Source organism: Mytilus trossulus, chromosome 11 (genome assembly GCF_036588685.1).
Source record: "Mytilus trossulus isolate FHL-02 chromosome 11, PNRI_Mtr1.1.1.hap1, whole genome shotgun sequence".
Lineage (NCBI taxonomy): Eukaryota > Metazoa > Mollusca > Bivalvia > Mytilida > Mytilidae > Mytilus > Mytilus trossulus.
Window position 1 is genome coordinate 40,411,205 of NC_086383.1, and position 144,179 is coordinate 40,555,383.

The 144,179-nt window shown below is 32.7% G+C and overlaps 2 protein-coding genes across 9 annotated transcripts; one reads left to right on the plus strand and one right to left on the minus strand.

Moving 5' to 3' along the window:
- Positions 1–7,792: 7,792 nt before the first annotated feature.
- LOC134691095 (neo-calmodulin-like) lies at positions 7,793–90,461 on the plus strand. 8 transcript variants are annotated; one of them, XM_063551319.1, is made up of 5 exons: positions 7,793–7,883; positions 76,252–76,405; positions 83,444–83,587; positions 87,937–88,215; positions 89,349–90,461. In XM_063551319.1, exons 1-5 carry the CDS (start codon positions 7,857–7,859, stop codon positions 89,384–89,386), a joined length of 642 nt encoding a protein of 213 aa, XP_063407389.1. In that variant the 5' UTR covers positions 7,793–7,856; the 3' UTR covers positions 89,387–90,461. The 8 variants fall into 8 exon arrangements, with proteins under 8 accessions (XP_063407389.1, XP_063407390.1, XP_063407393.1 ...); XM_063551320.1 differs by lacking the exon at positions 7,793–7,883 and adding an exon at positions 15,996–16,443; XM_063551323.1 differs by lacking the exon at positions 7,793–7,883 and adding an exon at positions 40,960–41,178.
- An 8,612-nt stretch (positions 90,462–99,073) lies between these two features.
- LOC134690048 (aldehyde dehydrogenase 1A1-like) lies at positions 99,074–112,646 on the minus strand. The gene is made up of 14 exons (XM_063550020.1): positions 112,596–112,646; positions 111,141–111,245; positions 110,342–110,482; positions 109,190–109,319; positions 107,440–107,501; positions 106,766–106,894; positions 105,238–105,351; positions 104,710–104,812; positions 103,841–104,025; positions 102,966–103,130; positions 101,709–101,866; positions 100,848–100,922; positions 99,821–99,860; positions 99,074–99,442 (listed from the first exon to the last, which is right to left on the minus strand). Exons 1-14 carry the CDS (start codon positions 112,641–112,643, stop codon positions 99,074–99,076), a joined length of 1,824 nt encoding a protein of 607 aa, XP_063406090.1. The 5' UTR covers positions 112,644–112,646.
- Between the last annotated feature and the right edge of the window lie 31,533 nt (positions 112,647–144,179).

Consider the following 144,179-nt stretch of genomic DNA (forward strand, 5'->3'; position numbering starts at 1 on the left):
TTGTCTTATCGGGGCCTTTTATAGCTGACTATGCGGTATGGGCTTTGCTCATTGTTGAAGGCCGTACGGTGACCTATAGTTGTTAATGTCTGTGTCTGTCATTTTGGTCTTTTGTGGATAGTTGTCTCATTGGCAATCATACCACATCTTCTTTTTAATATTTAACTTTCGTGTTATATCAAATCGTTAAGTAGAATTCTGAATGGTGGATAAAGTGCGAATTATCATTATCAATACCGCAGTGTAGTGCAATTTAATTTTTCAATACTTTATTATCTAGTTGATATCGTAGAGGCAAATCGCTTCGAGTAGAATATGCCAGGGGTTCGATCTAGGCCGGGTCAGAGCCAGGACTCGGAAGATTTGCATTTTTTTTCGCATGATAAATGTATGAACATGTAACTTGCATTATGAACTAGATGATTAAAAAACCTGGCTTAGTGGAGTTCGCTTCTCAGTTTCAAAATACTAAGCTTTTCATGTAATATTTGCTGCTGAACATTAAACACAATAACCTCCTATTTTCCTACATCTTGTCGTTACCTTTTTCGTCAGTCAGTCAGTTATGGTAATGCTAATTCAATGTTAAGACAAATAATGATGTTTGACATTAAATCCGTTCATACGTTTACTTACTTCTTCCAAAGTTTGGACAAGTTTGCTCCACATGTGGTTAGTATTTGATCTTTGGACTCGTGTGTTTTCGTTCATTACTACATGTATTACCCAAACTTAACAAAATTTCTCTCTCGTACCTTCTTCGAACGTTTTGCCCAAAAGATAATCTGAAAGTTAAAAAAAGAAAAATAACAAAATACCGAACTCCAAGGAACATTCAAAAATGAAAGTTCCTTATCACATGTCAAAGTCTCAAACATTTCAAACGAAAAGAAAACAACCGCCATATTCTTGACTTGGTAGCCTTTTAATGTTTATGGATAAAATATTTGTAATTTTGATTTATTAAAGAAATTAATGACAGTAGTACAGCAATTCAGCAACCCCGTACAATAAAAAAAATACTCCAAAACCCAAAGAAGAACTACATGTTCATGTAGTTATGCCAACACGAACACAACATTCCGTAGTAGACAAATAAAAGAAGAATACTTAGAAGAAATCGCTGACGAGGTTCATGAATACATTTCTCAAACTAATAAGCTCTTATATGTCAAAACCATCGCCGAATTCGTTTCTGGTATTACAATGTTATCCTGACAATAAAAAATGTCATCCGGAACCCATTACTACGATGACCTGTAAGAGGGCGCTTTGATTAAATGCCAGACAAACTATCGTACAGCACTGACAAAAACAACTTTTTACATAATACCTCTATAAATGAAAATTCCGTAATTCAGAGCCGTATGGATGGCACCAGTAAGAAATCGATCCATCTTTCATGACTTGTTATGAAATCTAGTAATACATTAACTTCCGGTGAAGATTAATCCGCCTCTTGGATGAAAAGTTGAATTCTACCAATTAATCACCTGTCATTTCTATTTCTTCCGTATCTATTAAGAAATTCCGGGGAATTTAATAAGTGAGGGCCACGAGTGCAATCTTTCGTGTCAGTCAATTAAGGAATTTCGCAGAATACAATATTAAGAGATATGAGTGAAATTATTAGTAATGATAGATGTGGTACATTTAGACAGCGCATATACACAAAGAAAACAAAAAGTTATAAAAGTACATAAATATAGTAGAAAGAAAACAAAAATTTCTGTATGCTTCAAACGATCCAACAGCCTTTTGCTATAGTTACTAAGTGAATGTTGTAATACAAACTATTTTAATCATCTTTGTTTCAACATGACAGGAAAACAGACCTAACAACATGTAGACACATACTGTACATGTATTGACATTTCGCCTAAAAAAAACTCCAAAAAAATCGCACTTGTATTAATGAATAAACTCATCATAGATACCAGGACTAAATTTAGTGTATACGCCAGACGCGCGTTTCGTCTACAAAAGACTCATCAGTGACGCTCGATTCCAAAAAAGTTCAAAAGGCCAAATAAAGTACGAAGTTGAAGAGCATTGAGGAACACAATTCCTAAGAATGGTATATTATAATGCATCAACTTAGTGGTGTTCATTTACATAATCTCGTGTATCTTTTGTCTGCGTTCAAATATAAGTTTACCCCAAAAATTCATTAGTGCATGCATGTACATGTACCAAACTTCTAAGAATAAAGTGCGGAAAGCAAAAGCGGCAACGAATTCACCGACCGTGCAAGGGCTTTATAGCCAGTTAAGGTCATTAAAAACTTCCATTTGGTCATGTATCCTATCAAAATGTATTAAGAAGACTAACATAACTATAATTGTAGATAATTATTGCATTTTTATTTTAAAAGAAACCTACATGAATTATGTAACACTATATGATGCTATATAGTAATATAAAAATATATATTTCATCAATTAAAGTAAAATTGTATTCAAGTCCTATGTCAATTGATCAGAACTTCAGTTTCGGTTTCCTAAGGCTTCCAACACAAATATTAACTGACTGGCATACACAAAATTGTGCAATAGTGCTGAAAGTAGCGGTAAACACCAACCAATTAATCTAACAAAATCAATAAACGTACTTCTGTCTAAATTCGCAAATTTTTCGGATTGTGAGAGAATGAAACAAGCACATTTGGTATGAAGAAGGTAGACGTACAGCATCATGGCAGAAATTCAGGCAGGTTTCACCAGGTTAAGGTTGTTTGCTCCTCTTGTGTGTGAATATATGATAGATATTCGGAAGCCTTTGGTTTTATCTATGTAGTGCTATTAAAAATGTTTTGCCCACTAACTCCTACTTTTTCCCCATTGGTTTGATTTCATATAGTTTAAAATGCCATCATGGAAAGTCTTTATAAAATCCTTGTCATTTTTTTTTTTTATAGTTTTGTATTAAAAAAAAAAGGAACTCAATGTTAAATGTATGAAAATGTAAAGACAACCATTTCCCGCCAAATTTTCAATGGCTTATATTCCGAAAACAGGCACATGCACTTATCATTTTTTAATGTTTTTTTTTTAATTCCTTTACAGATATTATACATTTTGTACTTTCAATTTATAACAGTCAATTAAAAAGCTCGATATTTTGAAAACGAGTAGCGAACATTCTTAACAAAATATTTGTGGTCCAAATTCTAAGCCGCATGTCATACATGTAAATTGTATATGCATGGCTGAATCAATGATATAATTACATTTGTAAAAACATTATCTGTATAAATGTACTTTGGGTCGAGAGCAAAAATACTTCTATTTCTGTTGAATGGAATATATAATTCATTACACTGACGGCATCGGATTGTTAAAGATGTTATAGAACTGAAAGCTATCTTGTTTTTTCATAAATATTTTAGGCATCGTTAAATGTCAACGTAAACATTAGATCTGATTGACTCGTTCATTGCTGTTTGCTCAACGTTATAAATTATTTCTTGTATATGAATGTATACAATAACACCAATATGTAAATAAACTCATCATAGATACCAGGATTGAAATTTTATATTTGCGCCAGACGCGTGTTTTGTCTACAAAAGCTTCATCAGTGACGCTCGAAGAAAACTTGTTAAAAAAACCCAAATAAAGTACGGAGTTGCAGAGCATTTATGACCAAAAAATCTTTAAAGTTTTGCCATATACAGCTTAGGTTATCTATTCTTGAGTTAGAATAATCTTTGTGTTTCAAAAATGCAATATTTTGTAAAGAGTAAATTTATAAGTACGAGCATATACAATGACAATTTATGTCAACACTGAAGTGCTGACTATTGGGCTCGTGATACCCTCGGGGAACTCTAAAAGTAGTGGCATCGACCCAGTGGTGGTAAAAAAACCTCATCATAGATACCAGGATTTAAATATTATATTTGCGCCAGACTATTATATATTCAGAAATGTATACAGTAAAACTCATATGTGAGTTTAAGCAAATGGTTCGATCGGGATGGAAAATAATGCACATTACCAGGTTGGAAATGAGAACATTTTTTAGGGACAGAAATAGTGCTTTGCCTATACTATTCCATCTAGGACTAATAGGACAGATTCAGGATTTTTGAACGGGATTGACGTAATTCCACAAAAAAACCCGCATAGATCACCGTTCGTAGCGAGCCGAAAATAATGGAAAATATTTAATGCTTAAACACTATATTTTCCAACCAAACGCACCCTTCCATCCAATGAGTTTGCCAAAGATAAGTAAAACAGTTTTCCCAGACTATTGTGGCATTTTTATGACGTTAACTTACAGTAAAATCACAGTTAGGACTGAAGGTTATACATGACACTGCAGGGAGATAACTCTGCAAAAACAACTTAACATTTTAATCGTGTTCTATTGTTAAATTGCAAATTGATATTTATCCATCATTTTTTCCCGATAAAGTATGTGGTTCAAGTTCAAATATTTATATTTTTACCAAAAGGTTCGAAATTAAATAATTTATCAAAATTTTGTGAACATTGTACGTGCCAGATTAATTTTAGTCAAGGTGTTTGGTACTACCTTTTAAATGTGAATAATAATGTGCGGGATAAATTTGCATTTCCAGAATTGGCAAATCTGACTTTGTCGGTTTACATGATATCAAATATTATTTTTTGCCAAAGTGATAGATAATAATAAAAAAAAAATCCAATAAGTCCCACCATGTCACCGGTGTGACTGTTGTCACCACAGCTGGTTTAAAGAACATTTCTCATGGGAAATTAAAAAATTCCCATGGCTTTTTCAAAAGCTAAGATGTATTGTACATTTTGTTTAAAACTATGTTTATGTGTCGTTTTTTTCCATCTCTTTCCGCAACGTACGTATATTTTGAATGTTTAAATCATAAAAAATGACATAACAATGTGAAACTATATAACATCCCATAAATCAAGATACTGTATTTAAAAGTTATGAAATGATTATTTTATGACGTCATGCCCTAGACGAATAGATCGAAACCTGGTTACTACTAAGAATGATCAGAGAAAATAAATAATCTGAGAGCCCTCTTCAAATCATTGTAAACAATTCGAGTATATTTATTTAAGACCCATAGTCGTATCATTAAAAAGTGATATTTTCAGTGGCGGAACCAGAAATTTATTTAAGAATCATAGTCGTATCATCAAAAAGTGATATTCTCCTTTGTATTGGATGTTTTCAGTGGCGGAACCAGAAATTTCCATAAGTTGGGGCTCACTGACTGCCTAGAGGGAGCCCGCCCCGCCCGCTCCGGTCATGCTGCAGTGATTCCCGATATAATCAAAGTTTTTTCCACAGGAAAGGCGCCCCCCCACCCCCTTCCCCCCTAAATCCGCCTCTGATTTTATTTCCTTTTTTAAAAGCTCTTTTTATGACTTTCCGGTTTATCACCGACTGGTCTTTGACACCAACCGGTCTCTGACACATGTTGGTTTGGTTCTTTTTTTATACGATACGATAAAAAAAAATACGATAAATTGGTATAATTGTATGGTTAATGTCCAGTGGCAAATATTTAATGTATAGACTAGACAAGATTGCCAATAAATATTATCAAAAGTATAAGTTTCGCATAGTTGGTCTTCACATGAATGACAGACGATCAAAATTTGGACTGCATTTATAAGATGAGGTGCGTTTGAGAGGGACACAATGTATTCTTTGTACAAGGGTACCAAGTATGGACTTCTCGTACATAAAGGTGTTTTAACCTGCAGAGAGACTCATCTTCAGCAAGGATTAAACTCTATATTTCTTATGGACGTGGCAGCGTTGTTATGAATCCCGCACAGCTAAAACGTGTCTGTAAAGCTTTAGCTTTAACTGCCTGATCATAGAAATCTAGAGACGGTCATGTTCTATACCAAAATCAGCTATTGTGCATGCAAATTCATGAGAAAATTCACGTGAATATATACTTCTCACAGTTAAAGGATTATGTTCTTCAATTATAATTAGAATATTGCATGTGTCTCATAATAACTATATCAATTAAAATCGTTTGATGAAACGTTGTTCTGGCAGTTTACCTCTATCTATAGTTGTAGTAGACATGATGCACACGAGTTATCTTTCGTTGACCTACATTAACAGTTATTTTTAATAATCAGGCGAAAGCAAATTTTAAGGCTAATGAAAAAAGGAGGACCAATTTGCACCATATTTATCCCTAATTCAGGAGCTTTACAAAAAATCTTTCAATCTTTTAAAACTTAAATTGATGGCATCAAACATTCCAAGTATTTCCCTTAACAATGTAGAGCAAAGAAATCGTGAACATAAACCAAATTTATGAATTTCAAAAGATAACAAAATGGTAAAAAAATGATAAATGAAATAGACTCTTTGGTATTCTTGCGGTTTAAATGAAAAAAAAAATAACATAACATTCATGCAGCATTGCCTTAAAAAATTGTTCTTAATGATTGAAAATATAATGTTTGCGCTAAATAATCACCCTTTCGTCGCCGAGCTCACTAAGAATATATTATATGGCGGTAAATCATGAAATGTTACAACTTATCCCAATACCAGATCCTGTTGGCAGCAGCGGTTAAAATTTAATAAAAAGGAAAAAAAAGGAAAAAAGCAGTAGGCGTTCGTTTGAACTTTGTGTATAATTATTTAATTTGCAGTCACATGGTAGAAACTGCGACAAACAAAAATGTGTCCATACAACATCGAATTACAACATTTCCCTGCATTACACCCCTACCTATAACTGTTGTAAAGCTGGTAAACGTTTAGATCTGTGAAAATAAATTTTCCCTCTGACATGCTTGGAGACGTCCGGAAATTGTTCCATAATGGCAAATAAGATTTAGAGAGCACGACTCCTTGAGCGACGAAAAAAATAAAATCCCTAATTCCTACTGGAAATGGACGTGCGTATATATGAATCCCACACAGCCAAAACGTTTCTGTTACTCTTTAGCATAGCTTTTATTAAAATTGAGAATGGAAATTGTCTGATTTTAGGAGTCCAGAGATAATTATTTTCTCTGGTCGTGGTCAACTCACATTACAATACCCCTCTCCCCACCACACCCTTCCCCCTCCCCTCCCCAATCGCCGCATTACACCTCTCCCCCTTTTTCATATCGTGATGTGGTAAGCTAATATACGTTTTTATTTGTGGAAATCTTTTTCCCTTTGACTTTCTTTTCACACACCTGTACTAATCGATACCAATTATGATTAAATGTAATACTATGTGACGTCCGGAAATTGTCCCATAATGGCAAATAACATGCTCTGAGCACGACTCCTTGCGCGAAGAAAAGAATTAAAATTCTCTATTCTATTGGACGTGGCTGCGTATTTATGAATCTCTCACACCAAAAACGTTTAGATTGCTCTTCAGCATAGCTATTTACTGACTGATTTCATGAGTCCAGAGATAATTATTTTCTATGGTCGTGGTCAACTCACATTACAATAACCCCCCTTCCCATCCCCCCTCCATCTTTATGAATCCCTCACATCCAAAACGTTTCGATTGCTCTTCAGCATAGCTTTTTACTGTCTGCCTGACTTGAGAGGTCCAGAGATAATCATTTTATATGACCGGGTCAACAACATTTTACCCGACCCCTGTATTACATCCCCCCTCCTTCCTACACTTTACCTGTTGTAAAGCAAATATACATTTGTGAAAATCTATTTTCTTTCTGACTTTCTTTCACACACCTGTACTAATCGATAACAATTATGATCAAATTAAATACAAGGAGACGTCCGGAAATTGTTCCGTAATGGCAAATGGATTTTTTTAATATGTGATCACGTGACTAATTATTTTTAGTATAGTAAACAATCCAAGCTTCCGATTTAAACAATTTGTGAAGATGAACTGCTTAATGGCTTTGACTCCAGTGAGTAGCAATTTTTTTCATTAATATTTAATTCAGGGATAGTATTTGATAAATATAAATGATCATTTTATTTCAATTGGTACTTTACTTTTCTGCATTGCATGTTATTTCTGTATTGCGCGCCAACAACACTTTTCTTCATTCAAATATCTCTGTCTTGACCACCGGATGAAAACATCATAATATGAGGTACTTTGTCTGTAATCCTGGTAAATGGCGTTGCTAATATTATATTTTATGCAAATTTTGTTAATTTATTTTTTCAATGTTATATTCTCCAACTGTCGTTTGGTCCCACTCGATTCGCCCTGTGTTTTAATCTCTGTATGAAGAACAACATACGAACATTCAAGTCATGCCCTAGTAAATCACTATATCATTAACCAAGTTCTTCTTACAAAAGGGGAGTTTCGTGCCCCCTAAATCCCCCCTATGAAAGCAATGTGAGACTTTTGTGTTGAAATTGCAGCAAGGTTCAGAAGATTAGGACGTATTTTCATTGCACTTGTCAGGAAAATACAATGATTATTGAAAACTCCGGGAGAAACTATTCTATTTCTAGATGAAATATGTCCGTTTGGTTGTTCTGGATGTATAAACCACGCCCGGTTGAAATGGTGACGTAATATATCAAATGGGTTGTACAGAAAAAGTAAAAACACAAAAATACTGTACCCCGAGGAAAATTCAAAAAGGAAAGTCCAAAATCAAGTCCAAACACATCAAACGAATGGATAACAACTGTCATATTCCTGGCTTGGTACAGGCATTTTCTAATGTAGAAAATGGTGGATTGTACCTGGTTTTATAGCTAGCTAAACCTCTCACTTGTATGACAGTCGCATCAAATTCCATTACATTGTCAACGAAGTATGAACAAAACAAACATACTCAAAGAGTAAAAATGTCAAAAATAGGGGTACAGCAGTCAATATTGTGTTATCATCTTAATCACTATAAAAACAACAAATGTAACGAAGAAGCACAAAAAGGCATACATCAAATTTAGCATACTCATTTTTCTAACATGTTTCTTATACGACTTAATTTATCTATGTAAAGTCTACCCGTACAGATGGAGACATGAGTGCTACACTTCTCTCTCATGACGTTAACGAACCCTTACAACAACCATCCGAGTGGTCCTTGTAAGGCTTTTGCAAGGCAAATTTCTGTCACTGTCTAATATAACAGGAACATGATTTTGAATTCAACCCTAAGAATAATTAGTTGAGAACGTACAGGTCAAAGAGCTTTCTGACCTTTAATTGATGGTGGTTCACTGCACGGAAGTCTAACATGTCAAAGACACATGATAATTCCACGCTTTCTGAAATTTTACTAATCTTAGGCCGAATTCCTTATACCAACCGGGTCATCAAATATTCACTCTGTGGTTAAAGGTTTTTGAAATTTTAATAACTTTCTCAAACTATTCTGGATTAATTTTCTATTAAACTTGGACAGAAGCCTGTTTTTGATCATAAGATATCCAGAATTTAATTTTGCAAAACAAATTATTTTTTCCCGTAGTTTACTTATAAATGGACTTAGTTTTTCTACCAAGGCCTAAATTAAAATATTGTTTGTTTGCCCTTTTCCGACCCTATGTTTTGAAACAGTAGGTAGGTAAAATATTTTATTTTTTTTCCCCAAAAAATTAACTTGAATGAGTTGGTATATTATATGTCATGGGTAGGCAGGTAGGTATAATATTTTATTTTATGGGTACAAACTCTGCATAATGTCATTTGTGTCCGTTTTGTTTTTGCAAATAAGTTTTCTGGGACTATTAGTTTAAAAAAAATATCACGTAGAATGTGAAGCTAATTCATATGCACAGTACTATTTAGAGCTGTGCCGCATATCTTCAACGTTTATATGCCTGGAACTTTGAAGAGTCTGAACTTGCACTTATATTCTGTACTACGTACCTTGTATGCTTACCTTAAGATTTTCTGTAAAAGATAACTTTATACTGATAAGATCTAAGTTCGGGGAGACATACATTACTAGTAGAAAAAGTCCCTAGTGTTAAAAACATCGTGTGTGCCTTTGTTTCCAATTAAATGCTACAAGACTTAAAACTCTGACAATTGTCACGTATTTTACATCGCATTTATAAATGATCTGTATGGACAACTTGGCGATTTTACTGCCAGATATTCTCCACTTTACAGGGTTTTGTCACTTTTGATTCATATCAGTTATAAATCATGTAATATAGCGGCATCGTTAACATAACCATCCTGATCTGCGGATCACAAAAGGCCATCCCTACATAGAATACAACGTCCGTTTACAAATTAGTTTGTACACACGTTGATAATTTTGTATCAAACGAACGTATTTGTAAATGAACCCTGCTCTTATAAAGGTACAGAGTAGCGTACGTGATTTCAGGAAGCGTTCACATGCTGAACATCGATTTCAAACAAATGCTTTGAAACTTCAAATGCAAGTGTTCATGTCAAACGCTCAGGTGATATCAAACGGACTGGACCTTATACGTTAAAGATAAAACCCGAGAATTCCGGATAAAATAGTTTTGAGCAGGAAATACAAATATAAGATTTTTGGTAGGAACGAAAAAATGAAATAAAATAAAATCTTGCTGGTAAATACAAATAAAAGATTTTCAGGCGCAACAAATTAATAGGGTCGGTCGGTAAAGGGCAAACAATCAATATTTTAATTTAAGCCCAAGATACAATACATTTACTTTGTTGGTAAAGTTTTAAAATTTTTAATTACTTTCTTGCACTATCTTGGATTTGTACCAAATTTGGACAGAAGCTTGTATATATATATATTAAGATAACTATGGGAATTTTATAGGTACAGTGCATATGCATTTGTATTCAGATATCGCAGATCAAATTTATTCATTCATTGTGTAATCATACGTTTTTTGATTGAGTTAAGTCTGCCAATTGGTATTTCATCGTATGTTTTTCTATGTTGTGATGTTATGCTATTGTTTCAGAAAAAGGGAGAAGGTTTGGATCCATTAAAACGTTTAATCCCGCTGCAAATGTTTGCACCTGTCTTAAGTCAGGAATCTGATGTACAGTAGTTGTCGTTTGTTTATGTAATATATACGTGTTTCTCGTTTCTCGTTTTGTTTATATAGATTAGACCGTTGGTGTTCCCGTTTGAATGGTTTTACACTAGTAATTTTGGGGCCCTTTATAGCTTGTTGTTCGGTGTGAGCCAAGGGTCCGTGTTGAAGGCCGTACTTTAACCTATAATGGTTTACTTTTTAAATTGTTATTTGGATGGAGAGTTGTCTCATTGGCACTCACACCACATCTTCCTGTATCTATCATAAGCCTATAAAGGCTGGCTGACAGAAAATATTGTTTCATATTTGTATTATAATGTTATATTGGCACACTTTAATAAAACAATATATATATATATAGTGATACAATGTAAGATAGTATCCAGAAGTAAATGTTGTAAAAAAATATCCATTTTCCCGTATTTTACTTATAAATGGACTTGGGTTTTCTGCCAGGATACAATACATTCACTCTGTGGTTTAAGATTTTAAATTTTTTGATAATTATTGTTTTATACTATCCTGGATTTGTACCAAACATCGCCTGTCAAAACTTGTTTATAATCAAGAGCTAGTATCTAAAAGGAAATTCAGTCAAATTAAACATACAAGTATACGTGACTCCATACATATATTTTATTGTATCCGTGCAACAGTGCGACATACAGGCTTTTGGAAATATTATTCTTGTTGAAAAAATATGTCAATAGCCCTCATGCTGGTTAAACACAGAACCCTGTGTATTGTTAATTACTTTTTATGGCTGCCAAAACCAACATCACAAGATGACTGCGATGCCTTTTTCACACTTAGTATTGCTAACTAAGTTATTTGCATTAACAAATTGTTTAATGAATGTAAACAGTCATCCGCCAATATCAACTCACAGTGTGGTAATGAGGACAAACAGAACAACATATCTGAACTTAATCGAAGAGTCTGAATATGGAGTATATCCCAGTTGACACACTAATCCGATAACTTGCGCTTAAATAAGGTGTCCCTTCAAAGGGTTCAAGTAAAACATCATCTAACTAAAATATATGTCGCGTAAAGTGCGTACACCTCCCTTTGATAAAAAAAAAAAACAATATTTTCCCAACCATTTTTTAACATTAAATCGACCAATACGATTAAAAGCATCGTTGTGCAAGGTGGTAATACGTCATGTATATGGTACCCCTCTTTTCAAAAATCTTTGAGCCGCCAGCGTCTTGTAACATGAAATTGAGTTCTTTCAGAAATTCAACGACATCGACCTATAATTCCTCTCTGTAACTTTTATGATGTCATGTGTTTGATTTAACACAAAAAGATAATATTATTGACAATAAACATACTTTGTTTTGCATTTTTTAACAAAGGGTGAATATCAGTGTAGTGATAAATACAGTTGTATATATTCCAAACACGATGAAACACACTCGTTAATAGTAACATTATTGTTTGGAGGGAAATAAACATGTTCACATTCCCGCCATATTATTGCCAACTGCGGTTCGTTTTTATAGAACAAATGATGATCAGAAACAGACATATTAATATCCTTACTTTGATTAATGTCATTTTAATATAAACATGCACATTCCTATACGAAAGATGCAACTTTATAGTGGCAACTTGTAAAATGCTGAACAGTTGAAATGGACTGGCTTAATCCATGTATCAATGTAAATTTGTGATAACAGTATTAGTTACATTCAAATATTTGCAGGCTGCAAACCTGGAACTTTCCACATGCGACGCAAGCGCATTCATACAGAGATGGCTCAACAAACCTCATGTTACACATGTACATGTATCTGTGTCTGAGTGTTCAAATACAATCTTGAATCTTGACAAATATTTATATTTAGTTTGACCGGCCTGCCAACGCAACCATACGTCGACGCGACGCGAGCACGCTACCGCCGAGGCGATAAAGCATATAAAATAAAAATCTTTCAATGTATCTTTTTTTTCCAATCTACAAATAAATCTGAAAAGAAATGATTAAAAATGTCAGACCATTTCATGTGGAAAAAACAGTGCCCAATCCTAAAGCTGATCTGAATCCATTTTGGATTTATTAAATCGCGTTCTATATAGGAATGTTGGATCCTTAATGCTCTTCAACTTTTTACTTGTTTGGTTTTATAAATATTTTGATTTGAGCGTCACTGATGACTCTTATGTGCGTCTGGCGTACTCAGATGGTTGAAAAGTGCATTTTTATGGTAATAGTAGCGACTCTACCAGTATCTTAATTCCGAGTGATCAAACAACCAGGTATTCAGAAAGGTTGCTGCTATTCAAAACTGATTGCCTTGTACATGTATGTGTTCATATTATCTCTTTTGTATTGTCCCTACAAAATATCCAAAATATCCAATATCCAATTTCAAATTAGATATTTTTCGCATGGAAAGAAAAATATACGAGTCTGTAGTGAATAAAATGAAGCAAAAATGGTGATATATGTAACTTTATACATATTTTGCTCTGATTAAAATGTTTTTAACAGAAAATAAATACCCAGTTATAAAAAAAACTTGATACAGTAAATATTTTCTAATTTTTGAACTGTTCGAGGTTTTTTTTATACCATGCTTACATGTATAAGTGAAATGTACATAATAATGATAATTTATAAATGTCCGATAAAAAAAAGTATAAAATATTTTAATTATTTCACCCTCAACTGCACTGGAAAGGTTACGAAATAAAACGAAAATAAAAATCGGTGACGATGATTCCGGTACAGCCAATGTTTTAGTATATGCCTAGCAACCTTGGTTGTGACATGCTAACTATCAAATGCTACCTGTTTGCCAATTATTCCTGTCTAATCAGATTTGCCAAAATGCGTCAATTTCACGCGTCAAATTGACAGTAAGCTTTTTCTTAGACCTAGGTTATAGGGTCATTCAGACTGGCATTAATGCGTGTATAAATCCTGTATACACGAAGAATATCCTTTTCTTCTTACATTAATGCCCGTTATTTTGTAACGCCTGTAGTTTTACTTAAAACTGACAGGCATGCGTTCAAATTAAACGAACAACAATCAAATCTATCCTGAATAACCTTGCACTTAATCTTTTTTTTTTTGTTATTGTCCGACGTCTCTGTCACCTCCCTGTTACATAAGCTCTTTTATTTATGTAGGAATGTTATACAAGCTTGCCAATGTGACAGCAACCCAAATCCGGACCAGATTATCTGAGATAGGCATTATGAAGCTTTCATATTGTAATTTGATTTCAAAATGTTATACCAGACAAGCAGACATAGACCAACAACACACTGGGTTCTGGACTGTTGGTTTTAGGGGCAAAAAGACGAGGGGTATATTTTTGTCACGATGATGCTAGGTTGAACATTTTTACAAGCTCTGTGCTCATCAACCTACATGTATGACAGTGATTTACCAATACAACATAAGAACACACAGAAAGACAATTATTAGAAAAAGGATATTGGTACTAAGCATTTAAACAAATAACAAAAACACAAAAGACTCAATGTACACATCTTAATAGTTCTTGCATGCAGCTCAAGGCCATGCATTTTCATTTTGCAGTTTTAGTATATGTTTTTTCTGCCATTTTCGTATATACAGAGCGAAAAAAATCCTCCCTGTTCCTCTTCAGCGAGATAAGTATGATAACATTTCAGATTTGTAATTGTCTTAAAGACTGTGTTCCTCTTCAAATATCTTAATGCAAGTAACATATGTATTACATCTTGAAAGTTGATGTCTCAAACGTTAGCACCACTTTAAAGTACTGCATGTGAACTGAATTTCTTTTGAAAAGTTGAGAAAAAAAAACTTGAGCTTTACTCGTTAACAGTGCATCTGTTCTTTTCAAATATGCACTGTAATTATAATCTGCCGATTGTTTATTGTATTTTAATAGGGAAGATGAAAGGCAGATATTTATATATTTAAAAGAGCATCTCGAACTTATGTAAAACAATGGTTCGTTGTTTGGTATATATTGATACAGAATATCTGAATTAAAAGTGTATACAAGGGTGCGAAGATGGGATTTATAAATTACTTGACAAAAAAAACGTGGCTGCAATCAAATCAAATCCGTTTGTTCTTCACATTATATAGGAAAATACCGGACAAAGAACGGGGAATATAAATTAAAAGCGACACTCGAGACAAATGTGCACATGTAGGACGTCCAAAATAATTTTTTGGTTTTGATATTTTGTATGTTATTCGGAATCCTCTGGTTTTATCCATTTAATGCTATTGAAAATTTAACCCATTTACCTCTACTGTTCTTTCTATAATTGATTACATATAGATTTAAATGACATTTTTGAAAATATAAAATATTTTCATATTTCTTTTTGAAAGAAAAAAGGTGCCAAGATTAAAAATAATTTTGAAAATCTAGAGAGAATTATTTCCCGCCAAATTTTTGTTTGGCTCTCGAATCTTCTGCCTATTCAGCTTCTTTTTTCGTGTACGAATGTCGATCAGTTAATAACAATATTTTCAAAGCTTGTTATTTTGAAACAGAGTAGCGATCATCCCCAGGCCAAAACAAAAGTCATAGGAAGTATTCGTTTACGCTCAACGTTCGTAATATTCATCTATCGTAAGATTTGCCGTCCGCATTCCTACCCTATACCATAAGTAGATGGGATATTTTTAGAATTTGAACAAGTCATTGATTTCATTTGTTTTCTTATGCAACATAATTATGATCTCTTATCTTACAGCGTAATTATACCATCAATTATTTACAAGGTCAGTCTGTATAAGAAAACCGTCCAAAGACCTGATTTATAAATAACAACATGGCGAACAATGGTCGTGAAAAAAAAAAGAAATTTAACTTCTTAATGACAATTTTCTCTGAACAAACCTGATATTGGATTCTTAATTACAACAAGATGTTAATTAACGACAATTTTCATATTGAGTGAGAAATATATTAAGCCGTGCGTCCTTGATAATTGACTTTTCCTTAATTACAGTAGGAGCTTTTATTATTACATATTCGTTTTGAAATCATCTGCTTTCTGCTTTGGCATCTGTCCAGATTGTTAATAGAACGAACAGGAAGACAAGAACTTAAAAGCAAAAATGCCGGCTCACTTCAATAACAAACAGAAACGTTCACACCTGAACAAATGCTGTATCCTAAACATAAATATTCTGGAAATTAAATTCAACTTCTGTTTGAACTACAACCTTTGACTCTCTCTATTAGATGGAACTAGTTTTAGGGAAATAAAAACCTGCTATTGTATATTCTATCTAGGATATAAACACTGACATATATATTCTGGAAATTAAATTCAACTTCAGTCTGAACTACAACCTTTGACTCTCTCTATTAGATGGAACTAGTTTTAGGGAAATAAAAACCTGTTGTATATTCGATCTGGGACATAACACTGACATTAATTCTTATTTTATTGAAATGGAGCTAGCGGCTTATTCTACTTCCAGGAATTAAGGAATTAGACATGGATTGTATTGGAACCAAGGTACAGTTGTTAACGATACTTATATTTTATATTTCATTTATTTATTTTTTCGCAATGGCGGATTCAGGGGGAGGGTTCTGGTGCTTTGAACCCCCCTTTTTTTAACAATCAGTGCATTTTAATGGGGACATCTGGTTGATCCACTTTTTATCCTGGGTTGGGACCCCCTTTTGAAGATGACTGGTTCCGCCCCTGGTTCGTTCGGGTTTTTTTTTTACATAAAAGTTTCGTGTTTTTTCTTTTTATACTATAACAGTAAAGAAATCATACTTCTTATTTACTTGACATTTGCACATAGTATCTTGCAAAACTGGATATAAACATTCAAGTTAAACTTGTTCTTACACGACCTTTACTAGGTCCACTACACGGAACTGATTATTTATATCTTTCATTCATTATTTTTCATTTCCATACAGTTTTTTTTTCTCTCTTTATCAAGTTCCATAACATTTAGCAATACTTGTCATAAACTTGATATTTGCATACTTGCAAAACTGGAAATAAACATTGAAGTTTAACCGTAATCTTACGCGACCTTTACTAGGCCCGGTGCTACATGGAACAGGAAAGACAATTAAAATGTTGTAAAGTCATTGTAATTGACTTGATTGAGTACTTCATTGCCCTAATCAGTATCGTAAATCAAACACCGTGTAGATAGTAAGAAAATTAACTGATAAAGAAACAAACACACTCTCCAGTACGATGGCCGAAGTAAGCCGACAAAAATACAATTTAAACTTTGTATAGTACTGTACAGAAAACTTGTACATAGTACTTTCTTGTCGTTTTACTTCCTGGTTAAAAGATAGTACTCTGTACAGAAAGTTGGTACATTGTACTATCTTGTCGTTTTTACTTCCTGGTTAAAAGAAAGTACTCTTTACAGAAAGTTGGTACATAGTACTTTCTTGTCGTTTTACTTCCTGGTTAAAAGATAGTACTCTGTACAGAAAGTTTGTACATAGTACTATCTTGTTGTTTTACTTCCGGGTAAAAAGATAGTACTCTGTACAGGCAAATTAAGTTTGTACAGTGTACTATCTTTTTATTGGATCAGAAAGTACAAGAGCAGAGTTTGTGGAGACTAGCTATTTATAATTCAATGTGGTTCCTTCAACCAACATATATATACGTAATAAGTCTCAAGACTTTACACCGTTTTTTTAAATTTCATTTAATGAAAGTGTGTTGCCTATAATTAAAATTATAACTAACAGTGTTTCGGGATTTTTTGCTTATACTATTTTGGTATGGGTCCCTTTTAAAAAGTCTCCCAACTACTTCCTTGATTTAACAAGATATTCTTTGATATTTTTGTTACGTTTATACGCTATGATAGGCACCTGGGTGAAGATTTCGCTAGTCTACATTGTTTGTCTTTTTGCAGATTGTTCCAATGTTTTCTTATAACCTTACTAAGGTTTTTTTTACCATTGGATTATATTTAGTAATGAGAGTGAGTGGGACATTCTTTGTCCTATCGGCCTTCAATAAGGTTGTTTTTCTGCTTGTGGTATTTTTAACGTTTCTTATAACATTCTCTGTTTTATTTTTACAGTATCCTCTTTCACTTAACTTATTCTTGTTAGTTAGTTAAATGTCTATTTAACTCATTAATGTCACTAATAGACATGTTACGAAAAGGTATATTCTCGTCGCTGAGGTTGACAAATTAGACTTAAAATTTGGGGACGGTGTCAAAACATTCATTATAGATTTAAATAGGTAATATTTAAATCCTGTGCGTCTTGGTTAATTCAAATTACATTTATCTAGAACATCATTATGTATTTAACATCTTATACGACAATTGCTTTTGTGATATCATTGCTGGCTAAAACTTGTCATAAGACATAAAAGGTGTACGCGCGTAGGAGGTGGCGGTCTAGAAAAGAGGGAGGGGCTGAGAGTTATACAAGTTATAAGCAAGTTAAATTTTACTTTTTTTTTTGCCAAGTTACTCATTCTGCCTTTACTCAACTCAAAAATCCCGTCCTGCCTTTTTCAAATGTAATCCTAGTCCCCCCTCTCCTTAAAAAAAACCCAACTGGTACCTCCGCCGGTAGGGTAGTAATAGGAACCCATTCAACAGATTTAATTAAAAACTAAACATATTTGTTTTAGAGAAACTCCTAGCAGGAAAGACCCATCGGTCATCGGTGTCACTTTTTTTCATATTCTTATTTTCTTATGAAACGGTTGGCGAATTTTCACAAATGTTTTAGGAATTTATGAAATACAAAATAGCTGCATAAGGTTGTTTTAAGATGTAAATGCAAACCTAAGTCATTATGCAATGCTTTTGAAACTCTGCAGGGTTGTTCAACCAATGAGTAGCGAGTAATATTTTTCACAAACCGCTTTTTGTTCTAAACATACATGAAATATTTGCCACTGAACGTTAGGCAACCAACAATCAATCAATCACAAACTATTATACAGAAAATACGAAATGAGGTGAAACTTTTGAAATTGAGACAAAGTTGGAAGGAAAATAAAGAAAGAAAATACATGCCTTCGAAGTTAAATGGTCGTACGAAATTTTTCTATATACTAGTAGTGCAACATGCCTCAAGTTGAAATCGTGTTTTAGTTGTTTAAAACAGACCCCGTTAGATAACAATTTAGGTGGCTAACAACTGGATCAAAATACATACACTTTTTGTTTTTGTTTAAACTATATAAAAAAGTGATCGTTACATATATATTCACGAGTAGGTATACAACAGATTATAATACTTAAGACTATTTGCAAGATATATTAAGGGCTCGCCAAAGAATTCACACACGTATGTACCCCGTATCTCTGGTGCCCGACACATCTACTGCATTAACATGAACGTCCCCCCCCTTTTTGCAGTATTATTATAATTACTTAAATATAATGGAAATTATTAATATCTATTTCTTATATTTCTAATCGTATAAATGTTATTGAATTTTCGTTCCATACGGAATTGCCTGCGAAAGGATCAATGCAGTTTTTAAATAAAATGCTATGTATTCACAGGTAATCTCTTTGGTGTTGTGACACAGTCCCCACATTTAAAGAGTAAATTGTCAACCTCAGCGTCGTGAATATACCTTTTCGTAACATGTCTATTAATACTAATATGACGTATAGATTCACATACTGTAATACTTGTGAATGTGTGTTTCGGATGTGCACAAGTGATCGATAAATATTGATACGTTTCAGTTTTTTAATATGTGATTTAACATCAAGAATGTTATTATTATGGAATCTTCCACCTTTGTACACTTCGGTATATAAATAGGTCATACTAGAACTAGACACCTCAAATGTGAATTTAAGTAGAGGGTCAATTTTGTTCGCTTATGTTAAAGAAATCTTCAACCTGTTTTAATGTGCCTGTGAAGACCATAAAACCGTCATCTCTGTATTGACAGTGTAATTTGATGTTTTCTTTCCATTGGAACTTATCTAAAATATTTATTAATAGTACACACAGATTTAAATCTGTGCATGTCGGAGAAAATATACCACCAATAGGCGCCGCGCTCCTTTAATTTGTTCGTATAATTGTCCATTGAATTCAAATTCATTGTTTCTTAGTATCAATTTACCAAATGCCGTTAAATCTTTCTTCTTGGGAATTTTTAAATTATATTCTTGTGTGTGAATTGATTCTAATGTATGGATAGTTATCAAAGGTACCAGTATTATAATTTAGTACGCCAGACGCGCGTTTCGTCTACATAAGACTCATCAGTGACGCTCATATCAAAATAGTTATAACCCAAACAAATACAAAGTTGAAGAGCATTGAGGATCCAAAATTCCAAAAAGTTGTGCCAAATACGGCTAAGGTAATCTATGCTTGGGATAAGAAAATCCTTAGTTTTTCGAAAAATTCAAAGTTTTGTAAACAGGAAATTTATAAAAATGACCACATAATTGATATTCATGTCAACACCGAAGTGCTGACTACTGGGCTGGTGATACCCTAGGGGACGAATCGTCCACCAGCAGAGGCATCGACCCAGTGGTGTAAATAGTTATCAAAGGTACCAGGATTATAATTTAGTACGCCAGACGCGCGTTTCGTTTCGTTTCTTCTATAAAGTTATCAATGTTCATATTTGTGTACATGGACGTAACATCATAGGCAATATTAAAGAATGCAATCATCTTGACCTCATGTGACTCTATTCTATTAATGAAGTCTTTTGTATCTTGAATGTAAAAGTTATGCCTTTTCAATAATGGTTATAAAATAAGATCCAGTAATCTTTCAATGCCTCTCGTTGGAGAGTTACACTTATTGATGATTGGTCGGCAAGGAATGTTTATGTTTCCAACTATTTGACCATCTCGAAATGCCTCATTAATTATTTCTAGATTGATTTTATGTATTTTTGGAAGAAGGTACATGTGTCCGTGTTTTCAGGCCTCTACATTATCATTTTTTCTCACTTGTCCCTTCGGACAAGTTGCAAGAAAATCAACTTGTCCGAACTCTTAACTCACTTGTCCGAATTTATAATTGAAAATCCTCCATATTGATAATACATGTATATTATCAGGGATGATTCTACTATATAGTTTAGGGCCACTTAGCGGCCCTCAATTCCTACAGCGGCCCCGAAAAAAATAGGTAAAAATAAATTCCCAATTGAAAAAAAAAAAAAAATATTTCCAGAATTTTTTCCGTTTTTGACTTACAATTTTCCAGCAGTTCTCATCAAAGCGTGTTAAAAGCCGAATAAGAATAATGTCAACGGAAGATTGTTAAGATAAGGTAAATATGCATATTGTTGTAAGTTTTCTTTCAAAAGTTTAAGAGAAGTTTTTCAATACATTTGGTCTCGTAATTTTAAAGCAAAGTGAGACCTTATCATGCTTATAGTTAGAATATCATAAATTTGACCAAAAAATGTTACATGGGAGTATTCGATCTAGTAAAAGCAGATCGCCCAGCAGGTGGATTACAGATGCTTTTTGCCAACATGGGTCTCGTAAAAGCAGACCTTGGCAGGGAGCAAAACTTATTAATTTTGACAATACCTTTGATAAATTTAATGTGCGCCGATCTCGTAAAGGTAGTCCGATATTATTCTGACGCCCAACGGTTGTTTAGCCAGACAAGCTGGGTCGTGTGACCAGCTTGTCTGGCTAAACAGCCGTTGGACGTCAGAGTAATCTCGGACTATTGCCAAAGCAGATCGATTAAAAGAACTCGTTATCAAATATATTTATGAAAAATATAAATAAGTATTTCTGTCAAAAGTCTGACTGTCTAGGCATTTTAGAATAAAGGACGACATAAACAAATCAATGAAGGATAGAAAAAAAACTTTTTGGGGTTGAGGTTCGGGTTAGTATTTTAAGAAGATACAATGCTATTGGGCACAGAAAAAAATTATTGTTTCTTCATGGAGAATTAAACTTAATAAATATTAAATAAATACAGAATTTACTCTTTTTTGTAGTCTAGATGAAAATGATATGAATAGTGGAAATTATCCAAACAATTAAAATTTGAAAACAAATTATTATGGTTCAATGTTTAAATTTTATTGTTCCTTAGGGTTACACCTAGGGTAAAACTATGACAACCTCCCATATAATTTTATCAGCAACAAAATTGCCAAAAATATCTTACCAAAATAAGACTTAAACCATTGTAAATGCTTTCGTGAATTCAACAGAACTTATGTGCTAGTCCAATTTGAAATTAATTTCAAGCAATGTCAATTTATAAAGATGACTAGTTGTTTAGAATTACCCAATGGATATTTTTATTTGCTATATGTAAAAAGGTTACCATAGCTAAGATGTAAACTACTAAAAGAAGTACAATAAACTTCATGTACATGTAACAACTTTAGTTTTACTCGTCCCAATCGAATGTCAGAATGTCAAGCGATCAGGTAATCATGATATATTTATATACTATTATTTGATAATCCGCTGAGTAGCTCCATCAGGATTATTCAAAATGTTACAACTTCTTACAGCAGTCATTGTATTATATATAAATAAAGGTAAAACTTGATTGATTTTCCGTTTTATACAGGAAAATAGTGTTAATTCATCATAGATTTTATGCCGGAAAAAAATCCCAATTGCATGAAAATTCCCAATTTTGATAGTCAAGGGACCCATTTGAAAACACCTGGAATCATCCCTTATTATAGGCAATAATAACACTTGCCCTTTGATTGTACCTAATAAAGATCAATATAGGGAGCATTTTGTTATGTTATATGAATGCCACATCAAAATTTATTTTATTATTGCAGACTGAAGGCTTATTTGCAAGACTGAGCTCTCTGACTCATTGTCACTATCATGTGTCGATCATTAATCATATCTCTTCCTATACCACTAGGTTCTCCTATTCATGGACCTATATTCATTCTGAAGTAGTGGTAGCACCTTGTTTACAAATAAACCTTTTTAATTTATTGATGGTGCCAAACAAGATTTCACATTTTATTTTGATTTTTACATACATTGATATATAATCATGAAGTACATTAAACATTTTAGTAAAACATCTGCCTTTTTAGATTTTATTTAATTTTTACATCTTAACTTATTATTTTAACATATTGATCTTATTAAATAAAACCTTATTTAATTTAATTTTATGCCTAAAAGCAAAATCAAATGATACAAACTTTTTAATTAAAAATTTAAAAGTTAAGGTAAAACTCCATATCATGAATATGGAGGTGCTCCTAATTCAAGAGGCTTATACTAAGAAGACATTTACATTGGTTTCCTTCCCCTTACTTATTTTTCCCTGGTTAATGGCTGCCAGCATGTTCAAATTCGTTCAATCAGAGACATATTTTACAAGTTTATATGTCTCTGGTTCAATCAATGAATATTTAATTCATTTTGTATGATCAATAAAACAATCATTCATATTTTTAGGAATGTATAAGTCTTGAATTTGATCTATTAACATCTGACATCGATTTTTTCACTTGTCCCATCGGACAAGTAGTATGATGAATCTACTTGCCCGACACCTATTTCCACTTGTCCCGGACAATCGGACAAACGGTAATGTCGGGCCCTGGTTTTGATTCGTTATTATTCTTCAAGAAATTATAAGTTTGTGAATCTATTTCTTTTTTTCAATATAGATTTTCAACAATATCTTTAATAGATTTGACAACAACGTTAGTAGTTGGTTCATTTATTGTCAAGTAATGATTACTGTTGAGGTGACTTGTTCCTGCTTTGATGTAATCGATCTTATTTACAATTACTGTTGTGTTATCTTTATCGGGTTTAGTTTTGTGTCTGTAAACTAACTTGACCGATCGCGTACGCTGGTGACCTTTTTTAATTGTGGTGTTTACAAAATGTATAACACTTATATCAGAGGTTTTTCTGTTTTATGCAGCTTATTCAGAAACAAATAGCATATGTATAAATGTTATTTGGCACTTTTCGAAGAAAAAACATTGTCTTCTTTCAATTTATACATATTTTGTCCAATTACACATATCACTTTTTTTTTTGATAATAAATCAAATGATTTGTGTTTCATTCATAAAAAAACCCCAATGATAACTAGGAACATAAACTTTCTGTACAGTTCAAAACATTTTAAAAAGGAAGTTCAACTAATGTAAACATGGTGGTTACGTACTTCCTGATCCCATAAAAAGATAGTACACTGTACAAACTTGTCTGTACAGAGTACTATCTTTTTACTTGGAAGTAAAACACGAGATAGTACTATGTACCAACTTTCTGTACAGAGTACTATCTTTTTACCCGGAAGTAAAACAACAAGATAGTACGATGTACCAACTTTCTGTACAGAGTACTATCTTTTAATAAGGAAGTAAAACAACAAGATAGTACTATGTACCAACTTTCTGTACATAGTACTATCTTTTAACCAGGAAGTAAAACAACAAGAAAGTACTATGTACAAACCTTCTGTACAGTACTATATAAAGTTTAAATAGTATTTTTGTCGGCTTACTTCGGCCATTGTACTCCAGTTTAGCGAAATCAAAACAAACAAAATTGTCCATGCTAATAGAGATTCGAAAAAACTTATCATATCAAAGATGACAGGTTAATTGATATCATAAATTAATTGAATTAAGTAACGAACTCCTTCAAATCTTTTTTTTTTTTTTCGCTGAATTAACTTTAGCATCGAAATCAATAATTTGAAACTGAAGAACATTGCTCAATTGGATCGACATACATCTGGAGATATTCAATATCAAAATATGGAATCAACGGAGCCGCTAAGGGCTTGCCGACGTGATGTCTATGTTTTGCTCAAATGGTATCTCTGTCAAATGAGATGACCAACAGAGCCACTCAGGGATTTGACATAAGAAATCTCTGTTTTATGTTTCAAACACGTGTGACCAACAGAGTGGTTGAAGACTTTCTCACAAAGAGTCTCTGTTCTATAAGTCAATACTGACGTGTGACCAACAGAGCCGTTGAAGGTCAGCTCAAATGGTATCTCTGTACAATGAATCAATACGAGTGACCAACAGAGCCGCTGAAGGCCAGCTCATATGGTCTCTGTACTATAAGTCAATACGTGTGACCAACAGAGCCGCTGAAGGCCATCTCTCATAGAATCTCTGTACTTTGAGTCAATACGTGTGACCAACAGAGCCGCTGAAGGCCAGCTCTCATAGTATCTCTGTAAACAATGAGTCAATACATGAACGTGTGACCAACATCGCCGCCGAAAGCCAACTCACTTGTTATCTCTGTACAATGAGTCAATACGTGTGACCAACAGAGCCACCGAAAGCCAGCTCACGTTGTATCTCTACTTTAAGTCAATACGTGTGACCAACAGAGCCACCGAAAGACAGCTCACGTTAAATCTCTGTATTATGAGTCAATACGTGTGACCAACAGAGCCGTTGAGGGCTTGCTCACATGTATCATTGTCCTATGAGTCTCAACCTGTGAACAACAGAGACGATTAGGGCTTGCGTTGTATCTTTGTCCTATATGTCAACACGTGTGACCAATACAGCCGCTAAGGGGCTTGCTCACATGTATCATTGTCCTATGAGTCACAACCTGTGAACAACAGAGACGATTAGGACTTGCTCACGTGGTATCGTTGTCCTATATGTCAACACGTGTGACCAATAGAGCCGCTAAGGGGCTTGCTCACATGGTATCTATAAACAATGAGTCAACACGTGTGACCAATAGAGCCATATCTCGTCTTTATTGATTATACCGTTTTTTTTATAAATAATCTTTTTAGGCAGGTTATGCTAAACAACTTGAGCATTTCGAGTTGAATGTATTTGAGTATTGTACACAACACATGTGGGTACACTATACAAACCAATTTTACTGAATCAGGGAGGATACATGTATTCTAATCTTTTTGCCGCTGCAAACCACTGGTTCCATTATACACTTTTACTTTTTATATTTATTTTGTCAGATAGGTGTTTGTGATAGTGTTTATAAGTACATTTTTGTAAAACAATTAAAAGGAAACGCATTTCTCTTCTTGTATTAGTGAAATCAATTTGCTTTAACCTTTCTTTTTAAATTTTTAATTAAGATTTCAACCGTTCTCTTCGCTTTTTTTTCTTGCAAGGCTTGATTTATGTTACGTTATCCTGGAATTTCATATTACTCTATAGTTACATATATATAAATATTTCTAGATTATCAATAACTGCAGGACTGTTAATTTGACTTATTGGTTATTTCTTGGAAGCAACATTATACAAGATATTTTGATTCATGCAATGTGCTTCTCACATTCTTTTTTTTTCAATTTATTCCGTCCTTGATTGGTTTTACGGAAAAGAGAATAATGCAAAAAAGTTCAGAATAAAGGGGGGGGGGGGGCGAAGTGAAAATATGCCGAAAAATAAATATCGATGCTGCAGTACATGGCCGAAAGTATTCGTCACCTACATTTTGTTGTGCTCCTTATCGACCTCTTCTTATTTTCACATGAGTCGGAGTTCCTTTCGACACTTGCAAAAACAAAGAAAATCAAAGAATCCAGTTCAATTTAATTTCACATTTAGAAATATATTGATGATGTAATGTTCTTTCCATTAATAATGTAAAATAAAAAGAATAGAGCAGTGACAGCGGATCCAAAAACTTTTCATAACATGAGCCCACTAAATGCTTAATAGAGAGCCCACTCTAGTCATGATTCAGTATTACCTATTTCAGTAAATAAAGAAGTCCCCCCTTTTTTGGGGGCTCTAGCCCTAAATCTGCCCCTGTAGAAATTGATGGGCAAAAGACATTTTTTTAAAAGAAAAAAGAACAGAATGGAAAAATGAAGGATTCCAAAATCCAGCGCCTCATCCGGACGTTAAAGATAGAAATAAAGGATCCCAATCCAGCGCCTCATCCGTACGTCAAAGATAAAAATAAAGGCTCCCCCAATCCAGCGCCTCATCTGTACGTTCAAGTTAAGGAACCAGATGTCGTTGTTAGAAAAATCTATTACATATATTTATTAATAGTTAATACATTTTGTTAGATGCATTTTCGATTAGATATGATGTCAATCATACATGATTGACGTTGTAGCAACCTGTATGGAGCAGAAAAACATGCACGAGGGTCTTGATGAAAGAAGGGGACTTAAATTTTGTATTCTATATGTTTAGGAAAACTAATATATTGTTTGCGCCATTTTCTTGATACTATTTATTGTATCAGCAAACCATTAATTCAATTTGAAAGAATAGAGACTTGAGACGTGTTATGATGATAGGCGGATGCAGGGTGGGTCGTTCCCCCCCCCTTTTTCGAGGAAAAAATTGGTTGATTATATAGGGAATAATTGAAGCATGACTGGAGCGGCCCCTTAGGTCAGTCAGTTGATTTAAGCCAATAAGGCAACTATCATCCAGAGATTAAATGAAGTGGTACATCAATTTAATAATGAGAGAAAATCATAACCGGACTCAAGCTAGCGACCAATTCTAGCGACATCATACCGTATAATAGGCTATAAAAAGCATCGAATTAAAATTTAAGACAATTTTGTATGCTATTCAGGCAAATTCAAGTTTACATGCACAAGTATTGAAATGAGTTGAATTATTGACTTGCAAGCCAAATGAATAATGTATCACTTTAGCCAATAAAAGATCATTGATATGTTTTAGCTTCATTTGCCATTTGAACTAAAACAAAACCTGCTTATATCGAAATATCAGTTATAAATCACGCATAAACATGTGTAAGTGTACAAAACTAAATATTACTTTTTTGTCAATTTTGTAGCTAAAACCTTTTTTTAAATATTTACCTACTCGAGGGTTTGCAGTATACAATTATTCTGATAAAGACACCTATAATTATTACCGCATGTATGAACGTCATCACTTGTACTTAAATTGCATAATTCAAGCAAAAAACAACTGTTACAGGTTGTATGTTTCTAGACGGTTGAAATATATAACATGAAGGCCAAAGGTGTTCTTTTCTTAGTTTAACGTCTACGGCGCTGAAAATTTTTTAATATGAAGACTTGAGGTAAAATAAAAAGAGGAAAACCATGTTTCGAAAGACTGTTTCTTTTAAAGATTTCGTTTGAGATTAAATAAAACCTTGACATGGTTTTCCTCGATCTCTATTTTATTTTAATATAAATATAAACATAACGTGTTTCTCGTTTCTCTTTTTTTTATATAGATTAGACCGTTGGTTTTCCAGTTTGAATGGTTTTACACTAGTAATTGTGGGGCCCTTTATAGCTTGTTGTTCGGTGTGAGCCAAGGCTCCGTGTTGAAGGCCTTACACTGACCTATACTGGATTACTTTTATAAATTGTTATTTGGATGGAAAGTTGTCTCATTGGCACTCATACCACATCTTCCTATAACTATAAATCACATGACTGTTTAGTTTGCTCGATGACAATTTCAACCATAAAATATTTGTTGGTGATAAAAAAAACTAGCTTCGAATCATATGTTTCAGTCACTGTAATTTATTATGAATGAGTTATAATATGCTTATAGTTACATATGAAAATATAAAACAAATATGATAATAAACACATGGCCTATCGAAACAATGTGGAGCAATATGACGCAATAGATTAGAAAACTTTTATGAACTATCAATTAGATCACTTGAAATGAAATAATTAAAAACTCATAAACTCCGCCCAAATTATTGCACAAAATATGTTAAAACTTTGCTTATTAATAAAAAAAAAAAACTACATACAAAGCTTAGTGTGTACCGATATTTTACCTGAAGATCCAATGGTAAGAATTTCCAGAAGAAAGAAGAAAATAAAACTACGTATAATAGCCTAAATTCGTATTTCAGTGATTTCGGTCTAGTTTTAGTTTAACTTATATTCGGGTTAAAGAATTTATATGAAGCAGACGTGACATGACAACTCAAAGTCTTAATTTTTGATTTTTACGTACATGTATATTATTTTTTAACTTCTATCACAGATTATGATCAAAAGAAATATCCAAAATATGACCTTTTATTGGCATTCGTCTAAACTCGGCCGATTACGTACCCTCATCTAAAGATAGAAGGAGAGTAGCGGATTCTCTCTATATATATATATATATATACCGAGGATTGCCGAATGCTTTTATTAGTTATTTTTGAAGTCTTCTATGAGATATCGGCAAACTGTATTTTACCCTTTATCATACTAGATGAAAACCCAAGGAGTCCGAAAATCTCATTCTGACAAAAGTTTTTTTATCCTGAAATTATTTGCGATAATACAGAGAGGTTGTATGGAAATTAGTGGAAGAAGAAGACTGCTGAGTTCATCCTTAAGAGAAGCATACATCAGTTTTCTTGTTTTACAGTTTATTTAGTTTGTGTAAAGATGTGATTTCATTGATAATTTATCGAGATATGAAATATCTTGGAATGTCAGGAAAGACATCTATTATACATGCGTACCCCCTCCCGCCACGCTTTCATCAGATGCCGGGGGCATTAAGTGTTAACCTTGTCCGTCCATACGATACGACCGTGCGTACAAAATGTACGTTCCAACATTATTTATCGTTCTCCAACTTGAGATTGCCAGCAATATTTCATAGAAATTTCAGGATGGAATCATGAAATTTGATTTGATTTATAACTAGAAAACTTTACAAATGATCCTCGTTGAATGCTGTTAATGTTTGCAAACATTGAAGCAAAGGTAGACAATTTAAACTCTACAGACATAGAAATATGTGGTACATGTATGAGTGTCAATGAGACAACTCTCCATCATAGTCACAATTTATAAAAATAAACGATTATATGTCAAGGTACGGTCTTCAACACACAGCATTCAATTTGGCTCACACCGAACAGCAAGCTATAAAGGGCCCAAAACTACTAGAGTGTAAAAACATTCAAACGGGTAAACCAACGGTCTAATTTATATAGAAAATATTTCCGTTTTTTTAAGTGCATCGCTGATGTAAGTCTTACTTATGGAGATTCAACTTTAGATGCTAGTAGTCCTTATATGGTTCCGATCGAATGAAAACATTGGGCCAGATGGCTCTTCAATTAGTCCATATTGAGTCCGATTAAATGAAAACATTGGGGCAAGAGGGCTATTCAAAAAGTCCATATTGTGTCCGATCGAATGACAAAATTTGAACCAGAGAGCTCTTTAAATAGGCCATATTGAGTCCGATTAAATGACAACATTGGAACCAGAGGGCTCTTCAAATAGGCCATATTGAGTCCGATCATATGGCAACATTGGGTCAAGAAGGCTCTTCAAATAGTCCATATTGGGTCCGATGAAATGCAATTATTTGGACAAGTGGGTTCTTCAACTAGTCCATATTGGGTCTGATGAAATGCAATTATTTGGACAAGTGGGCTCTTCAATTAGTCCATATTGGGTCCGATGAAATGCAATTATTGGGACAAGTGGGCTCTTCAATTAGTCCATATTGGGTCCGATGAAATTCAATGATTGGGACAAGTGGGCTCTTCAAATAGTCCATATTGGGTCCGATGAAATAAAAACATGAGGGGCAAGAGGACTCTTCAATTAGTCCATATTGGGTCTGATGAAATGCAATTATTTTGACATGTGGGCTCTTCAATTAGTCCATATTGGGTCCCATGAAATGAAAACATTGGGAACAAGAGGGCTCTTCAATTAGTCCATTTTGGGTCCGATGAAATACAACTATTGGGACAAGAGGGCTCTCCGAATAGTCCATATTGGGTCCGATCGAATGAAAACATTGATGTCAGAGGGCTCTTCAATTAGTCCATATTTGGTCCGATGAAATGAAAACATGAGGGGCAAGAGGACTCTTCAAAATGTCCATATTTGGTCCGATTAAATGAAAACATTGATGCCAGAGGGCTCTTCAATTAGTCCATATTTGGTCCGATGAAATGCAAACATGGGGACAATAGGGCTCTTAAAATAGTCCATATTGGGTCCGATGAAATGCAAACATTGGGACAATAGGGCTCTTCGAATAGTCCATATTGGGTCCGATCGAATGACAACATTGATACCAGAGGGTTCTTCAATTAGTCAATTTTGGGTCTGATTAAATGAAAATATTAGGGCCAGAGGGCTCTTCTAAAAGTCCATATTGGGTTCGATTAAATGAAAACATTGGGACCAGAGGGTTCTTTCAGTAGTCTGCATTTGTTTCCAATTGAATGAAAACATTTGGATTAGAGGGCTCTTTAAATGGTCCTCGTTAGGTTCCGATTAAATGAAATTTGAACACTGGATTAGAGGGCTTTTAAATGGTCCGTATTAGGTTCCGATTGGGTGAAAAAAAAGGGAACAAGAGAGCTCTTCGAATACTAGTAGGCAATATCGGGTTCTTATTAAGTGAAAACATTGGTGTTTGAGGACTAGTGCAATACTCCGTAATGCTTCCATTGTTTTTTTCCTTTCCTTCCAATTAAAACGTGATACTGAATCAAAAAAGGAAAGAAAAAACCCTCAGGAAATACAACTTAATAAAAGGGTTTTAAGGATTATATGTGTAACTAAATTCGGGATCATATTAATTGTACTAATCTTGGTTCCTCTTGTATGTTTATTATTCCCACATTATGTTAATCCGAACGGGAGGTCATGTACTAATATGTACACGAAGCTATAAGTACTTGTCCTCGATTTGCGAGTATATAGATAATTGTGGTAATCAGACACACCTGAGCTTAAATTATATATTGGAAAACATTGGTAAATGGCCGTTATGGTAACATCAATTTTTTATATGCTGATAATGGAAAAAACAACATTTGCCCTATAAATGATGCCTTGATCATCGTATCGCTTTGCAATTAACGTGTTATTTATATTTCTGTTTTGTGTGAACACTAACCATAAACAATGCAAAATATACCGAATTCATATTAGAGGGGTTCTTGATGGGGATAACAGAATCGAGAAAAATAAGCGTAAAAGGTATAATACCACCAAATCATGGTACGCCACATCCGGTTGCATACGAAAGTAGGCCTAAAAAAATATTCCCTTGAATTTGACAGTTGTAGAAAATTAACCCTGCATTTCAATGCACTTAAATTTTTCTGAGTCGTAAATATCTATGTTGGATGTCTGAATGCATCATTCTTTTTTTATTTGATGGTCTTATAAAATATTTTGGAACGTTAAGGTTACATAGGTACCAAAGCAAGTAACCAGTAAATAATAGTGTAAAAATTGGGTTGTTTACTTCCGGTGATGATTATTTTCTTATATGCAATGAAATGTAGTGTGAAATTTTCACTGTATCACTGGAAAGGATTAAACTTTATACATGCAAAGTATTTCTTTGGTTGAAATAAAGGTAAATACTGTACAATTTTTTTTAAAGTGCCAATTTAACAAAGACTAATAGGGAAAAATCAATGGTGGTATTACACCTAAAACATAAAGAATTGACAAAAAAAATGACAAAAAATGAAGAATAAAGAATAATAGGGTGATAAAATATGAATTGTGTAGAGAAAACTTGGCAAAAAATAGTGAAAAGTTGAGGAAGTGGACCTAAAAAAATGAAGAACATATAACTGATAGTCCTCCCATGTAGACCCTCAATATCTATATAATTATCTTTATGTTATTGCTTCCAATAAACAACAGATCAAAGACTATAATAACTAATAAAAATAAGATAATATTAACAAACTTATCTCTTTTGCAACAAATATCTTTAATACATGATATAGATTGTAACAAGTCACGAATCGGCCAAATAACCATAACGAAAGAGGTAACGTAGGCCTAATATCAAAATCGAAAGAGGCTGTGCTTCTAAAGGGTCACCATTGGCTTTTTCTTAACCTTTCAGCAAAATATTAACGGCTTTAGGGAGCTACCATTTGATTTTTATAGGGGGGGGGGGGCCCTAGGATGAAATTTGAAAAAAATAGGCAGGACAGGAGTTTTGAGTAAAAAAAAAAAGGCAGGATGAGACACTTGCAATAAAAAAAAAGTCAGGATGTCAATTCATGTAAAAAAAAGTCAGGATAAACTAAAAAAAAAACAGGACCGGATAGAGGGAAAAATAAAAAGGCAGGACAGAGATTACAACTTAAAAAAAGGCAAGACATAATTTTTCATCCTAGACCCCCCCCCCCCCCATAAAAATCAAATGGTAGCTCCCTTATACATATACAAGTTACAACCATATCGAAAGTGCTAGCTTTAGGGTCTACGCATTGGAATTTTTTGTTTAATCTTGCAGTAATGTTAACAGATTGTTATAACACGACCCCGCCTTCCAACCAAGATGGCCGTCATGGCTAAAAATAAAACAATGGGGTAAAATGCAGTGTTGGCATACCTCTAGAACCAAAGCAAAAGTATACTTAATGGAATTATTACATGCATCAATTGTAAACAAAATTTCAGGTTAGCGACACAGGCTCTTGCTATTGTTGTCGGTTGTGTAACTGCGATTATGTAGTTATATCAGGTTAAATTTGCAGCATAAAATAATACCTAGTTACGTTCAGAATCAGAAGTATTAAAGATGAACTTAATGCTCTTTTTACTTATTGACACAGAAAAAGGTTCGAGCAATAATCTACAAATTCATAAAAGAAGTATTAACAAATATAATGGATAATTTATAGATTTGTATGGACAATAACGTATTATGATCATAAGTCATTTCCGCACGCCTTTGTCAGTGCACTAAGCTAATTAAGAAATGGAAAATATATCTCATTTCTCTTACTGCAAACTAAATCTTCCATGAAATAAAAACGTTTGATGTTAAAAAAATGTCTTTCAAGGTAAATCGATCAAAGGCACCAAGCCAACACAAGGCTTTTGATAATCTTTATGCTCGAGAGCTTAGTATGTAACACGGTACATATCTCCGAAACAGTGGTTATACGTCATCTCTGCTTTGCTCCGCTGATTAAAATTGAGCAAAGCAACGTCATCGCTGTTTCGCGGTTTGTGAGGTTTGCTATAAGTTTAAAAATAACAAGCTTTTCATAACACTATATATTATATTATATTGACAGTTGATTAATAAAGGAAAATAAATATATATATATATAGGCCAATGTGCTTGTTTTTGAGATATTAGCCATTGGAATTTTGGCGGGAAAATGCCCTCTTGATTTTATCCTCGCTTTATCATTTTCCAGTTTAAGTTCTCAAAAACATTAAGTTAGAAATAACAAATATTTTATAAGAATTTTAGTCTTGTGTTGACGAAACGCGTTTGGCGTATTAAATTATAAACCTGGTACCTTTAATTTGAAAGCTTTCATTTGCGTGTTCCTCTGTGCTATATGTTCCCCCTTTTTATTAGTATTGTAGTCCTGTCATGTAACGTTGCCATTTTAATGTTATATATAACATTACCATTAAAGTGGGAGGTTTGGCTAGCCAAAAAAATAGGTTCAACTTACCTTTTTTTTTTTAAATGTTCTGTATAAAGTCAGGAAAATGGTAATTGTTACACTAGTAATATAGTTCGTTTCTGTGTGTGTTACATTTTAGTGCTGTGTTTCTGCTGTGTCGTAGTTCTCCTCTTATATTTGATGTGTTTGAACATCTGACGAAAATTTAATAACATGGCAAGCGAACATTCTTTTAAGTTAACAAAATAAGAGGGTTTTGTAACCGAGGCAGTAGTCTGGTACCTCGGGCCGTTATTGAAATTCTTGAAATCATAATATTTGTTTATTCCGAAGGCATTCTGGATAATTTACGGAGGGAACCAACAAACCGAGGAAGGGACTTGTCTGGAGGTACTAAACTGCGAAAATGGTCCCTCTGGCATGGTACTACATCTCGCCTCAACGAGCTCGCGACGGCGAGACTTGGGGATGTTGTTATAAATGTATCGGTGTTGGTGACGTCAACTGTCAGTTTAAGTTTATGACAAGGTCAGTTGAGAGAGAACCACTAATGGCTAGACTTCTTCTCCATCAGTTACTGAATACCACCAACATTCTTATATTGGACAATGGTACTTGTAATACAGTTCTATTGTTTTTGGCACATCTCATTAAATTCGACATTTTAGATCCTAAAGCTTTCTGGTTAACATTTTCAAAAGCGTACATCTAAACATTGCGGTTGGTTCAAAACATTCTAAGCAGTTGAATTTCAACCAATGACGCCGACGTTACGTTATTTTCATTTTACTGTAGTACTACGAACAATGAGATTAGTACCCATAGTCCTTTAGATTCTGAAAAGCTGAATTGAGGCTATTTCCGTCATGGTTTTTTTAAGGAATTGTTCTTCAAGAGTAGAGAATAAAACATATAAATTGAAAACTTTTATTTTCTTATGATAAATTTGACCAAAATATTTGTCCAGAGAGAGAAAAATAGATATGCCATTCCCGCACTTACGCAAACGATGAACTTCCGGTTCCTTGCATTACAAATGACGATAAACTACAGGGCATATCCAGTGTACTTAACATGCTTAAGTTGTCTTTAGTGTTGTTAATGGGATATTGAGTCTAGTATCGTCAGTTAGGAAGGTAATGATCTATAATCATTATTAACTATAACAGTAACTAACCTCTGTTTGACTGTCCTCTTAATTACATACTATTACGAGTCTCAGATATACAATATATATACCTTATTATGCCCTTGCATTGGTTTTTATAAATAAATGTTTGATCTTTAGATTTTTACTTTAATTGTCATATACGTGAAGTATTATATATTTAGAATATATAATGAGAAAACCTAATATAAGTCGCAAGTGATTATATATTATACTAGTACTTGAACACATCGCGGGTCCGTGACTGAATTAAAGTATATAACTATGCGCAAGCCTTATTTTAGAATTAGTATTGTCATCTGATAAAGTCATGCCGATTATAACAGAGTTCGCAAAAAGTGTCAGTCCTTAGTGGTGTAATTTTTAATCTACACCTTTGTACTATCTATAATACTAAAATTACGAGGTCCAATTTGTCAGCCGTCATCACGTAAAAACGATGAATCAAAGAATTCAACTTTACATATAACTAATATAGTACAATGGTGTTGATTAAAAATTACACCACTCCAGGCCCCTTTGTTTTCCACGTAATTAATATTGCCAATAATTAAGAAGTTCCGAATCGAACCCGACACCGATGCCAATAGTATATTCACCTGTTACCTATTACCTTATCTGTACGTTCCGCATCTGACAGGCGCACCACCAAACAGTGTATTTAGAATTTTGCTGTATACTGTACTCCATTCCAGGCCCTTTTGTTTTCCGAATTATAAATATTACCAATAATCGATAGGTTCCTGGTCGACGGGTTGAAACAGAAAGATTTTAAAAGCAGAGAAAACTGTGCATGTTATAATCGGCATGACTTTATCAGATAACAATACCAATACTAAAATAAGGCATACGCATAGTTATACACGGACCCGCGATATCACGGGTGTGTTCTAGTATTAGTTATATATAAAGTTGAATTCTTTGATTCGTCGTTTTTACGTGATGACGGCTGACAAATTGGACCTCGTAATTTTAGTATTATAGCTGTATTATACATAATTATAACTTTATTTTGTGGGTTTGACTCATTGTTGAAGAACTTACGATGACCTATAGTTCCTTACTTCTACGTATTTGTCCTTATGTTTCTATACAAGTAGCACGCAACACTTATAGTATTATATTTCGGCTAATAAAACATCATTTATGCCTCATATTACTTATTTTACTTCCTCTGCCTCTTCTTTTTGTCGAAAGATTTTGACGACTAAAACTTTGAAATACAAAGGGTTTATATGAACTCCGTTTCTCTGATAATTGCGTAAACCAAATAATCTAGTCGATATATTTCACTCTTTTCAATCGCTAAATTAACTTCTGGAGGACAATGACTGTAAGGGGCGCTGTAATTATTCGAGTTAATTAAAAAATCATTATATTTATAACTCGAATAGATACAGTGCCCCCTTGCGGTCATTGTGCTCCAGAGTTAATGATGCGATCGAAGAGAGTGAAATTATTCGGGTTAGTTAAAATTTGCCTGATTGGTTCTTTTAAAACGCCATTGAATATGTTTAGGTGTGATAAAAATGTACATGTATAACAAAAAATCCCCTACTGGTATACCGAGCAAGACAATCGTCGATTGTCATAGCCTTTCAATATTTAAATGGTCGGATCATAATATCAACTCAATCGGAACTACTTGGCCTTTCTGTTTGCACGAAGAAATAACTGCATAGCGAGAACGGCCGAGTAGTTACGATTTATTATCAACTTCCATACAGACAGAGTTATCGTCCTTTCCTTCTAAATCTTGTACCACTGTGAGCAGACTAAGTAATCATACCGATTTAACCTTAATAACCTTTGACGTGTTTAGTGTCGTTTTTTAATTAACCTAAGCCATTGACGTGTTTAATGACCTTGTTTAATTAAGTTAATTGACAAACCAATACCTGTTTTATATTCCAAAAAACATCTCATTAGCTTACTAATCAATTAATTAATTAACGTTCTATCATCAGTTTGATGTAATCCAGGCTTATCACTCGAACGCAGCTTAACTTACGGGAGTTAATTATAAACAAGAAAGGCAAGCGGGTACCCGAATTATCTCTTTATATAATAAAACATTACCAAACAAATAAAACCATACAGAGTTTATATAAGTTTAGACCTCGACGAACGATACAAAATTGTGTCTATAAAAACTGAAGGACTTTCATAATGCAATTCACACCGGAGTAGGTGTATACATAAGTGTAAAACCCAAAAGATACTCAACACACACGGGTACTATGAGTACAAACCGCATAATTCCTGTAAGACACAAATGCTGCAATACACTCGAGTTTTATCATCCCTTCGTAAATTTTACGGACGCCATCACGAGTTGGTTGACCGTTATGGAATAACCGTTTCATAAATGATATCGGATATGTTCCTTACGTCGTAACTACAATCCCCTTCGCTTTCACGAATTTGATCTACCGAATTAGACTATTTACCGGATTTGTAATCGCATAAGCAACACGACGGGTGCCGCATGTGGAGCAGGATCTGCGTACCCTTCCGGAGCACCTGAGATCACCCCTAGTTTTTGGTGGGGTTCGTGTTGTTTATTCTTTAGTTTTCTATGTTGTGTCATGTGTACTATTGTTTTTCTGTTTGTCTTTTTCATTTTTAGCCATGGCGTTGTCAGTTTGTTTTAGATTTATGAGTTTGACTGTCCCTTTGGTATCTTTCGTCCCTCTTTTATGTATAAAATTGAGAATGGAAATGAGAAATGAATCAAAGAGACAGCAACCCGACCAAAGAGCAGACAACAGCCGAAGGCCAGCAATGGGTCTTAAATGCATCGAGCATATACCGCATCCACTAGTTCAGTGATAATGGACGTCATACTAAACTCCGAAATATACATAAGAAAATAAAAGGCCAGAGGCTCCTGACTTGGGACAGGCGCAAATATGCGGCGGGATTAAATATGTGTTTTGTTACCTCAACCCTCCCCTACAGGGGTGGATCCAGCCATTTTAAAAAGGGGTTCCCAACCAGGACAAAAGGGGGGGGGTAAAACTATATGTCCCCATTCAAATACATTGATTGTCCAAGATAAAAGGGGGTTCAACTCCCGGAACCCTCCTCCTGAATCCGCCACTACCCTATTACTCTGTTACGTAAGATCCAAACGATGCAACTGTCTCTCTATACATAAATATCACTCCAGCTTCAAGGGTTTAACCAATAAAAACGTGTCCCAAAGTGACCTGTTGAACTGAGGTATTTTATTTCGTAGCAACACCTGGCGACTTAAGCGGGAACCCAGCTGTAGCCCTATATGACGTTAATAATTATAATGACAAATACTTTTAGGGTACTGAGGACAACTATATACGTGGTAATTTGTCGGTCGTGCGGTAGTTAAATTCGGATCACACATCATTGTGTATATATATCTATAATACTAAAGTTACGAGGTCCAATTTGTCAGCCGTCATCACGTACAAACGACGAATCACAGAATTCAACTTTATATATATATGTATATGTACGTTCCGCATTTGCCAGGCGCACCACTAAACGGTGTATTCAGGATTAATATGCTATATATACACTTCAATTTGTTAGAGGGCATGACGTAAAACAGCAAATCAAAGAATCCAACTTTTTTATAACTAATATAGGACAATGCTGTTGATTAAAAAATACTCCATTCAAGGACCTTTTGCTTTCCAAATAATTAATATTACCAATAATTGATACGTTTCAGTTCGACGGGTTCAAACAGAAAGTTTTGAAAGCAGAGAAAAAACTGTGTATCTTATAATCGGCATGACTTTTTCAGATGACAATACTAATACTAAAATAAGGCTTGCGCATAGTTATATACTTAAAATCAGTCACGGACCCATAATATCACGGGTGTGTTCTAGTTTTATTTAAGAAGCATGCACATCTATAAAAACATTTTTCACAAAATAATTTACCTATTTATCGCATAATGCAAGGTTAGAAAATCGTTTGAACTTAACCTTATCATACCTGATTGAAACTTTTAGAATACGGATTTGTTAAATTGAAGTTTAAATGAAAATCTATTTAAATAAAATCATGAATGAACGTTAAAACTTTGACTAGAAGATCCATTTAAACGAAATTAAACTATCTTAAACTCTTAAACTTGTCCTTTTATACATTGGAGTGCTATTGAAATGGCCTGCATTGTGAGTATAGATTCATATAGATTTCTTTTATTGTTTGTAGGCATTTATTTTTCTGAAGAAAAAAATTACACTGATTTGTTGTCATAACTGAATTCTGAAATGTTTTTTGAAATATTTAATAACTTGATTTTTTTACGAAATTCACAAAATATTTGTATTCACATAATTCAAGAAATTACTTGATCTCCTTATCCTTTTCCAAAATTGATGCAAAATCCATGCCGAAAAGGTGTCTCCATTTACATTTGCCGGATTAAAAAATACACAGGCATGGTCGGTTTGGTGACGTCATATCCGGGGCTACGTATAGAAAGTGTGTCGCAAACAGGCTCGGCACTTTAAAACACATTTGCAACAACTCCGAGGGTCATATATTTGTGGTTTGCAGCTCTTGGTGGAGATTTTCTGTACTTTTCACAAACATGTGTATCCTCTTATAACAATACAATAACAGTCGAAATTCCTGTCGTTCTATTAGTCAAATTCAAGATCTAAACATTGAACAGGTGCACAACCATCCAGTTATGAAAGGCCGGGGGACCCTAACAAAGGATAAAAGGGGGCCTAACGATATGTCCCCGGTCAAATGATTGACCATTAAAAAGGGAGTTCCAATTGCATTTGATTCTCGATGTCATTTTCAAATTGTAAAGGTAGTTGATATCAAATGGATAGGTGCTCCATCGAGATTTGTTCCTCCTAGTTCGAGGCTCAATAAACTTTGTGTCTGCCAATCCATGACGAAATATGTGATCAAAGTTGCAGTCGATTTATTGATAACGATGTCTTAGAAAAGCTTCTTAAACATTGTGTTTGAGTTTATTCAGAAAGTAAAAGCGTTTTTATTTCCCCTATATTTAAATCTCTTTTATTAAGAATTCTTGCGTTCATCGACAATCGTTTTTTCTATCGTTTTTGATTTTTCAAAGTTATTTCCAGATTATCTTTTGAAACGAAATCGTTGTTAACTGTCAGATGTATAGCAATGTTAATTGACCATTAATCGTCAGACGCAATTAACAATAATCGGATTAAGAGCCGAGGTCACATGATGCCGTGCCAAAGTTTACCTAATGACCGAAAAGTAAGCATGCATCATTAATCCCCAAAAGTTGTGACAAAAACACGTACGTCATTAGATAGGTGATAGTATAATTACTATATATTATCAGATTATTAAGCTTCAGAAGCATTTTATCGGGTATTTATCGGATGATTGTAGTTTACTATTTTTGTCAAGGTTTGTGAAGATGGTGTTAAGCAAGCAGTATTTTTGTTGACATGCTTTTGCTTAGTTTCATATTTGCTGTTGAATCAATTGTGAACGCCCAAACTGAGTTAGTTGTTGTAAGGAATTGTACAAATAATACTGGATCGTTTTAAGGACTTTTCATGAGGATTAAACATATTCCATAAGCGGACGTTTTTAATTTGAAATACACTCTTGACCAACTTTCAAACTAACTTGTAGACCAATCAGGATTTAACTTGAGGATTTGTCTTTATATTGGACCTATTGTCCTTTTTCCACAAGATGGCATGTAATTTGCATTAAGGTATATATAAATACACATTACGAATATAAATTTCAGATGCACTCAGGATACTAGTAGTTATTGGAGCTGTCACATATCACACCGTTTGTAAGTTTGGACCTCCAGGCTGCTTTTCAGAAAAAAAGAAAGGGGGTTGGGGACTCTAAAATCTGACAAAAGGACCTACTACGTAGGTCTTATATGCTTGTAACATATCTATTAAAGTGTATGATAATGTCGCAAATGTGTGCATGTCTATGATGTCACATTACGACTGAACTTATTGTGATCTTTAAATCATCATTTCGGGCAAGAAATTTAACCTGATCGAATAATTTTATATTGTTTTCAGCATATTGATTCAATGATCAAATAATGACTCTCATAATACAGCATCCATTTATCACAATTGCCATATAATGTGTTCTTTTTATTCAAGTCGTTGTGACATAAGTGACATCGACGCTATTTTAACATTCGATTATAAAAGTGGAGTAGAGTTTTCAGGATTCAAAAACCAGGGCAACACTCTCATATAATATTATTCATTTTATACACTTAGATAATTTTTATTGAAACATTTGTTGTGTATTGCTGTTTGCTAAACTTCCATTGGCAATTCATTTCTGTTTCGATTGATGTTTTGCTCCTGTGTTTCTCTCAATTGTTACTTCAGTGGCGCATCCAAAAGGTGGGGGGTCAGGGGTATGCCGGAACCCTTTTACTTTGGACAACAAATGCATTTGAATGGAGACATATAGTTAGAACCCTCTTCTTTCCTGATTTTGGAACACCGCCCACTTTTAAAGATGGCTGGATCCCTCAGTGTTCTATGCGTAGGTCGCAGAGTACATACTGTTGCGTAAACTGTCATTCTATATTTGAACTTTGCCAGTTTCGACAACATTTGTCCATTATGTTTTAACGAACCGTTACTATTAGTTCATTAGCTGAATGACTCTGTTTAACAGATCAGCATTTTATGTTTTAAAGAATTTATCTTCCTTGATTGTTGATTTTCAACGTCAATTATTACAAACTTAGAAGGGAGCTTTAAAATGAATTAATAAAAGTTATACGAGTTAGAATCTATAATGCATTCTGGGTTTTATATAAATATTTTCAAAAGTGACTCCTACACTCTGTAATTGGCTGACTACAGGTACGTCCAAAACAATTGCAATTCGACCTATTACCATGATGACGTGACGTGGTTTTCATTTAAGAGTACGAAAATGAAGTTGCTCTTAGTCCTTTAGATTTCGAAACTCGTATAATAAATTTGAAGTGAACCATAAGGAAAACAAAGTATATGGGGTATTCATGACACAAAATAAGTACAACATGCGCAGCGAAAAACACACCAAAAACCCACAAAATCGAAGGAACAGCTCCTGTATTGTTTTTCTGCATCTCAATGTCACAGTGGGGCTTAAAACTTCCCCTGGTGGTTTTGATTATGCATACCGCGTGGTAATAAAGTTATTGATTCCATAATTTTTGTCACTAACGTAAAGTTATTCAATGTCGTGAACACGGACAGTGTTTAACGATGAATAACACTTCCATTTAAGAATATACAAGCTTGTCTGGCAATAATTTCTTAATTTCTGATATTCAAATGTCTGTTAATTGCGTCAGCCGTCCAATTGTAACAACATGACTTCTAGAAATCAGTGTAAATTAAACATTTACATGATCTCCTAATTTTTTATTAGAAATTAGCGTATGGATCGACTTATTTTTTATAGCAAAGTATAAAATTATCTTAATGAATCTTCTCCATTCTACCGTATCCTACGGTGATAATCGACGTCGCCATTTTTTATTTGGAAACTTCCGGTTGGTGTTGTTCAATTAAGAACCAGCAAGCTTGTCAGTTGTAATGAAACTGTTTAACGGAGATAGCAAACTTTAACATTTACTATAGTCATTGATAACTTCTCAAATGCTCAATGTTACTTCGAATTACGTCAATAAATGTCCGTATTTTACATTTTCCGTGAACGATTTTCATTTATAATCCGAGTGGTAATTTGATTTCCAAGACAGCTGACATTTCCGTAAATGGAATACTTTTATATCATATTCATCCATTTGGATTATTTTAGCTGTGCAACTCTGTCAATATTCTTTGGGCTGATTAGAATTTAACGTTCACTCTTGACTAAATAATTACATTCGAATCATCGGAGTGTAATTAATATAATTAAACCCGTATTTGGGGCTGCAGGTTTATTTTGTAACCGTCAATTCTTGACAAATTATAGAATATCAACGAAAGTCAGTAGTTGATTACATGTTCGTGCATTCTTACATAACCCCAACTCATTTATACTGGTAACAGTTATAATTTACTTTTGGATTGCAGAATAAAAAGTGTATTAAAGTCAGGGTCTGACCGAAATACATTATTTATAAAACAAAATTTTCTTAGTTTCCCGACTAAACAACACTGCCTACATTTATACATGTACAGGTATATAATTGAACTCAGCATAAGCCATTCCCGATGTATAAGCATTTAAAGATGAACAATTCAACCGTGTTCTGGTTCCCAAGTAGGTGTTAATGCTTTGATTGGTGCTTTCATTGCGGTCCGCGCCCAAGAAATTTCTTTAAAAAACCCAACAAATAAGCTAAAATAGTTCATATATCAAATTGCAAAAAAACCAACTACGTGTATTTAATCATAGAAAATAGAAAACTACTGTCATTTCCTTACTTGGAACCATAATTTTCATGCTCATATGATTTCTAATAAATACGTTTTTACAGTCATCTCATACGAAATATATAATTCATCATCCATTTTATCAAATAAAAATAACAGATTGAATGCATGTTGAACAGACAGTTACATTGTGTAGTTCCATTTAGAAACTCCTGCTAAATTATAGTGTTCAATAAATTTTGAAGAATAGACAGTTATGCCCTAAACACAAGTATATTCGTATAGATAAATATTAATCAAACAGAAACCTAAGAAAATAATTAAATAAAAAAAAGATGTCTACATGTACATTAGTGCATGCATACGGTCTACAACGACAGACGAGTAGACTAACTTCTCTGAATAGACAGATATGCCCCTTTCATAAGTATAATTAATCGTTAATAAATAATATTTAAACAGAAAACCAAAAAAAAACCCGATCATATAAAAAAGATTACTCTTCATGTATAGGTACATACATACTTTCTACAATGACAGACACATACACTAACTATTCTGTATACGTCTATCTCTTAATACTTCGGATTATTTAGTGAAATTAAGTGAGATTTAGTGAAATTTAGTGAGATTTAGTGATATTTAGGTACATACATACTGTCTACAACGACAGACGAGTAGACTCACTTCTCTGTACAAGTCAAGCTCTTAATACTTGAAATATAAATAAATAAAATAGCGGATGCCTCCATGTATAGGTGCATACATACTGGCTACAACGACAGACGAGTAGACTAACTTATCTGTACAAGTCAAGCTGTTAATACTTAGAATTTAGACGAATTCACTTGTTCAATAAGCCTGTATCATAGCTTTGAAACTCCAGAAGTCTCTGTACAAGATAGATGATCATGTCTACATGTATATAGGTGCATACATCCTGTCTACAACGAAAGACAAGTAGACTAACTTCTCTGTACAAGTCAATCTCTTAATACTCAGAATTTAGACGAGTTCACTTGTTCAATAAGCCTGTATTATAGTTTTGAGACTCCAGAAGTCGTTTGAATTAACCGATCAATCATGTATACTATGATCAAGGGTTGCACTATGTGAAACATTGATTCGACATAACGATACAGACTATACGCTTTGGTTAACCAATAATAATACTACTAACGGACTATGCATCGTGGTAAGTTTGTTTTAATATATAGGTAAAATGTATACTTTAACCTGTTTAAATTTTACCGGTGCGTGGACTGTTCAAAGAAAGGGGAAAGGGGTGGTTTATATTGACACATACAAGTTTGATCATCAGTTGATGACATTGCGTCATACGATTCCATAGCAACGCTGATTTTTTTTTATATTGAACAGCTCGGCCTTGTCACAGTGCAGTATAGCTAATTATCTTATGATTCTAATGAGAGAACACATAGGTGTAAAATGTCTGTATAACTAAAGAGGTTGCAGCTCGTGTTACAGAAAAACACACGATCTTTCACATGTTAAAATACGTTTATGTTTAATTTTTAATTTCTATATTGAGATATATACCTGAGATAATTTTATATAATGATATGCTATATGGGTTATTTGAAGTCGATTTGTTCAGAGGTCTTCCAGCAGCGGATCCAGAACTTTTTCTCAAGGGGGGAGGGGGGGCGCTCAAGTCATGCTTCAATTATTCCCAATTTAATTAACCAAATTTTTTCCACGAAAGGGGGGCCCAGGCCCCCTCCCCCCTGGATCCGCCTATGTCCCTTTTTAAACTGATCACAAATAGCATATCAAATATCGTATTTGAATTTAAAAACAAACATGACTAGACCTTTTTGGTAACATTTCATTACAGACAACATATACATTCGTGCTGTGCATCTTCTATATATATTATTGTCCTAAAATAGTATCAAAACAGTATTAATTCATTTCTAAAATCATTCGACATATTGAATATTTCTCTTTAGATAAAATTCTCACTTTTCAACGTTAATTGTATTTCAGTATAAGCTTCGTGGAGTGAAAATTGAGGGATTTGTGACATTTCAAGTCTTAGACACAACTTCGTCTCCCAGCCCCAGCTGTATTCACCCCCCCCCCCCCCCCCCCCCAACACCCTTATTTTGTGAACACGGAAAATGTTGCGACAGATGGCAAAAGAAATTGAAATAGAAATAGAAAAGGTCGAGACAGAACACATTGGGAAAAAGGGGGCAGTTAAATTTTGACTGCCACCAGAAATATATGGCATGTTGAATAATAAGAGGGGTGGCTCAGTTCATACAGACAACAAATGAGGATTAAATTCCTTTTTTATGGTCGTCTTGGGGGAGGGAAAACAACTTAATATTTTCCATTTTTAATATCTTTCTAAAAATTTGCATACTGATAATCAGGAATGAATCAATACATAATATGGTAATATAAAAGATCAATTTTCATTCATCATTAAATCTGAGGCGAATGTTTACCCCATGCCAGACTTTATCTTTATTTGAATATTATAAGGATATCAATTAGATTAGATTTAATTTGATCAATTGATTAGATTTAATTTGATCAATTGATTATTCAATTATAATTTGAAGTACAAAATAAGAAGAAGAGAGATTTTTTGCAAATAAACTTTAATTTAATTTAATATGAAACAAACATGACAGACGATATTTAATAGTCTGTTCTTGGATTTGGTAGTATACCACAGTAGTGCATGTACAAGTCATGTAATCTCATATATTAACATATTGAAAATCCACCTTCGTGTGTCAATGAGATCAGTGGCGGATTTAAAAAATTTCATAAGAGGGGGTCCACTGACTGCCTAAGGGGTGTCCGATCCCGTCATGCTTCAGTGATTCCCTATATAACCAACCAAAACTTTTCTGCCCCCCTGCCCCCCCCCCTCCCCCTTAAATCCGGTTCTGGAGACATCAACCCAACGACCCTCAAACTAATATACATTTGAGCGATTTAAGTTTGAGCCGTATATATGCATGTAGGAAATGGATAAATAACTTAGATTATTAATCTTGTGCATACATGTATAGATAATTTAGGTATGTGTAAACATATATTGACGTCATTATGTGCTAGAATTATGTAACTAAAATGTGTATTCGATGACCTATATATTCTTGACCTATGCCACAGTGGCGGATTCAGCGAGGGGAGGTGTAAGGCATAAAACGGTAAAGTAAGCTACATGACGCGCCAAAACAAATGATTACATACAATCGTGGTAAACATTTTCTATTAGTTTCACTTTTATATGTAGCATGATACTTTATCGTTTTATGATATACATGTATGCCCTCCCCCCAACCTTTTAACAATCCTGGAAATGCCCCTGTGTCATTTTATCCATACATGTATAGTTGTCTATATTGCAATAATACCGTACCTATTTATTCTTATCTTTCATAATTTATATGAATATGGTTCTATTGGTAGATATCTATTTATGAAACTACTTTTTAATCTTGAATTCAGTCCTTAAAATGTTACAACAAATGCCTTTTTGAAATCCGAACAAAAACAATTCGGATCCGAATTTGCGTTGTCTACACATTAATGAAGACACCACATGTACTGTCCCAATCCAACAGAGACAATAAGGCTTTACCAAAAATATGGCTATCGTTTAATGGTCATTTCTGCACTTAGGCAGCAACCATTTGATTTTCGAGGGGGGGGATTTTTTTGGAGAAAAAAAGTTTGTTTCCAGTTTTTGGTGAAAAAAATAATTTGTTTTCGACCCTGAGAAAAAAAAAAATTGTTTGTTTCACCCTCAGCTGCCACTATATCAGGTACATGTATATGTAATGTTAAAATTGAAAGAAAAAAAATGTTTTCGACTTGTCGCCAAAAAAATAGATTGTCTTTCACCGAAGGCGAGAAAAAAAGTTTGTCCAGAAAAAAATTGCCCCCCCCCCCGCCAGAAAATCAAATGGTTGCTGCCTTACTCGTCTTGTTAAATGTCTATTGAGCCTGTTACACGGTGTATAGTAAAAATGTATTGTGGTTCAGTTAACCTAAATTATACATTGCGCAAAAAATAAAGATTTAAAAAAGTATTTCAATACTCACCATTAGCGTTTTAGTTGTATTTTATTATTTATAGAACATGATCTAGCCATATATTGTTTCAATGAATATTTCATTAAAAACCTAGTTGTTCATCTTGGTTTTTATATAGAGCTGAAAATAGGTTTATAAATAATGAATTACCATTAGTAACTCTCAGTGTACAAAACATTAGCACTTATAAAGATCATAATCATATTATATATATATAAATCTTTTGAAAATATACGAAGAGAGGTTGAACATGAAAATCAAGATTATATGACGATAAACGAAAGATTAACAATCAAGATCGGCGTGATGATAAGGCAATATTAGGCATTGCCCACCCTCCTGGCCACAGGTGTAAAAGGGTGTTCCTCATATCGGCGAGTGCCTATTTTGTAAAATTAAAATGTTGGATTGAGTAATTTTTTTAAAAGGTGGGTTCTATTCAACTCAGGATAAAATGGGGGTCAAACCATATGTCCCCTTTCAAAAACATTGATTGTCAAAAAAAATTGTTCCTCACCGGATACCCCACCCATAGATCGATCACTGAACAGTTACATGTAGTACCTTTTTTAAAGGTTGTAACACACTCCCGTGTTTTGTAAGTATGAGACGACCAAGAAATGGACGGATCAACAAATTCGTGAACCAGCCCATTTAATGTTGGGGTGCCAAGGTACAGCTATGCTGACGTCATACTATTGTTAAAAGTAAACTTTTATGTACGAATATATAACCACTTATCATTTGTTTAAATTTGATAACAAGTGATAAACGTTAAATTTAGAAATAGTATCTTCTCATTATCGTTATTATATACAATTTAATTAGTTTATTGGTCATAAAACTTTCATCACTTTGGGTTAAATATACACACGTGGTTTGTAATTGCCGCCATTTTTACATTGATGACCAGATCTTGCCAGCTACTGTAAATAAACCCAAAACGTGTAAGTGGAAAATTATTTTTACTCATTTGCAAATATATACATATAGTGCCAAAATATATACATGAAGTTAATATATACTTTGGTAAATCAAGGAAGTTTGACACTACATTCATACGACTGCTAACAGTAATATTGTGGGCGTTCAAGGTCAGATAAATTATTATGAAGTCAACCTTTTTGCATTTTTCAATCTTTATTCTCCACAGTTTTTGCTTACTAAAGCTCAATAATATATGTGCTATGCATAATCATTGTAATGTTAAGCGCAAAACTAGTCATGATTGTAATGTTACTTGTATGCGCAAAATCAATTATGATTTTAACGTGATGCGCAATATTAATCACGTTTGTATTAGTATCCGCAAAATTAATAATTTTTTCGCTGAAATATTGCATGCGTACATGTATCTGAATGAAATACAAACAAAAATCAAATACTTAGATCCTGCAAAATGACTCTTCAGAACGGAGGATGAAAGTTAAGGGGGATCTAAGTATTCATCATTTATATTCCATTGCAATATCTAAACTACGAATCTTTAAAGACTTTCGTACGTCTTTTAAGGGTAGATGCGGCCCAACTCGAGACATACATGGATTTAACGTAGCTATTCCGAACGGATGCCGAGATTTTTGTAAATCCTGTAACGTTAAACGTTTTTTTAAATGTGCCCAAAATTACCATATATTCATGTATATATTATATATACCAAAGTCAGCCTTTGGGCTAAGTATCAGGAAATACCTATTTAAGCTGAAATAAAAAAAAATATATTGATGTTCGAGAAGAATTCAGTTTCATGGGAGATCAGCTTTGTGTGGGAAGAGAGCCGAGACGTTTATATTTGTATTTGATCAAAACCTTTTTAAACGGAATTATAAATAGGAAAGTGATGTTACATACGGATCTCGTATATTTTATTCATCTGAGAATTCACAAAGGACTAGTATCTATATAACATATGCACGTAGTACATGCTATTAGTCAGTACGAACAAGACATAGTTGCATAGTTAAGTTATATTTTTGAAAGGTCAACCTAACATTTGTAATATAAACACCTCAGGCAGTCATATAACTATTTGTTAATGTTCGTTGTAGTCTCTATTATAGCTCGATGCCATTTAGTAAAACTATTATTATCTCCCTTGAGGGAAATCCCCTTACAAGGCTCAGTCGAACTTTTTTAAAATGTATTTATAGCGACCATCCCTATTATAGCGAGGTGTCATTTAGTATGCTATTATAATCTCCCATGATGAAAATTCCCCTAAGAGAACCAGCCAATTTTTAAAGTAATTCATCACTGAGTGGAATGGACAAAAACGTCATCCAATCAGAAGTGAGAGTTACGTATATGATAATTTTTAATATAGTTTTGAAAACTCTTTAAAATACTTATGATGGTATATTAGTAATAACATGACTAAGTATCACAAATGAACTTCTTCATTATAAAGGGTAGGTGGCCTGTTAAAAGGCAAATTTTCTGTCTCTATCCAATAAACCCTCATTTTCCTGTGGCAGTCCAAATTTCCCCCACCCTCATCCCGGATCGATTGCCTCTTTTATTGCACAACCTACCTATTGTATTTATTGTTAACTTATTCTTGTCCTGAACATGCGTGAAATATTTTCCACTTGACGTTAAGCCTTAATATACATGACATATTTGCCACTGGACGTAAGTCGTTAAGCAACTAACATCCAATTAATCATTATAAAGTGAATAACTGTGCACCTATCAATCAGTGGGAAGGTTTACCAAATGACAAATTGAATATGAGTTATAAAGCTTAAAAAAATACGTACCTACTAGTATATTCTTTAATTCAGTTAGGGACCTGCAACATTGCGGGTAATGGTCTAGTAATTAATAAAAATAAAAGGTAGCTGGAAACAATTTAAATTTCGTATTTTTTTAGATTAAGCCATTAAAAATTTAGGCATCAGTACATTTCTTGTAGTCTTTGAACTTGGATTCTGCTTTGTTAAGGATGTTCGCTTCTCTGTTAAAAAAACACAAGCTTTTTAAAAGACTAAATATTATAAATTGATAGTACATGTATATAAATAAAATAAGTAACTAAAATAGTTTTAAAAAAATGAAGGGTCTGTGTGCTCATTTTCGATATATAAGTCATTGAAAATTTGGCGGGAAATGATTATCTCTAGTATTTAACAATGTCACCTTATTCGTTTAAAAAACTGTGAAAATATAACAAGAATTTTATAAAATTTTGAAATATGCCTTTCTAAACTTTGTGTAATAAAATTATGAAAAGAAAAGTAGGAGTTAGTGTGCAAATTTTTTTTAATGACAATAAATGGATAAAACCAGAGGATTCTGAAAATCTTAAAGAAAATAAAAAATTGGAGGAGCAAACATCCTTAACAAAAAATGGCTGGATGTACAGTCAACTAACTGAAAAATAAATCTTGACATTTAAGACCTGTCTATATATTTTTATCCGTTCAAATAGATTTAAATTCCAATTCATCAATCTTCCCGTTCAGATTCATTATTTTCCCAATACAACCGTTAAAGGAGAAATACGTTTTAAATGTTAAAGTGTCCGCCAGCGGAGTGATTGACTACGATTAACATGTAGGCATGAATCTTGAGGTTACTCATGGGACGTTGCTATCATTAGTAGTTTGGCTCAAAAGTGACATTCACGAGTGCAGAATAATGTATAGTAATATGAACGGTATAGATTTTTTTAGTCCATAAGCATAAAAATAGATCATCATAATGTATTTTTGGCAAAGAGCAATGTAGATCTTATTTATAGGAAAATGTCTTTTAATCTCTGGTGAACATTTATTCCATAAGCATAAAAATAGATCATCATAATGTATTTTTGGCAATGAGCAATGTAGATCTTATTTATAGGAAAATGTCATTTGGTCTCTAGTGCATGAACAGATGTCTCATTGGCAATCATACCATATCTTTTTATTTTGTAAACTAGTCAGTGGCGGATCCAGAAATTTTCATAAGTGGGGACCCACTGACTGACCTAAGAGGGGGGCCCGCTCCAGTAACGCTTCAATGATTCCCTAAATAAGCAACCACTTTTTTTTCTAAAGGAGGGGGGGGGGGGGGGGCGCCCACCTAAATCCGCCTCAGCTAGTGTGTCATGTGATTATGCGTAACATCTGAAATTGGGAGAAAATATCCACAAGAAATAATTTGTGCATAAAGAGACAAAAAAATGTATTTTTACAAAAATCATTCAGAATTCAATAAGCAAATGTGTAAGCCTAATACACACTGACTAGACGTTAAGCAACCAACAATCAATCAATCATGGAAGCCTAGTTGTTTTACGTCCATTTCTGATAGGTTTATCCTGGATTGTGATAAAACTATAAAACGAACATAAAGCATATTTCAGAAATCTTTAGAGAATAAAAATAAGCAATTTATGTACCGAAATTCCGTTGTCAAAAAAAGTTTCCTAATCTTATATAATGCTCAAATATATTTTGTATCTTGATATAATATACCATCAATTAACAAGTCTAATTTCGTCACTTTTCGTTATAAATATTTTAACTCTGGCTTTTGTTGTACAGTTTAAAACTGATAACAGACAACATCAAATCACGTGAATGACGTCATAAGCTAAATAAGGAGACAATGCGTCTATTATTTATTTATGAGAACTGCATTATATCCGAGAAAACGTGTTTGAAACAGTTTTATTGGTGAATTTGATATTTGATTCTAGCAACATAAATCAAAAATGTTAAAAACAAAACCATGTTTTGTCTCGCCAGCGACCTACGTAAGTCGCAGAGTGCAATAAATAGGCATTACCTTCCGGCGGCGGTTTAAATTATAATAGTGCAAAAAGTTAGAAAGGCTTGTTACTCCGCAACATATATCACTTTCATAACAGCGTGGACAGCCGCAATACTTATGCTGGTAATACAATGTAGTACTGAATGATTAACCTTTAACTTATTTGTCATCGCTATCGATTACAGTGATTTTTACGCCCAGTCGGTCTGTCGGGGGCCTTCCAATGGGTAATTAAATAGAATGAAAAATTTAAAGTACATGCAGGTGCAGGTGCATGAGAAGAAAAAAATGAAACCGTACGTATTCAACATTTAAATAAACACAAAAGTTTTAGTCCTTTGTTAGTTATTCGTATTATTTTATCATTAAAAGGTGTTTTAGAACCTTTGCCTTGCAGACGAACTCTTACCAAACCTGACCTAGTCAGTAAGTAAGCGCGTCAAGCAAGGGTCTTGTCAACGCTGTTATGAAAATGATTCTAATGTATGCAGATGCCTCATGTTAAGAAAGTTTTATCGTTGTCTGTTGACTTCATTTTTATGGTTCAGCGACTGATTGCAATAAAGATACGATTTTTGGGGGTTAGTGAAATACTCACTTTTTATGAGTAAGAGAGTAAAAAGATTTGGTATATGGGATACTTACAAAGTTATACTTCAACCAGACATTTGATCACTTGACCTCGACCTCATTTCATGGATTTGTAATCAAGATTGAATTTTCGTGGTCGATTCTATACCTCAGATACATGTATGATAAGCAACAAGCTATCTATATGTAGTATGTGGAATGATTATAAGGTTGCAACTGAACTAAAACTCATTTTTATGGCTCATTGATCAATGTTTTTTTGCATGTTTTTTTTTTTCCGTTTATCAAATTCTTAATTATAGGTCAAGTATAATTGTTGTGTGAAATGATCGATGGTAAAATAAACATGTCTGTGCGCAGAAAACGGACGAATGATAACTTTTCATCGAATTGTTACTTATTATAATTCCGGAACACCTGAAATCTCCATCGGTTTTGTTGGTGTTTTTGTTGATCATTCTTAAGTTTCTATATCGTCGCTGGGCTTTCAAAATGTTGTAAATTACAACTTTTGAAAAAAAAATCCAAACTGCGGTCTTTGATTCCCCAAATATGTTCTTTTATTTTTTCGTCTTTAAACTCCCATGTATATCTTAAGATGTATAAACAAAAGAATATTATAAAGATTTCTTTCTGTTGCAAGCTAGTATCATTTCTGAATAAAAGAAAATGGGGAGTATTAGCCAATAGGAAGACGACAAAAAGTCTTTTAACAAAAGACAGAAGGCTATAAAATGTGTCAATTTTAAAATCTTTCTGATTCTAAACTAGTGAAAAATTGAACAGAAACGATAAAATATCTGCTATGATTGATGTCAAGTGGCAAATATTTCATGCAAATTCAGAAAGATTCATTCAATAAGAGTCGGTCGTATATATTCAATTTCATTTAATTTACAAACTAGGTTGACTTTAAGTCAGTATGTCATGGATATGTTTTCATTTACTTTGGCAATTCCCTTTTGAAGTTTCTTTCGTTATAACAATTTATTGCGTATAAGTACTAGAAATATATTGGTTATCTCGATTGCCTTTTTTAATGAATAAAACTTTCGTTAATTTACTGGTCGACCAACCCTTTTATCGACATGGGAATCCATTTAAGAAGATGATTTTCTCAATAACAATTTCTCAATTGACAAAATGTAGATAATGCTTTTTTCTATGTCTTGTGTCAAATGCCTACAAATTGGTAATGGGTGCTTGTCTACTAAACCATATCATCTAGTGAGAAAACGATTTGCCAAAGTAGGACTCAAAATATATGTTTTGATAGGGTAAAGTTTTTTTTCAGAGGAGTGGCGGGACTTTAGGAGAGGGACGAAGAGGGCATACGCTAATGCTCACCTTTTGATCACTAAAAATTAATATCTCGGGTTTTTTTTTCCAGATTTATATGATTTGCCTGCATAAATTGTATCGTTCAAAAATAATTTCTTCAAATATTCAGTTTCATGATTTACGCCCCTCTCCTTCAAACATTGTATAGATCCAGATAATATGAAGTTGAGAGAAATGACAATGCAAAAAACGTAGAGGACATACATGTATACCACACTCCCTTGTTCACCAACAATGAAAATATCTAACATCGATTTAAATGATGTTTCATTCTTTTGTCAAAAATAAATTCTGTATAAATTTCATAGATCTACGCCCTCCCCCTCTTTTCAAGGTGTCTGGATACGTCCCTGAGAGGGATGTTATACTATAAGAATACATTAAAGGGGATTTATTTTTTGTCAATAGCAAACCTTTGTGAAGTAACATGCTACATACATATACATATGCCGCATATGATGTAATACCATGCATGAAATGACTGTCCTTGTACGTCAATCGTTCATGAATTAATCCTATACTTTGATCAGGTTATATATTGCCTACATATTTTTACATTCGCCTCATGCATACACATTGTTCTGTGAACTTTGGCTTTTCTACCTCAGGAATAGATTACCTCAGCTGTATGTGGCAAATCTTGAGGAACTTATGGTCCTCAATGCTATTTAACTTCGTACTTTATTTGGCCTTTTTCTTTTTTTTAATATTTGAGCGTCACTTCCTGGCGAGTCTTTTGTAGACGAATCACGCGTCTGACGCAAATACAAAATTTTAATCCTGGATTCTAAGATTTGTTTATTTGATATATATAAAAATTATCGTAGGCAACATACCAACCCCTATTCCCTTATTTTTTTTTACAGAAATATATGCCGTTATGCGTGTACTTTATGCTAAAAACTGAGCAACACGAGACTCACAAAATAATCCCGTGAGATTTCATGTGTTCTGGATCCTGCTCCACATATGTGACACCTGTCATGTTTACATTTTGTTTTAGATAAAAGACTACCATGATATCTTATACTTGAAGGAAATCAATTAACGTATAAAATGTTATGTTTACAACTGAGGGACCATTAGGATAATGTTTCACGGATTTGTTTCCTTATACATTGAAATTTTCTCCTATAAACTCATTTTATAAGTCTTTATTACTCATTAAGAAGCAAAAAAATGGTATGCCTATCCCTATTTTCTTTTTCAATGAAATCTACATTCATTAAGTAAACAGTTAATTGAATCGACCAAGCCTCTTTATCGACATGGGAGACCTTGTCATTTAAATTAAGATAATGCTAAAACAAAGAGTTTTATAATGCAATAAATTTTTCTATGTAATGATTTCCTTGAAAACTAAAGTTGCATGCTGAAGAAAAGTAGACGTACATTGTTGGTCAATTTATTGAGAATATTAAAGATGCTGAAACGATATGAATGATGCAAAAAAACAAACAAAAACAAAAAACACGAAGTGATAGCACAAAATTCGGGGAACATGTTTTACTGGTAGTTATGTCTTCAAAATTCCATAAATGTTTTCATTTAATTTGGTATTTGTTTAGCTTTTATTAAGGTTTTTTTGAGTGATGGACAGATGACTGTTTAACGTCCAGTGGCAAATTGAATGTATATATTCATGTCGAGACCATGATATTCGTGATATTATGATTGTAAACCCTGGCCTGCGTTGTACAAAAAGACAATGAGCCAGAATTTGTTCGTTCTATTTCACAAGGTTACAGTCCACAAAAAAACATGGCCATCTTACCCAGACCATGGAAGTATTCAATAGAATACTTCCATGCGCAGACACAATAATCCGACTCCGAGACGACCAGTTATTGGTCTTATTCCTGAAAACCGCGTGCTAAGCGGAGAAACAGGAATTACCAAGTTTTCAAGCTTTTAGTGACCAGACCAGATTTAAACGTGCTAGTGTGCAAGGTTCTAGTCCACGAGTGAGAATATGCCATCCTTACCAGACCCATTATTGTGATTGCTATCCGACTAGTCTTTGCACTTACTCATGAAAACCGCGTGTTTAGCAAAGAAGCATACAGCAATTACCCAATTTTCTGTAATTCAAGTTTTGGTAATGGTATGACTCGACCGGGTTTCAAACTCTTGCATAGGGATTAGTGATGGACCCTGATTATATTACCCGAAATATTAATAATCATAATTTTGGAAAAGAAAATCTTTTTTATAATTTATAAATTTAAAATTGTTAACTTGTCTACATGTTCAAGTCTATACCTCCTACATTGTAACATGAGTGTGTTATAATCTCTACAAAGTTAATATTCTAGACTGTCAGCAACTACTACAGTTAGAGCACCAACATAATTATATTTTACGTTCATTTTATGGGTATTTAATTTTCACGCAGACATAATAAAAAAATGTAATTGTTATGCTATTGCACTCCAATACCTGTCTAAAAGGGAGATAATTCTACCTAACTTTTTAGTTTTTACTCTCTTAATTTACCCGACATCCCTTTTTATAACTGAAACATTTAGTGACGACTGTTCAAGTATTCTATATGTTCTCAACCTTTCCTGGTTTCCAATTTATTTAAGGGAAATTATTGTACAAAAAAAATGTTTGGCTGTTTGAAAACTGCAACTCAATTGAGTTTTGTTTCTCTTTGAACCTGTCCTTCGGTTGCTGTCTCGTATACCCCATTTCATTTTAAATATAGCACTGGCAAAAGCCAATTGCACTCAATTGCTAATATTAATGTCAGTCTGTCGTGTGTGAAAAATTATTCATTTTCAGTTCTTACCAGGCTAGAATATTCATTTTTAAATCCCCTCCCTCACCCGAAATATCAAAGAAATCAAATGTTCGTCCACGAATTATGCAACATCTAATTAATCAGTTTATTCAATATATCAATACAGAGGGTGAATTGAAGCATGCACGCAAATCTTGTTCTCTTCAACACCAGTAAAAAACAATTAAGACAGTTATGCATTTGATACCTTCACATTAAAGTGCAAAATATGTTACAGTCAAGTAATTAACTACAGCTTAATCCATGTTTACTGGTGTTTGTGCTATTTGTTTATGCGCAGGTATACTTTGTAGTAATGCGGTCATCCGGGTTACTTCATCCTGACGAATTCGTTGACGTCATACTAAGATAATCCGTACCACCTGCTGCGATAACAGACTATTGTTTAATTGTGCTCATAGTGCGAAAGTGAATTTTATATTGAAGTTTTGATCTTATGATCTATCTGGCAGTTATCCGACTGTGACAGTTCGAACGCTATTTCGCAATGATTAAACTAGACATAGTAATAAAAAGATTTTAACCGGGAAAAATGGGGAACACCGACCGTGCCAGGGCTGTATAGCCAGTCAAGGTCGTTAAAAACTCAATCATCATCATCGACAAGGCGAACATTTACTGCATATCACACAAGACTTGCATATTGCATTTTATGAATAATTCAGGCCCAAATCGTCATCACTTAATCTCTCCTAGTCACGAGAATTGGCAATCGAAGATTAACATCCCGCCACGCGCAGACGGCATCCTTTGGAATGACGTATATGTACTCAGTATATGTATTGCCTCTGTTATTCCTTTACCGTATCAAACGTTTGGTTCGAATCTTCATTGGTAGTGATTTTTTAAGTTTCAGTGGCAAATATCTCAAACGTTGGTTGAACGCAACTGTGATTATTATATTGTGTGACATTTTTTTACATAAATAAGGCCGTTAGTTTTCTCGTTTGAATTGTTTTACATTGTCTTATCGGGCCCCTTTTATAGCTGACTATGCGGTATGGGCTTTGCTCATTGTTGAAGGCCGTATGGTGACCTATAGTTGTTAATGTTTGTGTCATTTTGGTCTTTTGTAGATAGTTGTCTCATTGGCAATCATACCACATCTTCTTTTTTATATGTATTGTGAAGCGTTGCTACTTTGATGAGAAATAATTAACCAGGCGATATCATAAGGGAGAGGGGGGTCAGTGTCTTAGCTATTTTCTGTACCTAATGGGGTTTAAATTAAATCATTATTGGAGGTCGTCACGACTCCTGTCGCCGGGTTACCTATGGTTCTTTATTTCGGTAGCATTTGGTACCTGATGTAGAATTGTCTATTTGGCAATCATATCAGATCTTCGTATTTATACATAATTATTAACGTTGCGTTAAGATGGTGAATTTTTATTCCTAAAATGGTTTCTTATTTTTATTTAACCCTCCAGCAAAGGGTGTAACCATGCCTTAAAATTCCTGGGCACACTGTTCTGTTAAATAAAAAGAAATGACTTTCAGAAGCTGTATTATAGCAACTTAATGGGCGCCAACTCTCTCTTCTTAACTGTTATAGATTGTTTTTATGTTCAATCGTACTTAGAAAGAGGTAAAAATCTAAATAAATCAAGAAATCTGATTTGTTTTGTATTGTATATAATCTTTAACTACACCTAGTGTCTGTTTTGCTCGTTTGTATATTAATAAAGATAGAAAAATTGGCACAGATATCTTCACAAATCGGCAATAATAAGTGACTCATCATTGTTGAAAAAGAATCCACTATTTATAACGAAAGAGCCAATACACAATATACGTTTAAAAGCAATACACAGAACGTAACGCTGAACATTGTATAATCACTAATTATCTAGTTATATAAAGAATTCATTCCAAGGAATAGAGCTGTTTTTTCTAGAAGTTTCTTATTTTCTTAGTTTCGGATTAATTTCTTATTCTGTATTGGATATGGCAAATGAAACTGTAAGTATATAGATTTTATATTGCAAAATGCAATCTTTATAAATGAGATTTGTTCATTTTCTTCGTAAATTGTCTAATGCATAAAAATGTCTTATGCTATTTATGAGATGATTGAGGAAATACAGAACATTATGCATGTTTTTTTAAAGACACTGATACTTTGAAGGGTGATCGATTTAAATGTATTGAATTAAAGCAGATTTTACAAGTAGATTGAAGTTAAGTATTGTTTACTTTATTTTGTCATGATGATATTTCATGTTTGGTTGTTAATGTTTTTTTTATTTGTTTGCATGTTTTTTTTTTAAAGATTCAATTAATTATTTTTTTAATCAGTAAACATAACATAGAAAAAAAAAATTCAAAGGGACTGTAAAGATAGTGTCACGCTCTCTTTTAAAAACGGAAGCACCGCTAAGTTTTCTCTTATCTTTCTGGGAAAAGAAATGTGCATGCGAGGTTTTTATTATTCAATACGAAAAAAAATATTCATGATTAACAAATAGAAAAGGGGGTCATAGTCAACTGTCATAGTAAAATCGTATGCATGATAAGAGACGTCACAGAATATAATGAATGGATATAAGCAACGTAATAATTATCAGTGAAAGTAAATTAAAACAAATATGATATAAAATTAAGGGGGAGCTACAATGTATTCCCCAAGGGTATGTAAAAACCCTAGATTACTCACATTGAAATACCTGTCTCGTAACAGGAAGCTAATCAGAGGTTTATTGTTGATTTTTTAAATGACTCTTTTTTATGTTTGTGAAATTCGGACATTTTGTATATGCGTTTGTTTGTTGTTTATAACATTTGCTGGACTTCAGATGTATTTTTACTTGCTTGAAAAAGTAACTTACAAGTAAATCTCATGTTATTGATATTATTTGCTTTCGTTCTGAATAAGCTAGAAATAAATATAATCAAGCATGTAAATCTGTTATTGAATAGCAATTTTTTGATAATCACTTGTCCCATTGGTTTTTTATTAAAGGTAACCTCGTGATATGAATTTTGTATAAAATTATGTAAAACTGCATGGTTCTCTCTGGAACGAGATCCAACGATAAGTTCTCGTTCGTAGATGTGCAGAACGTATAATAACTGGTCACTCTCCGGTGGCGGATCCAGCTCTTTGAAAAAGTGGGGATTCCCAACCCTGGACGAAAAAGGGGGGTCCAACTATATGTCTCCATTCAAATGCATTGATCGTCCAAAATAAGGGGCGATTCCAGCCCCCGGAACCCTCCTGGATCCGCCACTGCTCTCCATTCGAACGGAAAAGGGAGTTACACCCATTGCACTGTATACCTGTGTAGAGAGAGTATATTGACAACTGCATTAAAAAAAAAACTTAAACAAATCGGTTATTATTAGTGTTAGTGTTGATCAGTCTTCAGTTTTCTGTGTTTATACTGCTGTTTGTCTTTTTGTCCATTTCTTATTTTGCCATGACGTTTTCGGTTTATTTTCAACTAATGAGTTTCGTATCTTTCGCTTCTCTTTTGTAAAATGTCTAAAATCTTTTCAATTTTGCACTTGACTATGTCCAAACAAGAAAATAGTCTCGATTTCATTTATCTTTATTTTATTTTGAGCTGGAAGTAGAACACAAAAATCAATTAGATATATGTATTTTATCTTAAGTGCACAATATGATACTAATGATTTTGATAACAATCTTAAAGGCTCACCTTGAACCTTCACTAACTTTTACAATAATATACAATCATAGACCTATAGATCGAATGCATGCAGGATAAACGTCATTTTTTCTGAGATTTTTTTGCAACTTGTATAATTATATAAGAAAATAAGTTACAAAATAAGTTTCCGAAGCACCTGAGATCACCTGGTGGGGTTCATGTTGCTTATTCTTAGTTTTGTATGTTGCGTCATGTGTACTATTGTTTGTCGGTTTTTTATTTTTCATTTTTAGCCATGGATTTGTCAGTTTATTTTTGATTTATGAGTTTGACTGTCCCTCTGGTATCTTTCGTCCCTGTTTTACTCAATTGCAATTCACGAATGTTGGCAAACATTAATTTTTATTTAGATGTGCAGGGTTTCCGCTGGCGGAAATAATAATTGTGGCGATTAAAATTCGTCATATGCGAACATCATGTGGTATAAAGTGTCCATCATGATTTTCAAAACAATTTTGATATGTTGAAATATTTTAAAAAGCCCGAGCTTGAGCAGCCTTTTTTACCACAAGTTTTCGACTTAACTTATGAGCAGTGTATATAAATATATGGTTATTTATCATTTATTACTTCAATGTATCGACCTTAATTGATTTACAAGGGGTTTTATCTTGTCACTTGGTCTCACAAGGTACAAATAGTATGTACATGTCAATGTACAATTTGTACTCTTAGCAGCGATAAGATTATTTTTTTTCAATTTTCGTTAACATCTTATAGGATATCTCTTAATATTAAAATCCTAATTCAATTTTGATGTTTAAATATCAGATAAGATATGTGTGAAAAAAACCTGTTGTTTTGATGATTATTTGTACTTTTAACTCCAGTTTGTTATTATTTTTTGTAAGCTTTATATTATCGGAGCTACTAGTACTGAATGCAAATATCGGCAAAGATATCCAGGTCGCTTAAGTTAAGATTTTTTTAATGTTAAATTCTATTTTATAAGTAATAGGATAACGTTATTTGGTATGTGCGTACCTTGCAAGGTCCTCATGCCCGTCAGACAGTTTTAACTTGACCTCGACCTCATTTCATTGATCCGTGAACAAGGTTAAGTTTTGGTGGTCAAGTCCTTATCTCGGTACTACAAGCAATAGGTCTAGTATATTCGGTATTAGGAAGGACTATAAGGTGCACATGTCCAACTGACAGGTGTCATCTGACCTTGACCTCATTTTTATGGTTCAGTGGTTATAATTAAGTTTCTGTGTTTTAGTCTGTTTTTCTTATACTGTATGCAATAGGTCTACTATATTTGTTGTATGGAATTTTTGAAAGATGTACATATCTAGCTGCCAGGTGTCATCTGACTTTGACCTCATTTTCATGGTTCGGTGGTCAAAGTCAAGTTTTTTAGTGTTTTTTTTTTTTTTTTACACTATTCAAAAAGATATGTTTTGGGGAGGTTGTCTTCCAACTTCGTTTAGGAGAAGGGGTGGTTGGTTGTCTTATCATTTTGGTTGAACATATATATAGTGGCTATTGTACATTTTGTACATGCATGTAGGAAAATAGTGCATTTGATATATACATGTTCTACCTATTCCGCTTTTCATTAGCGAGGCGGTTTTTGGCTACTTTGCGTCAGAACGTTGAATTAAGAGGTATGAAGTGTTTTATTTAGTAGCATGCGTAAAACCAAAAACCTGTGTTTTCATTGGTGTAGTTGGGTTTTCGACATTGCTTCCAATCTATTGATTGCACATCGATATATATATACATTTCTGTCAGATTGATATTGGACAAAATTACATTGATTAATCATTATGTTTCTTTAAAACATACTCTGTGTGTTGGATTGCTATACTATGTTTGTTGGATTGATGTCTCCTTCTATTCATATTAGTGAGAAATCAAAAGGATATAGATATTTCATGATGCTAAAAGTACATAAATTGATAGTCGAACCCACGCCGTTTATGATGGGTACATTTTTAACTTTCTAACTGTCTAACTTAAGCATCAACTCCATCTTTTATTCATTTTGTGTCGATAAACAATGAAAAAAATTGTCACAATCGGAATACCCTTGTCACAAAACATTATCACCTATCCCGACCACACATCGGAAACACATGACAGTTCAGCAGTAAATAACACTCGGAACACCGGAAATAACGAGCAGCGCAATACCTCGTAATGGTATCAACGAAGTATAATGGCTTTGCAAATTGTATTAACGCCTAGCAAATAGACTTTGGCTGTCCTTAAGGGATAAATAAAGACCATCGCAGGTATAAAGCTAATGCGATCGATAAGCTGATTGGTACAAGCAAATTTCTTAATTAAATCATTGAGAGTAACTTAATATAGAAAGATATTTTATTTACGTTACACAATTTACACATCGCTTAAATGGATTAGACCTCCTGGTTCTGTTGAGAGGACAGAAATAGATGTTTTGCTGACTAAGGTTTCGTAATTTCCATGTACAGGTTACGTGTCAATTAAGCATTATAATGCAACATTGTTTGTAACGTACGCGAAAGCGCAGACAATGTATACACAGTTACATGTCGATTAAGCATTGATGTTAAAGTATGGTGTCTCTGACTTAACTGAAGGTATGCCAATGATTAGAAATGATTTTTGAAGCGTTGTAAATAAACTGACAACACCATGGCTAATAAAGAAAAAGACCAACAGACGAACAATTATAGTATACAGCACATTGCAAAGAAACCTAATGACTGAGCAACACGAACCCCACCGAAACATGGGAGTGATCTCAGGTGCATCGGTAGGAGTAAGGAAAAGCAGATCCTGTTTCACAAGTGGCACCCGTCGTGTTGCTCATTACAAACCAGGTAACAAGATACCAAAATTATGTGACAAGCAATTTCTTATTCTGATTACATGCCAAGACATACAGCCATATGTATCTCACAATGTTGTAGATACAAAATCCCTGCTAAATGTCCTGTTTATGAGGTAATTAAGTTGTTGTTTGATTACTGCTCCGATTCAATCCCTATCTCCACCTCTCCTTTTGAAATGTATCCATCTGCCTATGCGATCACAATATAAAGACTTATTGAACTCGTTCTGTTCGCTCCCTAAAAAAAACTTCGTATTGTGACTCGTAGCTGATATTGTATTATACCAGTATGCAGACAACCTGATAATCGGTACTAATCGTTCTGGAAATATTTGTAATACTTGTCGCCGGACATTTGGCGTCCATTCATACTGTGACTCGTAGCTGATATGTTATTATACCAGCAACAACAACAACAAATATTTTATTTGCCAATCACGGCGCCCAAAATGAGCAGAATAATTACAATATTATTTTCAAACATAATGTAAAGTAAATTTTAAAATAGGTTAAACAAAGTACATAACATGATTGATTTTGATTTAGTTGATTGATATACTATTAAAGCAAATGAAGAAGGCAATTTGTTATAATAAAAATTTATAATATAATATGACCAATAGTCTGTTACTCTGGTCCCTTAATTGGACAGCACACCTCATAGTATACTAATAATTTATCAAATGTAATAGAAATAACTTATGTAAATGCATATTTGATCATACATAATTTTATATAGAGAAATCTGAAGACAACCTGATAATGGGTGGTAATCGTTCTGGAAATATTTATAATAATTGCCGCAGGACATTTGGCGTCCATTCATCAATTTTCAATTCACGGGGAGAATGGGAAAACATTTTTTGATTGCATCATTCCAGTTCACGCTACCATCGAAGCTTACACTAATGGTTGTTATACTGTTACTGAAAACAGTTAGAAAGGTTAATTGTCAATAAACAAGGAATCAATTCAAACTCTATTTTAAGACCAATGATTGAAGTTAACATGGGAAACTAGCGTTATAGAAGATTGTTGATGGCTTCATATTGAAAACAAACAAGTATATCGATAAAAAAAAAAAGTTCGTGATTAAAGACCTTATAACTATTGATATATGTGTGTGTTGTTTTCATGGAAAACATATGTGTTAAAAGGTGCGGCAAGAGTTTCGAAAAAATGAACTTCCAAAAATGATGTGGTCATATTGAATGATGGGTACCTTTCTGAGTATGTAAGAGGGGTCAACGAAACAATTATATATAGTTTAAGCATGGTGCTACAATGCATAAAATCTTTCATTATTATAAGTATAGTAAATGTAGGCATTTAATAGGAACTCCTTGGCCTTTTTCAACATTTATGAACGTCACCCAATGTGTTTTAAAAACTTCTATAATATTTATCAAACACTGTAGTCATTGAATATATACTCAGGTTGTATCCAACCCCCTAGAGTGCATTGGTTCCGTCTCAACTTACAATCAAGAGGAAATAATAAAAAAAAAAAACATTATCAAAAATAATTGCAATGTTCAGCAATTTTATAATAAAACTATTGACTTTAAAAAAAAATTAGATTAAAAAAGATTAAATAGTTGATGACATTAACCACATAAAATATTCATTTTAAACATCTTTCTGATGTATACCAAAATACGAAAATATCGCTGATGGATATTGGCTATTTCAAGACTTGCAATGGTTGTAGCATGTTATTTTTTTTTTTTATTTAAATGATATAAAAATAAAAGTGCATTCACCTTTTAGTCGGTTTAGTACATGTTCAATAGACAATGTCTTCAAAGAGCAATGCCATATCGTATGAGACTACATGCTGTGGTGTTTTGTATTTTTCCGACAGCCTTAAAATGTACCTTCTCTGTTGTGTTTTGTATTTTTCCGACAGCCTTAACATGTACCTTCTTTGTGATGTATTGTATTTTTCCGACAGCCTTAAAAAATGTACCTTCTCTGTGGGATTTTGTATAGTTTCCGACAGCCTAAAAATGTACCTTCTCTGTGGTGTGTTGTATTTTTCCGACAGCCATAAAATGTACCTTCTCTGTGGTGTTTTGAATTTTTCCGAAAGCCTTAAAATGTACATGTACCTTCTCTGTGGTATGACGTTCTGGTACCGGGTCAATTATAATTGATTTGATTTTTGATTTTTGGTGTTTTGACGCCATTTGTAAGCACCGCATTTAGGCTATTTCTTGGCGGCCAGTTTGTATCGGTAGAGGAAACCGGAGTGGACGTATTTATTGAGAGCAACTACAAACAAGCCTACAATCAATGCAATTGGGTAGGGAAGTTGACTAATTTAGCTTAACATTACACAACAAAATCATCAGGAAGGAGGTGTCCCCCTCTCGGCAAACTGCACCGATCGTATGCTTAGTGTTACTTTAAGTTTCCCTTACTTGACCGAGAACCAGAAGAGTTTATTGGGTGCAATGTTGTTTTGCGATATTTGTTCTTTAGAATTTGACGTTTGTAACATGTTTCAAACATTCCGATTCAATGCGATATTACAATAGGTCTACGAGGATATCAAGCATCAAGTTATATGAAGTGATGAAAGTTAGTGCTAAGGTTTGAGGATGTTACTGCCATGCTCTTATCCAAATCCTGTTGAAAATTGACAAATTTTTGAAGAAGAAAAAAAATGAAATAATTAAAATTCTACAGTGGTATATTTTTTTAAAGATGTACATGTATGTATATACTTCTTGTAAAACATTTTTTTTCGATTTTTGTGTTATTTGGTTGCAACACTTAGATTGTTCTGTTCTTGTGTTTGTATCAATGGATTACGTTATTTTTTTCTTTAAAGTTCCTTATTACGATTCTCCGTCGTAAAACATATCCCGCCATTTGGCAAAATTTTTGGTAATTTGCTAATTTGCATAGCGACCATTTTGTCTTATCATGACTACAGCCATTACTATAGGATTATACAAGCTCCTTGAATAAACATACCAATATGCCAATACCTATGTTGAATGAACAATTTGTTCGCATATAGGTGAATTGTACATGATTTTAGGCTTCTGTCCGTGTACAAATGGACATTGTCTACTCTGAAATCTTTTGGCCTTTCTAGTTTAAAAATCGGAAGCGTACCCATAGTGTAATTGCTATATAAGATCATATAAAATGACGGAAAATCGTAAAAAAGCAAGATTCAAAACAGAAATACATATGCAAGAAGATATTGTTCATGATTTGTTCGCATATATAAAGAAAAACCTTGTGCACTGATATTTAAAGTTAAATAACTTTTAACTTACCTGCTTTCTTAAGTTTTCGACCAAATTCTTTTAAAAACGATGATTTCAACCTTCATATTTCGTAAAAAATCAGATTTTAAGCACTTTCCCTTAAAATTACTCATCATTTTTGTAAATTTCCGCCAAAGGAAGTTTTTAAAGATACATTAGTTTTAGATACATGACGGAAAAGGACAAGATTATTCGCAAATCTAAAATAAATAAGTTTCAATCTTAAGCTAAGGGAAGTAAATTGGTCAAAAGGGACAGTCACGTGGTGCAAATCATTTGAATAAAGTACCTTTGATTTTGCCTCATGCTCGTACTTCGGTTTTTATTGATTGCTATTAAGAATGCTCTGTGACGTCAGTCATAATTTACATCAAACATGCATAATACGAATTCACATGACGCAATACAAAATTAGATCTGACCGTGCGTACGTGTTCATGAAAAATATCATTAATTCTAACTTGACAAACATTAACATTTGTATCTATTGATTGGTTAGACGTTTTCATTTTCAACCCTTGTTCCATAAGGCCAAACCTATTTAATAAATAAATAAATAATAATAAAATATGCGTGATGTTTTCTCGGTCCAAGATGGCGTGAATTCATGCAACCCGAACCGACCCATGTTTGACAAATGATAAATTAACCGTGATCAAGTGCTTCAGTGAATACGATTATTTGCTTAAAAAAAAGAGTTATCGATCTGCAATACGACAGCGATCGGAACTTGATGACGTCACAGCAATTGTTTGATACTGCTAAAACTCCCACATTCATGACAGAATTAGAACTAACTGTCTATTACAAAGTATTTTTGATAGCAGACTTCATTCATCATCGATGATTTTAGATTGAAAAATAGATTGTTTTTGAGTGGTTTTATAAGAAATTAGTAGTTCTAGTACGGTTATTAATCAGTTTAGTTTGGAGGAAGAAGCTAAAGCTTTGAGTGTTTTTTATAAGAAATTAGTAGTACTAGTACGGTTATTAATCAGTTTAGTTTAGTGAGGAAGAGGCTAAAAATTTACGATGAAAACAGAAGTTAAGAAGGTAGGACAATATTTGATGGGAAATTGGGGAACAATTATTTTCGTTATATTGGTTACAGGGTGAATGAACTCTGAAGTATAGTCGTAACCAGCTTGAATATACGGAAGAGTCTTCGTGAAGACCAAAAAGAACGATGAAAACATAAAGTAACTTTATGATTTGTATTTAGGGAAATTTTATAAAATATTTTGTCTTTTTTTATATATATAAATGCAATTGAAACTTTAGGATCAACGATTCAACTATGGAAATAGATTTGATATTTTAGATGGTTTACAGTTACACTTATTTCACGCTGGCACCTCTGTACTATTTAATTTAATTTTATTATTGTTGCGAAAATGAGGTCCATGTTTATCAAAAGTTACATTTACATAAATGTATTTTTGTTTCAAGTTTTATATGGTAATTCTTGGCAGTTGTGTTATAGTAAGACTATAGTGTATTTTTCTTTTTTTCCCCTTCGCTCCATATTTGCTTTGATAGGGGAGTGGATCGTAACCTTTCGGCTTGGCTAGCGAAGATGGTTTGGCCCATATGGATGTAATTTGCAACAACAGCAACATATATAAGTATGCTACTATATGTAGTAGTTACATTCGATACATGTATATTTATTACATTTTCTAAAGTAAAACTAGAAGTAGACGCCAGTAGATATTATTACTATTAATGAAGGCTAGTTATATTATTACATTTCACAATTTGTGATCAGCAAATAACAATGTGACAATTATCGTGTGTTGACAAACATATTTTCTTTTATATCATAATCAGTATAACTATATAGTCCAATGTTGTGTAAATATCGCACCTTTTGTCCGAATTTATCAAATCACGGTAGACCATCCTTATACAAATAGATTATTTCCCCTCATAACTCATGAATTATGAAATACATGTGCATATTTAGAGAGGAATAAACAGGGTAATGATAAAACTGAGAATGGAAATTGGGAATATGTCAAAGAGGAAACAATCCGACTAAAGAGCATATACAATGTAACAACCAAAGGCCGCATCTGAAAAAGACCAAAACTGAAGCCAATATGAACCCCCCAAAAATGTACTATTTCTTATCCTCTAACACTTGATAAAAGGTGAAATTTGAGAATTCGTGTGAATGTTGTTTAACTGCAGTCAAACGCCTGTAAAATATGCAATGGAACTGAAAAAAATATTTTGCAATTTACAGTATAAGAGATATTAAACAGGACAGCATTAGTTGTCTGGTGTGTTACGGTGTTAAGGTGCAAAATATATTTAGATTTTAATTTAAGACACTTAAACATCTCAATTGTCTGAGACGAAGTGTTTCTGTAGAGATCCTAAATAATTGATTCTTTGTACCTTTACAGAGTTGGTTAAATAACACTAAATTCATAGAAAAATCGAGGATTGCATGATGGGTAATAAACTAAAACCGTCATCCTTTCTCAACTTAGGCAAATTTGTATGACATTGTTAGTCTTCAAAATATTATAATTAAACTTGATTTCAGTTGGTTATAAAAATATGTATGTAAATTTGTAAAACCACCTACGTCACAATTCAAAAATTATTCATTCAAAAATACGCTATTTTTGTTGGTCAGAGTAATGCCATTTTTGTTTGTACTGAAACCTTCAAATCTCTCCCCTGTTTGAAGTACTCTGACAACGACCAAAGATTACGTTCATTATCGACTGCCCTCTGTTTGAATGTAACGATGTTAAATACCAACGATGGAATAATATTACAACATATCATTGCGCAATGTTTAGACAAGTCCTTTCAAAATGTGACGTAAAGTCAATCTAAAATTATGTCAGCACATAAATTATGAGTAAAATCCTTCTTTTATGAGGGATTAACCCATCTATTTCCGCTTATGTTCGATTTTGTAGGTCAAACAGATATAAAGAATACGATATAATACGGATTAAACTATATTCTCGATTTAATGGATGTTTTTAAATTTAAGATTTAGTTTCATTTTTTTTTTAAATAATACCTTACTATCGCGATTTTGAAAATCAGAGGCCTTGTTTCTTTTTCAATTTGTGTCTGTTAAAAATCTATTAAAAAACACGAACATTTTTCTTTTAATTCTATTTTGTACTAAAATTGAGAATAGAAATTGGGAAATATTGGGAAAACCCGACCAAAGAACAGACACCAACCAAAGGCCTGTCTCGTTTCATAAGTGTTCTTACTTTCGAACCGTTATAGATGAACATTTGTCTGAAGATGACTTATTTTCAATAAATTGAGTCCCGAGTTCATCCCCCCCCCCCCCCCCCCGAAATAGCCTCATTCTGGAGCTGAAGAGCTTCTTGAAATTCATCGCCTTATATTAAGACACTAACTTCTTTCAATATAGTTTCAATCGAACTCTCTGAAGTTGTGTTTTTTATCTGGAGAATCAAAAACTATATAGGTGTGACCTGCAAGAAGTGACGTGGTTTGTTGATCAGAACAGGCTGTCTCCGGATTCAGCGTCAGATATTGACGCACGTTACGGTTTAGCAAGATGTCAAAACAAGCAACCCTATAACACGATTTGTCAAATTAACATGTGTAACAATATAAAAACATTAATTAAAACATCATTCACTTGCAATGTTCATGCACAAGTTTTGACATCTGATTCGTAATCGTTTTTAAAAGAGTTTGAATTTGCACATTATATATTGATGAGAAATGCTTGGCACAAGGAAAGTTGAATCCTGTGCAGTACTTTAGAAAAAACGTTCACATACTGTTTCATTGCTTATAAGAAAATAACCTCCGTACGGTGACCTATAGTTGTAAATGTCTGTGTCATTTTGGTCGCTTGTGGACAGTGTCTTATTGGCAATCATACCACATCTTCTTTTTTATATCAGTGGTAGTTAACCATTCAGTATGATGCTCACCCATTTTCTTCGTGTGTAGAAAGTTCAAAATGGGAAAACCGAAGTAGTGAGCCTTTTTTTTTTATATATTTGCTTATTCGGACGTCAGAAAGTTCATATCGATTCAGACCAAGACACATGCATGTTTATCCCTTAAGTTCGATTTTTTAACGAATTTGTAATTTGTATTAACTTACAACTCCCTGTAACGCAAACGAAAGCCGCTTTATTTCCATGTCAGAACCCCATATTAATTTCTGTATGTGCATTTGTACATTTCCCATTTCCATTATCAATTTTAATGATGTTCTTTATCGTCGATTTCAAGTTTTAATTTTTTAATATTTGATAACTTTTTTAACTCTTCCAAATAAAAACAGCAACTACATAATACATTGTATGCACACATATAATGTCACTATTGTAACATTAACGATACATATTATTAAATTTGAAGTATATATAGTCTATATAGGTTAATATCAAAATTTTAATATACAAAATTTAAATTAAAGATTGGTTTAACAACATGCCTTGTCAGTTTTGACCATGTATGTAACATGACGATGTCTTGTCATCCGACCTTGGAACATGACACTGTCATGACAGTCGACCTTGAAACATTGCAATGCCTTGTCAGCAATTGCAACTTTGAACAAGAAAAAAAAAGTTCCACGTTTGCAAATTTGCATAAACCTTGTACCTGTGACAGCTACGTGTTACAAAAATTTACACGTATCATTTTGATTGCCATAAATATTATGCCTTATTGTTTCAAAATAAACTGGTGTCATCAAATATGTTATCATGCAACTTTTTTAACTTAGATATTCATGCAAGTAGGCGTCCGATATATTTATTTATTTCCATGTAGAGATTGAGTTTCTAAACTATACATACAACCTTAAGCCGTTGGAATGATTTATTCCTTATACGGAGAAGATATATAAACTAAACTATAAAACGTGTATTTCAATCGTTAACTTTGTTTAATTTTTGAACAATAGATATAGGAAGATGTGGTGTGAGTGCCAATGAGACAACTCTCCATCCAAATAACAATTTAAAAATTAAACCATTATAGGTTAAAGTACGGCCTTCAATGCATGTTTAACTTTTGTAATTTTCGAAATTCTTTTTTGTCTGGCGCATCGACAAAATTGAAAGGCGAAACATAGACGGTTACAGTGCATTTGTTTGTGATTTGGTCAGTATAAGGATGACCACTAGTGATAGGGCAATGCTATTTGGTATTAAATTGTATTAGCCTTTGCACATTTCATATCGTTAAATGTAATTTGGCCTGGTTTGGTCTGTTAACTTTGAAACTAATGCTTAGTTTCATTATTATGTCAATTTAAAGGTAACCACTAGGTGTGGGTCACTGTTATATGGTATTCAGTTGAATGAGCAATGACACAGTTTGAACTTTCACATGTAGAAGTTTGGGATTAGCCTAATAGGTCAGTTTAAGGGGAACCACTAGTAAAGTGCATGTAGGTCAATAATATTTAGAATGCATTTGTATTAGCTTTATTTACTTAATTCCAGGGAGATTTCCCTTGCCCTTCTAATTTGATTGGAGGCTGTTTGACCCTGCAAAATACAAAGGCGAAACATATATCTGTGTTAACCGTTTATTGAAGATACATGTACAGTGTATATATACATGACTGAAACTGAATGTATTGGTTGAATGGTCAGGTTCGGATCCAGGGGTGGGGGAGGGGGTCCGGGGTTCCCCCTTTTTTGGACGATCAATGCATTTGAATGGGGACATGTAGTTGGAACCCCCTTTTGTCTTGGGTTAGGAATTCCCCTTTTTAAAATGGCTGGATCCGCCCCTGATTTTCATCAATATACATGTAGGTTAAAAGTTATTAAGAAATCAACATATCAACACAAATTAACCATTATATAGAAATTATGGTTTTATTTTGTTGCAATCAGTGGCGGATCCCAAAATGTTCAAAAGAGGGGCCCATGCCATACTTCAGCGATTTCCTACACAATCAGCCATTGTTTTCCCTTAAAAAAAGTGGGTGGGCGTCGGACGGACCCTCCTGGAAAAATCTTAACCCACCTCTGGTAGTATTGATGTCTTATTGCCATGGTGTTGAACAAGCAGGCATCACATGCACATGCCCCTTAAACTTCTCGTGTCCTTCATGTATCTAGACCAAGTGTCGTAAAATTAAAAGGCACACTTTAAATTCTCACTTCATTGGCGTTACGCAGGAGCGATATTTGTGGTAGTACGCAGGAGCGACGTTTATGTTTCAGACGCGGTTCACAGATGATATTTTTGCGTTTCAGAGGTGGTACGCAGGAGCGATATTTGCGTATATTATTTGCGTCCATATAAACAAGAAGGACACTAGCCATGTATTACAATGTAGTTGTTTACAGTTTTGCCGAGACTAGGACATAACATCACATGAGCATATGTTTACTACCAAGTTTTATCTCCTTAATGTGTGCTGACTTGGTCAAAACAATTACATAAATGGAAAACATGTCAATAACTTAGAGTGCAATTAATAAAGATCTGAAGAATTGGCTAAAATGGCATTGCTCGATAAGGTCATTTACAGCAAAGACTTATTACTATGGATTATTTTCATATTGTATTCCCTTTTTACGATTAAAACAAAACAAGTTCATATGTTCTTAAAATAAGGTTACATGTATGTATATGGAGTAATATTTCTTTTTTATTTTATTTTTATAAAAAATACGAATACCCCAATAGTGCTATCAAAGAAGATGCGGTTTAAGAGGGCCCCAGTGGGGAAATTTGGTTGATTATAGAGAGAATCACTGGAACAGGCCCCCTCTTTTGAATTGAGTGGGACCATATGAACAATTTCTGGATCTGCCTTTGCAAAGGACCATAAGTTTTAACACTTTGTGACTTGCGAGTAGTTTTCAAGTTTCCAAAATATATTTGTTTTTTTCGGGGGGGGGGGGGGGGGGGGGGCTTAGTTTAAGTCTTTTTTTATTACCAAACATTTAAGATCTACATACAATTTAATGAAAGCGTCCCGACAGAATAAAATTCTGGATCTGCGCCTAATTTAGTTTGCATTTGCAATAAAATATAAGTCAATCAATATGCAGTTAGTAAATAATTAAGTGTGCACATTTATAAAATATAATTAATTTATGAGTTCCTTCCCTTTTAACTTTACTGCAAAACACCTGGTGAACCTGATTCATCGAGTGCTTTATCAATCGGCATTAATTTGTTAATATTCATAAAATTCCCGTTTGTATATCAAAAGTAATCAAACTTCTAGTCCAAAAAATTAAGTTTATAAATTAATACCAAATATTTGGTAATGACCCATCTTCACTTCAATTTTAACTCTCCGTTGGTCGCATGATGACGTCACTGATGATCAGAACTTTGATGACAGATGTCTTACCTGGAGTTTTGGTTAACCAGGCGGCGGATTACAATTTTTAATATGACCTTTAAATTTCTATTTTTACCTTTTAAATTTAAAATTTAAAACTTGTCAACATTTAAAAGTAAACCACCGAACTGTCAATCTACTTAGCATAGTGATATTCTTGAAGGATTTAAAAGAAAATTCGTGATTTTTCATAAATTTTTAAGCAGAGCAAGTTTTAAAATGCATTCATCCGAAACTCAGAATACAAGAACTAAACTGGTAAGAACCTTTTTTGTAGCAAATTAACATTTCTAGCAATTTTTGCCTAAAATTGTTACAGATTTTTAAACAACGAAAAATTTCAAAAATTTGTGTATATGATATATATTGTATACCTCAGGAAAAGAGGTGTAAGCTGAGCTATATTTTTTAGGAATAGTGGGTCCTAAATGCTCTTCGAACTTGTACTTTATTTGGCCTTTTTATTTTTTTTTTATCCGAGCGTCACCGATGAGTCTTTTTTTAAACGAAACGCACGTCTGATGGAAATATAAAATTCCAATCCTTGTATCTATGATGAGTTTATATACATTCACGTCACATTCCAAAGTGCAAAATGCAAACGTTAATATAAAAACAAATTAGAAAACTTGTTTGTCACTATTTTGCAGCAATGATTTAATTAGTTTTATTTTGTATGTTTTTGAAGTGTATTTAGTTATTAATGATATAAAAATGTCCTTGTCAGGCCCACAAATAAACTTCAATATACAAAGTATGACTATATTTAGTATGAAATTGATGTGTTGTGCTATTTTAAGTGACTGTTGGAAGCATTATTGATTAATTTCTATTTTGAATGTAATTTGGTTTATGTAATGTTATGTTATTCCGGATTACTTCAAATCTTCTACTTTTATGTCTATTTTAATATCAGTGTAACCTTCAAATTAATTGCTGTATTAAAAGGCAGGGTTACAAATTAAAATTTAAACAATTCCAATTGCTTACTCGTATTTTGCAAATTTGATGTAGCCTTTTAATGCATTTGCTCTGAGAGTTAATATAGTGGTAGCAAACTATGCGAATGCAAAACATGTAAAATTATGCTCCTGTGACAAAATAAGGGGGGATATTTTATTTTATATATATCGTCCTGAATATACACGAAATACTTGCCACTGGTCGTTAAACAACAAGCAATCAACCGATTCCTTTTATATACTTGAATTAATATATATATATATTTCTTATCTTTAATTTATTTCATACCAAACACAAAAGGATTCATGAGTCTTGAGATGGTCTACCTTTATACATGTATATGCTCGAAGCGGATAATGTTTATGAACAATGGAAAGTAGCAGTCCCCTCCCCCTTTTTGTTAAAGTTGTTTGATTACACCTACACATATTTAGTTTTTTTTCAGAAATAACAGGCACTTTGATGAATACCGAGTACTCTTTTGCATATTTGTTATTTTGTAGAGAATGTGGTTCAATTGAACATTGATGATTTTTATACAACTCTATTTCAAACAAATCCCCGATTCAGTTTCCATATACCACGACTTTCATATAACCAGATAGCTATGCTCTGAGAACAACATTTTGATAATTGATTCTGGCATTTATTTGAAATTGTGCTTTATAGAGAGGATGAGATAATTCGGGAACTATGCACGTTTTGTCTCAACAATTTTGCTTGATATCATCTTTTTTTTTATTTGCAGTCAACAAAGTGCAAGAAGCTCATTCGGTTGAGCCCGAAGTCTAAAAAGAAACCATCCCGGAACAAAGAACCGAACGGCATGGATGCCAGTGGCATTGACCACAAGGAAAACAATAGTAGACTTCCGAATGGCTTCACAGATAAAGAAACATACGGTAATATTTCTATAACTGTTACCACATAGAAATGGAATTTATTTAATATGTGGTTACAACTTGACATATTTGTTGAACAGTGGAATAAATTTATGATAATTGCTCCTACTTATGAAATAAGAACACGATGTTTTAATTAGATTACAGAAATCGAATACATGTACATGTACGTACTGGGACGCAAAACCTCAAAGAAAATTTAAAAAAAAAACAGTTATTTTATTGTTATTCTTGAGTTTCTGCGAACTTTCTGTATAGCTTTTCATATAAAAACAATTTGAAAAGCGGTTATGAAGTGCGGAGGTTCGATCAAGTTCTATGTAAGGCAGAAAATATTCTTAATAAAGAGAAAATGTCAAAAGCGTATGCACTAAAAAACAAATGCATGACAGCTTTAAGAGAAATCGTGACTTCTGACCAATACAAAATTATATTCAATTTATCAAAACAAAAGGACGAGAATAATCAATTTGGCGCCAAAAATCACTAATTTATAAGACAGTTGCAAATATCTTTGGAGGCTTCGTTTTAATATGACAAATCGTTACATTATTTTTATTAGTGATATACTAGTACATATAGGTCAGGCAGTCCATTCCTCCTTATCCTAATGAACCAAATTCTCATGAAAAGTGACTATTTTAGTTATTTTTGTCGATTTACCTCTTCCTTTTTTTGCGTAAAAACATTTGCAAAAACTCGTTTAAGATACTAGGCTTATAGTTGTGTACGTTATATATTGTCATTTGAGTTGACAGTGACGCTCGAATCAAAAAAATTAGCAGGACAAATCATGATCAGTTAGAAGCTGGTGATCACCAAAAACTGAAAACCTTAAAGGATCTGCCTAATAACATGAAGCAATATATACATGTACTTGTCAGGAGCCTGTAATTCAGTGGTTGTCGTTTATTGCTGTGTTATACATATTTGGTTTTGTTTTTTGTTCATATTTTTTTTATATAAAAATTAGGCCGTTAGTTGTTTTACATTTGTCATTTCGGGGCCTTTTATAGCTGAGTTTGCATATGGGGTTTCCTCATTGTTGAAGGTCGTACGATGACCTCTAATAATTGTTAAATTCTGTGTGATTTGGTCTCTTTTGACAATTATATCACATCTTTTTTTATATTGGGCGTAGAAAATCCTTAACGTTTCAACTAATTTAACGAACATTACATATAAGCAGTAAAATAACAGCGTAACACAAAAAGTGCCGACTACTGCAAACTCGTATTGCTGAAATGAAGATTAAGCCCTAATACTAATGAATTCAGGGAACTGAGAAGATTCGTAAATAAAATCTGCAACTCAAAATCAATAAAAACAACTAAAAGACTTCTTGTGCATGGTCAACATATACAGCCTTAAAAAATATACGTTTCTATATACAATATGTAAATGTCTAGAGTCCAAAAATTCGTTAACAAATTAAACAAACACACAAAAAAAGATTATTTCACAAAATGATGTTGCTACAAATGTATTTGGAATTTCTGGCAACGTATAGGCACATAAACATATTGGGGGGAGGGAGGGAGGGGGGGTTCACTTTTAATGCTGGTCCTCCTTAACCCTCATTTTTATCCGCTCCCTTTGAACTTTGACCAGTTTGACTCATACATGGTACACAATAAACTATAGAGATCTATTATTGAGATAATACAAGTTTAAATTGTATACTAGTATACATTTTTGTTAAAGTTTCTGTTTACATGTTGGTGTCACATTCCATGTATGACGTTGGTGGATACATGTAGTATTCGTCTAGTTATAGGACGTTACACTATATAGATATAATGTAAGAAAAACATATCTACTAGTCTGAAAAAAATATCTATATCGCATGAAAATTTTGTCATGTTTTTTGTACAGATCTCCTCTATCAGATAAATTTTACTTGTAGATCAGGTAAATCTTGTTTAATGTCCTTTATTCGCAATAAACTTGTTTGTTTTATGTTCGAGCAAAACTTGTTTTCTATCTAACAGAAAAAAAGAAATAAAGTTTTTCTTGCAAGTGACAAAAATAAACTATGTTGTGCATTTATAATCCCAAGTGATTATACTATATATTCAGAGCTAATTTACTATTTCTCCACTGTTTATCAATAGTTGAAATGGTCTATAACATTTCTGTTTGCAATCAAAACACATATCCTTATTTTTAATATCTTGAATCCGAAAATAGGAAAGGTACCTTTAATGTAGACTGTTGTTTTGAACTGAATTGCGGGTATTTGGTGTTTTCTTTCTGTGTAAGCTTTCCAAGAACTATAATTAAATAGATTCCAATATCATTCCAATTCTCAAATCTACAAGTCATTTGGATTGTACCAGTGGCAATTAGTCCATATATATATTCAAGACAATTGTGAAGAAAAGCAAACACTTTGGCGTTACCTTGTTATTTGAAACTTTAAATGTATACTGTTGTTTTGAACTGAATTGCGGGTATTGGATGTTTCCTTTCTGTGTAAGCTTTATGCTTATTTTAAGAACAAATTAAATAGATTCCATTATCATTCCCGTTCTCAAATTTACAAGTCATTTGGATTGAACCAGTGGCAGTTAGTTCATATATATTCAAGACGAGTAAGAAGAAAAGCAAACACGTTTGGTGTTGCCTTGTTATTTTAAGCAGCAACAACAGTCACCAGAATGTTTTATGATAGCCATAATAAGCACTTAATCTCGTTGTCATATGAAATACATCTGCTAATGATTAGTTTCGTATCCACCCACTTCTTTGCCATTCATTTTATATCATTTACGACAGGACGTATCTGTATGACAGCCTTGTTGTACTCAAGTGTTGATGTTAGATGCATGAAAAAATGCATGCACTGCATTCATCCTTTTATCTTTTCTAAATATACATCTTTGCTCATTGCATAAGACTTTATCGTCATTCCTAAGATACTAACGCACGTATTTGTGACATAACACTGCACACATCACAGTATCATATAATAAAGGGTTAATTCTATGCTTGTCATCAACCATTGTAATTTGGGGGAATTAATTGGATAAAATAATCAGAAAAGTACACCTACCCCTCAAGCTAGGGTAATAAGTAATAAAGATAATAAATAATACTAGATTCTTTGAAGATATTTTTTTTATATTTTTTAATTGCTCCACTTCTTATTTTACCGACGAACATGTTGCAACTTATGGTACTGGTACTGTATACATGGGATTTACTTATTATGGAAAGCATAATGCATGATAATTTAATTAAGCTGTAGTTGTTGAAGTCTTGTATGTGTTTTTGTAATGTTGTATCATTATACTGTTTTGGTATTTACTTAAACCATCGCCATTCCGCAGCAAAAAAAAAACTCTGTGAAAGCACCATCGCCCCCAACATTCAGCATAATGATTTTGTTATTGAAAAAGTCAAATTTTACAATCTCATTATAGAGTTTTATATGAAACGTTGTAACGTGTGCTGTATCATGGATGATTTATTACCAGTGCTTGTGTTCTATCAATACCTGCTATAAATAATACATATCAAAGAAATGCACATGCATTACACGTGCGAAAGTGTTGATGACTCATCTGAAGTTTGGTTTATTTTGAGAGAACTAACGATACAAAATCATAGCATGTGAACGTAACCTGTTTGTTAAATATAGATGATCTATGGGAAATTTATAACAACAAAGAGATGCACGTGCAGGTAATGAAAATTGACAACTGGTTAAGGGCACGTGTTCGGGCGTCTGCTGTTATTTTATCAAACGATCCAGTGTGTTTAGTTATGGGTATCCATGGATTCGTCTCGAAACTAATTACTCTTTAAATGTTTTAATGATGCAGGACGTTTTATAAAATTATTTTTAAATTTGCATTCATCTCGCTGTATATCAACATGTATATCATGCTTATTTTTACGCATGTGCTCTCAAATTACAAGACACTTGCGTTATTCTCGCTCTATCTCATGATTTTTCTTACGCATGTTCCCTAAAATTACAATGTTTATTATATGCCTAATTCAAAACTTGTACATTTCTACCAATCATTTATAAAATTTTAGTTCGTTCATACCTCCATAGTTCGTTAGTGGTTGTATACGTTGTTCTGTTAGGTTCATTTGTTAATGGTTATGGATTCGATAAAAAAAAAATCCAATCAAGCAGACATCTTACATTTTCATTTATCAATGGTTATAGATCCGATATATTTTTTACAATCATACATCGTACATGAAAGAAATTGTGTAAAAAGTTTCGGATAAGGATGACAAATTGAATAACCCCAAGATATCAAAGAATAGTTATATATAGATAAACGGCTGTCTTGTTTAGTTTAGATAAAAAAAAACGTTCTTCACTTGAAAAAAAGAGGCGAAAGATAACTTTTGGACCACAGTGAAGGGACAAACTGGAATAGAAACAATCGACAGTGCTAGGACAAAAAGCAGATACTGAACCACATATGACAATTAAAGTGGTACCCAAAACTTTCACTAAAATTAATTTGGCTCGTTTTTATTTTCATAACGTGTAGCTGATTTTACAGAGTTATCTCCCTGTAGTAATAGGTACCACCTTAACTTTATAATAGTGACAACTTTTGGTCAATTAGAATTTCTACCTCCTTTAAAGTTATTTACGGGACTTTTTTTAAAACAGATAAACCAAAAAAATATTAACATTAAAGAATGTTGGTATTCAACAATACGAAAGCAACCAAAACGACACAGAAAAAGAAAATATAAACCAAGAGATCAAAACGGTCTTAATAACAGTATTGAGTCAAAAACCTGGTGTTCAGTGGTGGTCGTTTGTTGATATGGTTCATACTTGTTTCTCCTTTCTCGTCTATATAGATTATACCGTTGCTTTCTTGTTTGAATTGTTTATCGCCAGTAATTTTGTTGGCGCTTTAGAGCTTGCTGTTCGGTGTGAGCCAAGTCTGCGTGTTAAAGACAGAACTTTAGCATATTATTGTTTACCTTTAAAAATTGTGACCTGTATTGAGGGTTGTCTCATTGGCACTCATACCACATCTTCTTATATCTATTCAGAAAATTTCTGGTTCAAACCCCCCTACTTTCACCACCGAGTCGAAAATACAAGTTGAAAATAAATTCAGCAGGTACTAGCGAAGAACAGCCATCAATAGTTAATTTGAAATAATTCCCAAACATAAAGATACACACTAAGTTAACAACCACTGAAGAGGTCACTGGGTTGGAACAGGCACCTAAACATGAAGAAGGTTTAATTACTTTAAAACATGTTGAAGGTCTAAACTAGGTGGATTTTTTTTTTTAGATCTTATCCCTTCTTAAAGTATATATTTAAATATACTTCAAACATAAATATATATATAACGTTAAAACCACAATATATAATAAGATATATATATTTCAACATCCGTCGGCAAATATTATATGGATATTTACAATAAAGAAAGACATGTTTTTCTAAGGTATTTGTTATACATGTACTAATAAGTACATTGTAAACATAGGAGTTCAAATAGGTAATCAAAATAATGAGTTAACACAGCGGTAGTGTATGTTATTGTGTATAGACCCGTTAGACCTAAAGTTTATTATTCATTTTTTTAATAAATCTAGTATACATTTGTTTGTACATTTGCATTTCAGATTATAATACAAATAAGTAAATGCATATGTGTTATGTGTGGTTTCCATTGCGTCTTCAATGCTCTTCAACTTGGTACTTTGCTTTGGTTTTTACATGTTTTGATTCGAGCGTCAACGGCGAGTCTTTTGTTGACGAAAAGTGCACGCCTGGCAATCATTTTTAAGACTTTTACATCTTTGATGAGTTTTTCTTTAATTGCTTTTTACCTAGAAAGAAGTATCGTGCCATGATGTCAGGAGATTTTCAATCAGTAAAAAGTTCAGAAGTATTTCAAGTTAAATGAATTCGCCTGATGCGAAACTATTTTAACAAAGACGTTCTTTGCGTTTTTGTCCAATGCAAATGACTTTGACTGTGTGATTGCAGTGCATGCGTAGTCAGTTGTCAAATTTGCTATTTCTGTAAGGTGTTCATTTTGATTTATAACGACTTTTAGATTAACTGCTGGCGAGAAATCCATTTAGTCTTCGCATTATCTTTAGTAAGCACTGTTTCAAGTATGCAAGAAGATTTCAGAATTTAAAGTATTATTGTCAATTTGGCGTGATTAGACTTTGAAATTACAGTAACATTTGTATTGCTATTTCTCCGCTTAGCAAGCGGCATTAAGGAGTATTATCAATGACTAGTCGGCTCACAGTCATTAAAACGTGTCTGCCCAGATACCACTAACATATTCTCGTTCTGAATTTGATTTATATTTTTCGTTTTATAGATGTCCATCCATCAGGCGACCGAGTTATGCACAAAATGAGATGTTGAACAGGGGCGGATCCAACCATTTTCAAAATGGGGGTTCGGAACTTCCAAATATATGTATACAAGTATATGTCCCCATTTATATGCATTGGTCGTCGAAGAAAGTGGATTCCAACTTCGGAACCCTTACCCACCCTACACACCACTGTTAGGTTAACGTCAAAGCGACAGCAGCCAAAAGACAAAAAATGACGAAAAGGCTAAATAAGGGTCTATGGAGTCAAAATGAAGTACAATATCTTGTTCTTATAATGTAGCATTGTACATACAGTTTCTATATTCACACAAGTGTGACATGTAAGATACGGTACAGACAAATAGTGCAAAACCATAAAATTCAGTCAAATATTGATTCAACGCCCCCTGTGGATGTACATATATACCGAAGTCAACCAATATTAGGTCGTATTTAATAATATCTATGGAATTGCGTGACCAATCTCAAAAATATACGTTCAATCTCAGAAATATACGTCTATGATTGCAACAAATTGATCATAAGCTAGATGTTAGCATAACTTCTGCTGAAATTTTGTAATACTCCTGAGTATTGATTCATTCAAAGACAAATTCTAAGTAAAGTAGTATCGATCCAGTCCATACTGATTAGAGTTCATTAATTTTCTTACTTTGTTCTTTTTTTTTTACAGACATGAAGCAAGCGTTTGGTTTATTCGATAAGAATAACGATGGGAAAATCTCGAGTGATGAATTAGGCCGAGTGTTACGGACGTTAGGTCATAATTATTCCAATGATCAAGTTCAAGAAATGATCAGTAATGTAGATACAAATGGTAGGTATGAAATAGTTTAAGGTGTAAAAGCAAAATATTGTATATAAAAAAGAAGATGTGGTATGATTGCCAATGAGACAACTATCCACAAAAGACCAAAATGACACAAACATTAACAATTATAGGTCACCGTACGGCCTTCAACAATGAGCAAAGCCCATACCGCATGTAGTCAGCTATAAAAGGCCCCGATGTATGGAAAAGTGCACGCTGTTCGCATGTAAAATCACAAAAATACTGAACTCCAACGAAAATTTAAAGCGGAACGTCCCTAATCAAATTGCATATTTAAAAGCTCAGACACATCAAACAGATGGATATCAACTGTCACATTCCTGACTTAGTACAGGCATTTTCTTATGTAGAAAATGGAAGATTAAAACTACTTTTAAAAGACTGCTATAAATTATTGTTTACTTAGTATATGAATGAAGGAACTGAAACACAAAGACATAAAGGGTCCGTGTGCTTGTTTTCGAAATATAAGCCATTGAATATTTGGCGGGAAACGAATCTCTCTTGATTTTTTATACATTAAACATTGACATCTTTTTTCTTTCAAAAACTACAAAAAAAACCAATGATTTTATAAGATTTTCAAATACGATTTAAAACTATATGTGATAACATTATGAAAAGAAAAGTAAGAAGTTGTTTGCAAAATTTTTGATGGAACTGAATAGATAAGTCCAGAGGATTCCGTATACAATGTATCTGTCAAATTATAAAAAAAAACCAAGAGGCGCGATCATCCTAAAAGATGTGTTAGAAAATATATCAGTTGCCTTAGGCAAAAGTAACTATATACATTTGCTTTAGATAGTTTTGCATGATATCGAAAAAGCTGTTTTCTGAAGAATGCTCATTTGTTTAAGTCATGAATATCTATCACCACGATCTCGTAAGAATATTTTATCAAACTTTCTTGTAGAACCTGTTTTAATTTGATAAGTAAGTTAAGTATTGAGACAAAACATATAGTTTGCCCTCAAAGTTGATGGCCAAAAGATATAAAACTCCTAACAAGATTGTTTATTTTAAACCTGACACTTTGTTAAATTTCTGTCTTTGATTTTAATTGAATTTCCATTCATGGAACTAGCTAGTCAAATCAGACTTAAGGCTGATCGCTGCTAAAATAATATGCACAAGTAGTATAAACCGAAGGAAACACATCAGCTATGAACGGAAAACAACGGAAAAAGATCTAGAGGAACACTGAACTGCAAAATAACAAACGCCAACATACATAGAAACGGACTATTTGATAACAACATATTTCTACGGTGGCAGGATGCGGCCATGAAAGAAAAAAAGATATGTTGTTCCCTCAAGATACTATGTCGTTCCCTCAAGATGATATGTCGTTCCCACACGATAGCTATCTCGTTCCCTCAAGATGATATGTCGTTCCCTCAAGATACTATGTCGTTCCCACAAGATAGTTATCTCGTTCCCTCAAGACACTATGTCGTTTCCTCAAGATGTCATGTTGTTCCCTGAAGATAGTTATCTTGTTCCCTCAAGATACTAGTACTATGTCGTTCCCACAAGATACTATTTTGTTCCCTCAAGATGTTATGTCGTTCCCTCAAGTTATTATGTCGTTTCCTTACGAAAATATGTTGTTCCCTCAACATAGTTTTAAAGTTGTATTGATATTGCTATGTTGAGGGAACGAGTTAACTATCTTGAGGGAACAACATAGCATCTTGAAGGAACGACATATCATCTTGAGGGGAAAACATAGTATCTTGAGGGAACGACATAATATCTTGAGGGAACGACATGATATCTTGAGGGAACGAGATAGCATCTTGAGGGAACGACATAGTATCTTGAGGGAACAACATATTTTTTTTTCTTTGATGGCCGCATTCTGCCACCGTATATTTTAGACATGGTACAGAACAAAAAAAAAACGTGTTCAGTGAATTATAAATTGATTGATCATGATGGTTGCTTAAAGCCGCATTGACGCAAATTGTATATCATGGATGGAGCTTATTGGAATAGATGTGATTATATGATCAAAGCAAGATTAGTTCTTTAACCATAAGGCTATAGATCCTTCATTAATCTGAAAGTATCATTTAAAAAAAACACAAATATACTGCGTGGATGAAGAAAAACTAGCATGTTCGTGGAATTTAATGTAGTGGTTTGCCAAAGTCTTTATAGAAGCGTGTAGAAAATTTGTCATTCGTTGGACATTTAATTTCGTGGTTAACCTAAACCCACGAAATCCAAGAAAATTAGTAACCAACGAACAAAAATGAATCCACAGTAAGCTGAAAATCGCGATCAATGATATTCATGGTAGTCAAACATTAAAATAAAATATCTGCAATAATCTACACCGAAACACAAATAAACTCTGCTTATGTCTCTCCCTCAATTTTTTTTGGATAAGTCCACTTGTGCATTTCTTTCTCAAATTTAGATGCTGCAGTTTATACTCAAGGCTCGCCTATATTTAAAATGCAAAATGGTAAATTAAAGTGATTCTTTATGGGAAAATATATTTGATAAGGCATAAAGATAAGCACCCAAGCAAAGAGCATAACAGTTTATTCCTATTTTTATTCATTTTTTTGGCAAGTGCTAAACTGATGTCTTGTCTACTGTTGAGAGAAAAATATATGAATTTTAGAACATATGGGAATTTATAATCATTGCTAAATTCCCTGGCAATGGCATTACAATTTCAGACATTTTTGTGATGTATCTTAATATACTTGAATATTCATTTGGCTTGATAATTTTATGTTTGAAATAAGAGGATAGCTTTAAGCCAAGATAAATGAAATGAGAGAGAGATGTGGGGTGAACAACAATGAGACATAAACCTATAGACACAACATGTACCAAAAAAAAAAGGTCCCTTGGGGTCAACGTTTACAAAACACTATTAATATATAAATATATAGATATAGGAAGCTGTGGTACACGTATAAGTGCCAAAGAGACAACTCTCCAATTAAGTATCAATTCATTAAAGTAAACGTCAAGGTACGGCCTTGAACACGGAGCCTTGGCTCACACCGAGCAGAAACCTATAAAGGGCCCAACACTATCAAGTGTAAAACCATTCAAACGGGAAATCAATGGTCTAACCTATATAAAACGAGAAACCATATATATGTCAAGTAACAAATCGCCTCTAGTCCGGACAAGTTTATAAAAAAAATTAAAAGACTATTTTGATGAATCTAAATTTAATTTTGAACGGAATAGAGTATATTGAATATTATAATAAATGGTAACCTATCACCATTACTAGACGAAGCCATTCCATTTAATGTTCCACGTTTTAGTGAATCCCTCGTCTTATCGACGATTTCACAATAAACTAATCGAAAAGATGTTGATTTGAAAGATTAAAGGAAGTATTTACTTATATTATCTTGACAATCAGATGAACGACCTTGAGTATTATATGAGAGAAGGTTATTTATTTGTTTATTACTTTTATTTATTTATTCGCATATTTAAATGTTTACCACCATATGCTAATTTTAGACATCAAATTTGTATAGAAATCGAGTTCTCTGTAATTTATACAAAATCTATCATCTTTGTCGCATTAGTTTAGAGTTGTAATGGTCCAGAACGCTCTTAAATCAAACTTCTGAATAGGATCGTCAATATATATGTGTTTGACATGTACCAATAACCTTGAAATTATTGTCATATGTAAATGGTGACCTAATTCAATTTAAACAAATTAAAATACTTGCATATTTAAGTTTGATGAAGATTTGGCCGCAACCTTTTGTATTTTCATTAATATTCGTTTTTGCTGTTTCATCATTTTTTTCAATTATTATATGGGCGATTTAATAAATCCATACTAATTTTAGATATTTTTGCGTCTGACTTATACAATGTTCACTTATGCTTAATCGAAATAGTTTGACAAAAAGTTGAAGGACAATTGAGATGATATCTTTGAGTTGTACACTTAAATTTATAAATGTTTGCTAAAAAAATGTCCAGTGGCAACTATTTTTTTAGTGCTTCAGAAGACAGAAGCAAACCAACCATTTCACACAACTAGTAAGTCCTGTACAGGGGTAGACCGGATTGAATAGCTGATGTACCCTCCAACAGGCCACTTCGGATCCATCAAAGAATTGTCCAGAATGAGCCGGTTTACCTAACTGGTGTATGATCGATATTTGCAAGATTTTCCTCAGATAAAACAAGTCTCAAATAAAAACGTTTTCAACAAGCTAACGCTAATACAGTGGTAGAGTGTTATTGGTTTTATCTTAGTTCCGTATTTCCCAGCTCTGTATGACTATAACGCAATATGTATTTCTTTAAAAGTTCTCTTCCTATTTCAGAAAACGGGTATGTAGAATTTGATGAATTTATAACTATGATGAAGCGTTGGCAACACAATTTGTCATGTGACACCGAATGTGCGTCTGCTCCAGTAAAACCAGCAGACGATAAACATTATGAAGCATTCAAAGCTTTTGATATGGATGGCAATGGGTATATAGACAAACATGAACTTAAATACACAATGCGCAGACTCGGGGAAAATTTATCAGACGATGATATTAAAGCAATGTTTAAAGAGGCAGATTTAAATGGAGACGGACTTATAGATTTCAACGGTAAGTGAATGGCGTTTGGTTAGAGTGTAATTAAACAGTTTGAAAGTATAAATAATGAAACCCCAAGATGATATGTCACAGGGCTAAAACTGATGTCGCAACTCCTTTTTGTAAAAATTACACATACTGTGGATTCATTAATATTCGTGGGATACCCAATTTTCGGGGATTTCGTTGGTACATAGGAACTACAAATTTAAATATTCAACGAATTGCCATGTTCCTGAAGGAATGTGTGCAGACTTTGCCTAAACCGAAATTAAATATCGACGAATATGCAAGTTTACTAAAACCACGAAAATTGGTACCCACGAGAATAAATGAATCCACAGAACACGGATTTTGCCCTTCTTTTAAGCCCAACTAAGCTCTCATGCTCTTGAACATTTTAATCTTATGGTTTTGATTCTCAAAACTTATAACTTTGGCCGTGATACAAAACACATACAAAGGGAGGCAATCCAAGTTTTATTAATGACACTAAAAGTACAACATCTGATTAACTTAATGAGTATCTTTTTCGTCTTCAGTCTTTTCACTTTCGTTCACTTTGGTGTAGTATACATATTTATTACATTAACTTCATAATCAACAGCTGTAACATGACAGATACAGTTATGCACGGGATTTGACCTCTTAGAAATCAATGTAAGAATGCCCTAAATAGCAAACTGTTGTCTAAAATAGAAATGGCTAATAATATATCGATCATGGATTGATGAATGGTATATCATTTCGGAGCTATGTTTCTATTTATAGAGTATAATTGTGATCTATAAACCTGTATGTATAATTTAGTATAATTCAGAGACATGCTTATAATGATTAATAAGAATAAAAATGCAAACCCGAGTTATACAACAGCTTAGATCAATAGATTGAAATATAATATAATATCAGTAAATATTTAGTTTGTGTTTGATTGGATTCCAGTAGACTACTTAAAAGACTGTTCATCATTAAACAAATACGTAGTATAAACTATACGTGCTATATTTCATCAGGAATATAGTAGTTAAACTAATATAAAGTTGAGTTACCATGGTAAAATAGAAACGTTAAACATCCATGCCGTTTAATATTTTGCTGTGACCTTTATTTTCATTGTTTTCATTAATATATTGCTTTTTCAGAATTTAAGCGGCTACTACATCATTTCTGCCCGGAATGAACGAACTATTAGAACATTGTTATGGAAACCATTACGTCAGTGATCACGTGACTCCAAGTGTCCAATCACGATGCAATATATAGTTATCCAAGGAAAACTTAATGGATGGAGCGATCACTGGAGTTGTTTCTTGATATTATTCATTTCCCATACCAGTGATTGAAGTTAGTTGGAAGAAGTGTTTTATTTGATTTTCTAAAACAAAAACCAGGAGGTTCTCAATATTTATAAAAGAGTACATGCAACTGTGGCCATTCTGAAAAACTTTCTATTTTGACAAAGCAAAGCCGTTCTTTCTCTCAAAACTATAAGTAGATATATAACCCAGCATTTTCTCATGAACATAAGTAAGGAGGGGTATTGCCATTTCATTTTTAGAAATGGAAATGTAAAGTATTTGATATTTCATTTATGCAACGAAATAATCTCTGATATGTTCATTATAGATGTATCTGTAAATTTACTGCAATTGTTAAGGTTTAACTTTTCCTAATTAAATTTTGGAACTTACCAGTTGCATTTAAATGAGTGCTGAATCTTTTGATAAAATACATGGAAAACGTAGTTTGAATAATCAATTCTACACAGATTTTGAGAACCTCCTGTTCTTTATATATTTCTATTGTGATACCTCTTAGAATACTCAAATTATCAGACAAAGCCAGTGTGATAAGTTATTATAGTTGTAGGAGTTGTCTTTCTTGATAAGTTTTTATACTTGTAGCAGTTGTCTTTCTTATCCTAGAATATTATTTATAAAGTTAAACTTTAATTTTTTTCGAATTTGAATATTTTGAATATCATGCCTCTTTGCATGTAGATATGATAAAGATGTATTTTAATCTTGAGCTAATTAAATTTTAGTTAATTTTGATTAAAAATTATTTGTTAAGAATAATAGATGATTATGGTGCGGAGATTTATATAAGTGTTACTACGCAATTTTCGTTGTCTATATAGAAATATACTAAACAATTACATTTATTAAACGTAACAATAGTGTAGTAGTAATTTTCGTATCATAATAGATGAAAAACTGAACTTCTTAATTTAAAATATTTAAACAAAAATAAAATGACTAATAAAATGACTATCTTCCAGTAGAAAAAAAAAGCTCTATTCAAAGTAATATACCAAAAATAACTTAACTCCACGGAAATTCAAAACGTAAAGTCCTTTATCAAATTGATAAAACCAATGATTTGTACCAATTCAGTACTTATTAATAGTTGATTATAACTAAAACTTTTTCATTGAAATATTTATCACCAGTTATGAACTGTATTAAACTACCAATTTTTGATTGTTTTTTTTAATAAGATGTTGAACCTTGAAACCAATTTCAGTCTAACTAAAGTTAAAATACCTTATTGTAGTAAATAAATGGTATGCTAATTTAAGTTTGTGGTAAAATTCGCGAATATAAATATAATACACTGGTTCTTGTCTGATGAGATTTCCTAAATTCAATACAACACATTCCATAGTGGTAGACTTATATATGTTATCATATAAACCTTTGTTCCCTAATTATAGAACATTTCTACTGGAATACTGCTACTCATGTTTGTATCATAAGGTTTATAGCTAAAATGCAGATAGAACACACACAAGTGCTGCTTTGTAACTGTTATTAGTGCTACATATAAAAGTTTATTAACTTTTCCATTAACAAATATTAGCAAAGGCGCTGTCAATAAGCTCATCATAGATACCCTGGCGAAAATTTTACACTTACACCAGACGCGCGTTTCGTCTACAAAAGACTCACCAGAGACGCCCAATTAAACAAATGTTTTAAATGCCAAATAAAGTACGAAGTTGTATAGCATTGAAGACCAAAAATTCCTCAAATTTAACTGACAATGTTTACAACTTTTAATGAATGTATGCATGCATTCTGAATTTAATTTAATACTTCGAATCAATTTTTACACCTATTTGAAAGAAATGAACAATTTTGATGCAATGTAAAATAAGATGGTCACTGTGAGCTAATGTGGTAGAAACAGCTTTACATGTTTAAAGAAAACACAAAGCTAAACTGTATTTAAATTTCTGATTAAATGATTTCTTTTCGTCAGTTCATAATGAATTTGAAGTTAAAAAAACCAGCTATAAATAAGCATGCTTATTTATTAAAAAAAATGTTTAAAGGCATTGTGAAATCAGTAACTTTAGTTAAGTATAAAAAAAAGGGCATTTTTATTTACAAGAATCTTATTTGTTTGTCTCATTCGTTTCTTTTTATATTGTTGTTGTATATTTAAGTTAAATTAAAAACAACCGAAATACATTTTTAAATTTTGAGATTTATAAATGAAAATAGTGTGATTGGATTCTTGAACCAATCAATTGAAAAAAGGTGCAGCAAGAACGAATCAGATGGAAAAATTCCAATTTACAAACCAGTCTGCTATGCAGTATAAATGTTGACATATTTATGCAATTGTACATAGACATTTGTACACGTTTGGGAGTTTGACTAAGTTATGAGAGACAACTCTTAAAATCATTAATGCGTTTGAAGTCATCATTTTTCTAAAACAATTTGTGAAACGAAATTAAGTTGGTCAGTGTCATTAAGAAACTTACTGTTAATTTACGAAAATAGTTGACACAAACGTGATAGTGATGTTTAAGGGTTATCTCCCTTGATGTTAGTTCTGCCTCCTTTAAAAGAAAATATTAACGATAGTTTATATTCTGATTAATCTGATGTTTATGTAATTGTTTAATACATGAGCATCTATTATGTTATGAATCAATGCTTATTATTTTGTTAGGCGAAATGTATAAGTATTTGAAAATGGCATTTGTTATTCCAACTTTTGGAAAAAAATGTAGAAGTTTAAAATTAGACAAGAATTCTTAGTAGTTCGTATTATTAATTTAGTCTGCTGTTCTGTTTTTAAAAGGAAAGTTATAAAAAACGTTGATAATAGATTTTTTTTTGTGAAATGTTGTGTAAATATATTTTTACTGATCAGGAATGTTAATATTATCATCATCATCTCATTTATTTGAAGTTGTTTCCTTTTGAATGTTAGATTTTTTAGTTCCTTTTCAAATATCTTTAAAAAAAAAAGGCTAGATAGAAGTAATTTTGTATACTCATATGAGCGTACTAAGTCGGGACATTATTCAACAATAAGCATGCAATATTCCTATACTGTTATCTGCTAAAATATTTCTCATTTGAAAGCTTTCATTTTTTTTTATCAATTTGTTGTTGATATTTTAGAGTTTACATTTTCAATAGGGCACTTTTATCATTTGTCTATTGTACTTGTTGTGTTTTGCTCATACGTCCATGTTTTGTAATTTTGTTTCGTTTAGGTCATCCTAAATATGTTTAATTTGTTAACACCAATATCATGATATTTATTTATTTAAGAGGTAAATGATTATTTGGTAAATGTGGTCAGGAAAAAGAACAATATTTTCACTTTGATAACTATTTCCACTATACGTAAGAAGATTTATGATAGATATTTAATGTAACACTGAGATAAAGCCATATACAAATGCATAACGGGAACAGTTTGTTGCTGTGTTTAACGTTATATTCTGAACTAAAAAATGTATATCTTGTAGCAAGATAATGCATGCTTCCATTAAGGATCAAATGTTTAAATTTTCAACCTACAATGTACATATAGTTTGAAATGAATGATTTTTAGCCATGGCGTTGTCAGTTTGTTTTAAATTTATGAGTTTGACTGTCCCTTTGGGATCTTTCGTCGCTCTTTTAAGTGATGTTGCAAATTCAAAATACGTTTTTTATAGTCCTGTGATTTCATGTTGTCATTTAATGTTAGCGTTAACAAAAAACCTACTTCGTATCCCCCTTCCCTTTACCTTGATAAAACTATTATTCCCCAGAATATATGGAAACTGTTGTAAGGAGTACATATATATTATTTCTATAATTACCTTATTTAATATTTTATGTAGATAATATTTCTGATATTAATTACTGTGATATTTAAGGGGCAAATGATAACAAAATTGCAGACAAATATAGTTAGTTTCAATTAGTAATCACATCATTTATATATTAATTTTCAAGTATAAAAAGTACAATTAAAGATACAGTTTGAAATCTTCCATCCCTGTCTTTAAGTATACTTTACATTCCCTTTAAAGTTTGAAACCTCGTGATAAAACCCTTGATGCAATGTAGTAGTATGAACTTTTGGTAGATTTGTGATATCATATAGACTAACAAAATGTCGTTCAATTCGTTTGTTTAGTTCTTTTTCATAACAGTTACTGTGTTTTAGTTGTCGCGAATTGTTGAACTCTTATAGACTGATAAAACCAATATCATGATAAAATGAAACATTTTTAGTTTGATAAATAAACAATTATTGTAATTTAAGGGTTCTGTGATTTAATTTGAAATACAAGTGGTCAAAAGTTCTATGTTACCCTTATGGTGTGTTGGTGAAGATAATCAGTTCAAATTCTTAAAATCAACACAAAACTAAATGCTAAGTTACATTGATATTATATGATAAATGATGATGAAAACATAATTAAATAGTATGTCATTAACAATCTTTTCAGATCTTGTGTAAGAAATGTTTAACTTGATTTTTTAAATACAAAAAGAAAACTTTCCTTCAGATTTCCAAATATTTATTTCTAATTTAAAAATAAACCACAAGATGACTTAAAAAGTTTGACATTTAGAAGAGATACAAAAGGGAATAAACTCTTACTGTGCATATAAGAATGAATTATGATTGATTTTTTTTTGTTTAATTTATTTCTCTGTGTACTGTTTTATGTCATGTTTTCACCTGTGTGATCTCTTTAATTTAATGCACGATACATATTTTATATTTTCATATGTTCAAGATATGTAAATATATTTAAAACCTTGAATAAATTCCAGTTGAGATTACATAAATGATAAAAATGAGTTTTTTTTCTTTTAACCTAAAAAGTAAAAATAACAAAATGCCGAACTCAGAGGAAATTCAAACCGGAAATACCCTAAGCATATGCAAAATCAATAGCTCATACACATTAGTCGATGTATTACTGACTTGGTACAGGCTTTCTCTTATTTAGACTATTTAAATTTTATTCGTTTATTTACTTCTATTTATCCCCCATCACCTACACAACACTTTCATCCAGAGAACTATGTACAGACGCCTTTATTGTTCGTGGCACATTCGCGTATAAGCTGCGATTAGTCGAAGAGTGAAATAACAAAAAATCCGAACTCCGAGGAAATAAAAAAAAGTCCGTTAGCAAATAGCAAAATCAAGAGCTCAAACACATCAAGCAAATTGATAACAACTGGCACATACTTTTTCTTTTGTAAACCATGTAAATCCAATTCGTTTATTCGATTCTCTGTATATATACTTCATCACCTATAAAACAGTTTGCACTAGGAGGACTGTTTACAGCCGCTTTTGTTGTTCGTTGTTAAAATTAAAATGACAAACATGAGGAACTCAGATAAAAATTCAAAATGGGAAGTTCCTAATCAAATGGCAAACTCAAAAGCTCCAACTCATTAAACGGATGGATCACAACTGTCATAGTTATGACTTGCTACATGCATTTGTGTGTAAAACAGTATGAAATAAACCTGGTGTTATAGCTAGATAAACCTCTCATTTGTACGACAGTTGTATAATATCCCATTATATTGACATCGATGTTTGACCAAACAAAGACTCATTATAGGTACATATGTCCAAAATAGGGGTTCATAATTTTTTATCAGATGCGAATAGTCCTAGTTTCACTCTTAGCCTGGTTAAAACCAAATTGGTTTTTCTATTCGTGTTTGATGAGTCTCTGCCATGTAGACTGTTTATAGGATTAAGTAAGGATTAGCTGGGTCTTATTAAGATGCATATTTTTGTGTAGCGTGATGTGTGATTTCCTATGAGATCACTAATAATCAGTGACCTACGGGTGAGAATGAACACACCTTTAACTGGTCACCATGTGTACTTTAACGGTGTGCAAAACCGATGCATTTTGGTGACAAATAAAATGCCCATTCAAACAATGCAAAAAAAATTCAGAAGCTCTTTTCTATACTACTAGAGGAAAAGACCGATTTCATTTTGCAGCTTCTCCTCTAAAATATTCGCAAAATTTAAAAACATTTTGTTTCAACACTTGCCCAATTGTACGGCCGCGATTTCGAGAGCATCTTCTAGTTGAATTTAAAGAAAGAGACACTAATCAACAACACTTGAAATTATAATCACCTTTCTGTAGTTTAAACAAATAAGTAATCGGTAGTTCTCTGTGTACATCATTTGGCACATAGGCAGCTAAAAATCAATATATTAGTCAACCGGAAAGATTCATTTCGAAAGTGGTACCCAGCTGTATAATTTACCTTAATTAACAGTTGATTAATTTAAAAAACCAGTGTTAACTCACAATATAACGTTTACGACTGGCTTTTTTGTTTAAGTCGCTGCTCCTTACAAGGAAGCTATTCAACCCAGAGTTCCAAGTGGTGAAGTGAAAATCATCTTTTCGTAAATATTACGGACACAATCAAGTTAGTTGACCGTTATGGAATATCTGTCTTACAGATGATGTCGGATATGTTCCTTGTGTCGTAACTACAATCCTGTTCCCTTTTCACGAAAGTGACCTACTAAATAAACTTATCATAGCTACCAGGACTAACATTTGTATATACGCCAGACGCGCGTTTCGTCTACAAAAGACTCATCAGTGACGCTCGAATCCAAAAAAGTTTAAAAGACCAAATAAAGTACGAAGTTGAAGAGTTTTGAGGACCAAAATTCCTAAAAGTGTTGCCAAATACAGCTGAGATAATCTATGCCTGAGGTAGAAAAGCCTTAGTATTTCAAAAAAATCTAATTTTGTAAACAGTTAATTTATAAATATATCCATATCAATTACAATGTAGACTACTAGTATTTACCGGGTTTGTAATAACATGAGCAACACAAACGGTGCAACATAATGGGAAGGATCTACTAACCATTTCACAGTTTATGGTGGGGTTCGTGTTGCTCGGTATTTGTTTTCTATGTTGTGTAAAGTGTACAATTGTTTTTCTGTTGGCATTTTCTTTTTTATCCATAAATAAACTCATCAGAGTTACCAGGATTAAATTGTGTGTGTACGCCAGACGCGCGTTTCGTCATGGCGTTGTCAGTTTGTTTTCCAAAATAAGTTTGAATGTCCCTCGAATATCTTTCGCCCCTCTCTCTTAACACCAACACTCCCCTTAAAGTATTTTTCTTCGTCATTTTGGTGAAAGTTGACAACAAGGACTGTTCCATATAAGGTACATATTGATAGCTAACAAACATTTTCCCCTTCTGATGACATTAAACAAAAAAAGTATTTACAAAAATACCGAACCTCGAGGTAAATTCAAACAGAATTCGAAAAGGGCTATAAAAATTGACAAAATAAAATGTTACATCATATCAACATAACAACTTCTAACGTTTGCTTGATGCAGGAATTTTCCAAAAGATGGTGGGTTAATTCTGATTTTATAGCTAGCTTAGCTTCACATTTGTATGACAGTTGTTCATAGGTTAAAGCAATATTTTCATAAATTCATATGTGACAATAAAAGTTCCGAGCCACATTATTTGAAAAAAGAAAAATGCAAACATGGAAGTTATTTTCAATCTAAAACAACCTTAAGTATAACCGGATCAGGTAAGTAGTCAAAGAAATAAAGGTCTCATATAGGAGTTTTTTTCTAAAGTATCACTCCACCTGACACACGGATACTATTATATTGCGTAGTTTCTGTCACCAAAGGAATATCGGACTCATGCTAAGCAATCTTTACATGTACGATACGAGTATATTTGTTGGTTTTGACATCGGTTTATTCAACTTTTTTTGCATTTGAGATGCAAATTGTAGGTTGGTGAGCCAAGGCTCACCAATCTCCCAATTGCATTTGTTACGGCTCAATGATTATGAAATTTGGCGATCGTACTCCACGACAAATGTGCGTCTTTAAAAAACCACACAGTAAAGCTATTGGCTGTTTCCGACAAATTTAATTTTGATGATTCATGCGAATGTCTAAGTAAAAAAAAAATGATACCTACGAATACTATTTGGTCCTTCCTTTGTTAGATTTGTCTAATAAAACATGTACCGTTTGGTAAAGTATCAATAGCCAATATGAATTTCATATCAAACCAGGGCTAACTGAGGCCATCATAACTAACAAGAAGAGTGTCATGTGTTAATGAACTATACCCACCGTTTTGGAATTTACCTCGAAGTTCATTAATTTTGTTTATTCTTTTTATTAAACGTAATTAACTTTTAATAATATTTGTAACGAAAAATATGTGAAATGCAGCATACCTTGACAATTCGGTGGATAATAACAGCAGCAAAAATCTGGACGACTGTTTATTTTCCGTATGTTAAGAATCGTATATTTGTTTTTGTAATTTGTTTTCGTATTATACTTGATGTGTTTCCGTCGTATTTTGTTTGAAATCAGATGTTTTTCTTCAATTTCATATAGTTATGACTGATTAAAAGCGGTATACTACTATTGACTTTATTTTCCTGTATAGTCGTTCAAATGGCTCACAAACCAATAATCCAAAGGAAGTTTTTTTTTACTTGTAGTGGTATTTCTTAAAAGTTATCATTTCGAACACGTATAAAGAGGGATAATCAAATTTAAGACGATGGCAAAAAAAGAAACTACTTATATCATTTGAGTGACGGAAGCAATGAGAAACCAAATAGATGTAATCCCAAAATACTAATTTCCGTTGATCAATAGTCGTTAATACGAATTTCAAAGTAATCGATCCATATTTTAGTTTTTCTTTCCGCATCTGCCCACTTATACATCAAAATTAACGGCTGAAAATCATCAAATATTTTGTATTTCGATATGAATTAGGTTTCGTTTATCATACATTCAAACAAAAAAGTTTTCTTTGTTAATGTTGGAATCGTGTCCTTTAACGATTACATCTTAATCACAACTGATTATTTGTAGGGTCCATTATAAATTGTTGTTCGGTAAGGGTAAAGTCTCTGTACTTTGATCTAAAATGATTTGCTATTACACATTGTGACTTAAATGGAGATTTATCTGGCACTCATAACGCATCTACTTTTATATATATTCACAATACACAAAAGCTATAAGTATAGAAGAGCATTGTGATTCTAACTTTTTATTGTTTTTAATGACCATAAAAAAAGGACCAACCAGGTTTAACCCACCATGTTTCCCTTTGAAAATGTCCTGTACCAAGTCAGAAATATGGCCATTGTTATAGTATAGTTGGTTTCTTTGTGTGTTTCATTTTAACGTTGTGTCATTTGTTTTCACTTATTTTTGAATGTTAATTCACATTACTATAAGACGTGTCACGGTACTTATCTATCGTTCATGTATTTGGTTTTGATGTTACATTTGTTATTCTCATAGGATTTTGTTTAATGCTTAGTCCGTTTCTGTGTGTGTTACATTTTAATGTTGTGTCGTTGTTCTCCTCTTATATTTGATGCGTTTCCCTCGGTTTTGGTTTGTTGCTCCGATTTTGTTTTTTGTCCATAAAATTATGAGTTTTGAACAGCGGTATACTACTGTTGCCTTTATTTTTAAATACAGATGTTTATATATTTTAGTATTTTAACATTTGAATAAACACAGTTTTACATTTTAGTAGTAACGTCTTCCTCTTCCTTGTCATTACCATCACCAACATCGTCATTGCTACATGATGTTTTATCGATAACTTCACTTTTACCAATGTTGTCCGTACCTTCAATGATCTGTTGATTATCGTCGGCATTCACGATATTCTGGTTGGGCATACTGATCATCACCCCGGATGTTGATACATATGGGTTCTTTGGATTATCAATAATTGCTTGATCTGGAGTTTCGGTGTTTTCAGATTTGGCAGGTACGAAATCGATTACAGATTTATATATTTTCCTCGATGTATCCGTTACGATTTCGATTTTTTCAGCTTCAATTGCTGGCTTTTCAATAGGTGCGTTCGGTGCATTGATAATGACCTAAAATATTAAATTACTTTCATTTTGTAAAGATTCTGTGTTCGGTCAAATACAATGTTTTATAAAGTAGAAGATACAGATTAGTTTATTTTCCTCGATTTCCTCATTTTGTATTAAAAATGTATATACTGTTCCTCTTAATCGATTTAATATGTGTTTTGAGTTGCTATATATATTTATAAAATGTGAAAATTAGCTACTTTTACAGCTGACTATGCCGTATGGGATTTGATAATTTTTGAAATTTGGACGGTGACCAATAGTTATTAACGTCTTTGTCATTTGGTTTCTGGTGGAGAGTTTTCTTGTTTGGAATTATACCATATCTTCTTATTTGATTAATTCTTAAAGTGTTTTACCCTATATTGGGATACTTACTGTTTTAACCTCTGAGTATTGGTGAAGGCCATATTCTCCCCTGAAAGCAGTTCAAAAGTTCACCATTAAAAAAATGTATTCATATTTATAAAAAGTGGCTTGGAATAAATTTTATATTCACCTTAATAAATACCCTGTTGGGGTAAATATAAATTATACATTGCAGCTTTCAGCGTTTTGTTGTAAATATAGCCATTACATTATAATCAACACAATAACCACAACATGTTCTCATTATAGTAAAATACAAATAATGCGTGTACTGTTACTTTTCCATCAATCTTAATTTCTATTTTATTGTATACTAGTCAACAAAAGAAACGATACACGACTTTTAAATAAAATTTATCAAAAAGTCTTTAATATAAAATAAAATTAGATACACTATTTTAAAAAGCTTACATTTGCAATGTATGTACATGTGATAATGAAAATCAAAATTTGTCGGAAAGTATCTAAATTCCGTGTAAATGATCAAAGGGTGCAAATTAGTTTTGCGGAAAGTTGAGAAAAAAATCTACATGTAATTTTCTAAGCACTTAATTCAATTTCAAATTTGTTTTAAAATATTCAATATGCTAATCAAGTTATGTTCATGATGTAACTAATGGGTTAAAATATTGATTTTTCTAATTTTTGGGAAGAAAGGTGTTTTTTTAAATCTCATAAAATGCAAAAAAAAATTATTTTCGTCTCAAATCAATGCTTTAGATATGAAAACAAAACACAGTAAATTTGAAACCTTTCGGATTAGTTTTAAGATTGCTACCGCTTTTTGAATACATGTATCACTTTACACATACTTTCTATGGTAAATCAGTTGACAATGTATAATTGTCGTTTTATGTAAAACAAAAAAGCAAAATTTTTTTTTTTTTTAACGGATTTATATTTCCTTATTGATTAAGTATTACTACCTTCAATATTGGACCAATGAACGGAAAACTTTATTTTTAATTTGAAAAAAAGTCTTGTATCGTTTCTTTTGTTGACTAGTATATTTACACAATGGAGGAACATTACTTACAACTCCCTTCCAATTCCAGATTTCTTGAAACCACCAAAAGGACACGTTGTTCTTAAAACGTTGTAGCAATTCACCCTGTCCAAATAATATTCAAATGATTAGAACTTTTTAAGGGTTAACTATATATTATGCATGGGTTAGACTTATAAAAATAATGTTCTACGGGTTTATTAATCATACTGATAACTTATTATCCCAAAACAATAAAAGAAGAATTTCCAGTGGTGTTACTGTATCGTTTTTACCCCTTCTAATTACGAATCTGATGTAAATCGTACTCCAGGTTATAATACACCATTACATTTTATGGGCGCAGCCATTTTATGAGCATAACATGGTATTCAGATTGAAGAGTATGGCTAATCCTGATTGGTCGATATGTGTGCCCGTTATTTTTTTATTATTAGAGACTTCGTGCACTCTGCTTTATACAAAAGGCAAAATAGAATTTATTCCGTAGCTCTCAAGGCACTGAGATGACTTTTCAACGCTAGGACAAGACACGTATTTTTAAAAGATAGGCATGGGAGATAAGTACAAAAACGCTAAGAAACGCAACGTGAATCCATATTTTTTGCACCAAAAAATACTGTCCTAATAACTTTTCTGTGATTCTAGCAAGATTTCGTTAAAAAAAATCAACTTTCTAAAGTCTGTTTCTCGAAAAAGGCTACCAATGTCGCCTATGGGGAAATCAATTGTTTATTTCAATCTCCAAGGTTCACCATTATCCGCCTAGTGTTTTTCCAATTTACTTTTATTTGATGATATTTCGTTTTATTTTGATATAAATGTATCATCCATTCACACAGAAAAATGTAAAAGTAAAATTTTGAATATAAAACGTGTCCATTTACATACCATATGGTTCCAGCTCTGACACGACTAGTATACGTCATCACCTTGTTGATATCCCTGGTAAAGATGGCAGCAGCCAAACCGTATGCTGTATTGTTAGCTCTTTTGATCACCTCGTCCATAGTCTTAAACCTAATGAGAGTTTGTACTGGTCCAAAAATCTGCAAAGAAATATTTTTTGCATGAATGACGGTTATAATAGGAATATTCAATTTTTGCATGTAATATTTAGATACATTGTAGTCATTTAAAAAAAAAATCATGAAGAAAGTTGATCTTTTGAAGAAAAAAAATGTACGTGTGATTAAAGATACACATTCGTCAAATTTAAAGCTGTAATACACTAAATTCACGTATTCATATTATAGGGTAATTGCATTTGTCTTACCTCCTATATATTTTTAAGAATATGATTGGTTAAAAGCGTCCGCATGGAGACTGTGTATATTTCATATTAGGTTAGTAGAGAGGCGGGGCTTATTTCATACACGGTAAGTAGTGGTGTTACGTCCCTTTATATTCCATATAGGTTTAGAGGAAAGGCGGGGATACTTCATACACGGTTAGTAGTGGTGTTACGTCCCATAATAAAAACAAAACGGTACTGAGAAAAAAAACAGACGAAGAAATTGATGATTAAGATTGAAATAAATGTATAAAACACATTTAAACCTAAGAAATTGTAATTGTTGCATTTGTTTTTGAAGGATCAATAGAAGTTGTTTTTGAATGCTTCCAGTATTGAAGACTTTCTCATTTTGATAAATTACCAAAATTCATACTATAACTTCTATGTATGTAAAGGAAAGCTCTAACTACTATAAACATATGTTTGTGACCGTTGACTTCGATGTTTTTAAACTTTATTGGACTTAGTCAGAAGTTTAGAAAACTGCACGCTTAGTTTTTGCTACGTTCTGTATCATTTATTAAGTAGCTATACAGTAATATTCAATACTAGTTCTTTTTTTGCCACACACATTAAGTGTGTACTTATATATGTGGCGGGGGGGGATTTCTTGGCGTACTCTGGTAGGTTTAGACTTCATATGGATTTTTTGAGGTGTGCATTTAGATTTCCTTATGTGAATATATGCATTCGGGCATTCTTAAATATGATTTATTGAATCAATGTGTTTATGGCTTCCAAATAAGAATTGACAAGTTTTGGTCGTTAAGGTGCTTATTATATCAGTGTCAAGTAAAAAATGATCAAATTCATCAAGTTTGTCAATTGTTTTGCTCAGTTTTTATTTTTACCTCTTCTTTTCCAATTCTCATGTCTTCGTTTACATTTGAGAAAACAGTCGGTTCAATGAAAAATCCGTTGACACCTTGTCTTTTCCCACCACATTCAAGAACTGCTCCCTCCTGCTTTCCACTTTCTACTAACTCTAGTATCTTGTTAAACTGATCCTGGTCCACCTAAACATAACACACATTATAACTTAGATTTTTGTAAACCTAAGAAGAATGTTTTTTTTTTAGATTTTGTGGGAGATTGAAGTATATGTCAACGTCAACCAACGTTTCTGAATTCTCACTTTTCTTCAACTGAGTACTTATCTGGCAGAAGGTTATTATCGACTCCTAGGAGTCGATAATATTAAGAATTACAAGATGGACATTTAGTGCGTGAATTTGTCTTGCTACATGATTGGAAGATAGTACGAGAGGTGAATAATCAAAGTTTATTGATTGGTTATGACAATCCAAACCTAGTAAATGTCCTTCAATCCCGTAGAGTATCAGATTTGTCCTCTTTGTTTTAGCAATTAGATTTTGCCTGGTCATTAATCATGCATATTGATACACAGGTAACTTTTATCTATAAATAGCCGAATCTTCTAGAGTTTTGTAAAAAACAACGTCAAACGATATATATTACTTCATAACGTGTGACCTCACGTGTGTGGTAAAACTTGTTGATTGATGCACGTGGCTATTCTAGTAAATGAATTAATCCACAAAGCGAGAGCACTTTCCATTTTCATCAGCTAAGAGTCGACTTAGCCCTTTTTGAAAGGCTATTGCGTGTGCTAATTAATTTTGAGACTGATTTTTAAGCTGTTTTTTTATATCATGTATTGACAAATATAACATGGATCTATGCATGCTATGTGTGTCATACACACCTGAGGTCCTGAGTCATTGCCCTCATCGAAAGGATCTCCAACAGGTCTTTTGATTGCTTTCTCCACCAGTTTACTCTTAAATTCATCATATATTTCATCTTGTACATATAAACGAGAGCCCGCACAACAACATTGTCCCATGTTGAAGAATAAGCCAAAATGAGACATCTCCACTGCAAAATCCACTGTAATTTTGAAGAAAAAAGGAATTTAATACAAGACTTTCTTCAATCGAAATCGAGCGCGGAAATGGCAGTAGAAAAGAAATTCTTACTTGTCTGGATGATCAGAGGAGTTCGTTGTAGGTTCTGATGGGTTCGTGTTTTGTTAAATATTTAGTGTTCTTGGAATGGTTTTGATACTGTTTTTAGTCGTTTCGTGGCTTTTGTTTTTTGGCCGGGGTGATGTCTTACTTTATTGGAATTTTGTATTTTGATTTTCCTATTTTCATCTGTCATTATTTAATACTAATAGTTATCTCTAATTTGAAATATGTTCATTTTCTATTAACAAATATAAGCTTAAAATAAGTAGCAGCAGTTATTAGTGTTCATACTTCTTATATTAAGTAAATATGTTCGTATTTCATCCGTTTACGTAAACATTTGTCATCAAACTCTAAGTATCATCCAAAACTCCGGAAATGTATATATAAAAAAGAGAAAGAAGATCCATAATATTTACATTTGATTTTTATTTTATTAACTAGAGAATTTCACGTTTACGTCTGTTTCAACGGTGCGTGTTTACAGTTTGTCGTTTGAAACTCTGGGTCCATTTGATGTATACACTCCAGTCAATCAAAATATGTATTGATTCTACGTACCACCTTACAATTATTAATTTTACTCAATTCACGTTGAACTTACAATCAGCGTCAGCAAACACGACATTTGGACTTTTCCCGCCAAGTTCTAGTGTCACGCGCTTGAGATTTGTTTTAGCTGCTGCTTCCATTACAATTTGACCAACCTAAAATGAAATCAATGATTATGAGAAATACATAATAGTCTTTTTTGTAGATGTAGTATTCATATATCAAACTAATTTAAAAAAAATTTGACAGAGTGATATTTTTAAGTTAGTTCTTTAACATATGACTTCGCATCCTTATTCATTTTTTTACGTTTTTATACTGATATTTTCATTTTTAACCGTTTTAAGGAGGTAGAACTAGGTTAAGGGAAATAACTCTTAAAATCATCAGTACGTTTGTGTCAACCATTTTCATAAATATATTATAAGCTTCTGTTACATAGATTATTTCTAATCTGTTTCAGGTAAATGCTTAAAATACATTGATGAACTTGACTTTTACAAACGCATAACTGATTTAAAGAGTTATCTCCCTGAAACAAGGTCTACCCCCTTGATTGCATTAAAGATACATATTTTACCTCTGTTGATCCTGTGAACGCTACTTTATCGATGTCTGGATGATTAGAAATGGCCGCTCCAGCAGTTAGACCATAACCAGGCACAACATTAAGTACTCCTGGCGGAAAACCAGCCTTTAAAAAAACGTTAAATAACTTGTTATCACTTTTTCGCGAATATGGTACTTACACTAACATATAAACAGTAGACATATATAAAAAAAAAAAAATACGTTTTAACAGAATTTTACACCTAAACCAAATCAATATTATCGTAAAGGAGTAGGTCCAGTAAGACCCCTTTTTTGCCCCAAAATATAGCAGTTTTACAAAATTGTTAAACTGTAAACTTTTTTTTTATTTATTGGATAGTAAAATGCTTCTGCTACATAAAAATGGGCTATTTTTGACAATACAATGCACATATATAGTGTACTAGCACCATAAAGTCATGCTAAATTACTGAAATCTTCACAATACTAGCGTTTTAGTTAAATTTTATACGGTTTCCGTGTAAAACGAAAGTGGCAGCATTCGTGTTCATCCTTAGTATTGAAATGTACTCTGTATTTGATGATAATACATAACATATATATAAATGTCGAGGATGAACACGGATACGGCCACTTTCATTTTTGACAAAAAAAACATCTGAAAAGTGACATTTTTCGGCATATTTTGTAGATTTTTCATATTTGAGCTTGAATCAGATCGATCGTTTGTAATGACTTAATTAGTTAAAATCTTTCACATAAACCAATTGAATCAAATGAAATAGACACTTTTATAAAAGTCTTTAAAAAGTGGTCAAAATCGTTTATCAGATGAATCTGAAATTTGAGGCCAAAATCGGTCCTTACCTGACCTACTCCTTTAAAGCAGACTGTTTTTTCTGTAATCCAATAACAATTAGACATGTTCAATTCATGTAAAAGAGTTGAAAGATAATTCGAACATTGTGAAGCATGAGTCTTTGATCTTTGTCATACATGATGATAAAACAGACAACTGAGTATGCGTTTTAACAAAAAACTAACAATACTGAGTAGACTACATAATATATTAACTACATGTGTTGTACATGTAGTCAGTCATTTTGAATTCTAATGCAACAACGTTTGTAAAGTTTATTTTGATTGGATAACGTCACTTTCTTACATGGCATCAATTGACAATTGATGCTATGGGACGTACGCGCAAGCGCAAACGGCATATGACAGATTTTAAATGCATGTTTTAACGCTGTTTTCTGTCAGTTTCATTAGAATGGAGATAACAATATTGTATTTTAAGCTCCGACGGCATCAATTTGGGATTTGATGTTCGCAAATACCCGTTTACTGTCTCCGCTAACGCGTCGCCAGTAAACTTAATTTGCGACCATCAAATCCCCAATTGATGCCGTCGGAGCTTAAAATACAATACAGTTATCTCCTAAATCTACACGTTATCTACTTCCCAATCATAAACTTTGTCAATGGAAAACTATGTTTTTTGAACTACAAATGCACTTTTTTTTATACATATATTAGAATAGAATTGCATCTACCTCTTTTGCCAGTTGAGCAGTATATAGTGCTGTGAGAGGAGTTTGTTCTGCTGGTTTTAACACTATAACGTTTCCACAGCAGAGGGCGGGTCCAATTTTCCACGCCATCATTAGTAAAGGGAAATTCCACTAAAACATAAAATGTAATTTATTAAAATATTGATATTTTTAACAAAAATTTTAAACAAATTAGTCAGATACACGTTCGAAACGATTAATATTAATGCATGAATTTTATTTATATAGATTAGACCGTTGGTTTTCCCGTTTGAATGGTTTTACACTAGTAATTTTGGGACCCTTTATAGCTTGTTGTTTGGTGTGAGCCAAGGCTCCGTGTTGAAGGCCGTACATTGACCTGCAATGGTTTACTTTGTTTTAAATTGTTATTTGGATGGAGTGTTGTCTCATTGTCACTCTCACCACATCTTCCTATAAGAATTAACGATTATCGCGATAAACTATTTTTTTACTTTTAACCTGTATTCACCTGTATTATTGGCGCAAATGAAATGTTTTATTTGGACGCAAATGAAATGCCAATGACGCAAAAGCGAAACACCGACTTGGATAGTTCTATAGTTGATAAGCATACCCCATCTCAGGCATCTGCGTATTTCATAATTAAGCATATGACGAGCGTGTGAAACTTTGTTTTCGTAAATAGAACTTACAGGAATAATTTGTCCACAAATACCAACAGGTTCGTGTCGCGTATAACAGAAAAATTCTCCATCTGATCAAAAAAAAAAGGACATAGATTTAGTAATTTTTACATTACGTTTCATTTACACAAGAATTTGTTGTCATTGAAATACAAAAACGCACACAGCAACATAATTCTGTGCATTTTTCAAAAATAATGTTTCTTAAGAAAAATACAAATCTTGCTAGCTATAGTATTACAAAAAAATTGAAAATTCATTGTTTTAAAGACTCAACTACATGTAATAAAAAAACAATGTATTCTTGAAACACGTTCCTTACCCACTGAAATCAGTTTCATGCTTTTATAGTATCATAAGTGCAATAATTCATGCGCATGTGTACATGTACAGGGCCGTAACTAGGGTTCTGATTCAGGGGAGGCTGGGGTTTGGGGACCGCCGAATGAGGCCCTTTAGATAGAAGGGTTGGGGCGCAACCCCGTCGATTTTTTTCTCTCTCAGTCATTGGCTAAAAATGACCCGTTTCCCTTCGATTTCCTTACTTTAAGAAACATCAGTATTGCTTGAACCTGGAAGCAACTTTTACGCAAAAACAAGCTGAGATTGCTGTTCGAATCGGGGTGAGCCAAGGCTCCGTCTTGAAGGCTGTATTTTGACCTATAATTGTTAACATTAAATACATTGTGACCGCGGATTTTTTTCTCAAATGATATGGCTAAAATTGCACGTTTTTCTTCGATTTCCTTACTTTAAGAAAGATCAGGTTTGCTGGATCCTTGGAGCAATTTTCATGCAAACAATTATTATCTGTATTTTCTGCATTTAAAGATATTTTTTTAGAGGCTGGTAAGTTCAAAAAACATATAAAGCTAGATTATAGAACGCAATATATTTTTTTATCGAGGATCTTGAATTTCAATATAATTGTTGAAAGCTGGAAAGACATGTATATAACTACAACCAGGGACTTTCTATATTAGTCTAGTATAGAAAGTCCTTGTTACAACGAATGGGAGTGTTTACCTACTAAGATATTGACCATAATGTTCTCGTACGATCGGGAGATTAAAAAAACCGATCCAACAGCTGATTCAGCCGGTAACGAATTTCTGATATCTTAAAAGATTCACAATACAAAAGGGACTTCCTCTGCTTAAATGATTGAGCCCCCAAATAAATGTTAATAGTTAAGTTTTTGCTCAAAATTAACGAAAGCAAAGTTTCATATGTGTTCTCATACGAATACTGACCGCCTCAATACAGAATAACAGACGGACAGCCACAGGAAAAAAATAATGAAACGGTTTACTATCGATCAAAAATCCGAAAAATGACAGACATATCACGTATCAAGATAACAGTGTTAAAACTGTAAACTTGTGTTTTTTGTAATATAAATTCAAGTTCTTCGTGTACATATTGTCAATACTTTATTGTATTACTTCAAAAAAAAATTTGGTGTAGAAAATTCAGGGGAGGCAATTCTGCCTCATAGGTAGTGACGGCCCTGATGTAAGATTCGATTCGTTCTACAGATTCTACGATTTTACCACTGACTAAGTTACTCCTTTTTGTATAGTTCGAGTTCTTAAAACTTTTTCATATTTTTTTTTATGGACAACATATTTTCATTCCACATTTTCTCTTCTGTCCTTAAAAGTAATTCGAGTTATCCCCTCTAGTGCATAGGTTGTCATCAGTTACAACTTTTTACCAATTATAAAAAAAATATAAAAAATTTAATGAGTTCTCTTACCCATTGGGATTGTCTTCCCTTGTATTTTGTCAGACCATCCAGCAAAATACCGGAGACATTTCACGGTGTAAGGGACATCAATTCCATAAGAATCCTTAAATGGTTTCCCATTATCCAGAGTTTCCAAACTCTGAAAATGATGATTTTAGGTTAATATTTTATAGATTTGTTTTATTTCTTTAAATTTGTTTAAATCTTGTTTTTTTTTACTTTTATATTCCTTCTTTTGATTTTGTCCTTAAAAAGGAGTGTTGCCCTATTTGAATGCAGTGATATTTCATTTACACTTTAGCTCTTTATTTCTTTTTCATCGTACTATCAGTTTTAGGAATAATGAATTAAATGTATGGATAGCAAATGTGTTCCAAAATAACATCACTATCCCATTTCGTGTCAAGGTTATTTCAATCTTTTTCCGACCTTCTGTAAAAAAAAAATATGACGAAATTGGTTATGCAGTATGTTTCAATTGGCTCGCATGTCCCGGTATTTTTTTTTTAATGTAAACGGATGTCCAAAATAGTGGAGTACCGAGGGCTTTTCACGTTAAATATCTCTTGCTACAAATCTTTAAGGGGTCCATATGTGGCCCTTTTCAAGGAACAATGTCTATCGCTATCCAACATGCACTTAAAGTTCACATTTCCTTCATTTCATATGTTACCTTGTTAAACGTTCTTATTTGTATTTGTTTTAATCAATGTTCTTGTCCTTATCTAATATGTGTCACTGGACGTTAAGCAAACAATCATAAATTGCTCTATGTATACCCTGAAGGATTTCATAAACTTATTGCATTCTCTTTTGTATGCATAAGTTATGTATAAATCACTCTGAATTATGTGACTATTCACTGGAAAGAGAAAAAAATATATCGAAACACATCGACAAATCGAAAACTGCAAAGAAGGGAAAACGATTTAAAAAAAGTTCGTTAGCACATCAAAAAAATATTAAAAATAGACCCAACTAAAATCGTTAAAAGTCTTTTAAAAAAAACGTCCGGTGTGGAGAGCAGTAACGAAAAGTATTATTAAAGAAAGCTCCGTTATGAACATAAGCAGGTCAATCAAAGTGAACAATTTAACAAGTATCAAATTATTGTGTTCCAAGGGGAGTAACTCTAGTAAATATATTTCACATTAAACTTACCGCAATGTAAACTGCATCTCTTTCAATCAAATTTACCAGTTTATAAAGTAGTTCACCACGGACACTGGCATCCATAGTCCGCCATTCTGAATCATGTCCAAAGGCTTTCTTTGCTGCAATCACCGCCAGGTCTACATCAGCCTTCAAATATTATATATAATGAAATAGCACATGAGCAATGTACATGCATGAAGTACAAATATCAAACCTACAAAAGTTGATCAAAGTTCTTTTAAATCTGTAATGCCATTTTTCGAAAGTCTAAATGTACTCATTATCTTATATTCTATTCTATGAAGATATGTGAACCTACGCTGAGCGGTAGGTTAGTCGTCTAAAAAAATGAAACCCGGCAAAAGGGCAGGATCCGGGAAACGCATCAGTGTTTGCACTATACTATGTATTTGTTGACTTTTTAAAGAATTTTGTGTTGATGGCAGATTTTATATTACTTGAACCCTGACAATTGAGGAGTTGCAAAGACACTTGTCTATTGTTTGCGATTGTGTATTGCTCTTTAAATATCTTATCGAGGTCTTTATTGTTTATTTGCTGTCCTGCCGTCACTTCTCCCTCCTCCTTAACAAAATAGAATAGCTTATGAATAGGAATAATATTACATGTACTACCTTCGCCAGTAAAGACTGCATTTTCGACCGTGAAAGTGCATATTGACAGCGGAAACCTTGCTGAGTAATCACAAATTTTGGTTCACAATTTAAAAAATATTAACTCATATCTCTATAATCTAGAATTGGTGAGCGTTCATCCTGTATTTTTGTTTCAGTTACACTATTACCTTATCCCCTTCTTGGACATTAGCGATGATTTCTCCTGTAGATGGGTTAATCACCGGGAACGTTTTTCCACTCACCGAATCAACCCATTCATTGTTAATGAAAATCTGGAAAATAGATTCACTTTTAAAATATCTAAAGTAAATAAAATTTCAAATATGATAACGAATAAATTATGTTTAATATTCCATATTAATCAAAATAGTAAATTAAATTATACAGGGCACTCGGCATGCTGTCGAAAAAAATGCAGTAGTGACCCTCCACAGTTTACTGCATCTTTGTTAGTATTCTTTGTTGTGTTGGATTTAACGTTGATGAGAACATAACAGTTTCTTTCTAAAAAAGCAGTGGCGGATCTAGAAATTTTCATACGTGGGGGCCCAATGACTGGCCTTATAGGGTGCCCGCTCCAGTCAGCCTTCAGTGATTTCCTATTTAAGCAACCAAATGGTTTTTTTCAAAAAGGGGGGGACGGGCCCCCTGCCCCCCCTAAATCCGCCTCTGAAAAGTATACTTTACGAGTTTTCTAATAATTGTTTAGAATATCAGCAGTGGAATGCAGATAGTTTAATAATTGCTGCTCACATTGCATTTGACTTTTGAGTTTGAATGTCCTTCTAGTATCGTTCACCTCTTTTTGAATTGTAAAAAAAAATGTGAACTCCTGACTCCATCATGTTCATTTAGACAACATTGCGGTTATAAAATGGAAAAGATGAGGTAAAATCTTCCCCTCATAATATAACTTAGCTGGTATAATTATCAAATGGGCACCGCCTGTTCTTATTCAGAGAAATCGTATTGCAATAACACATTTTTGTCGAAAAAACGAGACATAGCGATCCAATATATTTCTTAGTCGGCGTCGGCGTCCACAAATATTCACTCTGTGGTGATAGATTTTGAAATTTTGATAACTTTCTTCAACTATCCTGGATTTTCTTTTACCATACTTGGACAGAGGGTTGTTTATGATCCTAAAATGGTATTCAGAAGTAAATTAGTAAAATAATTTAAAAAAAAATCCGTATTTTATTTATAAATGAACTTAGTTTTTCCTCCAGTTAACTTTATTTACAGTTTTCGGTTAAAGTTTTTAAAACATTTATTCGATTCATGAACTATCCTGGATTTTTACAAAACTTGGACAGAAGCTTTTGACAATCAAAAGATAGTATCGAGAGGAATATTTTTAATAATTTTTTTTCTCTTTTTTGTTGAGTCTGCGATTCACAGCGAAAGTAGGCGAGACACTGCGGAACCCTTGCGAATTTTTAATATTACCATTTCTTTTGTAATCTATCAAACTATTATCTATCATTTTCTTATAAATTACTTCTCCGGAGTGTGGGGGGAGGGGTATTTTTTTGGCTTGTTTTGTGATATGTTAACTGTTGCATGTCTTTTTAATTTATATAAGATTCGTTAACAAGAAAACAATTTGAAAGTCTTACCTTTTTGTACAAGATTTCTGGATTCACGATTGGAGAAGGCAGTCCCATTGATAATACTTTTCTCCAAATCTTCTTTAAAAACGGAAAATTAAAAAAAAATCTGCACAGTTTAACCGATTTCTTGTTAGAAGTATGCCAAAAAGTAAAAGAAAAAGATATGTTATGGATTCTTTATTGGAACAAAGCTTTGTCAATAAGGTGGTGAACAGGGAAAATATTAGGTTATGCAAATATGAAAAAAAAATCATATTTCTTGGGGCACACATGATAATACGGGGGTGATTTTTAGAAAAAAGTTACATAAGTATTAACACGAAAAAAAATATACTTCCATTTAAATCTTCATGCATCATGATTTATGTATGATAAAAATAAGAAGATGTGGTATAATTGTCCAGAGACCACCTGACGTAAAAGTTAAAACTAAATTCCCGTTTTTGAACTTATTTTTGATTCATGTACATATACCCTATGAGATTTTGGAAAATTACATGTATGTCTATAACTTTTTTATTCACGCATACATCATGTTCATTCTAAATTAATATTAAATAATTTTGTAATGCTTTAATTTTTTTATGTAGATTATTTTCTGCGCGCTTATTGCAAATATTTTTTATTGAAAACAAATAAATGTATGTAAATTATGATTTTTTTTAAATTTGAATAACATAAATGAAGTCTAGATATATACACTGCATAGGATTTATTTAAAAAGTTTGAATTACTAATTGTGCACAAAAGTAGAAAATATTTTACCGACCCTCTTACGGAGCCCCAGTAAACAGTTTCTTTTCATAACAATGCTGAAGAGTATTTTTGTCAATGAACAAAAGTCATTTTGTGAGAATCTTCATTTTTTTATAAAGTAGGCGTGGTAACTATCAGGATAGCAATCGACCTATTTGTATCTTTACAATACATAAAACGTTTGACTTGCTCTACTTATTGTTTAAACTAATATTTGACCTGGTATTTTTGTTTGTGCAAACAATAATCATAATAATTGTAACCTTAGAAAGGGACTTTAAAATGTGTGTTGATCATACGAAATATATACATTAAATATATACTGTTGAAACGAAGTTCAGCAACATATTGTTTAATTATCAAAATTGAAATAAAAATTTTGAAATTTGCAGAAATTAACCTTTACCTTTTATTAAAGATGAAAAATGTCTCATTTTTATTTCCCCTCTCTGTTACAATGATCGACTCTATTTCTATGTTAGGACAGTCCCGTTATTAATACGAAATTAATCAATGATACCCACGTCAGAGTCCCGATTATTACAGAATACAATACGACTGAGACCAGACAAAGCCGTTTGCAATGCGATAGAGCGGACCGTGATAGGATTACGTTCCGTCAGTAACTGATCATCCCGAATATGCCGACAGTTTTCTAACGGATATCTTCCGTCAGCGTCGGTTCACTGTCTGGTCACTGTCTGATCTCTGTCGGATTACGTTCGGTAGATTCGGGACGAAGTCGTGACATGCTCGGTCGAATTTTACCTGGCGAAAAATAGAAATCGGGTTAGAAGCGGCTTCAGAACGGGATTATCGGTACTTATTCGCTTAGAAACGGTTGAATATCGTCGCTTCCTGGACACTATCTGATTGTTGTCGTGATCAAATAATTTTTTTAAAAATTTTGATTTAAGTTTGAATTTCCATCCACGATTCACAGGATCTTGATCAGACTTTTGATAAATTTTAATCGGGAATGGTCCTGTCGAGGACGGTAGTAAAAATCGTGAATGTGTGACCCCAGCTTAGGATCGATTTAGATTTATTAAAAAAAACCACTTTCACATCGATATTGTAGTGTTGGCTGTGTCATTTTTTCATGTAATTTGTTGTCGATTTCCATTTTTTAAATTGTATTAATTTTAAAAATTGTTGTTGTTTAATCTTTACATGATCTTTTTTTTTGTTCTTGGATGCTTATAATTAGTGACTGTTAAAGTAATATAAGAAATCTCAAATTAAAAAATAACTATGCATATGTTTTTATAACTAAATAAATAGTTTTCATTATACAACTTATTTACAGATACTTTTTTCTGAGGAAAATTTTTAAATTTGTCCACATGTAGAAGAAGATAAATTATTTTTAATTGATTCCTTCCAGGAAGCAAATCGCCGACATATCTTCCGTTTGCATAGTGACTTTAGCGTAACCCTACTCGTACAAATCTGGCGATCACAATAAGCATGGAGCTGTCATTAAAATAAACAGTTATCTGATTGTACATGTTTAACACGTGCTAAATACCCATCCGTTTTGTTATTTGTCTTCTATAAGTTGACAATCGGTAAACTTTGGCTTCAAAACACAGCATTTAATTAGCAGCCATATTTGTTAAATCATAACAGACAGGGAGAAAAAAAATTTGACGATTATACAATATTTTTGCGTAAAAATTGAGAAAATCGTGCATAGAGGACTAAGTTTATGATATATACATGCATGGGTTCAAGAATTAGATAAACATTATTTTTACATAAGACTCATCAGTGACGCTCAAATCAAAATATTTATAAAGCCAAACAAGTACAAAGTTGAAGAGCATTGAGGATCCAAAATTCCCAAAAGTTGTGCCAAATACGGGTAAGGTAATCTATGCCTGGGATAAGAAAATCATGTAGTATTGTCAATTTGTAAATAAACTCAATATTTTTGTGAAGTACATTCATATTAACAATCATGTTGTTTATTAATTGTTTGCTGTGTTCAAATTCAATTTGATGTAACTCTAATTGAATGCATTTTCCTGTTAAAATTTATGATTTTTAATTACCTGACTTGTTGTATTTAAGAATATAGCTTTTGTGTCGGATTTGTTTTATTGTACATAACTGGTTGAATATTTGTCTAGTAGTGCTTATATACATTGTCTATAAACGAATCTGTACTTATGATACTAGTGCTATTCGATACAATAAATAGATTTCTCTAATTCTATGGAAATTTATCGCTTTCCGAACCCATTGTATAAAAAAATTTAATCAACGTGTGGTTGCCGGTGATCTCAGAATATCATTGGATGATTTTAAGGGTCATGACCTTTTTAGCTAACTTAATGAATCAAAATATGCTAACAGGTGTTAATGAAATTGACAACTTTGTGCAATGTGAAAGGCACTCGAAGGGGATTTTCGGTTAACAAAGAAAGAAAATGTATTTTTTAATCATTAGAGAAACAGATTCTTACATAGTTACTCGTGAATTATCGGATTTATCCAATCTCGATAGTTAAATTATAAATTTTAAAGTCCTCGCCGAGGCGGCTCGGACTTTAAAATTGATAATTTAACTATCTCGATTGGATAAATCCGATAATCCACTGGTACCAATGTAAGAATCTATATTTATATTATAATTTTGACCTTCAAATGGTATTATTATTATTTTCTTAAATAGTTCATTTGGTTAAAATACAGCGTTTCAAGATTTTCTAAAATATTTGTCTATAAGTGCTTATATTGTTTATAGAAAAAAAATGATTCTGTTGTTTGTATTATATATGTTATATAAATGCTCTTTGATACAATAAAGTTATATATATTTATAATTTTGACTTTTTCATTTAATATAATTAATATATGATTAAAAAGTTCATTTTAGCGGGATTTACTGTAACGCTAATTACATGTACTTATAGATTATCGTTGATTATCTCAACGAGATTGATTTTCTCGCTTGAGCTGGTACAGCGAAAGTGAGAAAAGCAATCGAGTTGAGATGACCAATGATAATCTGTTTATCGCTATTTTACCTATGACGACGTTGTCAATTTCAATGTTATTTTCGTTATCAACGACACGTGGCCTCCTTAGTTTCTTGCAATAATTTTTCCATCTCAAGCGAGAAGCATGATATGAAAATTATCACAAAAAAAGATCAAAGGAAAAATGCACAAAATAGCGATAAAATTAGTTAATTCTTATTGTAAACACGTCACGTTTCTGCCACAAGAAATTCCTTATCTGTACATACAAATATAAAATGTTGGAGAACGTGACCACACATTAATTTTCACCGCTTCGACTTTAAGTGTTTTTTGTTTTTGTTTTTTGTTTTTATAAATCAATTAAGCTTTTTTGTTTCCATTTCAATTTCACTTTGTTTTTTCCTTTCATTCTGTTTTACCGATAAGATAAAACAAAACGCTGATATATATATACATTATTTCAATTTTATTATTTTAATTTTAGTTTCTTGTGTACAATTTGGAAATTAGTATGATGTTCATTATCACTGAACTAGTTTATATTTGTTTAGGGGCCAGCTGAAGGACGCCTCCGGGTGCAGGAATGTCTCGTTACATTGAAGACCTGTTGGTGACCTTCTGTAATTGTTTGTTCTATGGTCGGGTTGTTGTCTCTTTGATACATTACCCATTTACATTCTCAATTATTTGTATGTAAGTAGCTTCAGTCAAACATCTGATTGATAAAAAATCACTAGGCTTTATTAATTATCGGTTTACCGATGTATTCACTATTATACGTGGGGGTACCAATTTACCTGAATTTATTGGAATGAGTGAATAAAGAATTTAACAGAAACAATGTTCAATTAGAAATTTATGTCATGACAAAACCACGGAATGAAATACCTTGATTTTGAAATGGAGATTTAGAGGTGTTTTCCTTCAGTATCAGAGAAAAAAATAAGAATAAAAGATATACAAAGTTGTTTGAAGGAAAATTTAAACGACATTGAACTCAAGTACATACTAATTTTCAACTTTTTTTTGTAAAATTAACAATTAGTGTATTGCATTGGAAAACCAGTATGAACATTATCATAAAGGAAACTGATTATTGATTTTGATATGATTTCCTATATATAATTGTTTCAAGTATATTTTTTATGAACACACGGAAACAATTTTTAGTCAATTTGATATTTTTTGAAGTTGTAGGTATGTATTAACTATAATTACAAAACTTGATATATGTTCAATTTTTGTCTGTGTTCTGTTCATTGCACATGCACACTAACATATCAGTGATGATATGTGCACGAAATCATCAAAGAACAACACTAAAAGGACTAATTTCGGTTGTTTGAATATCGTTCTACAAACACCAGTTTCAGAAATGTTTGCACTGTACAAACGAAAAGAAATGAGAAATTTAAACAATGCAGTTTAACCTGTTCTTATGATTGTCAGCATTTTAAAGAACCTTGTCAATTGGTTATTGGTTATTGGTAAAGGTGTATATTTAAAATGTCTAAGTCTATTGCTACAATTTATGAAAGAATATTTTTGTGTGATTGGAAATTATTGAAAGTCCATTCTTGCTAATACTAACTCATTTCGACGAAGAGTCTGACTTGGTTGAGGTTGTACAATGCATTTTGTGTCGCAGTTTTATCGTCTAACTAAGATGTTATCAAATATCTATCTGTAATTAAACTTTAACTATTATCAACAGTGAAAGAACGATAATAATGAAGCATTCTAGGAGCACGTTGTTCTATCTGCTAAAATTTAAAACTAACTTCTAAAAAAACAACAATAAATTAAAATATCTTACAATCGCCACATCGAGCATCACATGAAAACACATGATAAGTACGAGAACATGTTTTGTTAAAGCATAGGAGTATAAATCACAAGAATGCCAATAAAGCCACTTTAAAGGTATCAAATGCGGTACGAAATTTCTTAGAATGACGATAAAAGTAAGATATGGATTTGTTATTCACTCCAGGCATGTGATTCATCAATGATCAAATCACTGGCACATGTTGATCCTTGTTATGTTCATATAGATACACCAGCACGTCAGGCTGAATTTATTCCGAATACTAACAAAGAAACATTTTGCAGTTGCTGAAATTATTTTCTCATTTGATCAATGTCGATTTAAAAATTTCCTCTGGTTATGTCTTTTCCATCTTGATAATTCAAGTTACGACTTAGTACTTATGAAATCAAAGGAACATGAATATCCATTTTTTGACATTTGAAAATCTCGGGGGTGAAGACTGGATCTTTTAGTTTAATTAATGTACATGTATAACATGTATATCGATATTTCACAAGGCGACTGAAGTGAGTTTTTTTTTCAAATTTCTCAAATAAAATAGGGTCAATAAAAACCATCTCGTTTTCTTGTTTTTTTATATAGATAAGACCGTTGGATTTCCCGTTTGAATGGTTTTACACTAATAATTTGTGGGGCCTTTATAGCTTGCTGTTCGGTGTGAGTTAAGCCTCCGTGTTGAAGACCGTAGATTGAGTTATACTGGTTTACTTTTATAAATTGGATTGAGATTTGTCTCATTGACACTCATACCACATCTGCCTATATCTATCTATATTTAAATTTCATTTCTGAAAAGTTAGGACAAAATCTGGACTCTTAAATTTGTACATAAACTTACTAAATTTTTTTATATGATATGACGTGAAACCTGATAGCTGCGTTGTTACAACATGCTGTCATTGAGTGCTTTCATACCAAAATACTTTTGATCATTTTAAAACAAACAATATAAATCAGAAGTTTGCACACAAATATACAAATAACTATATTAATGTAGATTGTTAAAACAATGTCTAACAATGTAGTGTTCATAATTGTCGTCTGAATTTTCATTTTTTTTCTAAAGGTAGTAGTTGTTAATTAAAGATACAGCGCTTCACGAACCGTGTTGCTTATAAACCAAAGATTTTCAACAGGTCAGTTTGGTTTACTAGACCACCTGACTAATTGTAAATTACAGATGCCATTAAACAACCGCGGTGTCACAGGTACATTTATTACCACATGGTAGGTGAGACACTTCTTGGACAAATTATCTGCCTTTAGTACAGAGTTTTGCAAACTAATAATGAGTACACATTTATCGGCGTGTTTTCGTTAGATATTAATTTGATAGTAAAAGTACCTCCATACTTATACTTTGAGTTTGTCTTTACTTTGACCTAGTAACATTGATGAAGTTCCCTTACCGAAAAAAAACCCTGTGGCAAACATTTGCCGCAAGTTTGCAGCAAACATTGCCGCAAGCTTGCAGCAAACGTTTGCTGCAAACTTGCCGCAACCATTTTACCATGCAAATGAAGTTTGCGTCAAGCTTGCTGCAAACATAATAATGCAATTTAGATTTGCCACAAGCTTGCGGCAATTGTTTGCTGCAAGCTTGCGGTAAATTTGCGGCAAACTTGCAGGAACTACACATATACTAATGTCATGTGTGAAGACACATTCAATTTATCTCTTTCAAATTACACAGCAACATTTTTACAAAGTCAATTCCTGTCTTTATACAAATAGTCATTGAAAAAATTCTTGCAAACTCATGAGATTTAAGGAAATACATACATGCATTTTAGTTTTGAAAAAGGGGCAGGAGTAATTCTCAAATGACATAATATACCTTTATTAAAAAATGAAGAATGTAAAATCTCAAATGTGTTTCGAGACTATAAAGCTAGGTAATAATTGCATTACAGAATTTAACTTAATCTTAATAAACATTATGCTCATGATGGTGGAGTACATCAGTTACAAATTTAAATTTATAATAGCTTATGTTTTTCAATCACACATACATGTATATATAGTTGCTTACTTAATTATGTATGATGATAATATTAGTGATTTCATTAAAGCATGAAGTCAAAGTTTTCTGCAATCTTACGGCAAACATATAGAATGGTCAAAGTTTTCTGCAATCTTGCGGCAAACCTTCTTTATTATTTTAAACTTCTGGCTAACTTATGGCAAACATTGATGTTTCTGCAAACTTGTCGCAAGCTTGCAGCAATGTTTGCCGGAAGTTTGCAGCTAGCGGAAAGCATCTGCAAACACTATTTTCTGTGTTCCTGCAAATTTTTTGTATGCCGCAAGCTTGCAGCAAGTCTGCTGCAAGTTTGCGGCAAACAATTCAGTTTTATAAGGGTTTACAAAATAATGCGAAAAAGGTGGAAAATGAGGATATCTTGTCAAAATAGGCTTTACAAATAAAATTGCTCTTTTTTCAAGGTACATTTAAAGGAACTAATCGAGAGGCTATAGATGATGACTTACTATTTGCTTTTAATCACTGGTTTTATTTTATGGATTATTCCTGTTATTTCAGGTATGTTAAATATTTACATAATTATGTATATCAAAGGGAAACAAGGATGACTAAAAAACATGTTGGACCATTAAAATGTTTTATATTAATTTACCTAATCTACCGTTCACACCTCCCGGATGCTGTCTCTTAGTTTATACCAACACCAAAGTATTGATTTATAAAATTGACAACATGGAACAGATATACATGTCTACATATGTATTACAAACTATGTATTTTACCATATGTCATATTTCACATGACCAAATCCCTTAGTGTTCGAGATATTTATACCTGGGTACCTGCAAACATGGATATGATGTTGTTATATTAAAAATCCGCCGAGTCTGCAGTTGTTTTGTCCAGTTGTATAGATTTCACGTATTGATTTCAATAAAACCGATTTGTTTTCTATATATATTGAAGAAGTCACAAACTCTTATTTTCAAAAGCAGACAGTTTTTATCTTTTTCGTTAATACGATCAGTTTAAGACTTTATTCTGTAGTGTAGCAACGTGCAGCGTTTATTTTGCGAATGTATTTAACAATCTTCACCCACTAATTGGACGTAAACGAAGTAATTAAAAAAAAAAAGATTTATAATTAAAAGGAAAAAGTGTAATCTATAACGTAAACGTTAAGAAGTCATTTGGGATATACTACAATAAACATCAAAGTATTTACAGCATAATTTTTAAAATGATTAATTGATTTCAAAAAGATAGCTGGTGGTTTTAAAACTTCATTGAAGTAGGCGTATTTCGTCTCTTTGAGATTTAACAGTAACGCTGACCGATTTGTGCATATGGTTTGCAAAATTTTCCTGATAGTTCTTGTTTATGTTTTAAGAAATGCTATTATCTACATTCTTGAACTTTATTATTTTGTGTAATATATTTTGCATTTTTTTCTCTGTATTTCCTTTCACTTATTTTCAAATTTGTTTGCTTACTTGCCTGTTAAGAAAATGATGAATCACTTTAAAACATCTTTGGCTGTTATACCCAAGGTAACTAGTGCCTTAGTCTTATCTATTATTATCTAACATTACTCCAATGCTAGTGCAAAATGTTACATATAGCTACCTCTGCATTAGCAATTTTTAGGATGTGAGAACATACAAAATACTCAGAATGTATATAGTAAGTGTGTTCAGCCAATGAATGTATTACAAATATTTCATTTGTTGAACATAAAATTGAGAATGGAAATGGGGAATGTGTCAAAGAGACAACAACCCGACCAAATAAAAAACAACAGCAGAAGGTCACCAACAGGTCTTCAATGTAGCGAGAAATTCCCGCACCCGGAGGCGTCCTTCAGCTGGCCCCTAAACAAATATATACTAGTTCAGTGATAATGAACGCCATACTAATTTCCAAATTGTACACAAGAAACTAATATAAAAATAATACAAGACTAACAAAGGCCAGAGGCTCCTGACTTGGGACAGGCGCAAAATTTCGGCGGGGTTAAAAATGTTTGTGAGATCTCAACCCTCCCACTATACCTCTAACCAATGTATAAAAATAAACGCATAACAATACGCACATTAAAATTCAGTTCAAGAGAAGTCCGAGTCTGATGTCAGAAGATGTAACCAAAGAAAATAAACAAAATGACAATAATACATAAATAACAACAGACTACTAGCAGTTAACTGACATGCCAGCTCCAGACTTCAATTAAACTGACTGAAAGATTATGATTTCATCATATGAACATCAGGCACAATCCTTCCCGTTAGGGGTTTAGTATCATACCATCATAACATATATGAGAAGACATAACCCGTGTCATGCCAACAACTGTTTTTAGAATAAATGTCTTTAGTTCCGACGCAAAGACCTTATCAGTGACTCAATATTAACGCCAAAATATGCAATCTTTAATGACTTGACAACAGTAATGTAATTATATCCCTTCTTAATCAGTCTATTTAAAGGTTTTGTAAGTTTCTGAGGTGAATACTGACACCTTTGTGCTTTATAAAGAACATTTCCATAAAAAATTGGATGTGAAATACCTGAACGTATAAAAAGTCTGCGTGTTGAGCTATATTTACGAATGATGTCTTTATACCGATGATAAAATTTAGTAAAAGTTTTGACTAGTTTGTGATATCGAAAACCCTGGTGTTATAATTTTTCAGTAATACATAAATTTCTCTCGTTAAAATCTAAAACATTGTTACAAACACGAGCGAATCGTACAAGTTGAGATATATAAACACCGTAAGATGGTGACAAGGGAACGTCACCATCTAAAAACGGATAATTAACGATAGGAAATGAAAAATCATCCCTTTTATCATAAATTTTAGTATTCAGCTTTCCGTTAGTGATATAGATATCAAGATCGAGGAAAGGGCAGTGGTCATTATTAGTATTAGCTTTATTTAAAGTAAGTTCAGCAGGATAAATTTCATTAATATACATACTGAAGTCGTCATTATTGAGAGCCAAAATGTATGTTACTAAGTTCACTGTTACATTAGTTTTCAATAATTCCTTTTTATAACTACCTTTATTCATTGAAGGACAAATGTTACAGGTAAATCAATTGGCTATATATTGTGTAATTTAATTTTTGCTGGCAATTTAGAATAATAAAAAAAAATATTCACCAACATATTTCATATATTTTTTTTTTTCTTTATATTACCAATCAAAATTGATAAGATAATATAGTAATTTTTTTGGGTCCAAATCAGTCCAGTCAAAATTGAACTCGTTTTTTACATAAAATTGCGATACTACAAATAATAATGTTTTTTATTTCGGATTCTTCATATAATTCAACTATAATTTTACAATTTAATAACCTTGAAAAAAATTAAATACAATATTTTGCAAACAATAACCGGATGAAAATACTAAGATTACTACTCATCGTTTCGGTGAACAAAATTATCGCTAGTTACTTATAATTTATGAAGTGTTGGTTTAAGCTGTGCATCATCATAGCTCTGTGCAAGGTGCCGACCCCTGTCAATGAAATATGTAAATAGTTACCAAAGGCACCCGGCTCATAATTTGATCCTTCAGACGCGCATTTCGTCTACATAAGACTCATCAGTGACGCTCATGTCAAACTAGTTAGAAGGCCAAACAAGTACAATGTTTCAGAGTATTGATGACCTAAAATTCTATAAAGTTGTGCCAAAGACGGCTACGGTTATCTTTGCCTGGGATAAAAAAATCCTTAGTATTTTAAAGTGTGCACATACGCGTGCATAACGTATCAACTAAGATATGTAAACACCGTATGATACAGCAGAGGATATTTAACTGCTAAGACATTGGAGGGCGATTTTTCGAAATTTGATATTATTACGTGTTTTATAGATGATATGTTCAAATGTAGTCTAAAGTAGCCCAGCTGTGTTTATATCGAGAAAAAAAGATCAAAATATGAAGCTATCCTGTCATATTTTTATATTTTAAGAACTTAAATCAGTTGCAACCTTTTTAGGTGTAATACCACCATTGATTTTTCCATATAAGTCTTCCTTAAATTTGCACATTTAAAACATTGTGCATACTTTATCTTTGTTTCAAATAAAGAAATACGTTTTATCCTGTCCATTGCTATAGAAAAACATCGTATAACATTTAATTGCATACAAGAAAATTACCATCACTGGAAGTAACTGATCAAATGTTTACCTTTTTTTCTCTTTAAACAAGGTTTAAGTAGTAACCTTAGAGACATAAGTTTCAAGAACATTCTATAAAACCCAAAAAGAAAATAATGATGCTCTGAAATACCCCAGATATAAGTTTATGACCATGAACTATATTATTGCAATGAAATGTAGGATTAATTACCGACAACTGTCACACTTAAGGGAATATTTGTTCGACCTATTTTCGTATGCAAGCGGATGTGATGTACTATGATTTGATGGTATTACAGCTTTTGCTAACTACTTCTCGTGAATGTATATCTCGTGTCGTCGAATTGACACTCATACCACATCTTTATATATTTATGTGTTATTCAGCAAGACAAAGCTGGTTAAGCATTTGATAAAAGTATTGAAAAAATAACGTGCATCCATATGCATTGATTTAAAAATTAATCGGTTGGTATTTGGGAAAGGAGAGAAAACGATAACAAATAGCCAATGATAAACAAAAAGCGTAACGAAAATATAAAAGAAATAAAGACGTAACAGTCAAAAATAACTAACACTCGATCCGACATCACAAGGGTACTCTGGAAAACTGACATGTCCTTATTTACTTGAAGTAAAGAGCTGTCGTTATGTTCGTTTTATTCGATGCTAGTAAAATTCATATTCGGAAATATGTACACCAAAAATGAAAAACAATAGGGATCGTTTCTTCGGCAAGTGGAACATATCACTTTTCGTCGGTGACAGATATTACTCACCGGTCATACAAATGACGATGGTTTCAATTTAACATATATAAGAAAACATTTTATCATTACTAGATGGAATATTTTGTCTAAAAGAATTTTAAAAGTGTTTAAGTCAGCAAATTATCTCTAAAAAATAGTCACGATTTAGCAATTATACTTTTACCACATATAAACACCTGTTTTATGTTGGCTTGTGTTACTCAGTTTTTGTCTATGTTATGGCTTGTACACTGTGGTTTGTATTTTTCATTATTTCAATATCATTGCCATTTCGTTTTCGATTACTGATTTTGTATATCAGTTTCATCCCTTTACATGTTACATAACTTTTTTTTGATTTTAGCAAAAGAGAGACTGTATGTAAGGAGTGGAACTGTCGCAAATTTATCCTGTCCATATCAAACAAAAAATGTGAAATGGCGAGGTCCACAAAATCTTACGATCTACAGCATCAACAACAAAATAAACAGTCAAATAGAAATTTCGTCTCGACTCAAAGTGAATAAAGAAAATACAACAGGAAACTACAACTTATTAGTTCTCAATTTTACATCAGCAGACACAGGGCTGTATCGATGTGATGCTATAATAAAGAAAAAACCAGTTGAATATGACATTGTCGTCCTCGTCGCAGGTAACATCTAATAACATCGATATATCATCAACTCTTTCGTAGGCTCATTAATTTAAAGGCACTTATTGTATAGTATAAGTTGTACATTCCAACGCATAAACCTCTCAAAGTAGCATAAGTAACAATTTGAGGGATTGAATATGTATTGTCTTACATTTTATCAATAACGGTATATTGAAAAATTCTTCCAAACAAGCATATTTTTTTTTTAATTTTATCAATAAGTTTTATGATTTGTTTGATACATTTTGTCTTGCAATTGAATGATTCGATCTAATCTAATCGGTATTGTATGCATGCAGCCTATGACCTCTCAGATTAAAAGTAATACATAAGGCCTTTCAGTCTGTAAAAAGTGTGTTATTACAACAAAAGTGAAACTAGAATACTGATTTTGTTGACTAAATGACCCGAATAAATCATTGCTTTACAGGTTAAACGATCATTTATATCCCTTTGGAGGGAATCGAACAGACCAAGGAAAGTCATCATTATTATTTCCTAGGCTATATCTGTCAAAGTACATTTGCAACTTTCTTGAGGTCACATGTCCATCGGTAATATTCTGAGATTCCAGTTCAAGAATGCACACGACATCTTCATACTTTTTAAGGATTAATTACCTTGTTATAACTGTTTTGTTTGTAATTTTTCTGAAAAGCGTTTTGATTTGTTTAAAATTCATAGCTTTTGTAAATTTGGGAGGTCAATAATTTGACAGCTAATGCAGCTGGTCCGAGTACACAGTTATCGTCCTGTGATTTTCGTTGTCCACGAATATAGTCCTTAGTGTGGACAGTGTGTTACTTGCCAATGTTTGTTATACCCCTTCCAAATTTACTTCTCCATGTTGACTCATATTGCAAGTTGGGGGTGAAATGACACTGTAAAAAATATTGGTTCATAAATATTAATGTAAAGTAGTGATTAGGTCCAGCTGAAAAAGATCAAAAGTTAGCACTTCGGAAGCTGTCAAAAGATTTCATGACCCCCTCAACATAAAATTGTCCATATTTTGAGTTGGAGCTGATGAAGTTTTCTATAATTTTGATATAATTTGTCCCAAAAGTAGTACAACCCACTGTAAACATGTTATTGAGAAAGCGCAGGTGGGATTTTTTTTAATTTTCATTTATTGTCTAAAAGAAATGCACTACAAAATAACTGTGTACTCGGACCAGCTGTAACATGAATGAAATATAATCAGAAACAGGTAAAAAGGATGCCGAAAAATAGTTTAATATCAATATCAGCAGAACCCCCTTTGCTATTTTGAAGTCTGTCGAAAGCTACGCTCCTTAATTTTGGTATGTTATTACATATATGGTGTCGATAAAAAAAAAAGCGGAAAGTTTGGGAACGTGAAACGTTTAATCGCTCCACAGGTTGCTCTTCTGTTAGGTCTGGTTATTTTGACGATGTTTTTTTTTATATTTTTAGCTGCTTTTGTTTTTTTTGTTAAGCCAAAGAGGTTAGAGTCACAAATCTTCTTATCTTATTTCTTTTCTATGAAAGTCGTAAGCTGTGGAATGATTTTGAGACGAAACATATCAATCAAATCGCATCAGACTAAGATGTTGACAATGTATTCATTCACTATTCGGACATCCATTATAAGACAAAACGATACCGCAAAGTGCAACATCAAATATCTTGAAATAAGAATATTTCAAACAAGAAAACAATTTGTGCTTTTAGATATAGGAAGATGTGGTATGAGAGCCAATGATACAACTCTCCATCCATTACAAAAGTAAATTATTATAGGTCAAGGAACGGTCTTCAACACGAAGCCAGGAAGCTATACAGGGCCAAAAATTTACTAATGAAAAACCATTCAAACGGTCTAATTTATATTTAAAACGAGAAACGCGAAACACTCATGAACCACAAAACAAACACATTTAAACGAAAACAAACGGGACGTAAAGGTTTTAATGACAACTACTAAGTTACAAGCTTTTTATCTTAATTGATTTAGTTAAAAAGAAAATGAATTGCGATTGTTTGCTCTATTTCTAGTCGGAGGCATTTTTTTTAAAAGAAAAATATTTTGTTCACGCCTATTGACATACTTAAAAAAAATCAACATTTGTAACTCTGTGTAATAATCATTCATGTGACTTTGATCGACAAGAAATTACAGATCAATTTTATGAAAGAAAAATCATGATATTAAATCATTAATTATTCACAATAGAACAATGAAACATAAACAAATGATTATACAAAAAACGTCCTGAGAACCCAATATCTCTTTTAAAAATACAGTAATTTGAGATTGCTGACTTATTGTGTCATTAAAAAAAAATGTCGACTGCAACAAGTGCATATGGTTGATAATAGCAGTGTATAAAGCTTTTAATTTATAATCAATATTGAAATTAGATGACAAACCACATTTCCAAAATGTGACTTTCCATTTTTATCGTTTGTGGGAATTTCTGCCTTCTAAACGCTATGTAATTTTATTTGTCAACAACTGTCCACAAAAGTCCAAATGGCAACTACGGTACCATACGGCGGCCTTTATAATGATATAAACAAACCCAATTATTATCCTATACAGTCAGTTTTTTAAAGCTCGCGAAATGACAATAGAAAACCAATTCAAATACGTCAAAAAAAGGAAAGATGTAATTCAAAACAATTAACGAAAAAAAGTTATGACAGACAATAAAAGCTTAATCACAAAAATACTGAACTCCGAGGAAAATTCAAAACAGAAAGTCCATGATCAAATGGCAAAATCAAAGGATAAAACACATCAAACGAATGGACAACAACTGTCATATTCCTGACTTGGTACAGGCATTTTCACAAAATGGTGGATTGAACCTGGTTGAATAGCGCTAAACCTCTCACTTTTATGTAAGTTGCATAAAATTCCGTTTTTTTTACAACGATGCGTGAACAAAAGCGTGATCGGTAAAATAGTTATAATATGGTTACAGCAGTCATCACTGTATTACAATCTCAAAACAAACAAACATAAGTAACCGACAACTATGAACTAATTTGATTCCATTTATTTTCAATTAAAATGTAATATGTAACCTGACTTTGATGCAATACCTTATATCTTGTTCCACATGAGAATTTTAACAAATTGCACTTTTAAAAATTTCACTTGTATACAATTCATTTCCAATTAAACTTGTTTATTCTGATATAATTATCAACATTGAATCAGACATAAAGTGATGTTCAGGCTTTTAGTATGTTGCAAGTACATTATATATTATGTATCTGAATTAACAGCAAATGAAATATCTATAATTATACTAAAATAAAGAGGTCCAATATGTCAGCCGTTATGGGTTAAAATGACAGATCAAAGAATTAAATTTTATATATAGCCAATGTAGGACAATGGTGTTGATTAAAGATTACACCACTCCAGATTCTTTTGTTTTCAACATAATTAGTATTGCCAATAATTAACAAATTCCGGGTCGAATACCGATACTAATAGTATATTTACCTGTAAATGTATTACCTTATCTGTACGTTCCACATCTGACTGGCGCACCACCAAACGGTGTATTTCAAATTTTGCTATATACACGGGTCATAATCACATGGTTGACACTTTTAAATTCAATCATTGTCAAATTGTTCCCTATCGTAGTATTTTAATCTGTAAGACTTCAAAGGTGACAATATACGAACACTAAAAATCTGGACTTAAAATGAGGCGTATAGGTACAGTTTTCAATTTGTTAGCGGGCATGACGTAAAAAAGCGAATCAAAGAATTCAAATTTATTTGAAACTAATATAGTACAATGCTGCTGATTAAAAAATATTCTATTCCAGGACTTTTTGTTTTCCAAATAATTAAAATTACCAATAATTGATAAGTACCGGTCTACGGATTCAAAGAGAAATATTTTGAAAGCAGAAAAAACTGCATCTTATCATCGGCATGCACTTATCGGAAGATAATTCCAATACTAAAATTTGACTTACGCATAGTTAAATACTTTAATTCAGCCAAAGACCCGCGATATCACGAGTCTTTTCTAGTACGATCAATGATTTAAATTCTCCTTCGAATTTACTATCTTTATAATCGCACATTTGAGATATTTTCATCTTTAAAAATTGATTTTAAGGTGTTTTATGAATTTGACTTAAAATTTGTAGAGGCACCGAAAGAGATGAAGATCAAAAATGAAACATCAACTGGTCAAGTTATTGGAACACAAGACTTAACTGTAAATTTCATATGTGCTGTTGATAGTGGTGTTCCATTAAACACAATGAAGTGGGAAAATGAAAATGGAAGTATTGCGTGCAATTACTCTGATGTTGTTTCTTACTCGTTTATTGCAACAAGAGACAAGCATTTAAAATACTTTACGTGCACAGCAGACAATACTTTTTATAGAGTGGAAAAGAAGATACAGTTGTACTTATATTGTAAGAGGCTAAACTTCGAGCTAGACCTAATACAAAGACTGTTTATTTTTTAACTATGTATGATGGTTTCTTTCCTATAAAAGCTAATTTACTGTTTACAAATATTTACCACAACTTTAATTATTCTTACGAAAAGAAAGGTTTTTCGTATAAAGGTATAGTTTGGAAGAACATACGATTGTGGAATGAAGAGCAAATAGTCCAAAAATCATCAGTTTATCAGTAAATGTTTAACAATGTTTTATCTCCGTTAACTCTTAAGTATCATATGACACATACATACCGTTCAATTGTATAAGATTATTTATGTCAGTCTCGAAAATATTGCAAACCGAAACTGTCATTTCATTTACAGTGCTGGTTTTTCTCATCTTTACGACCTCTACACAAAATCAAATTTTAACAATACTTGATACATTGCAAACTATTTTGAAGTGTACAATTTCTTAATTTGATATACGCTAATGCACTTATTTGTAGATTTGACATTTCTCAGTTCAAAGTTTTAATTTCTCTAATTTAGACACGAAAGGTAAAAAGATTTACAATTAGAAATATCCAGTTGTGTTAACACTGCTGACGTGGGACCGGGAAAAGTTAATTTGAATCTTAAAAAAAAGAGATATAGAACTGTTAAATATGATTTTCGAATAAAAAATAATTGTAAAGAAAAATGTTAACAACATAATGCCACTGTCTGTTTCGAAGTAAAACTGAAAATATAATGGCAACAAAAGAAGGAAGGACTTACTACATTAAAAACAAGAGACTGAGCTACCCGATCCCCGGAAAAAAAGTTGGAGTGATATAAATCTTCTTTATTTCATACGGCGTGTGCATTAATATATCCAATATTTCATTCCGTAAATAAGTTATTCGCTGCAAGCTAGACAAACACAAAGCTATAAAAAGTAAACTGATATTGTATGACAAAATTGTAGACGAAAAACACGAAGAAAAGACATGCAGTAGGATTTCCCATTATAACAAACTGTAAGAATACTTGACAAACCAACGTTCTCAACAACTTAAAAATAATCTCAATATTTGTTTTTAAATATCCAATGTCATTATTTGTTTTAGTATTGCCTGTTGTAAATGTGTCTGTTGATCCATCATTTGAAATAGAGGAAGGTAAACATATTTCAATAACCTGTACATATGATTCAAATACCGATGTAGTTGAATTGCGGTGGATAAAAAACAATAAGTCGCTTAGTTTATCGCCAAAGATTCCTCTTTTGTTGACAAATGTTACAAAAGAAGATGAAGGAATATATGTCTGTGAAGTAGAAAACAAAGTTGGCATAAGACGTGATCAAAAGGAGATAAATATATTATGTAAGTATTTTGTTTGTTAATACGATTGCAATCTCTTAAAAATATATTAAAAAAGACGCGGATCGAATCATCTACGGTAATGTTCAACGAAATAGACTACCGACGAATGTGTTGCATCGTCTGATGATGTCTGTTATTATGGGTCATAATACATCAATAAGGGAGTTACATTGTGTTTTCTAAACCTTACATATTGCAAATAATGAAGTATTTACCCATTTCAGATAAGCCACAATTAACAGAACCTTTAAAAGAATTTAAAGTCGAATCAGACATTGGACAACGTTCATATATATCGCTCAACATAAGCAGTGCCACCCAACCCTATATTTCATGGACATATGACCCTGGTCCTGGTGGAAAATTAGGTTATTGGAATATACGAGAAATTGGAGATGAAATTTTCCACATTTCTTCTACCATTGTTCCATACGATCACTTTCACTACGGGAATTATGGAGTTCTGGTCCGTAATTCTGTAGGCACTCTTAACATTAATATCCTTCTTGTTGGTAAGTAGTTTGTTATATTTTTATTCAAAAATACTCATTTTTAAAACATGGTTTATAAAAAGTAAAACTTTCTTTTTGTACGAATATTGTGTCTAAAATTTATGGTTCGTAGCCGTTACCACATTTGTATGTGTTATTACTGGTAATTGATTAAAATTTGTAATAAATAAGCATATATGTGCTCACTTTTCTTTATTGTGTTTGCATATATACATGTATCTGCGAGTAAGTATTGCGTCAAACCAGAGCTTTGGTGGTCGTTTGGTTTTAGGTAGTAGAACTATAGTATCACTAGCCTATCAAAAATGATGTTATGAGTTCTTATCCAGTACATTGTCGGTGCACTAGACTTAAATTTGATTGACAAAGATTGTCAGTTTTCCAACCAAAGGATTGGTGATTTTAACAGGGATCTCCTGCTTCCGCCTCTGATAAAAACTGATCACAGAAGTGCTGACAAATTATGAAAAATGACGGTCAACAGTAATCAATCAATAAATCAATCACGTAAAACATGATTAACTAGATATAAGAAAATGTGGTATGAGTTCCAATGAGATAACTCTCCATCCAGGTGACAATTGATAAAAGTAAACCATTACAGGTCAAAGAACGGTCTTTAGCAGGAAGCATTGTCTCACAACGAACAGCACGCTATAATGTGTCCCAAAATTATATATGTCCAGTTTGATACAACAAATTCCACATTATATTATATGCAGTTTTTTATCGTTAGCATGATATCTGTAAAGATCAAAATAAAAATAGCTTAGCATTTTAACATATTTTAAAATAAACTGTAATCAGAAAACTATTCAACTTTATGAACAGATTTTACGCATCAAACTTCCTCCATCAAAATAGGAAATAGATAGGTCATACTAAATTTATAAAAATTGATTAAAATGTTGTTCTCTGTATCTATGCATTTTAATGGAAGAATACATAATGAGTTTTATTTAACAGGGAAATATTACTTTCAGTTTTGCAGTATTTAATTGACAACACACTGGGTATCAGTTTAGTGTACGACGGCAACACACATTAGTTCGATGAAAAGTTAAACCATAATGCAAATCAAATGCAACATTTCGTCATTGTCAGCGGTGCAAATAAGACACACATAGTCGGTTAAAAAACAACTAACAAACACAGTTCATAGTTAAATGTGTCGAATAATTCATTTCAAGATATTGCACCATAACCGTATCTTTTGTATACTTTTTTTGTGTCGTTTATTCACAGTTGTTGTCCATTTGTTTGATGTGTAGGAGCTTTTGATTTTGCCATTTGAATTAACAGAGATTTTCCGTTTTGAATTATCCGTGGAGTTCAGTATTTTTGTTATTTTCTTTTTTTTTGTGTAAAATAAAAGTTTTCATACGTTTATCATCTCTTCTTCATGTTATGTAAACAAAGTGATTGAGTCTGATAACTAGATGAAATATAATCAAATTAAACTTAAGGTGCTGGTCACGCTTTGTTTCAGAAATCTAAAAACACTTCTATCTATACTCTCTGTTCTGGTTATGTTCACATCAGCCAATCAAATGTCAACCTTCATTACGTAAAAAAACATAAATGTAAGGAAAGCGTGAACACATTGTCTGTATATTTGAAGATATACATATAAAAGTTACCAAATGCAAATGTATCTATATCAATTGAATATTACATACTTATCGATATTTGACGCAAACTGAAAATATAATGTTGCAAAATCCTTTAGAGTTTATAATTTTTCTAGGTTTCATTGTTGAAGTGGTTCCTATAAAAGTGATCAGCAATTTATCCGATGAGATCGAACTTACTTGCAACGTATCAAAGAACAATTTGAACGCGTCTCACATGTGGATACATTCATTTAGTGGCGTTGAAATTCGATCACTTCAAGGAAAAGTTCAAAATGGTGTATCAACACTGCAAATTCCCTTTTGTGACTACAAAGATGCAGGAAAATATACTTGCAAATGGAAGTCTCTGATGGAAACCCATTCTGCTTTATCACATATTTATGTAAAAAGTTAGTATTTGTTTATTATGATATTGTGAAACATCACATAGTTCGAGCTATTGCATCTAAAACGATATGTCTCTTTATTGTAAATCAAAAACTAGAAAACAGTAACAATGTGATGCCAATATGTAAAATGGAAATGTTTTGTTCTAAACTTTAACGAGGCGTGATTTATCTTATATCATATTCCATAATGACTATTTGTGCTGAAATGATATCGTCTGTCTCTTTTGTCACTTTGACTGTATATAACTTATATTTACTGAAGCATGCGAACATTATACAATTTGACATATGATATATGACAACCGAGCAAGTTGACAATGATAAAGTTAATATCATCTTTATTGTCATATATTCTCGCTTGAGAGTGCTCATGGGTGTCAATAGCGAATGAAATTTAACTATATCAACCAAAACTACTCTTGCGGTAGTATCCGTAATTTCAAGGTCACTAAGATAAACTGAAATGTTACACCAGCATTTTACCTGAAGATGAAAGTAAAGATTTTTGTGCATCTTTGAAAAACTTTTGCAGGCATTCTGCCTTTTATGAGTGAAACCACTAGAGTGCACAATAGATATTCATTTGCATATTAGTCAATCTCAGCAAATATGTCGTCGATCAAAAAGTATAGCATTCTATAACGTTATTATCTTTCATGCGTTCTTTTGTCATTATTGCTGTTAATTACAAAAATGTTCGTGATTCCTATTTATTCGACAAAATATCTGTGAAATTTGACAAGATTTTCCATCTTTAAACATTGTTAAAAGAAATCTTAAGTTTTGATAAAAAAAAAACCTGCAAAATAAGTAAGGTTGTAATTGTAGATAGATCTTTAGAATGTTTACATTTTCTGATTAACATCACTGATTGAATTATTCATAAAAATTATCCTAAACGCCATCATTATATTGAATAGTGGTTAGAACTTGTTCATCAGGGACAGTGCTGGTATATAAAATAAAGGTAAAAAGCTACCGTAAATTTATATATCAGTTTATTAAATGTTCTTGTTGTTCGCAACTGTAACAAAAACGCGAAAATTTAATTGGGTATTCCAAGATTTTGTGTTCAAAAGTTTCATATATTATCAGTATATCGTTCATTAATGATTCTTGTGCGTTATTCGACAGATAACATGAACGAACATTCTCAATTAATGTATAATTGTGTTATGATTAGATTAACTTATCAAACATGTCACGCATTTTAACAGCACCTCAATCAGAGAAACGTTCAAAAATGTCCATTTGCTATGATTATTATTTGGTGTGAAAACCAAAATATTTTGCATAAAATATAAAATTAAATGAAAATAATCCACAATTGCACGAATAGAATTGTTTTTCTGTAATGATGAAAACTTTAAATCTTTTGGTTGGCTTCCGTGCACATAATTTGCCATTTTAACAGCACATCAATCAGAGAAACGTTCAAAAATGTCCATTTGCTATGATTATTATTTTGTGTGAAAACCAAAATATTTTGCATAAAATATAAAATTAAATGAAAATAATCCACAATTGCACGAATATAATTGTTTTTCTGTAATTTTGAAAACTTTAAATTTGTTGGTTGGCTTCCGTGCACATAATTTGCCAATTTTGTCATCAAATCATTGAAAGTTTTATGAATAATGCGTTACTTTTATCGTTTCTTGTATGCATTATGTTCACGGGTTATGTTCTTCTCATTTATGTCATGATGGTATGATACTAAACCCCTAACGGGAAGGTTTGTGCATGATGTTCATATGATGAAATCATAATATTTCAGTCAGATTAATTGGAGTCTGGAGCTGGCATGTCAGTTAACTGCTAGTAGTCTGTTGTTATTTATGTATTATTGTCATTTTGTTTATTTTCTTTGGTTACATCTTCTGACATCAGATTCGGATTTCTCTTGAACTGAACTTTAATGTACGTACTGTTATGCGTTTACCTATCTACATTGGCTAGAGGTATAGGGGGAGGGTTGAGATCTCACAAACATGTTTAATCCCGCCACATTTGTGCGCCTGTCCCAAGTCAGGAGCCTCTGGCCTTTGTAAGTCTTGTATCATTTTAATTTTAGTTTCCTGTGTACAATTTGGGTATCATTATCACTGAACAAGTATATATTTGTTTAGGGGCCAGCTTAAGGACGCCTCCGGGTGCGGGAATTTCTCGCTACATTGAAGACCTGTTGGTGACCTTCTGCTGTTGTTTTTTCTATGGTCGGGTTGTTGTCTCTTTGACACATTCCCCCTTTCCATTCTCAATTTTAAATGACTTATTTGTACCCAATTACCTGTTAGTTAATCACGTTTCTTTAACAATGAGATGCAGTTATTTGTTCCCGAGTATTTTCAAATTCAGCGAAAGGTATACACAGTAAAAATGTATCCTGCCTATTTAGTCTTCAAATCATACGGTATACAAATCCGTTGAAAATGGTTTGACTTATCTGATTTGAACGACGTTTTAATAAAAGTAACATAAAAAAAGATACACAGAAATATTAGTTTTCTCTAATTCTATGTATTCTCCAATCTTATTTAATTTACTGCAAGCAATCATATTTACAGGTCATCCAGTGTTAACAGCGCTTCACACATTTGAAAAGTACGGGAAAACGACACTTGAAATCAGTTTCTATTCATTCCCGAAACCAACCGCAGTATTGTGGTTTTATCGAGATAAACTTATCACGAAACTACAACTGGAAAATGGGAGCCATGTCAAAGAAGCATCAGTACAACTTTTTGTGTACAACAGATCCGTGATAACAAATGGATACGTTACATGGCATCAAGTTAATGCAACGATGAACCCTGTCTTTAAGTTTTTCAGCTGTCAAATACGAAACTATATGGGTAACATGGATGCATCTTTTCGTGAATACAATAACACGAAAAGTACTACGACTATTTACAGTAATTATATTTTCTTTTTTAAATGTTAGAATTATTACTTTGTGAAATAGTATAACAAAACGCATCACCAACTGATACAAATCTTTATATAGAAAGGACATATAAAGCAATCTAACGTCATGATGCTTAATGCATACATTTACCAAAATAAAATATGAGTTATAATTTATGGAATTTCATGCGACTGTCATACAAGTGAGAGGTTAAGCTAGTTATCAAACAAGGTTTAATCAACATTTCTACATAAGATACTGTCTGTACGAAGTCTTGAATATGACAGTTCGATTGATGTATTTTAGCTCTTGATTTTGCCATTTGTTTGGGACTGTCTATTTTGAATTGTCCTCGGTGTTTTGTATTAGTGTGTTGGTTTTTTTTTTTTATAAAACAACTACTTTTGTAAGCATTAAACTTAAAAGAAATACAAAACAATATTCAGTTATATACATGTATAATGTAATCAATGATGTCGTCACTTCTGTGAACTTCTGATATCCAAGTTTGCCAACATTACTACACTTAAATAATCTATATCAAAATCTTGAAAAACAAAATACGCAAATTGCGTGTACACTAGTATTAGATAAAATACAAAGGTAACAAAGAAACAGGCCGGTAGCAACCGTTGCCGGATAGTTTTTCTGCACTAGTAGTCAGGTCAAGGTCAGGTCAAGGTCAGAGGCGATAGCGACTTGACCTGACTACAAGTGCAGAAAAACTATTCGGCTGGTTGTAACCGGCCTGTTTCTTTTGTTACTTTTTTTTTTTTTATTTGACTTGTAAGTTGTAGCATAAACACATTTTTTTTCCATTCCACTTCAACCGAGATTTTTTCTCAAGAAAAAAAATCAGGAATAAAATAATTTGATTAAAAAAAAAGAACCATTTCAAGTAAAAGATAAATATTGTACACATTTAAGACATTTTAAGGGGGTTAAATGCAATTTGTAAAAAAGTAATATCTTAAAAAATATTTTAGTTGTAAGTAAGATAACGTGAAATTTGTATGAATAAAACGGAAAGCGGGGAGGGGAGGGGGACTAATTTATTTTAAAATAAACAGGCTGTGATCTTTATTTGTTATGAAGAATTGAGGTTGTGCCATTCCATCCCCCCATCCCCCCAGAATTTTTTTGTAAACATCGCGTTTTTGTGGCCATATGCATGAATTTACGATGCAGTGATGGGGGTTTCCAAACCTTTTTTCTGACGATCATTGCTTTTAAATGGGGACATACAATTGAAACCCCTGTTTTGTCCTGGATTTAGACCTGTATCCGCCACTGAAATAAATTCGATAACAATATGAAGGTATAAAAAGAATGAATTTCCTACTTCATAAGTGAATGAAATGTTTATGAAAAAAATGGATTTTGTCTTAATATTATATATATTCAGGCATACACTTTGATTTTTTTTAAATTTATGCTCGTCTCTAGATCTGCAATAGTTGATCGGGATTAAACACGTGTTACTATATGATCCAATCGCAGCTTACCGTCCAAAATTGATGACATAAGTTGAATGGTTTTCTTCTAGATTTGCTGCTTATTTGGACGTGTATAACATAAACACTTTTTGTTTATAGAATCAATCGTGCATTGGTGAGTTGATGGGGATTTTATCTTTTGATATTAGATTTGATTTTTATTTTCTTATTTGCTGTCTTATTTTAATTAAATATACACGTCAGTATCATTCTTTCTTTACTTAAAGCACTGTCCAAAATACTATTAATGTCTATATATTGAGGAAAACTTTTATTGACCGAATATTTTGATTTTAAAGGGGATGATATGTTCTTTTTTTAGTATATTAAATATTTACTTTTCAACGCCATCTCCCAAATGTTTTTAAAGAAGCACCAGGGGCGGATCCAGCCATTTTAAAAAAGGGGTTTCCCAACCCAGTACAAAAAAGGGGGAGGGTGTTCCAACTGTATGTCCCCATTCAAATGCATTGATCGGCAAAAAGGGGGTTTCACCCCGGACCCACCCTCCCCCTGGATCCGCCAATGAGCAGTATTAACTGTATTCGGAAAATCAGGAATCATGCAAAACATTAATTTGTCATCTGCTTGACCATAATGTTTTTTTCTCTCATAAAATTTGGGATCAAAATATCTATTTAAGGACAGAACCATAACTCCCATCTCCCTTTCCCACTATTGAAACCGTTAAATGTCTAATCCCTTAGTGTACTGATATGAATAGTATTTAACTGGAAATGTTTGAAAAAAAGATATTGATGCTTACGTAAATATTTTGTTCAATAAAAAGACAGAAAATAAGTCAGTGAACCAAAACGTTCAAACTAATTGAAAGTTAAAGTGCCCATGAACTCACTGATCATGCACGAGTGATTCTATTCATAAAAAGTGTCCGTGTAACAACTAAAAAAAGTCCGTGTATCGTCTGAAAAGAGTCCGTGTAACACCCGTTAATGTTCTGTTTTTCTATATCTCTGCGGGGGGCAAAGTTGTACAATTATTCATGACCATCTTCATATTAAACTATTTTTATTTCAGGCGTGAATGATGTAAAGAAAGCTACATTAAAATATTATTTGGTAGGAGTCTTCTTCATAATTATGATTATAGTCATGGCGTTTGCGATTTACAGACATTTTTACAAACCATGTAAGTTTGAACAATGTTAAGTTATTTAGATTCATTTACATAATATTAATAAGAACTGATGAAAGTTTATCATTTGAACAATTGTTATCACTAACCTTCAGTACATTTGGCAATTTCCATATCAGTTTTGTGTTCCTTGTTATCTTCAACAAGCAACTAAACTAAGAACTGTCAACACGGATGACCATAAATATATTTCAACGGTTATGTTTGTCCCTTTTCTTTTAATGAAATGACAGAACCATAAAAATGTTGCGTTTCATAACCCCACCACCATGTACCAATGCTGTTGCATGAACCTCTTCCTTAATTCCCATTTTTAATATGGATTACTATGATCAATGAGGTTTCTAGTAATTTTTTTTAAATCATTGTTGATTGTTTCTTATTTTGTGGTCACCTTTTTGTCAGACTTTAAAAAAACTAGACGAGAAAATGCCGCTGTGTGTTATCCTACTTTTATTTCGGGCAGCAAAATACTAAATTGACGAATGCACATAACGCAAATTGAGTGCATATACATTATTTTTGTACGAAAAAAATATTTTTACAGGAAAGAACAAACTTACTTGGATTGAGACTATATGTTTATTATCTTTAATATAATTAGCTTATGTCTGTGTCAATCATAATTATTTAGACTGATTCAAATATCTTAATGTTCTGGAGTGGAAATATAATGATTCCGCCAAAATTTGTGTTTCTAGAAAAACAAATATCATCGGGTACGCTTAGAATACAAGTAATGAAAAAGCTAAATACATTTTTCATTTATGTCCATACGTATCAACTGTTTTTGAAGCTTGTAAAATAAAATTGTTTTGAATCCATTTATTGACGTCAGAAAATGCATATTAGTCATAATGATTATTTCGATATACTGAGATATTGGTATGGTTTTGAGATAATTTCGTATAATCTTATTGATTTCATGTTTGTAATAATGCAAGCTTCTTGAGGTAAATACTTTTTTTATAGCTTATATCAAAGTTTATACAAACCGTATTATTGATTTATTCATATTGTGTATTAAACAGCTACAGAAGCAAACCCACAAAATGAAAATCAAAGGTACGTATACATTCTTTTCATAGTGTAACCCATATTTTGACATATGCATGTAGTATTGAAATAGTACACAAAACACTTATAGCCTTTGATAAATCCAGATACACAGTCGGGATATAGACAATAGAAATACTCACTACAAAAGAGGAATACCAGAAGCTCAAACAGAATAAATACTACCGGCCTTTTCAACTAAACATGGAAATAAAATCTAAAATTCAAAAAAAGACCAACATACATAGAATATAAAAAAGAGGTTGTGGTATGATTGCCAATGAGACAACTATCCACAAAAGACCAAAATGACACAGATATTAACAACTATAGGTAACCGTACGACCTTCAACAATGAGTAAAGCCCATACCACATAGTCATCTTTAAACGGCCCCGATAAGGTAATGTAAAACAATTAGAAACATACTATTTGATTACAACAGCTTTATTCCTGGCTTGGTATAAGACATTTTAAAAATAAAAGTGGGTTGTTCTAGATTGTGAAGGTAAATTAACCCCCTCTTGTATGTCAACTTTAAGAAAATACCTATAATGAATACACAACATCAGCAAACGCAAAAACATTCAGCACGAGTGAATCCTTGGCATTTTTATACCAATAAAGTATTTTAAATTAGATTGGTTGCCTTTATTGATATATGAATTGTATATGTATAGGCTGTAAAGATGCCAAATTTGTTTTTGAATGTTTTCTTTTACAGATATACAAATAATTGATGGAATCGTAAAACGCGTCAATAAAGAATTAGCCTTCTTTATATAATTTTAAAATTTAGGTATTCGGTATTAAAAATAAATAGACATCGTTTTTCCGGCACTTAGGAGAAAGAATGCTTTTCTTTCTAAAATTTCTATATTTATTCTTCTCAGGGAACTAGTTTGATTTAAAGCAGACTGACCTTAAAGTACATAAAATATGCACGTATGCATACCAAATAGATATATAATGAATCGGTGATATTTATCAATTCACAAAAATATCAGGTAAATCTATTTACTTAATAATTCAAATTTCATACAAAATTGAAGCAACGAAAATGTGATTAACTTCAAAAGTTAAATCTTTGTTTCACAGAGAACAGGAGGATGTTTCTAGAAACAGTAGTCATTCATCAATTAACCACTCGTACGACGAAGTTGACAGCGTATACTATCATTCAGTTGAATGGAGGAACTATAATTTTGAACCAGCTGCCTCGGCGATCAATGAGACTCATGATAATGCAGATTCGTCAGTTGGAAGCAATCATTCAGAAAAAGCAGGAGATGATCCCGATCCAACTAGGAATGATATTGCTGGAAACTCATACATAGAACTTGTTTGAGTTTTAAACTTTCGACAAACTATTTGTCATATTTGGTTTATAAAATTATAAATAATGTAAAAAAAAAACAAATAAAATAAATGATACATTAAAATTAATTTTAAGACTTTTGCTGTGATCTCCGTCCAGAAAATCTCAATTGAATCGTCTATAAATCAATATTGTAATACACAAATAAGAGGTCTTGACCTCTGTAGTTTGTTTTCAAATAAGTGTACTGGTTGATATGCAAAAAGATTCACGACTGATAAGTATAGTTGACAGCAATTGCATAACTCTTAGGATGTTAACACCAGACAATGATCCGCTATAGCAAAATAGCTTCATTATTGTTGATGAAATATATTGCAACTTTTGTTAGTTCAATTTCTATTTTTATTAAAATGCCATGGTCACGCTAAATTTTAAAAATAAGAAAGTTAGGTTGATTATGACGTTAACAGTCGTTTAAACAAACCTTAAATGTACACCCAACTTTGCTTTGTCTGCTGAAGCAAATGGTTTTTTTTAGAAAGGAAAGAAGGACATGTGTCCTGCAGTCGACCTGTCATTTTACTATATAGGTACAAAATAGTATACGCATACTAGTAAGTGAATTTTTCTATTGGAAAAGAATGGATTCAATAATATCATTGTTTACGTTACAGTTTATTTTTCGGTACCCGGTACATGATTTTATTGAAAAGTAAAGTCAGTCAAATAAAGGTACATGTTGTTCAGCGTAAATAATAAATTGTCGGCTAAACATAGTTTGTAAATTGTAGAAAAAAATAACCTGATTTGTAATGAGGAGAGAGAAAGCTTGGGGAAAATTTCATGTTTCTAGCAATAAGATTAAAGCTTGAACAAATACATATTACTTATTCCGACATTTTTTATTTGTAATTTGCAATCACGAATGTAAAATAAGGAGGAAGGGGGGGGGGGGCGTTTAGAATATTGATAAACTGTATGAACGGCAAACTACGCCAATTATTTAATTAGTTATCAAAGGTACCAGGATTATAATTTAGTACGCCAGACGCGCGTTTCGTCTACATAAGACTCATCAGCGACGCTCAAATCAAAAATATTTATAAACCCGAACAAGTACAAAGTTGAAGAGCATTGTGGATCCAAAGTTCCAAAAAATTGTGCCAAATACGGCTAAGGTAATCTATGCCTGGGATAAGAAAATCCTTAATTTTTCAAAAAGTTAAAAGTTTTTTATACAGGAAATTTATAACAAGAGGCTGTCACAACGACAGCAAACCGGATTTATTAGCATTTATTTGTGTCCTGGCAATATCACAAGAACCATAACTGATGATTGGTGAAAGTGAAAATTGTCAATATCAAATTAGACCTCCATTTTGTCATCAGTATCAATATATTAAAATTTGAAAAGCTTAGATTGAATGGTTTCGTGAGTAAATGCAACAACGTGAATGGAAACACCATTTTCAATCTTTCAAGAACCATAACTCCTGAACGGTAAAAGTCAAAATCGTCATTATTGAATTTGACCTTTATTTTGTCATCAGTAACAACATATTAAAATTTGGGAAGCTTTGGTAGAACAGTGCATGCGTAAATGCACGGACACGACTGGAAACGCCATTTTTCAATCTTTCAAGAACCCTAACTCCTGAACGGTAAAAGTCAAAATCGCCATTATTGAACTTGACCTTCATTTAGTTGTCAGTAACAACATGTTCAAATTTTAAAAGCTTTTGTTGAGCGGTTCATGAGTTAATGCACGGACAACATTTGATTGCCGCCCGCCCGACCGCCGGCCCTACCGCCCGCCCGCCTGCCGAGCATCCCCAAATCAATAACCGACATTTTTGTCACAAAAATCCGGTTAAAAATGACCACATTATTGATATTCGTTTCAACACCGAAGTGTTGACTACTGGACTGGTGAGACCGTCGGGGACGAAACGTCCACCAGCAGTGGCATCGACCCAGTGGTGTAAATAGTTATCAAAGGTACAATGTTTATAATTTAGTACGCCAGACGCGCGTTTCGTCTACATAAGACTCATCAGTGACGATCAAATCAAAAATATTTATAAACCCAAACAAGTACAAAGTTGAAGAGCATTGAGTGAGGATCCAAAATTCCAAAAAGTTGTGCCAAATACGTCTAACGTAATCTATGCTTGGGATAAGAAAATCCTTAGTTTTTCAAAAAGTCAAAGTTTTTTACACAGGAAATTTA

Excerpts from the sequence above, each read along its gene's own strand:
- LOC134691095 (XM_063551318.1), top strand. The coding sequence starts at position 74,760 with ATGCATTCATCCGAAACTCAGAATACAAGAACTAAACTG. Across the intron at positions 74,799-76,251 it reads AGAATACAAGAACTAAACTG|TCAACAAAGTGCAAGAAGCT; the intron begins GTAAGAACCTTT and ends TTTTATTTGCAG. Across the intron at positions 76,406-83,443 it reads CACAGATAAAGAAACATACG|ACATGAAGCAAGCGTTTGGT; the intron begins GTAATATTTCTA and ends TTTTTTTTACAG.
- LOC134690048 (XM_063550020.1), bottom strand. The coding sequence starts at position 112,643 with ATGGGACTGCCTTCTCCAATCGTGAATCCAGAAATCTTGTACAAAAAG. Across the intron at positions 105,352-106,765 it reads CTGCTCAACTGGCAAAAGAG|GCTGGTTTTCCGCCAGGAGT; the intron begins GTAGATGCAATT and ends GTTTTTTTAAAG. Across the intron at positions 101,867-102,965 it reads TGAGAATTGGAAAAGAAGAG|ATTTTTGGACCAGTACAAAC; the intron begins GTAAAAATAAAA and ends ATTTCTTTGCAG.